The 111,128-nt window shown below is 40.3% G+C and overlaps 2 protein-coding genes across 2 annotated transcripts in view; both read right to left on the bottom strand.

The window, feature by feature from the left end:
* Positions 1 to 2,256, bottom strand: part of LOC118565916 (tumor necrosis factor ligand superfamily member 10-like) — an 8,006-nt gene extending 5,750 nt beyond the window's left edge. Inside the window, exon 1 of the mRNA XM_036146998.1 lies at positions 2,218 to 2,256. Coding sequence (XP_036002891.1) covers positions 2,218 to 2,256 — 39 coding nt within the window. The remainder of the gene's footprint in view (positions 1 to 2,217) is intronic.
* A 13,689-nt stretch (positions 2,257 to 15,945) lies between these two features.
* tnfsf10l (TNF superfamily member 10, like) lies at positions 15,946 to 100,463 on the bottom strand. Its single transcript, XM_036146278.1, has 7 exons — positions 99,907 to 100,463; positions 55,179 to 55,328; positions 23,917 to 23,953; positions 23,728 to 23,823; positions 21,183 to 21,346; positions 20,812 to 20,922; positions 15,946 to 20,721 (listed from the first exon to the last, which is right to left on the bottom strand). The coding sequence occupies exons 1-7, from the start codon at positions 100,168 to 100,170 to the stop codon at positions 20,536 to 20,538; spliced, it is 1,008 nt and encodes a 335-aa protein (XP_036002171.1). The 5' UTR covers positions 100,171 to 100,463; the 3' UTR covers positions 15,946 to 20,535.
* Positions 100,464 to 111,128: the final 10,665 nt, after the last annotated feature.

The following is a 111,128-nucleotide window of genomic DNA, read 5'->3' as shown; positions in this document are numbered from 1 at the left end:
TCGCTGATGTATCTCTAGGTGTTCAATATGAACTGATTTATGAGTGCTGCTCCAGTTGTTTAAGTCACTTCCTTCCTTCCTCTTCTGTTTCCTTCTCACAGAGCAGCTGATTTTGCATGCGGTGTGTTTGTTGTCCCCCTCCCTTCCTCGGCAAGTGCATCCAAACAAGTGGCTCTGATCACCAGTGTACCTCACTGGGTCTCCACGGCGTTTTCTCATGGTCCGACCACATACGATATAAACCCTTCTTAAGTGTGAGAAAGCCATCGCATGGAGCCACCGTTGCCTTTTTCTGAGCTCATTCCTCGCTGGCGGTTCCCCTCGGCATCCTGGGACAAAGCCGCTGTGTGCCAAGGAGGGGTGCTTTAAAGACCTTATCAAAGGGCTTAGTATGTTTGTTGCTCTGCCACAGGAATAACTGCATTGTTTAGGTGCCCTGCAAGGTATTCTGATAGCACCACTCCCACTGCTTCTGAAATTCCCTTTCCCAATGGCCGGTAGTCGAGGCAGCGGGGTTGAAACAGAAGTATTGTTCTTCGAAGAAAAGTGTGTGTGTGTGTCAGGCTGAGCGCTAGCCTGGCCCCACGTAGTCTCTTCAGGAAGTTGGGGTTTTCTGTGCGCGTGTGTGCGCGTATGATTTCCAGCTTTATAAAACTCATTTCCTGGCTGCCTCTAATGAAAACATTAGGCTTGACGGGCAATAATCGGGAGACGCAGGGAGAGAAGAAGCCCCGCTGATGTGTGACAGCGGGCAGCTGCTCTGTGATGGATCTGTGATGTGTGAGAGAAAGATAAAGGCTAAGTTGGTGTTAGATAAAGCGACTTCTGCGCTATTTGTATGGCTGTCGGTGTGTGTGTGGGTGTGTGTGTTGTGTGTGTGTGTGTGTCAGGAAGGGTGGCGTTACATGTATGTGGACAGAGGTTGAAGGGCAGGTTAAACCAACACATAGGTCTTGTGTTAGCTTTCCTATTAACACAGGAGGGTCAGAGAAAAGCAGATAAGTGCTAAAAATGGTCCAATTTTTCCTATTTTCTAACAGCCACCACGGGCCAGAGTTAGGTTCAATAGAAGCTGATTAAAAGCCTTAAACAGAGTTAACACAGTATCGCAAACTTTGGGTTGGCTAATGGAGAGAAAGTTAGCTGTTGAACAGTGGCAAGGTAGTGAGCTTAGACTACCTGCTGAGATGTGTATATGTGACGCACATATTTTTCCATTACTTCACTTTTAAAATACTGTGCCTTCAATTTCATTTGAAAAGATAATTACAATGATTTTGATCATGCAAAAAAAAAAAAAAAAAAAAAAAAAGAAGGGGCCCTTTATTCTTTTCAGCATGTACTTATTTTCCCTTTGTTTCTTGTGGTAGTGTCCAGGCTGGAAATGGGTGCATACAGATCTTATAAAGAAAAATCTCTGAAGGAAATAAGGAACTGGTTTTTTTTTTTGGACAAAAAAACTTTGGCACTAATACAACAGCAAATAAAATCATGATTTACACAAAATCAGATGACGGCTTGTTGGACAAAATATGATATATTTCCCTCTGCTGATTTTTAAACTATTATACTAACACAGTCAGCTGAATCATGTGCGACAGTATTAGGAGTTTTTTTTAAAGGGTTAAAGCCCTCTGACTTTGCCTGTCGGTGTAAAAAAAAGAAGAAAACTCCCAAAACAATCTGAGCTCTTTGATGACTGTGACCAGGCAAAAGCACTTTGCTGGTGTGGTATCACTTTAGAAGCAGAAAACGACACTTTGTGCTATGAATATATTCACATAGAAAATAATTCTGCTCAGATTTGTCTGCCACTATCCATGGGATCAATATAGTCTTAACATTCTTTACTGATGTCTTCCTAGATGTCTTTATTCCCCCATGCTTTGTAGAGCCGCCTTCTGCTGCAGTAGGTTTCTGGGTTTCTACCAGTATCGCATGTCTGGAGATCGAAAAGTTTACTTATTCTTCTTTGCAAAATAGTTGAGCTTAGTTAGGTTGGACGTTGAGCGCCTGTGAACAGTCAATTTTTAATGTCTGCCAGAGATTCTCTTAGGTCTGTGCATAATTCTGGCCGTATGTTTGGGTCATTAATAAAATGTCCTTAAACAAGACGTATCATGGCTTATTTTTAACAAAGGCCTCTTTCTCGCCACTCTTCCACAGAGGCAGTGTGTGAAGTGTGAAAACGAATATCCTGTTGACTTATTCTCCTACCTGAGATGTGGATCTCTGCAGCTCCTCCAGAGCTACCATTACCTTCTTGTTGCTTTTCTGATTAATCCTCTTGTTTTTACTCGGCTTGCCACTTCAAGTTTACTCCTACCGTCTTCAGATGGGTGATTGATCGGAGCTCTTTTAGATGTTTATAGTCTGGAAAGTTGTCTTATAACCATAATCTGCTTAAACTTCTGCACAACTTTCTCCCTGGCCATTCTGCTGTGTCTTCATGGTGCTGTTTGTTCACTAATGCTCTCGAACAAACAGCTGGGTTTTTACATAGATTTAATCCCATAGAGATGGACTCCGTTTACTAATAAGGCGACTTCTGAAGGTTATATGTTGCAATTAATGTTGTTAAGTGGTAAATAATACAGGGGGCAGCAATAGCACCAGCTATTTCATGGCAGACCACCAGTCCTTTCTCACTGAACGGTCATTGAATTCTCCGCAGAGGCAGTCCCAGCAGACTTTTTGTTTGGGCTAATTCCTGTTTTAGATGAGTGCATGCCACAAAGTCTGTTTGCATTCGTTTTAGGGGTTTAGTGAGATCTCGTACCACTAGAAAACGGCATAATAAATCCTCCCATTTCTTGTCTAAGTGAAGCCTGGGTGCTTTGTCATTATGAGCTCATCTTGTCACATAAGAGTGAAGCATTATGCGGTGCCTCACAAACCTCAGTACTTCATAACCTGGAATTAAAATGGATTTATTGACAATTTGTACCATTTCATCTGCAGAACATGCCTACAACTTTTAAAATGCATTTTTTTAAGCAAACAGCATGCAAAGAACCTGGCAATGGGTTGCAGAGAAGCTGTCATCAGTAATGGTGTCAACTTGGCTGGACAATTCAAGACTGCATCCTAATGTTAGTAAAAACGGTCTGCATGTTCTTTTCAAAGTCTGCAAGTAGAGAGCCAGATGCTGTCATTACTGTTGGGGTATAAATATTTTGGCACTGTAATGGACCCACAACTTTGATTCAAAACAAACAAAAAACAAAAATCAAGTTTGATTTTTGGAATTTTAGACACATTCAAGATAATCTGAGAGCAGAAGCCTTAAAATTAGATTTACTGTAGGAGCCACAGTTCTGTCACATAAATGATTGTCTGATGAACTGAAACCTGACAAATAGGACCACTTTACAGCCAATAGATAAACTCTAAAAGCTGACTCTGAAATCTCTGAATAAAGGACTCTATTTTTATATCGTCACAGTAAAACATTAAGTAATCTACGTTTCTGAGCTGGGAAAATATGACTGTTCAGATATACTTGTGTAAAAAGGCCTGGCTCCAGAACCCTCTAGAGGTTTTATTCAATTGATGTCAAATATAAATACAGGAGCAGCAAGTAAGGGAAATTGTAAAATACTGTTTTGGTTGGTCACACTCTTGGAACAAAGTAAAACAACTGAGAAACATATTACTGAAAGTGTTTAATGACTCCATTAAACGGTGGCTTTTAAATAACCAAAATGACACGCATGATCTAAACGAATGTGTTTTTTAAAGCTACGAACTATTTAACTAAACTTGACCTATGACATATAATTTATAGTAGGCTCTTATACTTGCGAACCTCTTTAATCTCTAATTGAGTAATTTCTGGTAATTGTTATGTCTTGTTGTATGTTGTTGTCCATGTGCCTGCTATTTGTCCTTTTTCTTAACCATCAACCTGCCATGGGACTGCAGAGGAAAATTAGCGCTTGTGGCCAAATCTGGCACATTCACGACAGCTTAATGTACTCATGTTGATTAATAAGCACAGTCCCTTATTAGAAAAGATAAACGTAAACAGTGTTTCTCCTTAAACCACTCCAGCATTGCTTCAGCAGTATGCTGCCAGTCATTGTCCTGCTGGAAGGCGAACCTCTGTCTTGTCTCCGATCACAGACAAACTCAGAGGTTTTACTTAAGAATACAGTATTCTAGTATTTAACACCATCCATATTTGCCTGGAGCTTCACCAGTTTCCCAGTTCCTGCTGCTGATAACCCCCCCCCCCCCCCCCCCCCCCCCCACAGCATAATGCTGCTGTCAACCACTTTCACTGTGTGGATGAGATCTTTCAGTGATGTTGGACGTGTTTTGCACGTCCAACATCACTGATGGAAAAAAAAGTTCAGTTTAGTCTGATCTTACTAGGGAACCTTCCTCCATACATTTAGGGAGTTGCCAACATTGAAGGCAAACCCACAACACAGGTGTCTTATTTTTATCACTCTATAATGGCCCATCTTCCATAAAGCCCAGTTCTATTTACATTTTGGTTTTTGTGTTGCCTCTCTGATTGATGCCGCCCTGTCAGTGAGTCTGATGGACGGCCCTGGCATGGGCCATTCTGTACCATATGCTTTCAATTTGAAGAGGATGGACTTGATGGGGTTTTTGGGGGAACATCAAATATTTGGATTTTTTTTCTAACCCCACCCTGACTTGTTCTTCTCAACAACTCCCTGACTTGTTTGAAGAGCCCGTTGGCCTTCAGGGTGTGAGGTCTCTTGCTCAGAGGACCTGCAGCCTCTGGAGCCTTTCAGAAAAGGTGTGTTCATACTGACACATTATGTGACACTCAGATTTTTCATGGACGTCGAAGCAAAGGGAGCAAATGCATATACACATATTCTGTTTTTATTCCTTTTCTTTTTAGATTATTTTTAATCAATATTTTTTTCTGTATTCACCTCACCAACTTAGACTATTTTGTGCAGCTCCACTGCATAACATTGTCACAAATGCAGTGTTAGTAGGTGGACCAATCTGCAGGCAAGAGCTTGGGAGTCCCACGATGGGCTGAAAGGTGGTTTACTATGAGTAAAACAGCAAAACTTACAGACAGGGCCAGCAAACGATCAGGGAGCAAAGCAGAACAGGACAGCATAATGGAGGATTTGACAAGAAGGGAGAGGAAACCAGCAGTTTAAATAGGGAAGGAAACCGAGGGGAAGGCAAGTGAGACTAATTAGCAACAGGTGACAGACATGACGGTGATTAAGTTCAGGGAGCGCAATGATGGCAGGGACCGGAGGAAAACAGAACCTAATAAGAACACAAAACCATGATGAATGAACAGATTCTGCTAAAATAAACTCACTGCTAACGGAGCAGAAGACAGGCAGACAGGAAAATAAGGATCTAACAGAGACAAGAATAAACTAACTAAATCCATAATAAATAAAATACTACATAATGACAAGAAACACACAAAAAAAGAACAAAATCTACAGACTAATAAATAGTACTTCTGTAGTGCACGATCCCCAGGAACCTAAAATAGTCAAGCACCTGGGGATGTTGACAAAAATAAAAGTGAAAAACATTTAAATTACACGTTGGAATGTGGTAAAATAGGTAAGAAGCCAGGGGGGGTGAATGCTTATGAAGGCACTTTCATGAGCCGTGGATATAAAAGTAACTGTTTCACATCCTGAGATGCATTGCTGTGCTGACGGTCCACTACTAGAGAATGCCTATCGGACCATCTGGAAACATGATTAAAAAACATTAAACAGGCCCCTATACGTTTATTTATTTTTGTGAAAGCATTTTAATATTTTTAAAACATCCTTAGTTTTTAACCATCTAAAATCCACAATGTAAAATATTTAAAGTTCTCAAATTCAAACGAGATAATTTGGCACCGAAAAGAAAATCCTTTAAACACAATTTTATCAAGTTAATCAAACACATTAATGGCAAATGGCAAAAAAGTGTCAAATTAATAAAACCCCATTCTGCTTTTAAGTGATATAAACAAGCAATTATTAAATGCTAGTGATAATTACTTATAATTATACTTTAATTATACTTTAAGTGTGAGTTGATTAATAAACACATATGCTCTCAGCTGTATCTGAGAAGAATCGTAGTTGTCAAAGGCCAGGGGGGAAAAATAGTTGAATACTTGTTATGTAATTCTCCCGATAAGTTCTGCTCTGATCTGAAACAGCATTTGGTGTAAATCTTTGATAGTGAAGGAGTCGGGCGGTCAGGCACGAGCAGATGCTCTCGTTTTCAATCTGCTGCCAAAATAGTTCAGCCACAGGGCCAGAGAGACACGCCTAAAAGCGCATTGTCTTTGTTAGAAGCACTGGACGTGTGTTGGTAGAGCGGGTCCAGAGGAGCTCAGCTGCCAGCTGAACCTCTCCCCAACACGACTGGATCAAATTCTCCCCAAAGATTATGTTTGACAAGAACATATTTCGTCGCCAAGACCAGCATTCTTTAGAGACGATTTGAGCTTAAAACAGCTCGGTAAAATCAAGCTAATTCTTTCTCCCCAAACGACTTAGAAACATATTCAAATCTCAAACTAAAAGTAAATTAAAAGGAGTGTATTTGTCCTTGATTTGAGCAGGCAAGTTCAAATGATCTGCCAATCGAATAAGATTTTTGCACTTAAAATAGGAACAACTCATCTCCATCATGTTATTTCAAGGGTAGTATATCTAATTATCCTATTTTTATGGTCAAAATACTGATTTAATTGGCAGATAATCTTATTTATCTGCTCAAATTAAGGGTGAATACACTAATTTCAAGAATATTTAACTACTTTTAGTTCGCTTGTTGCAGCGTAGTAAACTGCCAGTAAGACCTCAGTGAGGGATTTTGTTATGTTTGTACATTTTCTATACATCTGTCCATCCATCCATCCATTCATCCATCCATACATCCATCCATACATTGTCTCTACTAACTTTTTTGAGTGAAAAAAGTACATGGATGAACTAAAACTAACTGATTATATTATATTATAGTCCAACACAAGCAATATTTATGCTCAACATCAAAAGTAACCTTCTTCAGAAAAACCCTGAAGTTAAGACCGGTACAATTTACATTCATAAATTTGATGTTTTGTAAAGATTAATTTTAAATATTCTTGATGCACACAAGCTGTCCCACTGGTGCAAGATTCTAAATGAGAAAAATACTCTAAATGCAAACTGTTCCCCTGGGTTTGTTCCAAGTGTTTTAAGGGATGCTTGTGAATTGCTGAAAGGAGTTTTTATTTTATTGTATCTTTAATAACATAAGCAGATATCACTTACTTGCATTAGGTAACCTCTTAGGATCTTATTTGCCATAAATACAGATTAATTTGACACAGAGGTAAAAGCTAAGTCCAAGAGTGGTCAGCATCGAGGCAGACTTCTGCAGTCTTAAAATGGCTTGAATTTCAAAAACATCATATTGGTTCATGCTAATTATATTTTATGAACCTTACGAGCCACCAAAGGTTTACCACCATCTGGTTGTGGCGAAGTTATAAAAAGTATGACAACAACAAAAAAAACGTTTCCAACCGTCGTACGACACTGTTAGCTTAAGTTGTACTTGGCATGGCTAATTTTTTGGAAGCTTTGTGAACAATCCATCTGTTTGGCAAATTGAGAGTGACAAAGTTGACTGCGATTATAAATGCGACTTTTGCCTAAAACCAATAGGACCTTGGAGCACTCTTGTTATTGTGACGAATAAATAAAGTTGATTTATAGGAGGAGCGTATTTTATGTGATTTCCCTCTAACAGCTAGCATGTTTGTGGTTGTTGTTTGGGATATCATTTATCATTTCCTGGAAATAATTAACCATTTAGCACTGAACTACAGTGTTTTGAATGAGTCTGGTAAAATTTAAACAGATAAAGAAAAACAGTGAAAACAAATGATATAATCTATTGTATTAAGTTTACCAACCAAGCATGTTAGCAAGTGTATTAGCATGTTAGCAACATGGAAGAACCTGTCCCGAGGACCTACTCGACTTTTCTTTTCTCTTTTTTTTTCTACCTGAATTATTAAGATGCCTTAGGAGACTGGATACATCCTTGTTTTTCAAAATATTAGCTTTTAAAATCTCCCTCAAGTGTTTTAAATATATGTTTTCCTCCAGAGGCACGGTTTCCTCATAGAAATACAGCTGCAGATAAAACAGAAAACGTTAGCGTGAAGAGGACCTTAGCTTCATCTTTCCAAGTCTCCTCAGGCTGACAGTAGAGATGCAACCCAAAGCCAAACAATGACAGCATCTCCTCAGAACTAAGTGTGCAATTACAGAGTCAGTACAAGCCAATTTTGCTGGACTTGCTTGTCTATGAACTGCAGATATAGTGAATTCACTCGAAACCCCCCGACCCCCCTTAAAAAGCCCCACCTCTCTCTAATTATCACAAACTACAGGACGTCCCTAGGTAGTGAAACTGTTCCATAGAAACACGCAACAGGTGCGCCTTGGTTCTGGATTCACCTTTCAACCCAACAAACAAATTGGAAACATATTTCCTATGAGGAAATCTTAAGGGAGTAGCTGCAGGTATCAGTCTCTCAATGCTTGAGTGTGATTCCAGAGTCTATCGCTGCTCGCAGCTGCTTCTCGACTCTTTTAAAGCAACAATGTCCCATATGAACATGTTTCAGAGCAGTTATTTATTAGTGAAAGGAGATATTTCATTTCAGTTGAATTTATGGTAAGATCTCAATCTTACTGTCAGCATAAACCTCTAAAGAGAAGGGAAAACCAGAAATGAGATGTTCCCTTTGCCCTTTACTCCATGTTTTTCAGCAGGAACAGCGAAGCTGGCCAGAGCTGATGGTCAGATGATAGTCCTGGAAGAAAACCTGTTGGAGGCAGCAAAAGACTTGAGGTTCAACTTTCAGCAGGTCAACTTCTCTAAACACAAAGCCAGAGCGCCATAGGTATATTTTACACCACACTCACCTAATAGAAGGGTTCAGTCAAAGTCCAAAACTAAATAAAACTGAGAATCTGTGGGAAGCCTTGTTGTTCACATGTGCTCTCCATCCAAACGGACTGAGCTTGAGCCATTTTGTAGATAAATGTAACGCTCTAGACGTGCAAAGCAGCTGGAGACATACCTAAAGGATTCAAAGTATCGACTCCGGAGGGTGAATACAAATGTAAGCCAAACGTTTCATGTTTTTATTCGCAAAAAATTAAAACCATCATTTTTGTTTGACTACTAAGCTATACCTACACTACTTTCTGTTGGTCTATAACCTAAAATCCATTGAAAAACTCCATATGAATGAGGAAAGGAATTGAAAATGCAGCTTAGAATCTAAGTTTTGCAAAACATCCACATGTGAATAGGGCCTATAATCAGGTAGAGACTATACAGTGTGTTTTTACTTCACAGTGTAAAGTAAAGATATAACCACAGTAAATAAAACCACTAAAGTTGAAGAAAATTAGCAGCATGGATCAGCTGTGTGGTTCAGTTCAACCTCTTTGGAGGGTCCGAAATTGCTCTCCTGTTAAATAAACTGAATCTGTGCATATTTCATTAAGAGCCGTGGAGCCGCCATCAGATCGAGTAGGCTTGAACTACTCATTGACGAGGTCCATGGGTCTGAATTGCATTTTTGGACTCTTGACATTTTAGCCAAATGCTACGAACATCACCTTTCATTGTATCACGCTCAGTGGATAATTTGCAACAGCGACCCATTACAGAGAGCGGAGCGGCTTCAGCAATCTGGTCCCAGATGAGTCCTTTAGTTGCCGTGCCTGCAGCATGATGTCACAGCATTTTTCTAATGCTTCAAACATGTTGGGGATGGATTTCTTAAGTGGGACCCTTTCGAGCTTGGCCAGCACGGCATTATTTTTTAGGCTGCACATGTTCTTGGTTGAAATTTCAAGACCGAATATTTGCACCTGCGAGATCAATGGCGGTAATTGTGGAGAAGCATTTCCTAATGGGCGGAGAAAAAGATATAGGAGACATTGCCAGAGACTGCGGGGGAAACTTATGGATTATATTAATACATCCTGAACATCAATGGTTGCGTTTAAAGGCTATATACTGTATCTTACTTTTAGCTTTGAAGGTGTTTTATGAGAATTTATGCAGTGATTTGGTGCATTCACAAGGTCCAAAAACATGCAGTTCTGTGATAAAAATATCCCCTTCCTGAAAGATTTCCCCCCGTTTTACTGCCAATTTGTCTCACCTAAACGTTTCAATTCACTAAAAAGATTTTAATGTCAGCCAAAGACAACTTTAGCAAATGCAAAATTTTTAAATTTCACACAATGATTTAATTTATTACAGGGAAAAGCTTTTCACCACAAGCTGGCCCAGTGATAACATAGAATTGTCACATTGTTATATCATGAATTAACTGTGATTGACTACATTTTTGGCCCACACATCATGGCCCTACTAATGAAATTCAAAGAAAGTAAGATCCAGAAGTTTGCGAGGAGTTCCAAAGCCATTTCTTAGGCTTTCGAAATCTTATCTTAACCCTTATCCAGAAACGAAAAAAAAAACAAGAAACAGGGGTGAAACTTCCTAAAGTGACCAGCCTATTAAAAATACCTCCTAAATCACATAAAGGGCTCATCCAGGAGGTCAACCAAGAACCTGGAACATCAAAACTAATCCAGGCCTCACGTGCCACAGTTCATAATTCCACGATAAGAAAGAGACTGAGCAGCAATGTCATCCGTAGGAGTTACAGGGCTAAAAGTTACTGCTGACCACCACAGCCATGACAGGACACACAGTATCTGAGTGAACGGAGGAGGACTGATCGTCTGGCTCATCCGACTCGCCATAAAACCAAAGGAACAGTAAATGCTGCTTTTTGGAGAACGGGTCTGTCAAACACAGCTTCTGCGCTTCCTTTGAAAATATGTTATCGTGTTCAGTAAGCCGCAGTCTTTTAAAACACGGACTCATCGCTGCGTGAATCCCGAATGGAAGCTGGAGACGGCACAGCTGGAAACTGGTGTCTGGGCTGATCTACATATAGTTTACAGAGTTTTATGACGACTGCTCGCCTGCCGTCTTTCTTCCAAGTCTGGAAACCAGCAGGTTGTCCCTGATATTTTTCCAAAGAATGCGACGTCAGCTTTTGCTGTGGTTTATTATTTCCAGCAATATTTTTGAAAACAAAGTATTTATGTGCCTTGTTTTGCAGGAGCTTCCAAGTTAAACAGATCATTATGAATTTACGGCACACCACAAGCAGCCTTAGTTTAGAGTGTCACACGCAGTAACAATACCCTATCGTATTCTCAACATCTGGTTGCTGTAATGCATGTTTCATAACAGGCATGAAAAAGATAACCTCATTTTTTTTAAAGTGCTGTTCTGTGGTAAACTCTCAGATCAGATAAACAGAGGTTTGGTTGAAGAGTTGAGCCAACTGCTAATATGGGAGGCTAGAAGCAAAGTGGGTTCCTGCTATTTTAAAAATCAGTCCCACCTCAGTTTGAAATAAACCAGCAATTTCTTCAAAATGCTATTTTACAAACCTTCCGCCCACCATCATGTTTGCAAAAGTTACTGACGTAGAAATTGACGGTTATTTGCGAGGGGAGAACACGTTGGTCTGCGTTCTGTTACCAAACATCAAACGTATACAGCAAAACCAAAACTGTTGGTTCTTCATATGTTAACACGATAGATTAAGTAGAAGAAATAGGATACATTTTTTTTTTTTAAGTTTTTTTTATATAAAAATCTGAAGAACGTAATGTAATTTAGTGTGAGTATAAATACAGCTGTCCCAAAGAGCACAGCAGACAGGGCAGGGATAAATTATCCCCAGCTTTAAACATCTCATAATGCACCGTTCAATCCATCATCTTAAAATGGAGACTGGTGACCAAGCCACATATGACCGTCCACCAAAACTGATAAGCTTGGCATTAGGAGAGCATTAAACTAAGATGCAGCCAAAAGGGCCCTGGTATCTCTGGAGGAGCTGCAGATATCTGTCAACACAACAAGTCTTATTTGTGCAGTAAAAGTTGAGCAGAGTGGCAAGAAAGACAATTTTGAAAGAACACCTTTAGAAGTCTAGATTAAGGGTACCAAAAGTTACAAGTTGCAACATTCAAACATCTAGAAGAAAGTGCTGCAGTCAGATGAGACCAGAACGTACGTGCAGAAGCTATACGTTTGGCAAAAAGCACTGCAGGCCAGGCTGAAGACACCATTCTTCCAGGGGAACATGGAGGTAGCAGCATCATGCTGCGGGGATGCTTTTCTCCACCTGGGACAGGGAAGCTGGTCATGGGAGGATAGATGAAGCTAAACAATAGGCATTTCAGGAAGAAATTCATCAAAACGATAAATTTTTCAATTATGATTATGCCACATCACAGGCCAACAGATTAGTTGTGAAAGTAAATCTGTGGTTGTTCAATGTATCAGATCCACAGACTGCCGATTCAGCAGTGTACCTACAGCTGCAGCCGTCATCTGACTCGTGTTTTCTTTTGCCCTGACATGAGCGCTTCTCCTTCCTGAGTGTCCTTTCCCTCTTCCCTTCCTGTTTTACTGTCCCAGTTTAATAACAAAACGTCGCGTTCATAGTGCAGTGTGACGAGAGTTACTGTCACATTGCGTTTGCGTGAGTGCGAAATGTTCAAGCCTTGTGAGATGTTTGTGGAGGGCTTTGGAGGCTCCAAAAGACTAGAGATAGGTGCAGAGATTCACCTTCCAGCAGGACACCAGTCCTACATATACAGACAGAGCTACAATTGAAGGATTTAGATCATTCATTAGAATGGCCCAGTCAAAGTCCAGACCTCAACCCACTTGGAAATCAAGCTAAACTGCTGTCATGGGTGCTCTTCATTCAGTCTTGAGCGTTTTTTGCCTAAAAGAATGAGCAGAAATGTCTTTCTCTTTAGCTGTTACTGCAGTGAAAGTCTTAATTCAGGCGGTACTGAATAGAAATGCACGCCGTACTTTTCAGTTTGTTCATGGGTTTGTTTGTTTGTTTGGTCAACATTGCAATTTTCCTTCCACTCCACAGCTATGCACAACTTTCTGTTGCTCAATCACATAAAATCTTAATAAAATATATTAAGTTGTGTCTTTGTGACATGACAAAATTGAAATAGGGAGTAAATTCCCATGTAGGACACTGTAAATGCAAAATAAACAGCAGAGGAAAGGTCTATAAAACAATGTTTGCATGAACCTCAGTTTCTTTTATACTGGGTTTGTTTTAAGATTTATTAAAGAGAAATCGGCACTGGTCTTGGAGCTTGACCCTCTGTTGTTGATCTTCTGTTCCTCTCATCTAAATTCTTTTGAACCTTTATCTACTGTCGGTATGATACTCAAAATTCCCCCAAATAATCCCGGTTCAATAAATACGACGTTACCTGTTATACTCAGAATATTAAGGTAAACCAACAAACTCTAGTATTGAATTCATCATTTGTCTGCTACGAAGCGGCACTGCCTTCACCTTGACCACAGAGAGAGCAAAGCCCGCTTTACTTTTCACATTGTATCGTTATGTCCATTAAGTTTTTGAGCTGTTTTGCTGCGTCTTTAGACCAAATAAGTGGGAATTCCAGACACATCTTACGTCGGTGCTGTCTGTCGAAGGCAGAACCCGCTCCTGTTGTCACACACGGACTGTAAATGCCGCTGGTATCAGTCACTCGTGACAATCAGATGATTTGTGTAGCTTTTTCTTAAACCCAAGCATTTGACATACATATCTTGAATTATTGAGGTTATTTATTGTGGCAGAACCACACTTTCCCCCCCCCCCCCCCCCCCCCCCAACCTTGTGCCATAGCAGCAGCTCTTCATAAGTGTTTCCTAGCAGGAAGGGATGTGTGAGTTGCAGATAAAAGCACAGATAACTGAATATATGCTGTTAACGTATCAGCACGAGTTGATTACTTCTTCATACTGTGATTAAAATTTCATAAACAACCTTCTCACCATAATCCAACTAAGCAACCGACAAGATACTTTATTCGGCATTCTTATACCCTGCAGTCTTGGCTTCTTCAAGATAATGCAGCACCCTCATTGTAAAGGAAATATAAATTTGTTGACAGCTCCTCCAAAAACATTTCCGTAGGTCTGTGATAGACCAGATATGCGTTTTGGAAGTTTTAAAAACGTCATTTATTTACTTGTTTAGTTTGATTTGTACCAGCTGGGAGCAATTACACAATAGATTATACCCTTAAACCCCAGCGATGTCTATACTCCCACCACTTGGTTAAAATGAAACCTTAAAATGAAGGATTCTTTCACTGGAAAAGCTCTGATCCCAAACTGAATATTTTCGAAAACACACTAACCCTAATTTGTGTATATATATATATATATTTTTTTTTTCGGTGGGGTAAAATACTTTTTTAAAATATAAATTCACGTTTGCAATGATTATCGATACTCTTGCTGGTAATAGTTTGTTCGACCCCCTCATTTGCCATTAGGTCACCGGAGATTTGTCTAAAATGTTAATTTAAAATGTTAATTTACTCCAACTTTGCTCTTTAGATCTGTGTAAGAGAAACAGGCCCACGGCATCACAGATCCTCCACCTTAATTGACCGCTAGAATAAGAGGTTTGTCCTTTGTTTACATGCCAGACTCACCAAGAGTGTTTGTGGCTGAATATATCAACCTTAATCCCATCTGAACCAAGCGCATAGTGCCAGTTAAATTCCCAGTAGAGTTTAACAAACATCACACATTTATGTTTGTGGTGGTAGGACAGAAAAGGCTTTTTTCCTGGTATGCCTCCCAAACAGCCTCTTGTTATGCAGATGTATCTGATTACTGTGACGTGGTGACCCGAAGATGCCACTCTTTGCTGCAGTCATCTAACTGTGAGCTTTGGAGATTTAGCTTTTACCTCCCTTAACATCCTGCTGTGTGTGTGTCTCAAGATAAACCTCAGATCTCAACCAACCTGGTTCATCACACCTCCAGGGGTTTTGAGCTTTTAAGTCATTTCTCTGACTGTAGATATAAGCAGGTTTGGGTGAGTAGCAAATTCATTGAAGCCATTTCCTGATTTACGAAGATCATCATGTACCTGGCTTAGTTGGAGTTCATCTTCTTGTCTTTTCCATTTTGAAGAGTGGCTGAAAGAGACGGCCCTCTCTGTCATGCCATAATAATACATTTGTGAAATAATAATGTTAAATACGCTTAGACGCTCTGATTAATATAAAATTTGGAAGGATCTTTACCAGGGGAGTTAACACTGGTTCATTTCTTGAGATAAAAAAAAATATTTTCATGTTGGAATAATGGGTCTGAATTAAAGGCATACTATGCAACATTTTTCAGTTAATTAATGTGTTCCATACCGTTTTGGATGATTAAATGAGTCATTTCAGGTCGAACAAAGGTTTTCTCGGCCGCCCTGGTGGTCTGTGGGGGAAATACCGTACGAGCCCTTTTTTATGTTGGCGAGGCGGTAGCGTGAGTTTGGCGAGGCGGCCGCCTCGCCAAGATAGCGCTGCGGGAAACCCTGATGTTCATACCTTCACTGTGTTAGTCATTGTTTGTACTGCCGTTTTTTCCACTTTTCGTTGCGTTCGCCTGTCTGCTAAGCTCAAAACAACCAAAGCGCCTAGCTTGACGGAGAAACCAGAACAGCTGAGCATCTTTACGACAGTGCACTTTTACTTTCGCCCTCTGGGGGGAGCCTCGCTGGAAAATCAACCCCGGTTGCATAGTATACCTTTAAATGACCGAACACACAAAAACTAACGACCCAAGACTTGCACAGTACTGCGTGTAGTTTTCCATATTATTTCTACAGTATAATTACCTTCATAAACAGAATCTGTTGAAAACTCAATTAAATGCTTTAGCCTTTATAATTCTGTCTCAATGCAACTTTCTGTTTTTTTTTATTTTAATCACCAAAGTAAGAGTTTTTATTTCACAGACACAGGGTTATATTCAGATATTTGTTTATTTTCTCAGCAACACTGTGCCACTAATGTTCACAGCTACATATAAAACTGCTCAGTAGAAACAAAGCCCTTAGACATCCAATGCAGAGAGGATGTTGATGGATGTAGTGTTACAATGCGGGTGGGTATATTGGGATGATAATGCAAAATTTTTTCTTCCTTGGGGAGTGGTGGTAGTGGGGGTGGGGATTTGAGGGTCAAACGTGGCGAGCAAGACAGGAGATCAGTGGGAGACAGCACAGCCAGCCAAAAAAGGGTTAAACTGCAATTACTTTAAAGTGTTTTTAAAGTCAAACCATAAGAAATATTACTTCAGCTGATGGCATATATTTCTTTTTCTGAGTCAGAATGTTAGCTTGTGTGCAGAAATGTCCTCTTCTCTTGGGAAAACATTGTGGCTTTAGTGTGCAGACAAAGAAAGGTGTGTTTAATTTGTTCGGCTTCATTTCTTAATTGTGATTGTGACATAAGCTGTTTAAACAAACCCCTACAGTAAGTGCACACTGACACTAACCAGATGGGAGAGGGAGGCTGCACCGTCAATATCCAAGTGTGTATGAGTCTGAGTGTGCTTTTTCAGTGTGACACCAGATGATGTGTGTGTCTGCAAAGCACATGCTGGCTGGTATGTAGTGTGAGCTGATGTGTGTGTAACTTTTACATGTCCGCATATAAGCAAAAAGAAAATGTGTGGGGGTCCAGTTTGTACTGGGTTGTGCACGATTTGTGTCAGCAAATACCTTGCTTCTTCCCCAACCCCCAAATCCTTTTCTGACTAACGATGAAGTAGACATTGCACAGCTTATAAAACGGCAAATGACTCCCAAAGTAGATTAGATGTGAATTTCAATTACAAACATAAACCATATAGGCACTTTTTGGACAATAGATTTCTTGATATTTTGCTTAAGCTAGATGGAACTGCCTGTTTAATTTCCGACAATTAAATTTCTTATTACAAGAAAAATAAGCTAGGAACTACAACTTCCTGGTTGAAGGAACATTCATTTAAAATAAAACGGGAAAATGGACAAAAATATAAAAAAAAAAAAACAAAGCAAAACAACTTAAGAGTCCAGGGTTTAGAAAAACAACGTTCTCTTGTTAGCCAGGTGAAATTTAATGTTAGAGATGCTGGACCCAACAGTTTAGTGTCTAAGCTTGTTACAGAGATAGTTTGGATTTGTTTTAAGCGAAGTTATTATCAGCAATGGTTTCTCTGTCTGTAGTAGAAAGATTTCCAAGTGGACAGCGAACAGCTAGCTAAACAGAGTTTTAGCAAATACCCAAACTGATTTAATAATGGGAGGACCAGATGTCTCCAATTCCTGGAAATTTCCCCGAGTTCAGCATTTTATGGTTAAGAAAAAATGTTTTGCACAGCTGGCTACTTCCTGGTCCCTCTGCTATGAAAATTTAGTAAAAGAGTAGAGCATGGCTCCGCCCCCTGCTTCAAAGTTGGTATAATGGTATGTTGCTTGATTTGTTAGCTAATCTTCCGGATCAGCTAATGAGGCAGACTAAGACAGCTAGCAACGTAACGTCAGCGTAGTAAGGCTAAAATATGCAAGAACTGGTCTCTGATTAGTAGTTAGCATATTACTTATCTGAGAATTTAAAGGTTATAGCTTACAAATTTTTCACCAAAACGATAAACATTTCAAAAATAATACGTCCACAGAACATCTAGTGCGGGGCAGAATAAAAGTATTAAATTTACTGAAAAATAAATATTTAGTAAATAAATAATTGTTTCATAAATTTTGACGGGTCCAAAATGTCTAAACATTTACCTTTGGTTACGATGCCAATGTTCACATAAAAAGGATTCTGCATAGTAGGTTGTCCCATTTAGTTTTGAAGTCACGTGAGACAAAGCTCAGTTGGTACCAGATCATAGTAACGCCATGATAGCCCTGAGAAATGGCTTTTCTTCTCAGCATTTACATTTCTCAGATTCAAGCAGACCAAAAAAAAAAAGAAAAAAAAGAAGCAAAACAAAGAAGCAAAGGGGTTTAGAAGCCACATGGAGGTTGCCGCTTTCTTCTGCACAGGTAATTTAAATGGTTGCTAATGCTAACCTGGCATGCTAATGGACCTGGCGACCGGCTGAGTGTGCCATCTACTGGCCAGAATGAGCTAAACTTGTAGCTATCTTGTTTAAGGCAAAATGACATCTTTCTACTACAGGTAAAGGAACTAATAATAATAATAATAACTTCAATAAAAAATATATGTAACACCCCCATGTCCATGTCGAAGGATTGCATCACAATCATCTGTCTAGTTCTACAAACCTATTTACAATTTCTTGCCAAAATTATGTCAGACCATACTGGATCTTAGGAAATGCTGTTTGTCACTTTTTCACATGTTGTACACCATAAATCCTCAAGTAAGTAGGTCACATCTCAGATGGAGACACTTCAAACAAATACAATCTTATCAGGGACAGACTCCAAAGTTGCACATGTTAGCTTTCTGATGGAGGCCTGGTAGCTATACGCCACTGCTTACTACAAACTACAGCAGTGGAGAGAATTTTTTACCACAATTTGTATGGTTCTGGTTTTGTAATGTTTGTGTTTAAGCCTTTACTTGAAAATGTGAGGGTTTCTTGGTTAGTCCACCTTACAAACATTTTTCATAAGTTCCACAAATGCAAGCATTGTGACCAAACACTTGAAGGTACTACTACTTTCATACAAAGCACTGAAAGCAGCTTTTCAGTTTATCATGACAGCATAAACAAACCAAAAACAAATAATAAGAAAATTAGAATACAGTGTCAATCAGTTGGACTCTCCTCAACATATAGACAGGGGCTAGCTTGAACCAGCTACATTGGTGGCTAAACTGTGGGGTATAAAGTCAAAAATCCATTCCCCGTTACTGGCTTAATAAGCGTGATTTTTTTGATAATGATGAAACAAAAACAATATACTGAGAACGATGATGATAAGGAGTGAAACAGTTGGATTTTACTCAATGCATGGTCAGGGTTAGCCTAACACAGCATGGTTGAACAACTGAGTGTGGTGTAGAATCATGAGTCCATTCCATTGTAGTAGATTAAGTGACTTATACCTCAGATGCTGACTAGTTAGCTTTCCAAACTATACCAATTAAGCAATTTTTAAAAAAAAACTGTCAATTTCTCTTGCCATTTTTCATTTAAGACTATGCAATGCTAGGGTTTAGCAAAACGATAAAAGAGAAGAAAAACCTAGTCATAGTTGTCTTAAAATAAAATCATATATTCACATTTTTTTCCCCAAGCCTCCAAACCAATTGATTTTCCCCCCGCAAAATTAACCTTTGCCCCACACTTTGTTTTTTATTGCCCTCTATTGGTGGCTTATCAGAAGGCAGCTAAAGGACCGAAAATATTTCTTTCTTAAAAAAACAAAAACTCTCCATTTAGCTCCAACATTTGTTGATGCAAGGCCAAGCTGGGGGGAGCTCACTATGTTAACATGTTATTATTTTCACCTCAAATTCTCCTTAGAAATTACCTCATGAGAGTACTTGGTTGTAAAGGAATATCAAATTGAGATAAAGCTTGTGTTTGAACATCTCCATGAATGTATTTCAATGTACAAAGGTGCTAGTTGCGACATAGTCCCTAAAACCCCCGAAAGTTAACAAGATAAGTTTACAACCATGCTAGCTGTGAATGTTTGCAATTTAGCAACCAGTGTCTTTCTGCATGTATCATATCGTAATGTATCATAATCCCTCTATGTTTAGTGTTTCAGGTTGATTCTTTCTTTACAGCAAAACACAATGCAGCTTCACCAGAGGTGAAGAAGCTTCACTTCTTCTTTTCTTTACAGACGCTTCCTCAAAAAGTTCTTGTCTGATCACAGTCATCGTATCCTCTATCATACTTTTTGATGCAGTTCATGGTTTTAGTCCAAGTGGTTTTAGGTCAAGTCAAAGTAAAAACACAAATGTATCAGATTAAAAATCACCACAGGTCATCATTGTCTAAGTCCCATTCTCAGGCATATGTATGTACAGTACACTCATGGCACGCTTAGAAAAGTTAAACTCAAGACAGTTTGCTTTGGTTTGATCATTACACTTCTTCTGCTACCGTTCAAAGGTCCTTCTTCACATCTTTGATGCAGAAGAAGGATGTGTACATTCTTTGGTTCAGAAATCCAAGGGTATTGCTTTTTAAAACAAAGTTTGTTAAAAGAAAAAAATGACGGCGATTGATGTGTTCACTGGGGATGTCCAAAGGACCTTCTTTTGTAAAATCCAAACGGCAAGAATCGACTGTAAATAAGTCCTCACATTTATGATTGCACGTCTCTGGAAAATCTTGCTCTCTTAATGGAACGTAGGAAGGACAAATCCATTCTTCTCCTTTCCCTTTCACCCAAACCTTTCGCAGGGTTCATCATTCAGGCTAATGTGTAAAACCCCCAACCTTTGCCTCAGTCAGTATGTCGGTCCTGGCACACACCCAAGATCCAGGCTCATTGTATCTAAAAAGGTGTCTGCCTCATTCTCTGTATTTTCTCTAGTCTTTTTGTTTTCCGTCATCTCCCGTCCCGTTCTCTTAAAGGTCCAAGCGGAAGGCCCCGAAGTAACTGGACGAATCATCAGCGTTCACCATTGTAGGAGAAGAGACTGAGACGAAGAGCTCGTCGCCGGCTCTCAGCTCAAACAGTCCTCCCTGGTAGACGGAGTGCAGGGCGTACTCAGCGTCTGGAGCCCAGCACTTAGTTCCCACACCCTTCAGGAGCTGGAGGAACCAAAAAAAACAAAAACAAAATCAAGGTGACGAATGGTTCCTATCTGATTGATTTATGCATAGAAAAACTGATGGTCATACCTGAATTGGGCTTGGGTAAGATGTTTTCTTGTAGACGCATTGCACCAGCTGGTGGCTGACGCTGCGCTGGTCCCCATCACTGGCCGCTGGAGACGGATACCGAAAGTAGACCTGGGCGTAATTGGGAGATTGGAATGATTATGAACGACGGATGGCGTCATCGTGCATCTGTCTTATCACTGACTTTGCTATGGATACTTAAGCTTACTTCTTTTTAAGAAAACTCAGAAGTCAAGAAAAATTACTCCTTCGCCTTTTCCAATACTAAAACAACTGAGTTTTTCAGGTGAGCATTCAAGACAGATCAAACTGTGTCTCTCTTTTAATCTCTCCGTCTCATTTGAACCATGCTGATGAGGTATTATTATTACCTGTGAGTACAGGTAGTACCGCCCGTCCTGAGGCACTCGCAGCTTCCCATTGGTCAGGGTCATGTTGTGGAGGTGAGCTCCAAAGCTCTGGTTAGCCCAGGAGCGGACCACATGACGACAAGACTGGTGGAGACCCTGAGTGGTAGTCGGATAGGATGGGATCCCTGCCAGCAGAGATTAGAGAAGAGGGGTAATGTAATGAAATATTGCAGATCTTCTGTCACATGGATTGTACTAAAAACTGGCAAAAGCTCAACAGCAGCACCGTCTGACGAGAAAGAATGTAAAAGTCAAGCAATGATGAAACACAGAACGTGACCAATGTGCAACACTCCTCTTAGGCTGAGTCGGCAGCTGTCCAATTCAAAGAACATTTGTAAAGGATTGAAATTTCTTGTGGTTTGTAATGGCAAGCAGTGTAACAATCCAGACTGGTTGAGATTTATGTGACTTTTGATATGATACTGCACTCTCATTAGAGACTTTAGGGCACATGTTTAAGCGTTTATGCACAAGCGTTATATATCTGCCGAAATTGTAAAGAGGATGCATGCTTAGAGTGAGTTAGGAATGGATAACACATAATATCAGATACTTCTGCAAGTATTATCTGCAAATGAACAGCTTCTGCTCTTCTATAATGAATATTATAGAAGTTTATAAACACACTGGCCCATTCAGACAGGCCTGTGAAAATGACAGACCGAGCCAATCCATATGCAGTAATTGCCAAGACTGAACCATGACTGGGTTGAGGTATATATGGGATATAGGGTTAGCGCAGTATTTTTGAAGTCATTTTCTGTGAAAATCTCTTAAAGTCTTAATTTTAGTATAAATAAAGATTAGTTACTCCAAGAGACTAACTCTTTCAGCTAGTTCATCAATTCTACCATCTTTAAATAACTTCAGTATCAAATGTATCATAAACTTGAAATATTTAATAGCCTTAAAAACAGCTTCTTTCCCAAAGCTGTGAGGGCTATCGCACCCTCCTGATTATAAAAAAAAAAGAAAAAAAAAGAAGAAAAAAAAAAAAAAACCCACCAGTCCAGTTCTTGGTCTGTTACTTGTTGCAAACACACCACTGGTTCCACATGTTCTTGACCCGATGAGAATAATTAAAACTCTTACAAGCTAATGTCTATTTACACACTTCAGTTTCTCAGGGAACGTCTGTGTGGACATCCATGTAAATTTCACAGTTCTGTAACTTAAAGATTTACATTTATTGCACAGTATTTTGCTTTGTGCATGGGAAAAATGTTTGGAAAGATCATGTCTTGCTGTGTCTGCGTGTTATGTGTAATTTGCGTGCATTCTGAGTTAGTGCCTGTCTCATCAAAAATGTCATTACGGCATCACAAAATGAAAATAAAGATCGTTGATTCTTGATCACAACGGTCGCTGCAACCGCTAATTTTTAGGCTGGTAATACATTTGCATGTCAACCATTATTTCTACAAAAGGATCGCTGCTATTAGATCTGATTAACTGACTGGAGATGTCTGTGTTATTGTAACTGCAAGTGTCACATTAGTTGAACGTATGAATGGCTAAGCTAACAGGTTCTGTTTTTTTTTCTGCAGTTGTGAGACAAAAGGATCCTGGAAACCATCAGAGGCCTGCCTTCAGAGTGTCTCTCACTGCTGCACTTCCTTATGAGAAATCCAGGCTCAACATGTGAACCTCACCCTCTCTTCCTCCTTCCTTTACACACACAGGCTCACAAACACTTATACATTCCTTGCCTTCTGTCAACTCAGTGGAAACAACATCAGGCCGGCCTTGCCAGATTGTTAACACCCTTCGGTTTGCACGCCAGTTTCAGATGAAATGCAAAAAGTCTGGATAACCCCAACATGAAAAACAAATTCCAACAGCATAGTATTTTTTTTATCATCACTGGCGTTTTCTTTACATCTATAATTTATTCCTAGTAAATGTCTGTTAAATGATTTTAGGTGCCACTAAGGACACAGTATGGAACTGGATCGGCTTTATTGGACGCTGACAACGAGATAACTGATGGGTTGAGCAATTTTATTCCTCTACAGATGTTATAAACTGAGAACGAAAAGGATTTCAGCTGTTTCAAATGAAAACAGGACCTTTTAAAAGACTTGTTTAAACCAAATCTGAGGGGGGAAAATTGGAAAATCTAAAAACACAGCTGCTTATCCAGGAAAGTACACATAGATAGGACAGTAAAGGTGATTTAAAGAACATTTAATGCGATCCGTGTGAGTTAGCATCAACAACAGCTGCTCCGGGGAAGTGTTTTCCCCACTGTTTGTGTCTGTTGCTCGTCGTTAAAATGGGATCGCTAATGCTTTATGACATAGCTCAGCTGGGATTTGTATTCTTGTAAACTGACTCAACATGGGGCTTCGTTAAGATCAGAACTTAGCATCATTTGAACAGACACATGTTGGCACAGAAGAAATAGTTTTCGGCACATGTCCTAAACACTGGGATCCTGGGTTAACCTTCCTGCAACGAGCTCCTCTCAGTCTTCCTGTAGCGTCCTGTGCAGAAGTCTCACCTTGGGAGTCTCGAAGAGTCAGGTGGGCGGACGGCCTCTGGGCCACGGAGCTCATGAACTTTGAGTTGTTGAAAGAGCGAGGCATCGTTCTCGCCTCTGTTGGAGAGAAAAGAGAATTGGGGGAAGCTCAGGAAGGAATGCTGTGGATGAATTATAATCTGTGTGTGTGCGTGTGAGAGAGATGCTCACCAATGAAGGTTTGTTTGGAGATGATGTTCTCCGTCACCTGAAAGAAGATCGAACACTTAGATCAATAAAAATGCCATGAATAAATAAATAATAAACCTTTTACATTCAAGTTTTTCCCCTCAAACATGTCTAGTTAGTAGAAGCAGAACAGCTTCTAGACCAGGGGTCACCAACATGGGGCCCGCGGGCACCAAGTAGCCCCCGAGGATCACATGTGGTGCCAACGAGCCTGTTCTAAAAAGCAGCCCAATCCACCAGTGAGCTGCCTCTAAATGTGACACTTCCATTTATATAGATTTAAAAATGACAATATCTATAACAAAGCATGAAAAATGTGTTTATTTTACACTGTCTGCCAATGTGGCAATAAGAATTGTTGTCTTAATGCCAATAGAGACAACTTTAGGTCTTCGGTGATGATGAATATTTTTCCATTATATTTCAATTTATAGTAAACAACTTTGATTCTAGCTTTTTTATTTTTTCTAAAGGCAGAATACTGAGATTATTGAAGTAGAACGTGCTGAAAGATGAATGAATTGAAATGTTTTCAGCTTTTTATTAACCTATTTAATTAGAAACATACATGTTTTTCCAACTAAAAAGCACGGTCTAAATATAGTAGAGTTTATGATTTACAGCGTGATTAAAAACCTTCAGTTTTCACTATTTTTGTTGGAGGCTAAACTGTGAGACGAAAGTGTGGAAGTGCTACTCCCATTGTAAGTGAGCAAATCTCACATACTGTAGGGTGTATCATAATTTAACAGACTCCAAACTGTCCCTCCTTTCCTCCACATGACACACATCTTCTCATCCTGTCCCTGCTTTGTATCCAACATCCTTTGATGGGTGTATATACACACACAGACGGACAGTCTGTGCTCACACGTGCAATAATTTCAGAGCCTTTCACACTGTAAAGTCCGTTCCCCGACTTTATCCTTTGTCCCCTTCAGCTTAAAAAAAAAAATACTTAGACTAACCATCTCTTGGTTTTTATCCTTTCAACCCTCTTAATTTTTTATTTTATTTAGAAACATGACTTTTTATGTCCTGTTTCTCTGTTTTCCACCCTCACTCCGGTCGTAGCCATGCCACTCTTCAGCGCCCTGAGGCAAAGAACCCAATCCTGGTTGTTTCAGTTCTCCCTAATTAATTTGCAGAGAAACCACAAAATCCTGAATATGTGTTTCGTTTCACCTCGCTTTCTGAAGGTGATGTGTTTTTCTTGGCCAAGGATCAGTTTTCCCTGTGCCGCGCACTCAACTGAACTTGCAAATTGAACTTGATCACTGGGGGGCTTTTTCAGTAAATGAAGGTACCCCGACCTCCCCCCATGGATACCCTATACACTCTGAGGAAAACAGCGGAGAGTAAATGGTGTCTAATCTGCCGCTGTGGCTTGTCGCGCTACACGTAGCGTGCCGGGCTCAGCTTCCATATGTCCTGAAAAAAGTAAATTACTCCCACACGCACTTAAAGACAAGAAAATTGCCAACAGATTTTCTGCCCTGCATCTGGCTGAGGAGAAAAAAAAAACCCAACAGTGAATCTTGTAGGAGCAGTAACCCTTCAGGTGACCCTACAACAGTGTTTTCAAAACTCAGGATCAAAATGTCTGCTGCATTTAAAGGTAAAAGGCCCATACAGGAAGCCATCAGTAGTGCTCTACAGCGTGTGGAGGAATCCTTTCCCTCCTGCTTTCTCTTTGAATCTTGTTCGTGTTTTTGGACGCTGCGTTCACATTTAGATACTTTTCGATTCAGTGTGAAATGCCTCAAACATGCTCTAAACTAATTGCCGGTACAAATTTTAAAGCCCAAGGCCTAAGAACAGGGTTGCCAGACCTGACTGACAGTTTCCAGCCCAAAAACGACATAAAACCCACCTCCCTCTATAAAAACCAGCCTGAATCTCAACCTCTCTTGAACTCATGTTAAAAGCGTAGAACCAGGAAACACATAATAAAGAACACACTATTAGCTAACAACTGCACTAAAGGAAAAACTAGGTAAATAAAAAAACAAACAAACATGGGATATCCAAGCTTTCCCAGCCTACACACATTTTCCTAATAATGTCGCATAGCAACCGCAAAAATAGTTATCAATAACCCACCGACGTGAGTTGTAAATCTAACTTAATATCAAATTTCTCCCTCTCTCACAGAGTACACCAATTAAACATTTCTCATTTAAACACAACCATGAAACATGATCAGTTGAACTCTTGGGGCGTTTACTGACATTGACCAATAGCGTTTCACAGCGACACTTGATTAAAAAATTATTAATAATCGCTGATGATGTCAGGTAAAATAATCGAACCAATAAAATGAGTGCAAGGTCAGAGCATTTAATTAAAATGTCAAAAAAAGGCAGAAAAAGTTTACAACTATTTTAATAGCATTTTCCTATGAATAGGTCCTAAAAAGCTACCCAAAGCTATTTTTTCCAGCCCAACGTCTTCAAAAGAAGCCCAGTAGGGGGGAAACCTGCCCAATCTGGTAACACTGAATAAGAAAGTGAAAATGTATCACTTTGACAAAATCCCCATATTTTCTAAATAAGGTCTGACAAAGGGGCTCCACGCATGCTCCTTGTTAAGAGAAGGAAGACCAAATGGTGTCCGGCGGGAGAGAAATGAGCTGAAATGTTTGAAGTATGGCATAAACACACCTGAATCCCTCACAAGTATTAAATCTCAGCAGATGACAAGATTTCCCTCAGATGTGATAAAATCCCAATAAATCCAACAGGACAAGCTCAGCCTCGTCTCCACCAATGATTTAAGGCCGATAAATGCAGGAATTCTTTATTTATTTTTACCTTCTGTCTCTTTGCAACAGACTGAGGTCATTATTCACTGATAATTCAGTGTAATAAGGAATATCCACTGATTAACCCACTTCTCGTGATGTTAGCCTGTTGATGATATAATTGCCTTAATCAGGAAAGAGTTGCTTGTGCCAGTTAAGCCCCATAAAATGGAAATCTGAGAGTCTTTATTTGGATTCCTCTGGGATACAGTTTAAACAAACGGAAATGCGCTGGAAAGTTTACTCTGAATGTCGTCCTGCTCTCCGATCCGCTGGAGAACAAAACCTGAACAAGCACAGCTGCCATGAGGAATACGTGTTTCTTTTTCTTTCTCCTTATCTTCTGATTTAAAGCAAATACACATTTACAGTGTTTTGACAGTTAATTTTGTTCGCTTACTAAATCATGTCATGTAGATCTGAGGTTAATGATGGCCTTAGGAACTCCTATTAGAAAGGTGGATATGTTGTTTTGCCTTTAACTGCGTGAAGAAGTAGAGGACTAAACCAGGAGAAAATGACATTAAAATTGCCCAAATACCAAAAAAAAAAAAAAAAGCTGTCGGGTTTTCCAAAGCCTGTCTTTTTGACATGGTGTAGAAGGTTGGAGCAAAAAGAACAAAAAGGAAAATGTGGAAGTAGTTTGTCTCCAGGATTGTCACTGTGAATGTAAAAAAAAAGAGAGCTGGGAATAGAGAGCTCAAGGGCAATCACAGGAAGACTGAAACACCCATCTCTGATAGCCTTTCACACTGACTCATTGATCACTCCCTGCTATTTCTTATTTATTTCACACGTTTTCCTTTGGTTTATATTGTGTTATTCTAGTGACACAAACCACATAAAGTGCTTTGGCAAATGAGCCTTATACACTCAACTACACCCCCACACATATTGGAAGACATTTAAGATAGGGGTTAAATGCCTTGCCTAAGGGGGACTAATGTGAGGCAGGGGAGGAAACACACACTTCAAAAATCTCCAAAAGTATAGAATGTGTTTTTTTAATGGATAAATATGGAAAAAAAGAAAATTGAGTTTTAAGTGTTATTCTTAATTTCATTATCTTGAAAGCATTAATGCAGGATAATTTAGTGCACATTAGTCAGTGTAGGAAACCCTCAGGACCCAATTTAAGATTTTTGTGGTGTCCTGTTTTCTTTTGGTCACATTTCAAATGAAACCCAACCTGATAAATGTTGTGCCCTTAGATCTCCAGAATGTTAGAAAACTGATAGATTTTTTTTTTTTAATTTTGACCAATTTTGAATTGGAAAACTTGTGGAAAATCCTGTTAGCAATAATATTTCCATTTAGACATTGCTAGGGTTTGACTAAGCTTAAGCCAAATCTGTGATTAATCAGAAATTGCCAGGGTTTCTTTTATCCCCCACTGTGGAGAAAAGTTTTTCATTAGTAAAGTTTTCTTCATGTTTCCTGTTCTAATGAGCGTACGATCGGCTGTCACGCCGTTTTAAAGTGAAAGACTACACCCCTGCCCTCGTTAGGGGGCTCCATTATTGAGTCAAATAAATCAGCATGTAGCCTCTGATGTGTCTACCCTCAAAGTAAGAGTTTACAGCCTATCTGCCCTTTAGTGTGAGCAAGTTGGCTAGAGTAACACCAGGCTACGGTCATGTTTGTGTGTGTGCTTTAGGGTTTAGGGCAATCTAGATGGCTTTCCAGCTGCACTAGTAATAATAAATGAGCCCTGAACTCTACTCTTTCACCCTGTTTAGAATATAAGACAGATAATTTAGTTTTTTCATGCCATACTTTGTCTGGTAAAAACCTTAAACGCAAAAAAAAAAAAAACCTTGGGGAGACTAAAGGAAAAAAGAAACTGGCTGCACCACTCATAAAGTTATTCTACAGGCAGAGACAGAGTGTGTATGGCAGGTAATAACCACTAGTTTGTGCCCTTACGGTCTGAATATATTTACAATTAGAATAAGGCAGTCTTTCCCAACCCTGGTCCTCAAGGCACACTGCCCTGAATGCTTTGGATGTTTCCCTGCTTTAAGACACTTGACTCAGATGATTCAGATGACTGCAGTTCAGCCAAAGCCTGTTAATCAACCATCAATTGAAATCAGGTGTGGTTAAGCTTGAGGACCAGGGCAAGGAATAAGTTATTTTTGCTATCTGGCAGATTGTAAATCAAATAGTAGTCATTGGTAATTTAAATAAAACACATACAATCCAACTGCTAGATATCCAAGCGCTTCTAATACGACCCTTTGGTATGTGTAGAATATGCATTAACAGGCATCGGTAGTACACATATAATAAAAATACATTTTATTTAAAAGAACCTTTCAGAACACTCAAGGACACTGTACAGAACACCAACAACACCAAAAACCAACAAACAATGAAAGTTACAATGAACCGGCAATCACAGAGAGTAAGCACTTTTGAACAGATGGGAATTGGGTTTAGACTTGAACTGTTATGCCAGCTTGGCTCTGGGGCGGTTTGAAGCAAATTCACAAAGGTCTATAAGGGGTTAGCAAAGCTTTGAGGAAAATGCTAATTCACAAAATACCACAGCACTTCCTGCAGTTCTTGGTCTTTTTCTTTCCCCTAGAAAAAAATATGTTGCATATATACCTCCCAAACAGCAGAGGGACTTTCCTATGAAACCACTGCGACTCCTTGGTCACCATTGTCTTCAACCAGCACATATTCTGTCTCTATGGTGACCAATAGCTACACTGGTCCATGGATGATGGATGTCTGCGGCACGCCCATTGTTGCTTTGAAGTTTCACTGAGAAATGTCAGACAGAATCGGACTACAGGTTCTGTTGCAGACAGAAACCTTTATGATTCGAATGGAAGGATGTTAACTGCTATCACCACAAAACACAAACACAGCAGTCGTTTACTCACGGGTCTAAATAACCTCTTTATATTCCAAGCTGTTTCCCATTAGACACAAAAAATCTGACCCTTCACCTATCAGTGAACATTCTGTTCCTAATTGCTAACAGGCTGCAGTATAACAGTGTCAGTGTGGACGCTGTTGCAAAAACTGGAGATGGGAAATTGTCAACAAGTTCTCATCTGGCATCTGTAGTTCACCCTAACTAATCAATGGAGCAAAAGGCTTTACACCAGAGGTCTTCAACGTGGGGGTCTGCGGAGGTACTGCGGGGGGCAGTTTTTAGTTTGGTATGAATCAGCATAGCCACAATGAATTAAAGTCAACATTAGACCTGGGTCTTGCAGTTGTAAGTTGCTGGACTCACTTATGAATGCTACAGCTCTGTAAAACCATCTGTTTCAGATTGGACATTCAATGTTCAACACCGTCTTCCACATTTGCCTTCCAGGGAGACATTAATGGGTTGATCCCTTCCTAGAAACAATACAGATGTCATATTAAAAATTATAGTGAATCTGATCTATCTGACCCCTAAAAGGGTAAAATTAGGTATTTGGTACAATGTGGCATTGGTTGAATTTGGGAAAAATAGATTTTTGGACTTGTGCAGAACAAATAGGTTAAAAGGCAGAAGTGAATAAAAATGGTAAGGAGAGTGAAGAACAAAAGACAACGGACAATTATGGAGAATAAGAGAAGTGGAACTAGGTACAAAACATTTGGGAAAGCACAGACAGGAGTCAGATGGGAGAAGTAGGGAAAAAAAAAACACAGATCCTGTCTGACTGAAAGAGAGGATTGAGAGTTGAAGAAGATGAGTGAAAGACGGGCAAGTATGCACATGAAGGAGGATTTTTTTTCTTGCAGATTAGCAGTAACTGAAACCCAATACTTTAATATGCATGGACAGGCCTGAACTAGCAGTTTGTGTGTGTGTACGCGCGCGAGAAAGAGAGCCAGAGAGAGAGACAGAGTATATTTGTGCTACTGTGACAAGTTCTTATCAGGCCTAATCTGGTCTGAGAGGCTACTCATTCCTCGCCGTCTGAGAGGTAATAGTCCAGCTGCAGTCCTGGAAAAAGTATAACCAGCATCTCCATGTTTGTGGTTCTAATAAAGCTGGGTTCAGGATTATTAGAGAACTCTGATGGGTACGCAGATATGCAGAGAAATAAAATGCACATAGCCTTTTTTAAATATAATACTTTTATTGGCTTTCTTGGTTATGCTGTGTTAAATGAAGCAGTTCTTCTGAAAATACAAGTCATTCTTGGAAACATAAGTCACGACAGATGGCTGGTGTAAAGGGTTTCCGGCATATTTGCCCTAATGCGAACCAAAGAAGTCTTCATTAAAGCTGATTTTCTTCCTGACAATAGCCTGTTCTCCTTTAAAAAAAAAATCTTCCTCAAAGCAGACCAGAAATGTGACTTTGACATGGCAATTCCCCTTAAAAACGTGATCAGGCACACATCCGAGCGGGTAGAGTTCCCTGCACTGAATTAAAGGATAATTAAAGCCGGCTTTTAGTTCTTTTCTGTTGGCCAAATGAAAAATAAGGACTAAAATCTGTAAAAAATTTAGTCCTGATCTCTTATTCATCAACAAGGCCTATTGTACAAAGACATTTGTTGATTTCCTATGAAAAAAAAAACAGCTTGTTTAAAACCAGCAACTATGTGTGAGCTTGGATCAAAGCACATTTACCTCGTTCAATACAATCAACATGAGCGCAAATGAGAAAATTTAAAACTCCTCCTATGATATAATTTATACGTACAAATAAATGTTAAGGTGAGCAGTACATGTGTACATGGCATGGTAAACACGACGTGTAGTCATGATGTAAAAAACATTTGCAGCAAATTAAGGACAGAAAAATCTACAAATAACCCAAGCCATGTTAGGGTTTAGGAAGGTTTTCGGTGACAATCTAAATATTCCTAACAAAAGCCATAAGAAAAAAGATTTGAAGCCCTCTGCCTGCATTAACACAGGTACAACAACAAAAATCTGAAGCAGTGAGCCTGATCCTGGACCATCATATTTTGTCTATTTCTCTGCTTCAGGCTGGCTTAAATTGAGTCAGACATGGAGTTCTGTAGAACTTCACTACAAACTGAGGCGGTAATTCATCCAACTGAGTCAGGCGTGCTGGTGAAAGGAATCAGCTAGATAACGGCTGAAAAAATGGGCTCCGATGCACCAGGACTGGGAAAGCACTGCTCTGATATGCAACTGAAATCTTTCTTGAGAGATAAAATATGCAACTGGATAGAATGTTTTTCGCCAGCTTGACAGCTGAATAGACAAAATCTGGGAAAGAGAGGCATCCAGACCAATTCTGATGCCACAATTTATGTTTTAGGGTTCTCTTTTTAAAAATAAATACTTACTGAGATGTCAAAGAATCCCTCTGATCTCAAACAGCAAGAATCTGACAAGTGAATCTCAACCATTAGAGAGAAGCACAAAGAAAGGAAAATCTCAACAGAGTAATACTTAAATCTATTCAGACTACATTTCTGTTGTCTGCTTTTAATGCGACTGAGTTGTGCACTCTGCTTAATGCCATAAACGTAAAATCCCAGATGCTTTTCATTATTCCATACACAGATACATTCATTCAGTCACCTGACAACTTTACAGCCCAGCACGGCTTGCTCAGGAGCACTTTATCGCCGAATGGCAGCGAGGAAAGGTTCTGTTTATGACAGGCAATGCACCAGTGCCCTATCGATGCCAGCCACTGATAACTGACCTGTTTACTGTGGGAGTTTCCTCCCGCACAAACGCTGTGTTCACTTAAGGAAGCGGTTAGATTTACTGAAAGAGAACAACAGAGACCTGTGTCGACCTTCAAACCTTGGTAATTGAGTCAGTGTGCTTGCCCCTTTGTCAGTTTCATAGACTGTACAACAAACAAATGCTATGTATATTTACCTCCCTGCATGTGTTTGGCTGAGTTGTTTCTGCATCGTGTCAATGCAGAAAGCATAACCGAGCATGGACTCTGTTTTTCTATTCACACTTCTCTCTCCTTTTTCTTTCTTTCTTTCTTTCTTTCTTTCTTTCTTTCTTTCTTTCTTTCTTTCTTTCTTTCTTTCTTTCTTTCTTTCTTTCTTTCTTTCTTTCTTTCTTTCTAAATCAGCATTAATCTTAATAATAACACGATTATTGCTGCTTAAGACACACTGCATCAGTATAAAGTAAGATCTCAATCCTAAAGTTTCATTTCGCAAGCAATTAATAATTTTCATATCCTGCACAAATACAAAAGGGATTTATAATTTGTTTTTATGCATCCTATGTCTCAAATACATTTGAATATTCGTGCCAAGGCTAAAATGTATGTGATATTCTGGTATTTCCCCTAAACGGTAAACTGCTGGAAAATTCAAATCAACCATAAATTATGTGACACATATGTATTTTTTAAAGGAATGATTTAAGGCTGTTTTTTTCTGTTGTTGTTGAATCATCCCATCCACCTGTCCCACCATCAGTTTTTCTAAACACAGAGAAAAAACAACGAAAGAAAAACACCAAGACATTTTTTAATGTTTCAGCGAATCCCGAGTTCTCCGTGGTTTTATTGGTTCCAGTCAGAACTTTGGCCTTGTCAGTTGCTCGTTATGGGAATGATGTGTCAGACAAAACAAATCCTTCCCCAGGCCTCCACCACAGCAAAACAGACAAACCCCCCCCTGCATGGGAGCTAAAAGAAGCCTGCGTTTGGATTGCAGCTTGGCTGGTAAACAGCTTGTGAATCGGCAGGGAACTTGTTCCTCTCCTAAAATATGTGGATCCTCTGTGACGGGCTTCAAGAGCCATATTTGGTCAAACGTTAGGAGTGAAATAATTAAGACAACATAATTGTTAGATTGAACGCGCAATTATAGTGGACCTCTGGGTTGCATAAAACAAATCATAGACTGGTCTTTGGCCAAAGCGTACAGTTCAAAGTTTGTTCACTAAGATCTTGTTGCTGCTCCTCCCACCAAGGCAGGAGTTGTGTGTTCAATAAACCGGCACATCTTAGAAACAAATTCTTTACAGGTCTAGCAAATGTGAAATATGTGAACACCTCTGCTACATAAAGACAGTTACACCTCACTGTCAACATAGTAGTATCAACATTTATTTTAAAATGTTTGTCTGTATATTAAGGGTGTTTAGAGCGGCAAATGGACTGAATTTATAAAGTGCTTCTTTTGTCATACTCAAAGCACTTTAGCCACATTCACCCAATCGCACACACTATGCGGGGCACATATTGTTAAGTGCCTTGCCCAGGGGTACACGGCAAAGGGAAGCTGGAATCAAACCCACAACCTTCCAATTGCAAGACAACTACACTACAAACTGAGTTACTGTTGCCCATCAGCTAGGTCCAGCTACACAATGAGAACATCTAATCAGTACATCTGATGCCAAAGTAGCTGGTATAAGTTGCCGCCTCTTCCATGTCCTTCCACCCTTGTCCGTTGCTCATTGCTTGGTATACGATGTAATACTACTAATTACACAATAAGTAATTATAAGAGCACCGTAATAACCAACTCCTCTGAAATGTAGGACTTGGACTTCTCCAGTGGGTTTGCTGTTTTTGGGGATCCTATGATATGTAAAATTTTAACGTTGAACTATGTTCCAGACTGAATTTTATGGTTTCTTCCATAGATTTTTATGACGTTACATATAGATGTCCAAGCCATATACCTAATTGGGGTTCATTATCGTCTAAATGATACAGTGCTGAGGCTGGTTTACGCTTCAACAGTGTGATAAACATAATCAGGTAAATTGCACAATGCTTTGAAAAACCTTGACTGGATTATCCGGGACTGAATACAGATCTTTTAAATTCACAGTTTTTGATTATTAATACTTTTATTTCACAAAACACCAAGGGATAGAATTGTTTTTTTTGTTTTTTTGTTTTTTTAATTTTTTGGTTCTAAGCCAAACCCAGTTTAGGAACCTTTGCTCTGTTTATTAAGCACGGGAGTAAGATTATCGACAGGCTAAAAAACAGCAAAAATGCACTTTTTGATTTTAGAATGAGCGTGTCTTATCCATTCGTGACTAAAAGCCCAAAATGATAAACACGTTGTGATGAGTTAGAGCAAAACTAAAGGTGGTCATCTATATATAAATCCCGATAAAAGCCACGCTATGCATTAATGCAGGTTTTCTTTTCTTGTAGATAACAGAATCATACATAAAGCCTGAAATTAGAACTTTTTGCCGTTCTCTATTTTCATTTTTAAGACGTGAATGGTTTTAAAAAGGTAAACAGATGAGACCATTTTTTTGCTTTATATCTGTAATGATCTACAAACTAACTTCCACAAAAAAACATCTACTTTGTCCGACTAAACTATTAATTGTTTAGTTCATTGTTGAGCAGGTAAACATACGAATACATGATGAAATTAGTTTTGTATCTTTAACCAAATTCATGATTTATATTATACAGAGATTTGGGATATTGCTGTGTGAATTTTGCATGTTCTCCCCAAGCATGCTTGGGTTTTCCCTTGGTACTCCGGCTCACTGCAAAAAGGGAACTCAAAATAAGTAAAATGTTCTTGAAATTAGTGTATTTTTCATTGATTTAAGCAGGTAAATAAGACTATTTGCCAATGGAATAAGATTTTTGCACTTAAAATAAGAACAATTCATCTCCATCATCTTATTTAAAGGGCTGCTTATCTAATTATCTTATTTTAGGGGTAAAAATACTCATTCCATTGGCAAATGGTCTTAATTAGCTGCTCAAATCAAGGAAAAATACGCAAATTTCAAGAAAATTGTACTTACTTTTGGTTCCCTTTTTGCAGTGCTCCATGCACGTTAGCTTAACTGGACGCAAACAATGAATGGTGTTTTCATCTTTTACTAGTAGAGGATCAACTTAGTTACGTTTAAATTGATGAAAAACAGCTGCAAATTTCCTCATATTGCATCCGATCTTTGGCACATGCTTTCTCTTTCCGGCAAAAACGCCTCGTTCTACAGCATGTCAGCAGACACTCTTTTTTTTTTTTTGCCATTTTGTTTGAGAGTTGCCAAACCGGCTGCTGGAGTCATGGAAGTGCGTGTCATGTGGATGTTGTTCAGTAATATCAGAACTGAGCTACAGTATAAATGAAGTGTGTTACAATGCTGCTTTGAGTGGAGGAATGATTTTCTTTGGCATGCTCGTTGGGATCCGTGAAGGTTCGAGACCAGTCCCCAGGCATTGGAGGTTTGTTCTGTTCAGACCAAGTATATACGTTCGTGTCTAGCTCTCCAGATATGCTGTCCCTTGCAGCTCAAGGCATGCTGGCAACTTTATCCCAATGTCAAGAGTATCTTCGGGGCATTAAGTGTCACCATCCAAGGCGAGCCTCCTCTAAATAGAGCACAGGGGGGAGTATCTGCTTTTCAAGCAGGTTCATCGGAAAACTTGGTTCTTGCACAGACAAGCTCCGACTTCTTTGCTGTTCTTTGCATTCTGGCACAGTTACAAGGTAATACGCAAAAAAAAAAAAAAAAAAAACTCGCTCACACAATAAAAACAGATTTACCGGGAGAGTGTTTTTAAGTGATTCGAGCCCATCTGCTTCATCTGGCAGGTCAAAACAAGGGCTTGTGGTTTGCGTTGTATCAACTCCAAAAACCACAACTCACCCAGAAAACACGAGCAGGAAACTGAAACGTTTGAGCTAAGAGCTGATCCGTCGAGACTCTTCAAGGTTGCAAGGTGTTGAGGATCAAGCTCACCCTGTTTAGCCTGTCAAAATATCCTTATTTATCATACGTGAATAGTTCTTTCTGCTTACAGCGGGATGACTTCATTGGGCTTTTATCTCCCTGTTGTGTTTATACCAACTTTTCCGCTTTGCTTTATATGCTGACAGCAGAAAATCTGGACCGCGGTCCAAGAAGACATCCTGGGAATGGTTATAAATAAAAGATAAAAGTCTGAGACTGTGTGGTCAAGATAGTGTTAGACATGTAGACACAAATTTAGTTCCTGCAAAAAAAAAACAACAAAAAAAGAGCTCCCATTGTGGCCGTGGGAGGGACTGCTGGGGATTTATTCTAGCCTAGGAGGAAACCTCTTAAAAGCCTAATCAACAAGAAGCTCGTTGAATGCGGCAACGAAACCGCGACGCCACCGAAACGCCACATTGTCAGGCCTGCAACAAAGCCTGCACTATGTCCTTAAAGGGACCCTGTTGGGCCAAGTTGTACCAACAGAGACATTGTTGAGTTGTTAAGCTGACGCTCAAAGCCAGAGAGAGGGAGAAACCGGACCAGTTGTGACGCAACACCAGTGTTTGAACTGTAAATGGTCCATGCACAAATATGTAGATGCTGGGGGGGTGGGGTGGGGGGGGGGGGGTGTTACACAACGTTTCCCAGAGGTCTCACAACCTTATACGGGCTAAGTAGGGAAGATGTGAGGAAATCAAGAAACTCAAACCTCCTGTATATCACCTGCATGCTTTGAGCAAGACTTAAACTCTGTGTTTGCCATAGCGGATCACTCAGATGCAAAAAAAAAAAAAAAAACAACAACAAGGGGTCAAAGTGCCATGTGAAAAGCTGCTGAGTCACAGTGCCTGGGCTCTGAAAGGAGAAAAGCAACAAACCAGTGAAATTTTGCTCAATGAATAATATTGTTGTCCAGAGACAAAGCATGGTTGGAACTCTTGAGATCCTCCAGGATGTGTAAAAGAGCACCCAGTTGCTATATTGAAGCATTTTAAATACAATAATTATGCAGGTAGGAACGTTAGAAAATAGGACAGGGGTGTGAGGTAGAGCAGAACTTAAAGAAGCGAGAAAGATGATGTGAAACATTAATCAGAATCAGAATCAGATATACTTTAATAATCCCTGAGGGAAATTGCTGTTTCAGTACCACGGAGAACCCTTACAGCAGATTACCACAAACATCTAAATGAAGATGAAAAAAGGACACAAAACAGTGATGAAAACAACCAAACTGAGAAACCATGTGCAGCATAAAAGTACTCAAAAGTACTCATTCCCCTGGATCTTATTTACTTTTTGTCACGTCAAAAAATCCATAAGAGAAAAAAACAAACTTTACTTTATGGAGCACATCCGTGGAAATACTGTATATTTAAGTCAAAGATTCTGTATTGCATTTAGGCTGGACTTTGACTGGACCACCAAACCACAATAATATGATTGATCTAAACCATTAGTGTTTTACACCTAGTTTAGAAAGTTCAGTTTAGGTTTCATCTGACCAGAAAACCTTCTCGTCTCTGATGTGTCCCTTGGTCTTAGCAGGGTTGTCAAATTATTGTCAAATAATCTTTAATAAACATCTGAGCTCTTCAAACAACGCGGCTATTTATACCGGTGTAGATTCTGAAAGCAATTGCTTGCACAAAGTTTTATTTAGGGGTATATGCATAAAGGGAGCTAAAAAACAAATATACACCACATTTTTCAGATTTTCATTTCCAAACATTTCTTTGACAAACAGCCTTCGATTTCCATCCACTTTCTAATTATGATCGTCATTGTGTGGGCCTGTCGCATAACATCCATATAAAATATACATAGCTAAAAGTGAAAAAAAGTAAAGGGATATGAATGTTTTCATAAGGCACCGCCATGGTCACATCGGACTTGCGATGACACAAAACCAATTAAAGCGGAACGCGCGCTACGTGAAAAGCTATCCGCCCCAATGCTGCGCACATATGACATTAAACAGTTGTTCGTCTGTGGGAATAAATGTGCGCCGGGGAAATTCCCCCACAGACGAGCCTGGAATAGAGCATTTAATATATCAGTCGTGACAACACAAGAAGTCTCTTGTGGCTGCTTGATTTGATGCAACGGAAACGCTGGCTGGCTGGCAGGCAGGGGTATGGAGTTAGGAGGTACAGTGAAAAGATGGAGGAATGTCAGAGGAGCTGCCGGACAGGAACTCAGGCCGAGCAGTGAATGGAGCAACAAAAAAAAAGAGGGTGGTCGACGCCAGACACAGAGGGCTTTTGTGTTTGCCTATCAGCTGGAAATCACTAACAACGCCGCAGCCCACCTCCCCACCCGGACAGTCTGTGTGTGTGTGTGTGTGTGTGTGTGTGTGTGTGTGTGACTGACATTTGCTTTTCAATAGCCGACTGGAGCGCAGAGTAAGATAAGACCGTGCTCCTCGGGGGCCCGACTTGTTTCGTTTGCTTGAAACAAATATCAGACAAAACTAAGTGTTTGCTAATCTAACACAAATACAGGAAAAAAAACAACATTTTGTTATTTTGACGTCATGGTCTCCCACTTTTCTTTGTCATCATCTAAACTCCAGTTTGAGTTACACCCTTGATTCGATCGACTATTAGAGCTAGGGATGCATGTGTCTACCAATCCTATGGTAAACTTAATGTCTTACCAAATTATTTTTTGGGGGGCATTAGGGGCCTTTATTTTGACTCTGCAGTTGCGTGAGTGTTGCCATTCAGAGATGCCCGATATACACCACACATAGAGAATTTATATAACTGCTAAACAAAAGTTGCCAAAATGACAAATTTTAATTTTTAAGTGCAAAAATCTTGACTTTATGTCGGACCTTAGTCTTGTGAGCTGAAGCTAAACTTTGCAGAGACTCCAATCTGAGCATTTCCTCTCTTACAAGTAGGTGTGGATGATGATAATAAAATTTCACGGCAACTATGGTGGAGCAGAAACAGAGTTGCAGTCAGAGAATCAAAACAACAAAGATAATCCGTACATGAAACCCCTGGTATATTTTGCTTTGCTGTGTATGGTGCCTGGGCAACAGACGCAACACCGAGCAGTTAATGATCTAATAATATAGTGATAGCGCACAGCAAAATGCTGTGACTAATGCTGATTTGTGCGTCTTTGATGTTGTCGGACTTAATCAAAGGATCCTTTCTGCATTTGAGGTTTAGCCGACTAAATGAACCAAACATTAAATCCCTTGAAGACACAGAAAGCTGAAATGCTTGATCATTAAATGTGACTCATGTGTCTGTGGTCCAGTTAGATACTTGTAAATTGATAATATACCATTCATAATTTTTTTTTTTTTAATTGTTGATGGGGTAATTCCAGATCACTAAAAAACCCCTTTTCTGATTATTTGTCAAGATTGTTTTTTTCAGTTGGATCTTAAGTCCTGGAGCGTTATGCATGCTTTTGAAACTTGCACTTTAAAAAAAAACAAGTTTAAAGCACAAATGAGTAACTTTAACCAGTTTGGATGTGAAACACTTCTTGGGGGTGATGGAAAACAGTCAGTCCCTCTATCCCTGCAACAATACCAGATTAAGTTCTGGAGGTTTTGAAGAGAAACATGTTATTATTCAAAATTCCTGCTAACCTTGTAATGTTGATAATTGATACTGAGGTTATAAAACCTTCTCACATCACTTTCTATTGCAGGTCCACCGAGTTGCTCTCAATAAAAAACAACACTACGTTGATTTTAGTACTTTCATACTCTGCGGCTTCCTCCGTCCCAATGTCATGCATGGAAACTTGTGGAAGGTTTTATCTTTATCTTCCAACAGATAAATCCAGACATCGCTTAAAGGAAAAGTCTCTGGGAGGAATGGGGTTGAATAAAAGACCAGCTTTAGCGCCGATTTCCAACGGTGCACTTGTGAAACACTGAGGTCTTTCATATGCCAGACAAATCGCGCCCAGGGAGAGACGAATGAGTCCGGTCGGATTCTTTCGGAGCGATATCAAAATAAGATAAGAGCCAGCTCAAACTAAAACAGAGGACGAGGCTCTTCTTTTTTGTTTGGTTCTTGAATTAAATCGAGCATAGTGAAGCGCTGCAGAGTGCGAGCTCTTGATTAGGACTTCAAAGTTCTTCCCTGTGTTGCGAAACCCATTGATTTATTATGAGAGTGATCCGGCGCTGTGGAGCATGGGACTTCGGGAAGGTAAAAAACCTGCAAACTGTCTGTCCGCACCCAGTTCGCCGATCCCTAAACACCTGTTTTGAATCAGCGCTAGCAAGCCAAATATTTGCTGTGACATCACCACGGCGAGAGGGAGCAGATTTAGTGATACGGCGCTACCCGCACACACACACACACACACACACACACACACACACACACACACACACACACACACACACACACACACACACACACACACACACACACACACACACACAAGGAGGAACCAACGGAGCGTCGCTTCTCTGCGGTTTTTGATTAGATGAAAACATGCTGGAGCCTGACCTGTCGGTTAACCTTTAGCATCATATGTTCCTCATCAACAGATTGGGGGGGGGGGAGCATGAGGATGAATGTGGTTGGAACTGCAGCTTCGGACTGTTAAAAGTACATTTTTCACGTTTTGGTGCGCTCCTCAGAAGCTTGTTGGTTTCGGTAAGACAGCAGCCGTTTTCGTCTGGCCTCGTCACAGTCGGTCGGCGCTCAAAGTGCTTTCTGTCGTCAACTGCAGATTAGAGTTTGTCCTTCCACGATGCAACAGACATATACAAAGTGGTCCATCATTGTAAAACGCAAGGAAAAGGAGACAGGGTTTTTTTTTTTGTATTTTCTTGTACAGGTCTAAATCTGATTAGTGTGGCATTCAGTAGTACTCAGTCACTTTTACTATGATAACCCTAAATATATCAAATGCAATCAAATGCTGGGAATAAATTCTCAGTATTAGCACAGCTGTTTTGTGCAGTGCATGTCGCCCACTGTTAGCAGCTTTTTGCCATTTTCTACAAATAAATCTGTCTTGAAACAATGACAGGCAACCTGAACCGGCAGTTCTCTCTGGGACGTCCATTCGCTCTGGAAGAAACCCAAAAGACATTCAAAGAGCTCCTTTACATAAAGGATGATGCTGTTTAGCTTTGTTTCACATTTAAAGGAAATACAACTAGACCCAAGAACACTGTTACTTTAAATCTCAGATCCAAGTGCCTGCTTGGTTTAATTTCCAGAACCCTAACCCTGATTCAACCCTGACCTCCCTAAAGTTAAAAGGTAAATTCCTTTCTTTTGCTCTGCTGAAGGTGAATCTGGGCAAGGTTGAAGGTCGCGGCCCTTTCAACTAAATGAAGAGGAGGCGACATTCTTCCTCCAGTAAAATAACTGTTGCTCAGCCATTATAGGAGTGAGGCATTTTCACACCACCCCATATCTGCGCTGGTAAAAATACATCAAGAATTTCTTTCTTTTTTTTGTGGTGTGGGGGAGGGGAGGGGGGTCAGAGACCAAGCAGAATGGACCAGCTCCCAGGTCTGGGGGGGGGGGGGGGGGGGGGAAGCTATGTGAGATAAATAAAGATTAATGAAGAGTGAAGCCAAAACCTGGGAGAGGACACATGAGCGAGACCCGGTACGCATTCCTGCCACATTTAGTTCCCTTCAACCCCATCCCCAAGCGCTATCCATCACTCCAGCTGCAGCGTGAAAGCTGCTGCACGGCAGCTCCTCTCCCAGCATGCGAGTATCTGTGACGCTGCTCTCTGGAACAGAAGACGGAGAAGGCAGAGCGGCTTCAGCTGTTTGTTCCTCCTCCTCGTTTCTCCTTTCCTCTCTCCCGCTGTGTTTTCAACCCTTTTGCACCTCCTGGCTGGTGAGATTGGGCTCGAGTTTTCCCAGGAGGGACGATAGCCGAGATCAAATCAGTGCGCACCTCCATCGAGCACAGATGTGTTCTTTTACACTTTTCTGGAGTCTGTTGGCTATCATGCGACTGAGAGACCCACAAATTACATCCCAAATTAAACCGGATGCTAGCGAAAGAGATCGTATTGCGAGTCGAGCTTGGCCAAAATATTTTCGCTCTGTTTCCACTACAGTTCTATGCAGTGCCGTGAGGATACTTCACAGGACTGATGCTCCGTGGGGTCATTTCAAATCCCAGTGATCTTCTTGAATCACGCCAGACCATCCAAGATCTGTAATCTAAGGAACCTACATCTATACATTCTCTCTGCTGCATGATTGCTTGTGCTGAGACGTGTGCGTGCTCAGGTTGTGACCTCAGGAAGTTGAAAATCATCCCTGCACTGTAGCTGTCGTCTCTTCACTCAGGTCACTAGCTGTTTGATTTACAGCTTGTATACACTGCAAAAAACAGAACCAAAAATAAGTAATATTTTCTTGAAATTTGTGTATTTGTCCTTGATTTGAGCAGGTAAATAAGATTATCTTCCAATGGAAAGAGTAATTTTACCCCTAAAATAAGATAATTAGATGTGCTGCACTTGAAATAAGTTGATGGAGATGAATTCTTCCTATTTTAAGCGCAAAAATCTTATTCCATTGGCAGATTATCTTATTTACCTGCTCAAATAAAGTACAAATACACTAATTTCAAGAAAATTTTAACTTATTTTTTGTTTAGTTAAGTCTGTTTTTTCGCAGTGTACTAATTAATCATTTCTAGAAGTCCCACTATTGGTAGTGTCGTTCACAAATTTAATGACCAGATTTTTGTCATGCGTGGATATATGTGTGTTAACAGCGGGGTTCTCTGCAGCGCATTTGGACCGCTCATTGTAACGGTCACTGTGACACGGATGTTTGAGAGCAACATAGAAAAGTCAGTAAAGCTCTTAAATGCAGCTATAAACCTCCCGAACAGCATAAGCTAACGCTAGCTGTTACTAGCTTGATGAAAAGCCCCTGTGGAGCAACACAACGCTCCGCCAGCCGACCATCGTTATGCTGAAAAATAAATAAATAAAAAAATCCAGGTGAGGAGCCTGAACAGTAGGGTGGTGAGAACACAGCCTTGAGGGGCACCTGGTACTCAAAGTGAATGAGTTGGAGATGGTTATTTCCAACAACTGTGGTCCCACAGTCTGGAAGTTTATAGCAAGTGGTAGCATATAGGCTAAGCATTAGAAATGATGGTAAAGACAGTATAAAATGTCAAGCAAAACACAGAACTGAAGTTGATGTATAATATAATGACATGGGTGGGTTCTTTATCCCAAAGAGGAAGTGCTTTGAGCAGACTTTGTTTATATTTTAAATTGTAAATAAATTAAGTCAGTGATTTGTTAAATCCTTCATATTATGAGTGCAAGTCTCTTCATTTCCCAATCTGTTACTCCACTTCCCTTTTTTTCCCCTAGTTATTCTTTAAAAACTGTTCTGGAGGCCAAAACGTCTCCTTACTGAACTGAGGGGGGGGAGAAACAGGAACACAAAGAGGCAATTATATGAAGCTCCATTTCCCAAAAACTTCTCAAGTCTGCAGAAAATCAAACCTTAGGATGCCCGAAGCTGTCGTCTTCACCAACGCCCTCAGGCAGCCTTGTATCAAAACCAGACAAAGATTGTCTTGCCTAAGTTACCGCATGGGTTTGAGAAGACTGAACACAGTTTGTTGCCGTGACCACAGATGGGATTTCAAACGCCTCCAAGTAAAGAAGAAACAAACCCTGAAAGTCCTGTCTGAGCTGGGCTGTCAAGGCGGGGAGAAGGGTCAGAGTGAAAGACAAAACCCAACGCCCCCAGCGCGGTCATTCATTAATTACGCAATACTTTCAAAATGTAATTTGTACATCATTGAGCAATGAGCAAACCACCCCCCTTTCTCTTTCCTCTACTTTGACTTCAAGTTTTCCAACGTTTTTCCCTCCCCGTCTCTCGTCTATTTCCTCTGCCCCTAGTGATGGCTCCCCACGTTCCTTGCATTATTTATTTTCTTTTTCATAAATCATTTCAATCATTCTCCCATCTGTTTCTCCACTTCGGGTCTCTTAGTTTGTTTCCCGTCGGTGGTTATGGACATATTTCTCTGCACTCTCATCATTAAGGGCGGTCTGCGACATTCGGGAACACGTTTGTCACCCAGCGGCCCAACGTCCGTGTCGCCGTCATCCTCTCCGTCCGTCATCGGCACACGCATGCATTTGTCACGTCGTCGTCATCGCTCACGCTTATTAAGTGCAGCTTGCGGCCATGTTTATGATCTCCATGTGCTCCGCTAAGGCCTAGTCACATTTTATATGGTCAGCAGTGGGCCAAAAGTGTTTAACGCCAGCTTTTATTAGCTTATTTTCTCTCAATCTCATGTTACTACTTTTTTCTCTCCTTTTTTTACTGCCTTCTCTGTTCTCGTTTTTTTTTTTTTTTCTCCCCTGAATTTATATAAGTAACACGAGCCAGCAGAACTGTGTGCGCAAGCGAGCCACACGTTTTATCAGCGGGTAAAATCTATATACAACTGAACGTCAGCGTAAAACCTCACTCGCTCTGGAAACAAGATATCTGAACAAACACACATAAACCACTTTATTAGGTTCACCTGTTCAAATGCCTGTTGACCCGAATAATGAAGCAGCCAATCACATGACAGCGACTCAATATTCTAGGCGTGGTGATTTGCTGGAGTTCAAACGGCACGTCAGAAAATGGGATTTAGTGACTCTGAACATGACGGTGTGCTTTCCGCACTCCAGTGGCCTCCGCAGCCACCAAGTCTGGATCCAGTAGAGGACCTTCAGGATGTGGGAGATTATCATCATGTGCAGCAACCGTCATGTCAATATGAACATGAGGACATATGAGGAATGTTTCTGGCACCTTAATAAATGTATGTTTTTGAGGAATGAAGGCAGTTCTGGAGTCGAAAATGCGTCCAACTCCTGGTGAGGACCCTGGCACCACTTTGTTAGGGACACAACGTGGTCAATGTATGTATGAGTCCGTTTGTTTTGTCTGGTGGCTTTGAAGTGAGAATCAGAATGCCCGTCATACAAAACTGGACCAACCAGGAAAACAAGATGGCTAAATGGTTTAGCTGCACAAAAGCAGGTTCCAGGATGCCCAGAAGGAGCCAGAACCAACTTCTGTTGTAGATAGCCTGACAAACTCCTGCTGGCATAGAGCTTACTCTACATTGGGAGTGCGTAGTTTGAAACACGTCTGCGTGCAAAATAAATACTTTTGCTGTCCTTTTAAGAAGGGCCGCAAACAAACTACTTCTGTCCACGAGACTATTTAATGCCAGAATGAAATTTAGCAGCAAGTACAAGGGTGAACTGAGTCAGAACCCCGCAAAGTTATGTTCTCTGATAAATCCTTCCTCTGGCATCTGGAAAATCATTTGTCTGGAGAAGATGAGTGATATCATGAGTCCCGTGTCATGTCAACAGCGAAGCATCCTGATATAATCCATGTGTGAAGTTGATTCTCATCCAAGGGAGTGGGCTTTTTTTTTTTTTTTTTTTTTTTTAACAAATCTACCCAAGAGCATTGCCAACAATGAAGAGGGAGATCAAAATGGCCTCCAAGAGACACTTCCTCCGACAGTTCCGACACATTTTGGGGATGATTTGTGTATTTCCCAGGATGATGAATCACTATGTCATGCGGTGGATATGATGATGGAGTTACTCAAGGATCATAAAACAAAAATCTTGGACCTGTATTCTTAAAACTTCCCGGACCTTAACCCCACTGAGAACATGCGGTCACTTCCCAAAAAGTTAATTACTAAGCAGAAGCCAAAAAACTGTGAACAACTCCAATGTATTTGAGACTTCTTTAAATCCCTTAACTGACCCATGGGTTGCTACAATCTTCTTTCCAAAGTTTTTTTGATAGTTCTTTGGTCTTACCATGGTGTTCACCTGCAAATCAACAGTCAGGAGGACACCAATGTATATGTTTACGGTTTAAACCGGGCCAAACTCCTTCAAAAGGCCTAATAACAATGTTCCACTACCATACAGCTGATGTGACATATATGTGTGTGATTATGTCATTTTAAGTTGAAATAATGGGACAATAAATAAATAATTGGGACAATAAAGTTTATCTATCTATCTATCTATCTATCTATCTATCTATCTATCTATCTATCTATCTATCTATCTATCTATCTATCTATCTATCTATCTATCTATCTATCTATCTATCTAATGGTGTGGTTGTTCCTATTCGAGCCTAATCACAATTTTCTTATATATATATGTTGCGTACACTTTAAAAGGTATTATATGTTTTTAATTGTTTGGTCCTGGTAGGTGAATTAGTTGGTTCTATTAAAAGTGATATTAAATTTATCAACATGTGTTAGAAAAACACACAAGCTAGTGTTTTTTTACACGACTCCAGCTTGCCACTTTTTAGACATTTAGCCAGGTACAATGCACCCTAATGCGTCTGATCCACTGCTGTTCTGTACTGATATTTAAACTATTCTGAGGCTTGCGCCTGTGAGAAAGTTTAAGAATGCATTGCTCCACTAAAACAAACAATATGGAAACGTGTGTCAGATACGGTCACAATTACTCCTGTGCGTGGGATGTTCACTGGTATGAAACTAGGTAATTGCTATCAAGCCGTATAAAAATGTCAGAAAATCCACTGAGGTTTACGCCACGGTTGAAAATCTATATCTCCAAGCCTTTCGCTGAAGCATTTTATAAGGAAAGAGACGGCGCCTGCTCGGTCTGCCACTACACTCTCACCGCCATCTTGGCTTCGTCTGGCGATGAAACACTGACAACAATCAAGTCATGGATATCTACAAAAGCAGACCTGTCTTTAAGCGCTAACAATGCAACTGCGATGTTATGTTAAAAAAAGGCCAAATCCACTGTATTGTCCCCCAAGCGGCAGCAAATTAAACACAAAACGCCAAAAAGGAAACCTAACACAAAAGCCCCGCTTCATGAATCAACGTCTAATCATGTGAAAGTTTATAAGAGAGTAATTGGATGTTAATGTGTGTTTGGACGTTTTTCACCAGCAAGAGTCTGCATTTTTGAGTTTCATACAGGAGGAAAGCTAGACATTCCTGTTCCTGTCCACTGAGGAGCACAGGGGCATGGAGCAGCATACTTCGATCGTATCATGCAAGTAGAGCCCACAGGCAGGAGGTGAACGGGTGAAAGGTAAAACAAAGAAGGATGGAGGGGAGGGGAGGGGTTGACAAGAAAAGGAAAAAAGAAAAAGTTGTGCTTTGTTTAACTTCAAAGTGAAGTTGAGGAAAGTGAGTATCTGGTCAGAAACTTTAGCTCTTAGCCTGCAAAGGTATGTGGCTTGTTTATACTGTATATGTTAATTACAAATCAGATCAGCCAATGGTTTCTCTTGACAGCCATAAGCACTCCGTAAAAGAAAGTAATTTGGAACCTGAGAGAAAACGATCAGACCCAAAACACGTCACAAACTCAAAACTGACCACCTGTCAAGTTGCACGAGATGAAGGATTTTCAGAGGAATTACAGTCCGCATACATGTTTCTTCCAAAGTGTTGTTAAATGCAAGAACAGTTTCAGTGCTAACTCAAGACTATAGCTATTGTGTTAAAAATGCTTTCCTTTGTCTACAGCCAGCGAATCAGCTTGGTGCCACATCACTACAGCACTAAAAGGTCTCCTCCAGTAAATGTCTGATTCTCTATCACTTGTATTCTGAATTTTAATAGACAATTGTAGTGCAGAAAAAGACATTAAAACACTCAAATTATATTATATTATTTTAAAATAATAAAATAATTATAATATAATAATTATTAGATTGGTATATGCTGTTTTACACAACATGCAGTGTTTATGAAAACCAAGCCCAACCAGCTGATTTCTGATGCAGTTCATAGTAAATCGGTGATTTGGGTTTTGGGATACTGGACTTAGTTGTTCTTTTTGGCTTAAATTAGGCAAATCAAAATCAAAACTAACTCTGAAGCTTTTGTGCTGTTTTTGTGTGTCTGTGTTTTATCCGGCCATCTTAGGCACACAGCGCAGTGGGTCTGGTTGCCAATAAGTGTCAATAACAGACTTGCTCTACAAATGAGGGGAAGTAACTCTGAAGCTTTAAACACACCTCCTGATGATTTAATTAGCTGTTGGTTTCCATGAGCCCGCCTGCAGCAGTTTTCTGGTGTCAGTGTTGGCGAAGGCGGAAACAAGCTAAAAAAAATGCTATGCTAGCACCTAGCTCTGGTATCGCACTGGAACCTGTTTGGTGGAAAATCCCTCGGGGGAGCCGGAAGACACCCGCAGAAACGAAAGCTAAAAATTCCCGGCAATAGAGCAATCTTCACTCGGAATAATCATTTCCAGTAACGTTTCTTTGTTAAAGACTGCATAACAAAGGTGTGACAAACCTTTTTTTTTTTACACTGAAACATAAAAAGGTTGGTTTAAATATTGCATCCCAATCACATTGTAGGTCACATCAACGGTAAGATGGGAAACTGTGGCAGTAACTTTAAGAGAATCTGCCTTTTAGTCACCCAGATCTTTGCATTCCACGTCTGACTGAGTAAAATACTCTGTCTTGTACCCATTGTGCATGTGCACCTCTATTGAGTCAGTAGGAAATGAGGAGGATGAAGCTAAATGGCTGGAAGTGTCCAGACGCTGAGACAAAGTGGGAAAAGACCTCCTGGCGATGTCTGCGACACGATGACTTATACTGTTGGACTGGCTCAGCGGGCTTATGAGTGGGTGTGTGTGCGCGCGCCTCTGGGACTCTTAGGGAAGCTTCCTTTAGTCAGAAAACATTCCCATTCTGATTCAGCATACGCAATGAGCCGAGTCTGACCCTAATGGGATTCAATTACGATCTGTTTACACGCTGAAAGGCCGCGCAGACGATAGCGCGGTTACGTGTGTGGATCGGGGTGCGCGTATACATCCGTTTGCTGGCAATTCCCTGAACACGTGATAATTCAGACCTTTGAGGCCAGTTGCCATCATGTGTTCATAAGTAATCAACAGGAATGTGTTTCTTTGTGGAAAAACGACTCTGTTGGACCAGAATCAAGCAATACATTCCTGTTTGCATGCAAAACAAACACAGTTAAGTTCCTGCTTGTCTGAGCTGATCTCACAAGTCACAGCCAAGCAGAACCAGGTGTCTATACAGCCAAACTCAGCTGCAACAGATGGAGAGGCTGCCTGCGGCTGAACTCATTTAGTGCACATTATGTTCAGTGGATACGTTTGACCCGGGCTACTTACTGTAGGTTTCTTCTACCCCCATATGAGCCAATTTAGAGCAGGTTGGAGATCAGCGTCACACACAAGGGAGCTGCTTTCCTGTTTGTTACTGAGGAAATCCAAGATAAACTAGCTTATCAAATAGCGCATTATAGCTGGATTCAGTCATACAAGTCAACTGTGTGCTCTGTTGGTTGTTCTGTAAACAACTCTGGTGAGCATGTTCTGCAATCTTACGCCTGGACAGATAAGGAGGAGAATTATTTCATTATTCTAAGCTCCCATAGCATAGTGGTGGAAAAAGGCTGAAGTAAAACACGGACATTCTTTCAGGCAAATGTGTTTCATACGTACATCTGTCCGATCATGTGCTGCAGATTTAGTGCAGTATGGGGATACATTTGCATCATTACTATAGCTTTTTTTTTTTTAAAGAACTGTTAAATCTGTTTTGTTTTCCATTGAAGACAAAATGGGCCCGCCTTGAACTGCCCCTCTTCTTGACAAAGCACAGCCTGAAACAGCTGAAGGTCAGCTGAGTTTGGCTCAGTTGGTAGAGCAGGTCCACCATATGCAGTTAAGCCTAAAATGATTCATAACATGGCAGATTTAGATTTGAAGTATTCTTTTTATTTGGGCAAAACGTTTCTTTTGATTTGAAGTAATATTAACGCTTGGAGCGGTCAAGCTGTTTCAACATAAATCTAACAGAGAATCCGTGGGGGGCGCTGAAGACGAGGCAGATGACATGGAGGCTTTCCAGCCTCAAAGACCTCATGACCAAAAATAAATTATCAAAATACAACCGAAACATGGACAAATTGCTGGTCAGCCATTTTGAAAGGGATTTGATTGCTGTGGTGCCAGTAAAGACTTTTCTACTAATTATATGGAATGGTATACATTACTTTGGGCAGGCCAAAAAAGTTAAAAAACAAAACAACTGGACTTTTTTCCGAATTTTGAAGATGTTTCGCTTCCTATCCAGAAAGCTTTCTCAATTCAAAATGTCTCAAGTAATGTGGGGTAGAAACCTTTATAGTACTGCCCAACAAAGGCCTTGTAATGGCTTAGATAATATGCAAATTGAACCAAAACAGGTCCACCCCCTTAGTAATGGGGAGTCGTTAAGGTCGTAACGACTCCCCATTACTAAGTGCGAGTCATGATCAAAAACAAACAAACTTGAATGAAGTTTATTGAATGAACACCGTTTTAATACAATCTGTCAGGTGTTTGATCATTTTGAGCTCAACTGTACGTCTGCTACAGCCGGACCTTCCGGTTCCGCTCCCGGCCGCGGGCCATTTACTACACATTTACCCTCTTTCCTGTCAGTGAAAATAAGTCCACTGGCACCACATTTGTGTTCAGCAAAAAAAACCCAAAAAACAATAGCATTGAATTCAGCCTTCAAGTGTAATTCACGATATTAAGAAAAGATGAGTCTCTCTTTCTTTTCCATCATCGCACTGAGGATCTTAGCCTCGGTTGGTAAATTATATCTGACGTGTGGGCACTAAAGGCAGTCAAACTCTGTCCAACTGGCCTGGTATATTATTCTGTAGGAGAGCAGAAATGCATGGCACCAAGCCTACAAAATATTACATCCAGTGAGGTCCTTGCACACATCGATATGCTGACGACTGTGATTCAATACATTGTGCAGCTCGACCTCTTCAAGTCTCGTCAAACAATAAATCAGACTTGCAAAACCTGAGGTTAACAGGTGATCCTATAAATCCACTGGTATTCAAAGATTAAATATCAACTTAGAAAACCCAGTTGTTTTTTTAGAGCATACGCTATTTGAACAACTAAAGTCTCTTTGAATAAGACAAACAGTAATAAGACTGACAATGCCGCCTCAAAAAACTGTTTTTGCTTTCTGTTTTGAATAGGGAGAGATGAACTGTGATACAAATGTAATCATTACACAACGTTTTAAAGACTGAAGTTAACGGATGAACAGAAATGAATGCCTTATCTAGGCCTTTCATCAGCCGACTTGCACTAACAACAGTGCTGGAGAGGCATAAATGGAGCTAAAAAAAATTACACTTCCCTGTTGAAAAGCCAGGTTTTGTGGCATAATAAAATGAAACCACAATAAATAATCCCAAGGCTTTTGGCTTTTACTTTTCTTGTGCTTCTACATGATATTCATTAAAGCTGAAATGATCGTCCTGAAATAAAATCCTGCTGTCCTGGCAGGATTTGCCCTGACATTTTTTTTGTTCATATCTGCCACAAACAGTTTCACAGCGCATACACACAAAATGACAAACGATAACTTGAACAGAAGGATATGATGGGCTTGGAACGGTCTAGCTAGAATCCAGAAGGAAATCTGACATGAAAATCACCTAAAGGGGTCATAATCAGAAACATTTGGAGGGCTTATAGGGTGAACAAATATTCACGTGTCAATATGTGCTGCTTTAATAAAACATTTGCTTAAGGTTGTACACACTTATGCAACCAGAGTATTGCAGCTTTTATAATTTTTTTTTCAATATCCTTTGAACAGATTTATTTGTTTCAATCACAAAAGCCTGGCATTGTAACAAGGACAACCATAAATCTAGGTGTTGATAACAGCGAGAGTTGCGTAAGGCGGTAATCTTTAACGAGAGTTTGGAACAAGTCAGGTTTAACGTAGCGCTTCTGGTAAGAAGGAAGTGGTTTACTAATTTCCAGCTTCTGATGAAGTCTGTAACAGTAACAGAGAAATGACAGTTTGACTAAATAATAAGAGACAAAAAAGTCAAATGCAAACACCTGGTATGCGAGCACATTCACACACTGCTCACTTGAATAAATCTTCCTTTACACTCTCAATGACTCCCATTAAACAGAGACGTTGTGGCCAAAACTCCCAGAGCAATAGCAAGAGTATGGCTCTAAAGGTGCAGCGGCTCCTATCAATTATTGATTGGATCTGCGATAACCTGCCAGCTCTCTGAGCCGAACACATAGATTATTAAATCAACAACTTGACAGACCGTGAGCTCCAAAACTATTTCTTTCAGATTTCTTTTCACAATACTAAAAACATGTATCTGATAAACCAACACAAGGCAGTGCATAGCTTTAAATTAGAAGGAAAATGATTCATGCTTTTCAATAAGTCTTCACAATATATGGCAAATATAGCACATTAGCATTGTGTGTGCAATATTCACTGTCTTATGAAGTTGCATTTTAGATGCTAATGTAACATTTATCCATTTGGACAGAATCTCATGGCACCAGACGCTAACATCAGACTCAAATGACATTGTCTGAAATCCTGAAGGTCACAGAGTGATAGAAGCACACATAAGAAAGAGAGAAAAGAAAGAAACAAGCACATGTCGAAGACTTTCAAAATGTTTTACAAATAACATTTTTAAGGTGCGGCATTCCTATATATTCAGTCCTCTTTCTTTTGATACCCTTAAATGGCCAACGGCTTTTTTAAAAATCATCTAATTAGTAATTCTGTCTGTATCTAAGTAAATCATATTTTAAATATAGTGACCTATTGTGACTCCGTAGGAGCTGCAGCGACCCAGAGCTCAGGTGGCTAAAAGAAAACCACACTGGAGAGAGAGTCATTAGAATTTCAATCTGCATTTGAGGGACAAAGCAAAAATATGGATGAAGAGGATCTGGTCAGGTGTGGCCAAAATTAAGCATGTGGGCCTTTATACAAAAGCCCACCACACTTTTAAGATGTTTATTTGTAAAATCTGTTTAAAAAAAACATTTAATATTTAAATTTATCCTTCCTACTATATTCAGATTTTAAGCATTAGGACCATTATGTTTGAGCCTATTGCATATAATCCTAATATAATACATCAAATTTGTAGTTGTGTCAGGAAAGAATGTAACAAAGCTGAAGGGATTTGAATACATTAGTACTAGATTACACCTGAAAGGACTGATTTTGAGATTCATGTGTAAAGACAGACAATAGGCTCTCCTCACTAGAAAAAGGGAACTAAAAGTAAGTAAATTTTTCTTAAAGGTTGTATATTTTTCCTTGATTTGAACAGCTAAATAAGACTATTTGCCAAAGGAATGAATATTTCTAACCTTAGTTAATAATTACCTAATTAGATTACCTAATTAGATATCATGCACCTGAAAAAAGATGATAGGGATGGATTGTTCTTATTTTAAGTGATTTTTTTTTATTACATTAGCAAATAGTCGCATTTATCTGCTCAAATCAAGAAAAAATATACTCATTTCAAGAAAATTTGACTTACTTTTAGTTCCCTGCTAGTACCAAGTGTGGCGCTCTACCACTCCAGTACTGTAACTCAAATGCCAAATACTACTCACCGTCTGGATGTCTGTCTTTCATTACTTTTACAACTACAGATAAAAAAAAGGCCAATAAAGTGACACAGAATGATTGTGTTTTTTATTTAAAACCAGTGGAGTTGCAGTTTTTATTAACAACAAACTGTTTTAGTTGACATGAGGCATCCATCAGTTAAATGATGCCCCAACATTTCCGTCATCGTGAGCAAGTGGCAGTGGTATGTTTTGGAAAACCTTCACAGTGACTTGCCATTCAAACTGTTTTGTTGCACGTTTCATTCATTTGACTCATGCCGTAATAATGCCATGAGTCAAATGAATTATTATTGTCGGAGTGACCACATCTGCCTAAGCTGTCCATCTACGCCTTGTTGTGTAGATACAGTACCTATTTATTTTATGAGTTATAGTCACTTACACATAGTTGACCAGTTCTCCATTACAATGACAAATGCGCACAATTACTCCCACCCTGAGGTCTGTATTGGTCCCTGCAGATGTTTTCTGTGCTCGCTGGAACCAAGCAAATTCACTCAAGCTGCAACCAAAACCGATCTTTGGGGGAGACACTGTTGCTCTGTGAAAACTAATAAACTAAAGATGTTTTCATGGTTTTTTTTTTAAACAGAAAAATAAAAATATACTCACTTCAGTTACTAAGCAAGTATAAAATATTTTTTTTGTAAAAATATGCTGTTGTCTTTAAATGTAATGTGAGAAACAGCTTGGAGATTTTTTTTCACAAAAAGCTCTGGCTCTTTAAATTCAGATGTTTGCAGATTTTTGTAACCTCCAGCGGAGCTTTCACAGATTTTCAACTCGCCCCATTTATCAGAAAACGGTTGTGTGTCGGTGTGGTCTTGTACTTGCAGCTGATCGAGAAAATATTTTGCACATTTTACTAGTAAAGTGAGGACTTTGATGTAAAGTAAGGACCAAAAACAGTTCCTCACTTTTCTGGTCAAGGGGTTAAGGTTTAGGACTAAGGTGTCGATTAGTTTTAGGTTATGGTTAGGCATAAACTGGTAAAGGTTAGGCTATAGAAAAACTTGAAGATGGATGGAAGTCTATAGAAGTCTGTGAAAGTCAACGCACGGTCCTAACTATTTACATTAAAACAGGATGAGAGTGTGAGAGGAGTAGTTAGTTGTAGATTTGTGAACATTCTGGATTGTTGCTATGAAATTCTATGAATCTAAGCCAGGACATAACATTTGCTGATGTATAACAGTGAAGCCCTGTATGTGGTGCACAGAGAGCCCCATTGGTTCCCTACCTTAGAGATATAGGCCTTGATGCCTTCGGCCAGTTTGATGCAGGGTTCCCCAAAGAGCTGGGCCAGCTGATCTGGGATGTCCTGGTCCTTGTCCAGAGCATTCAGTAAACTCAGGCACTTTAGCTCCTCTGTCACTCCTTGGCTACGCACCTATGTGGTGAACAAGGATGGGGAGGGGAACAGATCAGCAGAGGTCAATATAAGCCAAAGCGAAAAAAAGTACTTTTTTTGTTTCCTTTTAGCAATAAATAAATAAATAATATATTAGGGACCAGTTGTGATTGTGGAAATAATACAAATTTACCCAATGAAAACACATGAAAAAGATTAAAACTCCCCCTCATCCATAGCCTTTTGTTTGAAATTTAAAAGAAGTAGTCCCGCTACAAATTATAACCTTTAATGGCACATTTTGACATTGACTTTGGAAAGTGCCTTGAGATGACATGTTCCATGAATTGGCACTATATAAATAAAATTGAGTTGAATTTTCTGAAAGAGCTTTAACCCATCCACCCGTCCATTGTCTACACCTGCTTGTACGTGCTGCATTGAGCGAGAGGCGGGTTACACCCTGTCCATCAGACACACCGGACAAATAGCAATGCAGACAAGCACATCTAAGGGCAAAAGTTAGAAAGACTAATTAACCTCGTCTGAAAACTATCATGTCTATCATGTTTTTGGACTGTGAGAAGAAGGCCTAAGACCCAGAGAGAACCCATGCATGCACAGGAAAACCATGCAAACTCCTCGCAGAAAAAAATGCAGATCTCCTATGCAAATGCAGATTGTGAACATGACTCACAGCATTATAACATTTGGTGCTTTCACTACTGAACTCAATCTAGCATTGAGAGATCATTGATCAATATTTGCCTCAGAGGAACTAGAAAGGTGAGAAACGTTAAAGACGGCACTATTACACTATTACAGTTGCAATTGTCTTACAATTGTAACCTATCTTTATTTTTATTTTTTTTTTTACAACCAGTGATCACCACTATCAGCTAGCTGAAACACAACTCTGTGTGTGGCATTTCAATTCAACTTTCTCATGCAGGGAACTCTCATTTCAACAATGCCTCTGTGAACTTAAGGGAAATTGTGGATTTCTTTGACTTTTCTTCTGCATTTCCTCTTGTTTGGCGGTGACATTGCATGTGTGATCAGAAAGGTTATGTCATTTTTGGCAAGCAGGGTTAACAGGCTTCCTGCACACTTCAAAACATCTGGATAAGTGTGGAATGTGCTTCCATTATTTTTCCAAGTCTGGAAAAGTATAGAAAAGCTCTATTCTTTAGACTTAATGCAATATATTTCCTTCTATTTTATCAATTTGACAGGCTTTGTTTGGATTTACCAAACCATTCCTTAATTTTAACATTTTACCCATCAGTATTGGACTTACTGAATGAATAAACACCTAAACAGGACCATTGTAATTTCATGCCTGCATTTCCCAATTGTGGGGTAATAGAGCTATTCTATTCTATTCTATTCTATATCTTTCTCTCTAGACAGCTTTAAATTTAGGTTGAGTTGTACCTGTGGTTCTAAAATGCCAAATAAAGTTACAGAACCTGTTGTTTAAAGAATCTGCATTTAGTCGAGGATACTCTACATTTTATTTCAAAGAGGTCTAGATACAGTGCAGTGAAATTTACACTTTCATTACTGTGGGAGCTTCATATAATAAAACCCCACTGCTTTTCAAAAAGGTCTACAGCAATATTTTACACTCAAAACGGCAGTAATATGTTGCAAAAATGCAGGAAAAAAATCTAGAAACTGGAGAATGGAAAAGTATTGGATTTTGTAAAGGAAATGTTTAGGAACCATGGATTAAGTGGGAGCTCTATGAGAAGTAAAATGGGCGAAGGTCATCCTTTTGGAGTTGTTTGTATGTGTGTGTGTGTGTGTGTGTGTGTGTGTGTGTATATCCTTCAGGGAGGTTTCCACGGTCTAAAAGTCTGGCTAATGACTCTGCGACCAGCACTGATGACGAGAAGATTAAACTGTTGCACTCCTTCAACCCTCTGATTTAGTTGTATTAATTCCTTTCCGCTTGACCTCTCTCGTCTAATGAAAGCCCTTCGTTTTATTGCTTTCTGTCTTCCGTTACCTTTCTGTTCAACTTTCTTTGACATTTCTCTCCTTTTTTTTCAACCATTTTATCTTCCTGCTGCTATAACTGTTCATGTTGATACCTGAGCGGATCAACTTGTTCCTTTCAAAGACAACGGTCTCACTACAAATGAGTCAGTCTCTGTGTGTGTGTGTGTGTGTGTGTGTGTGTGTGTGTGTGTACAAAAATCAGGCCTTACAAAGTGAGACACGCAGCTGATTTACGGGAATGAAAGTTCTTAAAAGAAAGATGCCCCAGCTCAATATGTCACCCACACTCCTTAAAAGATGACTCAGGTCATCAACAGATTTCGCCGTCTATTTAAAGGACCAGTCACTGTGTTTATGTGGATACATGTGTCAGCTTTCAGTTTCAACGTTTCGTCAAGGCTGAGACACTTTTAATATTTGTGAACAACAGTGTGTAAAGCTGAGAAAGAGGTCATTATAAATCCTCAAACTTTTCATAATAGAAAAGCTAAATCGCCATCAGCAAACACTCCACACCCAAAGGAAGGAGTGAAATGCTTTGCCTTCGTGTACAACATTCAAGAAAAACAAAATTTACTGTGAAGAGAGCTTAAATCTTTACTGGTCCTATAGTTATTTAAGGGAGTATTGGGGCTCCGAGTGTTTTTCTAAACTGTGGCAAGCAGTGAGTCTACACTTGAGACCATTAATTCACGGAGACAAACAGTGGAAATTTATAGGCGAGCTAAAGCAGGTTTCTTTTTCAGCCGCCTGCGTTCAGTTGAATATTTATCCCACATACAGCAGAGTTAGGGTTAATAAGTCTTGAGCTTATGTCTTTTCTCGAAGCCAAAGGACAATTTTGTAGATTCAGGATTAAATCCGCAAAAAAAAAATTTTTTTTTAAAGATAGAGAAAATAAAAATAAATACACTTTAAACATTCTGGTTTATCCAGATTTTCTCATTTGGCACCACCTTTTCCAGTGCAACACAGCTGCAGAGGCAGCAACTACTGTACATGCAGTCATTTAGGTCAGAAAATGTCAAAATAGCAGAAAATGAATCTGGGGAGTGAAAAAAAAGAGAAATCTTTTGGACGTCTCTTGGACACACAGGGGGTAGACCTGTTGCTGACGAACACTGGGAGAGACTCAAATGAACATTAAAGCACATCATTGTGTCACATGAGAATAAGATACATTTGTTTGGCTCAGATGGAGTCTGGCGTCTTTTCAAAGGGACTTACCCAAGATTACTGCAGTAAACAGATCCCACAACGAAGCACGGAGGTGGGAGTGTGAGGACTGAAGCTACAAGAGGTCACGTTTTGGTGGGAATATTTACGTTGATGTTGTACAAGTAGATGCACAAGTAAAGTTTCTTAGTTATTAAAGACGAAAAAGGGTCTACAACCTGTTGAAGCCAATGGCATAAAATAACTAAGACAGAAATACAGAGCTGATGAAGTAAAAGCTTGAATCCAGGAAGGATGTAAAAAATGTGCAAAGTTAATTTCAGTCTCTCTTTAAGACCAATTGTCCTGTAGCTCACGTCACCATGTGTTCCCCCATTGTTTTTGCAGTGTTGCACTGACACAAAGGGAGCACAGTAGGTCATTATGGATCATCTGCATATAATCAGGACACTTCCCAAGAAAAACTGCTGACAGCGGAGTCTGGGCAGAGACACTCTGTCTATTGTGAGGGGTGCGATGACAGCTACCACTGGCCGGAGTATTGGGGAGGTTCCCGCGTGCATGAGAAGATCTGAGCTTTCTCTGCGGATGAAAAAAAAGGAGTGGAGCAAGGCATAGTTCTTTCAGGCGACGCTGCCAAAACACACTCCCTGTTTTGGTGGATATGGTTGAAGGATTGAGGAGTCTCTTTTAATATGAGGGGTGGGAAAAGTTTCTCTTTCAAGACCGTGCGTGTCTGTGTGGTCATGCAGGTAAGAGTAGTCCATTATGCTTTGACAGTGTTTGTAGGGAGTTTTGATCTATTATGGGAAACAGCCTTGCCAAAGTTAGCAGGGAGATAAAGGCCATTACTATCACTACTCTCAGCTGAAAACAAGATTAGAAGTAAACTGTTTGCTCCATTAGTGAAGACACACAAGGTCAGAGGCTAAAGCCAGAAACATAGACGGAGCCTACATTTCTATTCTTGGGATGTCTATTGCACGAGGCGTCTATATATAGGCTGCCAAAACTAGGAGAACATATATTTTCTAATCTAGTGAAAGGTCAGTAAAATGTCCAGTATTTTCCACTTCTGAATTTTGCTCCCAGTAGCCCCAGTTTTCTTTGGATGAAGAATCGTAGAGATTTCCTCTTACACCACTGCATAGGCTTTCCCTGCCAGGACTGGTAAGAGCTATCCAAATAACACGGGCTTACACTATTTATTCAAGTTTAAACGCATCTCAGTGTTCAAAACTCAATAGTGACAAACAGATAAAAAGTTGGGAAGTTTGCTTAAATCTGCAGACAGAACAGTTCAGTACTTAAATCTAGACTGCAATATAACGCCCCTATTCTGAAAAAAAAAAAAAAAAGCTTTACTGTCTGCCAGGATGCAATAACCACAATAGTCTAATCTACATTTTATAATCTTTTAACAAGTGATGGGAGCGACGGCCTGCTCCTCTGTTGGCTAGCAGTGTGACGGTACGTCTAATGGCATCAAACGTTTTTGATTGTTTGGTAGCGTTACAATTTGTTAGTCCATCACGGTGATGATGGAAAAAGAAAGCTTTCGTTGACATCCTTCAACAGTGATAAAGTATACAGGTGGATCTTAATCAAATTTCTGCAGTGAACACTCATAAAGCAAAAAAAAAAAAAAAAAAAAGCTAATGATCTTTACCCCCTGCACAAGCCTTTATTTAAAATTGGAGAAGACTTTTATTTCTATTGATAGTTTTTTGTTAAAAAAGGAAAATAAGACATCAGTATTAAAGAGCTTCAAAAAGTGGTCTGTGTTGATCATATGGGCAAACCCAGCCTAGCTTTTAATATCTTTATTTAGCCAAAATGTAGACACCATATATGGACCAAAAAGTTACATATTGAGCATATTTTTTAACTAAAAGAGCTGTAGAAAAGCCCAAGCATATCCATTGTTTTGAAGGATGATTTGCCTTGCTTTAGAAACAGAATCTTCATCTTGTATTTATTCTATGTTTTCTTTTTTAGGTTTTTACAGCACCGGTGGCTTGTTTTTCATATAGTGGGCTGACAGGAAACGGGGTACAAGAGAGGAGAGAGACATGCAGCAAAGTACCACAGGTCGGAGTCAAACCTGGGTCGGCTGCATCGAGGACCTAAAGCCTCCCTCCGTACATGAGTCATGACCGCTAACCACTGCGCCACCGAAGCACACCCCGTTCTGTCTATGTTTGAGTAAAAGTGCTGGGAAACAGAGAGGAAAACGAGCTATTCTATAAACCAGTGTCGACATGCAGAGCTCCAGAGATGGGGGACGGAGCCTTTATGACTGTCATGCTCTGGGAGCACGCATTTGTAAGTCCACTACGGTACGACCTAAAACGTCTCTGCTGAGACTTCCTCTGACAGCAGTACATCTGCCATCTCAACTCATTGCCAATTCCTGAAGTTGCAAAACGGGCTCCTTGCGGTATCATTGTGAGAACAAGAACCGCGTCGTGTCAATAGGAACAGATCAACGAGATAACTCAAGTCCAGCCTAGGCAGCTTGAATTTTGTTTGTTTTGGAAATCAGTTCTGATAGGCAACTCACATCTGCGTTGGAGCTGCAATATTGTTATTGTTTTCATAAATGAAGCCGCTCAAAAGATTTTTTCACTTTACATTGAATATTCCCAAAGCTCTTGTTCACTCAGCAGTATATTTTAATAGTATGATGATCCTCATCACTTGGCCTTCCCCTGAGTCCTAAGTCATAAGTCTTCCACCCCTTATATCAAAGCCAAAAAGAGGCTAAAAATTACCCCCCCCCCAAAGTAATAAAAATCTACTTGGTAGACAGAAGAAATAAATGTAACTCTCTGTTATGCAGTTTAACAAGATGAAGTGCTTCTTTGTTCCGATGTCACAAAAGGGAATTGAGTAAGAGTGTTAAGTAAATGTTGTTATCCATGGAAAAGAGCACTGACAAAAGGGTCCCAAAGTTTAATGCCAAATTAGATGAAGCCAACGTTTCACATTTTTATTTAGTTTCACACTTAAGTAGCTGACGACTCAGGTTGTGAGGTGTTTATTGTGTCAATCAGACAGAAAGCCTGGTGGAAGAAACTGTCTCTGTAGCAGGTGGATTTTGCAGCTGTTGAGTTGTGATGCACTTTTCACAACACCAAGATAACCGCGGCTTGCTGACGATGCAAAGGTTAGAAACCGCTACGTAGTTTCTCAAAGTTTTTAATTCCTTCTACTGGTCAAACTTTAACTTAATGAGTTTAAATGGCTTAATTACTCTTTAAAACACAATTTCTGATTTGCCTAAAAAAATTCCCTTTGGAGAAAAAAAATTAAAGGATAATTTTAGTGTGGGAACACTGTGTAACTGTAAACAACGTGAGAATAATGGTCAAAACTGAACTGGGTAAAAAAGAGATTTACTGTGAAACTTTGGTTCTGTGTACTAAAACAAAGAAACGGGTTGCACACTATTAGGAAAACATACAACTGTGACATCTTGGCGAAAACTGCAGGAACAATATGGTCTGTGGTTATCCCTGAATTCCCTCATCCTTCTCTTTTCTGTGAATATTGCAATGTACCATTAATTCTCAACAGGCTTTAATATCTTACCCACTAAAATCTGTATTAGTTTAATGCAAGACTACACAGTTGTATTGCACTCACAATTGTAATCGGACTGCTATGCCATAAGCTGGTTGAATATGCTTATTATTATTATTAATTATAATTCGGTATTATAATTTAAATAATAAATCATTCAACTCAAAATTTCGCTATAACAAATATAGTTCAAATGGTGGTGATGTTAGCTATAAGCTTATAAGTATTTATACCACTAATGCATTAGTTAACTTGCTGTTATGAACTCATTTATGCTGGAATAAATGATCAGGTCGGACTGTTAACCGACCAGGTTTATCCAGCAGGCTGTGAGAACCCCAATGTAACTGCAATTAGAGTTTAAATCCTTATTCCTTATCACCATCCAATGATATTGTCTCTGTATTAATATCAGATGTTAACTCCAAAGGAGGTTAGCTCTGATTTCTGAATAACCAGGCAACTGTGAATTGGACTGAACACAAAACAATGTCTATTCCGCAGTGGTTGGTTTTATTGAACCAAAAGCAATTCCCTGTTACAGTAATTCTCTGATTCAAACAACTTTGGAATTCTTACTCATTACTAAACTAACATGCAAAATATATATGTGGAAATAAAGAACAAAAACAAAAATAAACAATGGATTAAAATGAGCGGTTAGCAGATCTTAACTTAACTCAAAGTTGTTTAACACCGCCCTCGAAACACCGGCATTTCACGTATCAGCATTGATAGACAGAACAGCTTCGGGAATCTCACTGGACGCTTTGATGTCTTACACAAAGCTAGTTCAGCTAAGCTACCTACAGTCCAGATACCAGTGACCCTCCCAAGATGGCTGCTACGATGACGTATGAGGGGAGGTCCTAATGACGTAACCACGCTTACGCTGATAGGATAATGCCTCGCTTCGAGGGGCGCAGCTAACTGGGAGTTTAAAGCGAAGCCCGCGACTTGCTCGGACAAAAGATTAAATCGATAAGAAGAGCGAAAAGAGAGAGGGGGGAAGCAGGGAAAAAGATTAAAAGAAATAAGGCGGTAACCCACGGCGGGGTTATTGATGGATCACAAATCAACACAGCAAATCAATTGTACAATGCATGCACCTACAAAGAAAATGTTCAGCAAAATAATTCCAACTTCGTCGTGGAATAAAAGCATTAACCAACACCTACAAAGTTCTACCGCCTGCCCAGGCACTTCTAAACACCCTGTTGGTGAGACAGAAATGAAAGGGGGGAAAACCCCGTTACTTTGAGTTGCCTCGGGGCTGGTCCGGAACGCTCCGAGTGTGGCTTTCTGGACGCGCTTCGACGAGCGCAGTTGTCCACAGGCTGCAGCGGGACGGGGAAGAAGCTGCTTCGTTTCTTCCTCCGGGTTCAACAGTCGCTTTGTTGGCCAGACAAAAGCGGGGTCCTCTTCGATCAGTGGGAGATGCGGCGTCTCTCAGTCTTTTGATCAGAGGGAATTTAAAAGTACTTATTTAAGTCGACCTCCTGTTATAAAGCAGGGAATAACCGTTGCGTCGAAAAATCTCGGTCCAGCGAGCAATCGAACACGTGGCGTGGGAATCAGCTGTGCGTGTCTTCTCGGGTTGGCTAAAAGCCAGGGAAGAAGGAAGCTCATCGTGTGTGATCGGCTTTTATAGCCATCACCATAGCAACCATTATCTTGATCGGCGGCCATTTTGCCGTGTTGCGTGATGGGAGTTGGTGGCCATTTTGACCACATTGCATCATGGGTAACGCAGTCCGTTACGTCCCGAATTGATGCTGTTTCCTTGATCGGCGGCCATTTTGCCGTGTTGCGTGATGGGAGTTGGTGGCCATTTTGACCACATGAGTTGGTGGCCATTTTGACCACATTGCATCGTGGGTAACGTAGTCCGTTACCGCTTTCTGTCACGTCTGAACTGGCACAACATACCCCCCTTTAGCTTTGAAGAGTGGGATGCTGGTCACAGTCTTTAAAGCTACAACCAAGTCCATTCTGGCGTGACGAAAATCCGTTGTGCATGAGTGGAACAACCTAATAGTCTTTCTAGTAGTCCATTGGGATTCATGCAGTTCAGTTCATCATCCAAGAGGAGGAAAAACAAAGCATTCATTGTGCCTGGGTCAGTGACCTAGCCTGGGCAGGACTAAGCTATAGCTAGTCATTTCTATTGGCTAATAAGGCAACAATAAAGTAATAATAAAAAAAAAAAGAAATGCAAACTTCACAATCACCATTGTCAATACATTCATTGGTCATCAGGTTTGAACTTTGAACCAAAGAAAGGAGAGAAGGAAAGAGGGAAAGGAAAGAGACAGCGGTTCGTAGTCTAATCAGCTTATGGCCTTCAAGGAGCTGGTGCTACGAACCTGGGAGCGACAAAGGTGAGGGCGTCAATCCTGGTTTGCAACTGTTTGATCTGCTTGTATGCTGCATACGCCATCGCAGTAGTGATGGCCCATCCAAATACAAGGAGAACCACAATAATGGTCATAATGTGAGTGTCGGTCGACTCTGTAGCTCTGGGGAAGCGAAGCAGAGGGACCGAGCTCAACTCTGATGGAGTGAGACTGAATTTAATCAGCTGGGTGCCTGCAAGTAAAAGCTGTCTTTCAATGCCGACATCAATGCTGAAATTGTATCCCTTAAAGACATCTATTATTTCAATCTCTGAGTCATATTTATCAACGTCAAGGTGATGCAGAACCATGTTTCCAATGTGGACTGGAGCACCTTGAGGTGGGGAACAGAAAATGGTTTGGTTGGGCAGTTTTAGTCTAGTAACTGTGTCATGCTGCTCGTAGGATAACAGGGCTTCTGCCTCTGGGGTGCTAACGAGCCAGCGGTTACCTGCCCGCTCAATTTTGGTTTCCACACCTGCATCTTTAAGGGTCATTCTAGCCTGACAGTTTTGTTCAGGAGATTCATTAGACCACACAGGTAATTGGTAACGTCTCTGATAAATGGGTTGCTTGGGCATACCCAGTGGATGTCTTTGGTTTTGGTACACAAATCCAAATTAGGGACTAAATAAAGCTTGGGATCAGCATCATGATAGGCCAATATTGAGGGAGTTTGTAGGTGTACGTGGGTCTCACCTTGCCAAAAACCGACATTCAATACTGATTTAAGCCTATACACATTAGCTCTTTCAATGATGGGAAGGTTTAGCATAAATCCTATCTCCAAGTTGTCAGGATTTACAAATATCGGAATTGCACTACCTAGGCTGTGCGCCAGGTGTATTTGTGGTGGTTGCAGTGTTTCACTAGAGGCAGATTTGAGAACCTTTTCAACCAAATCTACTGGTACCAGGTACGGAGGAATCCGTCCTTCAGCAAGGCTATTTATGGATGAACTAACCTCTCGAGTGAGGTCCTGCATTAAATCTCTAACAACCTGAGTATACATCATGTCATTCTTTACCACTTCTGTGAGCGTTTCCAAAGCAATGCATGGTGTTATGGCTGAGTGTGAAATTATGGACGTGAAGTTATGTATGGACACTTGCTTTGTTAGTGCATGTTTAAAGTGTCCTGATTGAACATGCACTTGTCCTATTTAATGCTATGCATTGTTCTCTTCGGCGGGGGCGGAGTTAGGCTCCGTTCCCTGTGAGGAGAGTTTGGTGGACGGTTTAATTTGGTTCGCATGAACCCATGTGTACTCTGGACTTTGCACGCTGGCTTCTAGGTTCTTTCGAGGCCACGCGAAAGTCGTTCGGAGACGGTCTTTTAAGTCAGTGACGCACTGGTGTGCCGTGTAGACGGTTGTCACACTGACGTCTTCGGGCTGGTAGATGAGATTCAGGGGAAGTGTCCTTTGTCTTCCTGTCATCATCTGGAAAAGTGTCACCCCTGTGGAGCATGGTGAGGTAGAGCGGATTAGCATTAGGACCAGGGGAAGCTTTGTATCCCAGTTCCTGCCATGGCTGCTGGCATGTTCCTTTGACATGCTGACCACGGTGCAGTTCATTCGCTCCACCTGTCCGGATGACTGTGGGCGGTAGGTGATGTGGAATTTAACTTCCACTCCCAACATGTCAAAAAGCACGGTCAGAATGTTTGACGTGAAATGCGTTCCTCTGTCCGAGTCGATGGACAGGGGAAGGCCCCACCGGCTGAAAACGTGATTTAGCAGCAGGGCTGCTGTGGTGACAGCGGTGTCATTCGGTGCCGGCAAACATTCGACCCATTCTGTGAAACTGCCTGTTATTGTCAAAAGATATTTGTTATCTCTTAACGATTCGGGGACTGGACCGATCCAGTCAGTCTGCAAATGTGACCACGGAAATATAACCCCCCTTCGCTGAAGCAGGGCTCGGTCTGGCGGTCGTGTGGGTTGTAACCGTCTGCAGGTTAAGCAGCCTTGTACATACTCCTGGGTGTCCTGGGCCGTTGAAGGCCGGGACGTCACCTGTTGGGGAGTTTTCAGATTAGCTTTGCAGCTTCTGTGTCCTCCTACTGGTGAGTCATGGACGTGTGTCAATGTGATCCCAAGTTCGTTTGAATCTTTGGGCTGAATGGGCTGAAACTCATAAAACAGCTCCTTAAATGCTGTTTCCTCTGTTTCAGTGGTCAGTGCATCAGCTTTTTCCAGCTGTTGCATGATTTCTGTTTCGAAACCAGGGCAGGGCTCAGTGGGTGAGTCCCGGTTCTCTGGTTGATTTGGTGCTGGTTCTGTTGGGTTGGTTGTTATCGCATACACCAACAGATTTCCTTTAGCTTCAAGCGTTGCACCACAAATGGATCCAGCAGGCCGAGCTTCATGTCGCCTGATTTGGATCATGCTGGAAGGAAAAGTAAACATGGTGTCTGGAGAGTCCTGTCTGCCGGTCAAGGATAAGGGCAGGTCTCCGATGACGGGAATGCTCAGCTCAAAGTCGTGGAAAGAGCTTTCGATGAGCACCCCAAGAGGTTTCTTCGCCACTACTTGGATCGGCATGTGGGTTGGATTCTCCACTAACAGGTAAGCTGAGCGGTTGTTCAGCTCAAGCAGGGGTGTGTCAGAGGATTTGGAAATCGGCTCTGTGGAAGGCAGAAATGGTGCTAAAAGTTCTTTGGGCTCCTCGGAGCATGTCACCTGGTTGATAGGGACGGACAGTCCACTTCCAGAAGTGAGGGGCTTGGGAGTCCCCACTTGGGCCCAAAGATGACCATGATAGCAGTCAATGAGTGGGGCTAACCTGTTCAACAGGTCCTGACCCACAAGAAAAGGTTCTGTGTCCAAAGTACATATGTAGATGGGGTGCACCAGGGTCATGTCACGGAAAGTGATGTCTAACCACGCCCGTTTGGTGATGCATGACTGATCCTGAGTGTAGCTGGTGATGCCCACGTGACAGGTCTCCACCTGGAACGGTTTCCCAAGAGACACCATAGCTCTGGTCACCTCATCAAACAAATCTGAGCACATTAGACTGATCTCGGAACCCGTGTCTAAAAGAGCATTTGCAGTTACACATCCTCCGATAACTGTCGAGCAGTATAAGCGGTGTGCATTTTCATGATGGTTTAGCTCACCTAAAAACCTTAGAAAAGTGGCTTTCTGATCACCTGTTGATGGGATCTTAGAAGGTTGTTGGTGAATTTTCGGTTGGTCCCCCCCCTTAATCAGATAAACTCTGTTAGAAGGGGAAGCCTGCTCCACGCCTAGTCATGCTGGCTGGGGTTTTGGGCCTGGCTTACCTGGAGGGTCGGCAGGATTGGGTGATGGCTGGGACGGCTGCGGCGCGATCTGATGCACTGTTTCGGCTAGCACACTGCGGAAAGTCTCCTCTATCTCCTTTCTCATTGACTCCTCCATGCGCAGGTTCCAGCCTTTGTTGTCATGTGTGCTTTTCGACCTATCTGACCTGTCAGTTTGCTTACCGCCTCGGGCTGGATCCGGCCTGTGCCATTTTTGAAACCTCTCACCTTCCATGCTGCCATGCTGACCTCTCCTATCCTGGGAAGCTTCCTTCTGCTGCGGCTCAAAACCATGTTGCTTCTTAGGGCCAAATCTAGTTTTAGGTTTGAAGGGAGGCATCTCATGTCCCTCCAGACCTAAACTCTTTTCTGGTTCGGCGTGAATCTGCAGAACCTTTTTATCACTATCGGCTCCTTTGTTGGGCCGGACACGTGTTTCCCATGCCACCTGCGCGTATTTCCTGATTTCCTGCATGGTAAGTTTCTTGGTTCTACAATGCATGGTAACCTCATAACGCACGCCTTCATGAAGATTATGGAGGAACAAAGATTTGAAAGTGTGGTCTTCCTCCAAGCCGGGAGCATTTCGTCCCTGAAAGTAAGCAGCCCGCAAGCGACGGTAGTACTCTTTTGGTGCTTCAGTTCTCTTTTGCTGAATTGCAAAAGCTCCAAGAGTGGCCGAAGCTGGGTCTGTAAACGCCGAATATTCTTCTCTTAAAGCCTGACAAAGAGCTGAATAACGGTCACGTGTAGCTGGAGGGAGGCTTTCTATGAAAACATGGACACTTCTGGACGTGGTTTTCCAGATAAGCTTCAACTTTTCTCGAGCTGAGGGGCTATATAAGTCTAGCAGACAGCGCTCTACCTCTCTGAGATAGTCATCAATGGTGGATTCTGTATTGCTAGGATCAAAACGCTCTATGTCTCGGGCCAGGGACTCAAGTTGACGCATCCGCAGTCCCTGTTCAGGGATCGGAGCTGGTCCATCTGAGTCCTCTCCTGACGACTCTTGCCTGTGGTAACCACGGTGGGAGGGAGGCTCCAGTTCTGACCACCTACCTGGCATCGGCGGCCGTTCGTGGGACGCAGGGGGACCCTCCCTGTCATGAACTCTTGTCTGTGGACGCAGTTCAGAGGAGTGGGGTTCACCTGTGTCCCAGAAACGGTGCTCTCGTCGCCCTGGTGGGGGGAAAAGATCATAGCGGGCCGTGTCAGGGGTCAGGTGGGAAGCAGGTGTTTTCCCATGATTTACATCATGTGGATCAGTCCTGATTGCCACCCTAAGTTGTTTAGGCATTTCTTTCCGTATCACACTGCTATATCTGTCCTGACCTTCGCTTACCTTTCGCTCAGAAGGTGTCTGAGGGCCCAGTTCATCCAATGTCCTCCAGGTGTGATCTCCATGTTTTCCTTTGGAGTTCTCACACTCAGATCCTTCTGTCTGCAAGCTAATGCGATCCTCCTCTCGCTCCTCTGTGAGATGACAGCTGCCCTGAACACTTCTCTGTTCTAGCTCCCTGATTCTTTCCTCAGCTAAAGCACGCCTCTCAACCTCTCTGTTACGCAGATTGGTCTCTAGCGTTAACCTTCGGTGGTATAACGCAGTTAATTCACCCAAAACATCTGCTACCAATCTATGTTTAGGTTTGCTCTGGACCTCCTCCACCAATTCCTGAATTCTCCTCTCACAGTCCTCTATGTTAAACTGATTCAGACGGGTTTGTTCGTCCGGTGTCATTTTAAGCAGTGAGCTAATGACATCCTGGGCCTCCATTCCAATGGAATGGTTTGGACCTTCAGCTCCTTTGACTGAAGAACCGCTACTATCCATTCTTTGTCAGCTATGGATAACAACACAACAAGTAACACTGTAGTTTAGCAGAGCGCTAAATGACAGACAACAAATAACAACGCTGTATTCTAGCTTAGCACTAAGCAACAACGCATACACTTTAGTTTAGCTCAGCGCTAAACAACAACTGCTAACACAACCGTTAAGTGGCTTCACTTTAACTGTTAACAGCAAACACGCACTATGACTCACTTTACTGCAGTAAGTGGGTTCAAATACGTGCGTTTAACTAGGCTGCGCAGGGGAAAATCAACCCTGCGACTTACAATTCCTATGTTTTAGGAACGGTTAATATGCTTGTTTAACTTTGAGAAAATTAACTTTGAGTGACATGGACCACTAACCTTTCGGCCAGTAATTAAATGATAAAGCTGTGGCTTTGTTTGTGATGTAAGTTATTTCAGAACAGGTGCTCTACACATGTGTGGAAAATAGCAAAGTGTTTTGGAGCTTCAGAGGTGGCAAAGAATGACAGTTAAAAACCGCTAAATTGCAACCTTAGTTTCAAAATCACAGCTCAATTTTGACCACTTATGATGAGCAGAAGGGGATAAAGGAGGAAAGAAAAGAAAAATAAAATAATAATAAAAGTAAATAAAAAATTCAAAAGGGAAAAAAAAAATTAAGATATGATAATAAGTTGGGGAAAAAAAACACTGAGCGATCTAAGCTGTCTTTAAAACCGTGACTGCAACTACCTATCCTGGCCACCAGATGGAGGCAGGGTCTCTCTTTTCAAAGCAGAACACGACACAGACTCTGATTGACAAGTAGCAGACGCTGGCTGCTGTCTATTTCAATCTAGCTGACTTCCAGTCCAGAAATCAATATTCAAACCTCAGGTTAACAACCTCAAACCACCACAAACACGTATATATTTAGTAATGATACCTCCTTAATCAATTATGACTGAATAGTCCTTTTGGCAAGGTGAGCAGTCAAAATGCTGGAATATGGATTGTGTTCATTCAATTCATAAGTTGCTGGTTATTCGATTTAGTCTAAAGGAACGCCAATAAGTAGACTCCAGCCCACACCGGGAAAAGCCAATTTATGCTATGCCATAAGCTGGTTGAATATGCTTATTATTATTATTAATTATAATTCGGTATTATAATTTAAATAATAAATCATTCAACTCAAAATTTCGCTATAACAAATATAGTTCAAATGGTGGTGATGTTAGCTATAAGCTTATAAGTATTTATACCACTAATGCATTAGTTAACTTGCTGTTATGAACTCATTTATGCTGGAATAAATGATCAGGTCGGACTGTTAACCGACCAGGTTTATCCAGCAGGCTGTGAGAACCCCAATGTAACTGCAATTAGAGTTTAAATCCTTATTCCTTATCACCATCCAATGATATTGTCTCTGTATTAATATCAGATGTTAACTCCAAAGGAGGTTAGCTCTGATTTCTGAATAACCAGGCAACTGTGAATTGGACTGAACACAAAACAATGTCTATTCCGCAGTGGTTGGTTTTATTGAACCAAAAGCAATTCCCTGTTACAGTAATTCTCTGATTCAAACAACTTTGGAATTCTTACTCATTACTAAACTAACATGCAAAATATATATGTGGAAATAAAGAACAAAAACAAAAATAAACAATGGATTAAAATGAGCGGTTAGCAGATCTTAACTTAACTCAAAGTTGTTTAACACCGCCCTCGAAACACCGGCATTTCACGTATCAGCATTGATAGACAGAACAGCTTCGGGAATCTCACTGGACGCTTTGATGTCTTACACAAAGCTAGTTCAGCTAAGCTACCTACAGTCCAGATACCGTGACCCTCCCAAGATGGCTGCTACGATGACGTATGAGGGGAGGTCCTAATGACGTAACCACGCTTACGCTGATAGGATAATGCCTCGCTTCGAGGGGCGCAGCTAACTGGGAGTTTAAAGCGAAGCCCGCGACTTGCTCGGACAAAAGATTAAATCGATAAGAAGAGCGAAAAGAGAGAGGGGGGAAGCAGGGAAAAAGATTAAAAGAAATAAGGCGGTAACCCACGGCGGGGTTATTGATGGATCACAAATCAACACAGCAAATCAATTGTACAATGCATGCACATACAAAGAAAATGTTCAGCAAAGTAATTCCAACTTCGTCGTGGAATAAAAGCATTAACCAACACCTACAAAGTTCTACCGCCTGCCCAGGCACTTCTAAACACCCTGTTGGTGAAACAGAAATGAAAGGGGAAAAACCCCGTTACTTTGAGTTGCCTCGGGGCTGGTCCGGAACGCTCCGAGTGTGGCTTTCTGGACGCGCTTCGACGAGCGCAGTTGTCCACAGGCTGCAGCGGGACGGGGAAGAAGCTGCTTCGTTTCTTCCTCCGGGTTCAACAGTCGCTTTGTTGGCCAGACAAAAGCGGGGTCCTCTTCGATCAGTGGGAGATGCGGCGTCTCTCAGTCTTTTGATCAGAGGGAATTTAAAAGTACTTATTTAAGTCGACCTCCTGTTATAAAGCAGGGAATAACCGTTGCGTCGAAAAATCTCGGTCCAGCGAGCAATCGAACACGTGGCGTGGGAATCAGCTGTGCGTGTCTTCTCGGGTTGGCTAAAAGCCAGGGAAGAAGGAAGCTCATCGTGTGTGATCGGCTTTTATAGCCATCACCATAGCAACCATATCTTGATCGGCGGCCATTTTGCCGTGTTGCGTGATGGGAGTTGGTGGCCATTTTGACCACATTGCATCATGGGTAACGCAGTCCATTACGTCCCGAATTGATGCTGTTTCCTTGATCGGCGGCCATTTTGCCGTGTTGCGTGATGGGAGTTGGTGGCCATTTTGACCACATGAGTTGGTGGCCATTTTGACCACATTGCATCGTGGGTAACGTAGTCCGTTACCGCTTTCTGTCACGTCTGAACTGGCACAACAGGACATATTGAGCAACTCTACTTAAAACTGTTATCAAAATCCTGTTTAAAGTGGCCTAGTCACGCATTTTGAGTATATAAAGAAAACACAAAAAAACAGATATTCATCTTCAAATAAAACAATTTACACCAAGCATTCATCCTTTGTCCTTTTTGAGCGTAAAAATAATCTACTGGCATTCTGGCATGGCAGGTAATAATGAACATATACTTATTATTGTATTTATTCATTATAATGTCGTATATGTCTGTCACCTCCATTGCTATTCATTGTTTACTCATTGTGCACAAGCACAATATTGTCCCTCTGGTCACATAGTTTTGTTACCGTAAATATACACAAAAGCACTTAATAACCAATAGAGCAAAAACAAAGTGTAAAACAGAGAAATTCAATATAATAAGTCAACAAGGTGCGATAATTTATTTGGAAAACCCTTGTATGCAACTAGAGATAGCTACTACCCTAGAAATTCGTAAAGTCAATTGATGTGACTAGGCCCCTCTAGACGTGTTCTTGAGATGATCCAAGAGTGTTGGCTATTGTCCTGTCATGTGAGTGTATTTTTGAATGTATTTTTACACCCTTAGAGGTGACGTGTTACTTTCCATTGACGACACCTTTAACAGATCATGTAGTTCACTATAGAGGATAACACACTCAATAGCAGATACAGTTCCTGTTTGATAAATATTAAACAGAGCTGAGTTTGAGTTAAATAAACTTAATCGTGAAATACGTTTTCAGGTTATTAGTCATCTTTGCTTCGATCATTTCTGCCTCATTACAACGTGACTATTTTAGTTGGCAGCTGACGCGTTTGTGAAGATTTGTGCTGACGCATTTCTTTGGGATCTGGAGAATATCCGGTCATTTAATTTGACAGCATTACTTCTCTACAGGCAAATCCAGAACAAATCCAGATTTTTTTTTTCACGTTGGATCTCATATTTTGAGCTGTGCTGAAAATGGCGCAGTAGCCCCCCGGTTTCCCCGAACGACCCTTTATAAAATAAACTAGAATATTTCTGTTGTGCATTTACATCCAAGAAACAATTTTTCTCAGACGTCGCTAAAAGCCAAGAACAACGAAAACATTGGAAAAACATGCGTTGCGCTGTCAGGACCTCAGGCGAAATCATTTAGACATGTCCTGCTCCGCAGATAAACCCCACAATTTTGGCTTTGGGGAATCGTCCTCCCCGCTGTAGGCGGAAACACACATACGTGGATTTTAAAGTGATCTACCTGCACGCACTTTATTTCTCTATTCTTCGCCAGAAGACATGTGGTCTCTCATGTCTGTCCGTTCTGGTTTGACTGACTGGGCTCCAGAGAGAGCTGTGGCGATCCTGATGCTGACTCTCTCAGGAAGCAGCAAACAATACTACACTGTTTCCAGCTCTATGTGTGTGTGTGTGTGTGTGTGTGTGTGTGTGAGTGCATATACGTATGTATTACGTGTGTGGCCTGTTCTCAGTGTGTATGTCTAACCGTGTACCTGCTGGTGATTGTGTGTGTGTGCTTGGCTTTCGCGGGACACTGAACCTTGAAAAGAATATCTCAGAGGGCCACTTGGAAAGCTGGCCCCCAATTTTTTTTTTTTTTTTTGGTTTCTATCTCTGTGTGTGCCTGTGTGTGTGTGTGTAGAGTTCCTTGGCAGCACCAAAGTCTCATTTGAGAGGATTAGGAAGAGGAGAAGCTGACACGTAACTCAAATCCAGCCAGGCAGAGTTCTGGAACGAGTATGTGTGTCTTTTGGAGAAGGAACAGCAGGAACGGGGAAGGAAGGAGTTTGCCGTTTGTGACAATGTTTTCCATTCTCAACAAACAAGACACGGAGCAGAGAGCGAAACAACAGCCGAGGCCTCGCTGGCCGGCTCGTAAATCACTCCGTGCCAACGGGGATGCGGGAACGAGCGAAAGCGTAAACGTATCTTCCAAAAGCCCACGAGGAACATGGTGGAGCCCGCTTTGTCATGCTGTGTAACTCAGCCAGCAGCTAATGTGCGCCAAGCTGAAAAGTATTTGATGGAAAATGAAAACATCCACAAGGTATAATTAAACCCAATTCTCAGCTTGAAATGTGTGCCTGTGCCGTGCCTGCAGGCCATGGCGTTGATGCAGAAGACTGCAAAAGAAAAGACAGTGCTATGGCAATAAAAAGTGATTTCCTCACACTGAATGTCCTGGACAAAATATTGTGCAATTATTGAGTAAAAAGAGACTGTAAGTGTACTTTTGGATCTGAAATTGGTGGTTAATAATGACAAATATTCATTCTTAAACAAGTGGCATTTTTGAAGTCTTAGAAGATTTGACAAGCTGTGCAACCCTTAACCAATGGTTGCATACAGTTTCCTATCCAGTACTCATGCTTGTATTGTTTTCCAAAGATAAATATGGGTATCTGATTCAGGAGCTGCTTTACTGAAAACTCCCTGAACCCTGAGATGATAGAAACGCCGTGGTTTGCACTCCGGAAAGAAAAGGTAACTTTAACTCTGAGTCAGTGACTCAAAAGTAACCCACAGATTCAGTTACTGTGATAATTAATTCGGAGAACATAATCTGCCAACTGGCAGGTTTTTCCTTAAACTCAATAGTTTCTCTTAGACTTCTCCCATCCTGTTGAGCCTGAGACACCCTCATTCTTTTGCAGGGGCTTAAACCTTTTCAGTATGTTAGAGTAAGGTTCTGCAAAGCTGATCCCTTACCGGTAGTAAACGGATATACTTTGTAGGAAGTTGAAGACATCCTTAGAGCAGTGAAAGGTTTAACAGTGAGACAGAAGGACCGCCTCATTTTAACTGATTTTAGCAAATCATCGCTACTCAAAACTAAATATGGTTCAATTGTATCCTTAGAATACAATATTATCTAAGTTAACATTAAACATCTTTGCCTTCACAGGAGACCATTACATTTTTTTCTGTTTCCTCAGTAGAATGGTGTGGATTTTACAGTGCTTGAGTCTGCTGGCTATATCAATCTGCCTGATTAGCAGGAACTTCTTCGTTCATATAAGTAAACTTTTCAGTCTTGCATCAGATTTTCAGTGGTACAAAATAGTTCCTGGGCTTTTCCCAACATATCACATAGGGTGAGGGGCACAGTCTCTTTTGAAAGTAGGAGTTCAATATCCTCTAACATAGTGCTGTATATCCTGGTTATGACCATTTTCAATTTTAGTTGTTTTCAAAATAGCTAAAATCAAATTTAAAAAAGAATGCTGGCAATCCAAATAGCTGTTAGCCTCATTTGTGTTTTTAAAAGCTTTCAGCGATATACTTCATCTTTTTATGACATAAATCAGGTAACCTCACCTAAAAATTTTCACGTTATCCCTTTATCTTTGTAGCCTTATGCTTATCAGTAATGTGGCAACTGCATTAGCAGCTTATTCATTTGTAAAAAGTGCTTTTGTTAAAAATAAATAAATAAATCAGTGTCCTAAATAAAGATTTTAAAAAATATGTATGCACTGGAACATTATCGGCTTAGAATCTGAGAAAACAAGAATATCATAGCTTACTAATTCATTTTGTGAGGCATCTACTAGAAATCACAATAATGATTAAAAAAAAATTAATAATGATTCTAGACCAGCCAAGAAACGTGAAATAAAAAAGCTGTAATTGTTTGGGACTAATTGATGGCTTTGGTCAGAATCCTTTTCCATTTGTTTTTGACATGCCGATAATGCATACTATGTTGATTGACTAATATCCAGTGATTCTTTGAATGACGTGTGGATGTAGTGAGGGAGGCTACTACTGTATTGGCACAGAAAGGTTTGAGTGTAACGATGAAACCGCACCAAACTGGAAGACTTGTAACAGGCGATGTAATACCTATGCCACACCAGTGAGTGGCACAGTAACATTGCCACAGAAGTAAAGAAGGAGGAAGGACAGGGCGAAAACAACAAATGCAGGAGAGAGAAAAGAGCCGTCTATGTGGACCGTTGACAAAGTGGTCCACACAAATGCAGCAGAAAAGTAAAATGTGTTGTTGTAAAATCCACAATAAATTGAACAGTGTCTGAAACCAAACTATAACTCTGAAGTCCACCATTGTTGTTGCTTGTGTAAGCGTTTACGTGCTGGGGGTGAGGCAGAGTCTATGAGGGCTCGCCTGCACAAACACGCCACTTTGAAGCCAGTTATAAGGATAGGGGCGTCAAACTTTCCCACTCTGGGAGCCGGTTTCAAATGTTGTCAGTTTCGCGGCCGCTTCTTCCGGACGGGACCCCCTATCAGACTAAAATGTTTGTCGGATGCAACCAAACACGTCTTTGTGTGGACGGGGCCCGAGTCCATGTTTGTGTGGAGATTTATTTTTTTTCAAATGGAAAAAGAAATGAGAACAGTTCCTCGCAGTAAAACAAAACAAGCCCAAAGTTAGCTAGATGGGGGAAAAAAAAATCTATGATACTGAACAAGCATCGGACTGAGTGACGTAAACACAGATTAAAGCTACAAAGGATTTAATGCCTACAATTCAAGTCAATGGAAGTGCTCTGCATGTTCCAGGGCTTTTATTAGCATGTATGGCATTGGCTGTAATGAACCATGGGGGAAAAAAAGACATGCTGGACTCTTTCAAAGAAAGTGCTGCTCGTTTATAACCTTTGCAGCCATAGTTAGCAACAACTAGTTAAATTGGACCAAATCCTTGATTAGAACTTGCAGCGTATTATTATTATTATCTTCCTGTAAGCAAGAAAAGTGATTTGTTTGCCTGACAAGTCTGGCCTCAGATAATCACACATGTTGCATGGTCATGGGCTAAAATGAGTCATTGTAGGCATTTAACTGCAGATGCCTGTGTGTGTACGGGCTTGCCCATATAAGTTTATGTTTTTCCTACTTTATCATCCCTTCAGGGCTTCTGTGTGTTTTTGGCAGACAGCCAGTGAGAGGTCGACATTGATTTATTTGTTGTTGGCAACTGATTTATCCCTGTTATATGTTTAATGACCGTCAGCTTTCTCAGCCATCTGTCATGCAGAGGAGCAATCAAAGCAAGCACTTTCTGCTTTGCTTCGACCCAAACCCGTTAATAACAGCGTAGGGATATAGAAAACACCGGGTTCATGCAACTGCATGAGTGCTGGGTTTGCCTCTGATGTGCACAAGTCACCTGCTTAGGTAACAAAGCAAGTAAGTAAAAGACGTGAATTCTTGAATGAGCAAAACATGCTTATAGTGCTTATTGTTGCTGACTCATCGTTTTGGACACCATATTAAATTCATCCTTAAGTCTGGAAACTCAAGAAAGCCCCAACCCTGGCCTGAAGGTGATTAAAAACCCCAAAACCGATCCTCCACTTCCCAGTGACTCACTTATTTTTCCTCTGTTTCCGAGGGTGTTTGGTCTTTGTAAAATTCCCCTGGTTAAAGAAATATAAGCCCAAAAATGCTTGTCTTTAGACTCTGTCTAGGTAAAGACCCTTTTTCTCAAAACTTTGCTCTGATAAGATGAATTGAAAGTGAAACTAGTCAGGTTACAAGTCCATGACTAATTCAATGAGACACATAACAAATACTCTTACGCCTAACTTTGCTGACACGCAGCAGAATCTGTTTTTAAATGTAAAAATCCCTACTTTTACTTAGTCTTTGGGAAAAGATTGCGTTATCTACACCACTAGACTTCAAGATTTCAAAGGAGGGACCGTGCCATGCCATTAAATTTGCTTTCATTTTCAGTATAGTGGAATAAGATTGCTGATGTTGCATTAAAGAAAATGATTTAATTTTAATTCAATTAAAATAGCTTACATGAGGATCACACACAGCACAGTTACTGTGTTTATTGTCAATAAATTCTTTCTTTCAACTTTAATTTGACTATTACATAACCAAAGTCCTTCATAAGGTTCATTTTTGCTTTAACGACCTAAATGGGAGCAAGTTTAGTTGATGGAGTCAACATAAAAAGTTGCTCTGATTGGAGTTTTCAGAGTAATTTTGTAATCAAAAGGGATGTTTTTCTTCTCTAAGCATGATTATGGTACAATAATATGTGTAAGCATGAGAATTCAAAGGAAAATTACATAGAATTAGACACAGATGGGAGTCACATAATGGCCTTGTGTGCAAGGCAGAGTGAAGCAAATAAAACATTCCTACCTTCCTACCAGTCATAGTGTTGTGCTGTTGCAATTTTATAGCGGCTGTTACAGTTTTGCAGGAGTCAAAGCTTTTGTTCGTTGATTTTGTGTGCTTTGCTTAGATTGTAGGGTTACTAATAAATTCCAGCGTTTCAATCCCACCGAATAGCTGGATTTTATAGTTTTTAAACATAGCTTTCAGGTGTTGATTCTTCTCCAGCCTACACATTAAGACTCTTCATATGGTCCGCACATGCTTTGAACCCTCAACAACAAGCCGAAGCTCCAAGGCGGTCGTGAAATTAGCTGAGTTGGGTGCTTCCTTTGTGTCTTTTGTGGGCTTGCTGGAAGTTTGCTTTTGTCACGAGGAATGCCGAACGTCAACTCACAGCCATGTGCTTCTGAGACCTGTGGAGTGCTCTTAGTCGATTGTTTCACCTGCGAAGCACAAAGCCAAGTCATGCAATCCTTTTTGTGCTAACCGCGCAGGCGAGCTTTGCATGAGGTAATTTTCGTGACAGCATACACAACCCCGCAGCGAGACAGCAGAAAACCACTCCCTGCTCGTGCAAGTAGGAACGATGACCTTTCTTTGTGAGTTTTTGCCCCTTTGGATTTCTTCCAATTTACAGCGAGTTTAAAGACGGACAAAAGAAGGGTGGGCCTGCCTGCTGTGTCTTTATTTCTGTTTTAACTTCCTTCTTGCCTTACACAATTAAGAATGTCACTGTTTGGGGAAAAAGGAGCTGCTAAGATTCGTGGAGATAAAGATACAGACAGCGTGGCTCCCTCTGAGTTTACGGCAAGTTTTTCTCTACCTCAGCTACAATTAATGTCAGGTTTTCTTCATGAGCTGAATTTCTGGTCCCTGATATAATTCAAGCAATGGTGGATAGAAAAAAAAGAAAGTAGAAGAAACGGAAAATGGCAAAATGAAAGAGAGATGAAATGAGGTCAGGACTTTCCAATTCCCCTCTGCCACCTGTGCTCACACACAGCAGAAGAAATGCTCGGGGCGACCATGGTTTCGCTTGATTTATCTTTCAAGGATCCCAACACTTCCAAAACAAATAAGTCAAGTCAGACAGAATGCAATCTTCCAGTAAGCTGTCCATATGTGCTTCCTAGATAGTTGATTTAATTCGGTAAAATTACAAAGCGCGTGTACGCAGACCATTTGGAACTGTCGAGATAGTTGGCTAAAAGGCTAAAAGCTCAACGGTTCTTAAAAAGCTTTGTGGATCACACACTAATCACAGTGAGCCTTCCAATACTGATTAAATTATCATTCACTAAACATACATGATTGCATATTTTTATTCTTAAGTCACTCTATATTCTTACGGTTGGTGATTCAACAAAAAAGTAAAATAAATAAATACTCTGATAAGAGATCGGAACAATATCCGATCCATAACATCAGACGCTAGTACAAAACTAGCTAAACAGCATCTCTTATTATTTGTAGCACACAACACCTGAATCTGTTTCATTGATGAACAGCCTCATATTAATCTTAAGCAAAAAAAAATTTCATCTCACCCAATGACACGGTGGATGTGGCAGAAGAGGTTTGTGGGTGGGCTGGGCATGTCCTGTACATGTGGTTACGCATGGATGTGGTGCGAAAGCAATGACTCAAGAAAGGCCTATATGTGTGCCTTTAAGAAGGCATAAATTAAAGCAAAAAACGAAACTGGAACCACGTCAGAAACCTAAAGTTAATTATTTTTCTTCAGCACGGTTAGAAAACATTGTTGAAACGAAAGGAGAAGGCAAAGAGAAATGGACACTTGGGTAATGGACACTGGAATGGCAAACGCTGTGTTTGTGTGAGGAGAACAGCCTGTCGGCCTGTCAGCCTGCCTTGCTAACAAGAGGGAGATGTCAGTGTCAGCCACAATAAACCTTCAGTGGACTCCGGGGAGTTCTCGCTCTACCTTTCGCATTCCAGCTGAGATCTTTGCAGAAGGTCTGTGTTGTGTTTACGTACACTCGGATGACAGATGTGGAGATTAAACCTGATAGCATTCTTGAACCATCTTCCACTTGAAAACCTTTCAGGGAACTTGCCTGGGTTTATGCCCGACATGTGGTGAGGATAGAAAGTATTGCAGAAAAATAAACTTGGACGTACGGAGGACACAGCTGGCACTTGTAAGGCAAAAAAATACACTTGCAAATCAAAGGGTACCCTTTGGAGACCACAGCATTTGGCAATACTTTTTAACAATGAATGCCCTTTTGAGGGTGGTTTACAGAGCTGAGGAAATATTAGGAGGGGGGGGGGGCATTTTCCTGAGCCAATGTCTTCAGAGAGCAAATGGCATCATGTGTGACCTTCTCTACAATCTTTCCAATGGTCCGCTGTTTGGGTATGAAAACTAGGACCACAGAATTGTTTCACCTCTCAGGCCTCTTCTTAAACTCTCCTATTTTAATCGCCTTTATCGGAATTGTTGCCTTTCTGCACTATCCTCCTATCAATGTTTGTCCTGTCTCCTAAGACTTTTGAGGGTTTTTAGTTATTGTCTGTCTTATCAGTGTCATTATACTTTTTATTTGACTTTAGAAAATCCTTATATAGTGTTGAGTAATTGATGGCCTACAAGGATAGGAATATTATGATTCCTGACCCTTGTATTTGAAGAAATATATATTGAAAACAAATGTCATACTAACAAAGTAAAACAGTAATGCAGATTATTTACAGTACATTATTATAGTTGGTCTTGGAATGTGTTATTGAGCTCAATTCTCTCCTTCCCCAATTTGATTTGGTATTTGGTACCTAATTATGACCATTTTGTCTATTTTGGTATTGCCATTTTGTATCCATGCACTTAATTTAAGGGATGCAAGTTTACTTGTTGTTAAACATTTTTCATGAATTATGATAAATGGCAAAATATGAAGAAATCTCATTGTTTAATTCTGCTGTAACTTTACACCTAAATTTTTAACATTGCATTTTATTTGAATATCTTTTGGTTCTGATCCCCATTTTAGTCAACTGACACTTGGAAATTTGATAGATCAAGACCCTGTGGTGATCTCCTGCTGGTAGGTAAAGTTTGTTAAAATCCTACAAGCACATTTCTCTACAGCAGACATTGAGTAGAATGGGAAATATGTCGAAGTCATCGGGTGTTCATACTGGTACAAAATGTTCTACAGTAAATGCCACCAAGTCGGGAAGGAAACGACTACAACTTCCTTTACGATGAAATGTGATCAGCATCTGATACCTGTTCATGCCTACACTTTATCCTTATTTAAAATAATTTCTGCAAATTAAAGGTTCACTATTTGAGATTATTATGGAATACGTCTGGATGATGGAAAACTCTGGAAAGGATTCTTCTCATCAGGTCCCCCCCCCCACCCCCAAAGAAAAAAGATTGATGAACAATTATAACCTAAATGTGTTTTTCATTTCGCCCATGACTCGTATTATTCCAGATGGATTTGATAGAAAGTAGATCCATTTATTGAATTTCGACTCAAAGCCACACTACTGTGACAGCGCTCAAGGCGTCTTCTCCACAGCTGTTATTTGTTGATGTGCTGTAGCTTTGCTATGCGACTCGACCGGTTATTGTACGGATGGCTGAGAAACATCTAAAATATTTCATGAGGTGCTGAACACGACTGAAGCGGCCAACTTTTGTCAACTCTTATAGGCCAAGAGAACCTGTTTGAGAGTCAAAAGGGATTTGTTGTCATTATTATGCAGTTGCCTTTATTGTTCCGAGAATCCAAGGCCTCAAAGCGAAGTTATTCCAGTTCATGGATTTTTGTCTAAATGAGATGGTCAATGCCGAGAACACAGCTGGAAGCATTTCCTGGTATCTTGTGAAAGACACGACATTGCAGGGGTTGTCCACGGTTTTTGATGCTAGGTTCTGATAAAAGTTAGTTATTAGCGGTAGATATCTCACACAGAGTATAAAACCTTCTTACTGTCTGTATTTAACATAAATCCAGAATAACTGGGCCTGAAAGCAAAAACTAACAACACAAAGAAATCAGATGTGGCTTTTTGGACCTTGAAAGTCTATCTTATGTGAAGTCTATCTCATGAATCTGCAAACTGTGGCAGTGTTTGCATTGGACAGTTGTCTACAGAGATGCCAATAATTATTTACATGGGAAATGGAGGTATACTACAGGCCAAACGTGTGGAAGCAACCTCGGGCTTTCATGGATAGTTTCATGGGTGTTTCTAATGTATTTACTGTCATTTTGTTAACACTAATATGCACCATCTTCCTTAATTTACCTTGCAGTTTACATTGCTGTTACCAGACAATCGCGCCATAAATGTTAACAAAAGAAAAGTAGAGCCTAGAAGATTTGCAGAACTAGCAACTTCAGTGCAACATCAAAAAATAAATCAGTTTTAATATCATATTTATGTCATCCTGTCCTTACAACCAAAGGAGGATACTTAAAAATACAAATACCTGACAAATACAGTAAACAAATATTCTAATAAATGATATTTTATTAGACAGAGAAGACAGAGAAGTGGACAGAGAAGGCCCCTTCTCTGTCCACTTTTAAAGCTCGTCTTAAAACCCATCTATTTAACTTGGCTTTCAACACCAGCGAGATCTAGTTTAAAGTGTATGTCTTTGTTTTTAAACTACTTTTAATTATAATTATTTTTATTTTGTTGTGTTTTTGGATTGTACAGCACTTTGTATCAACTGTGGTTGTTTTAAAGTGCTTTATAAATAAAGCTGGTATGGTATGGTATGGTATGTACAAATTTGATATATTGCTTCCAAACCTTTAGCTTGTATTGTAGGAGGCAGTGCTCTTCCTGTGTGGAAAACATACCACTAAACCAAAACATGCCAAGTGTTTCGTGTTTGATAACTGTCTGACAGGAGAGTGATGTGTTGTAAAAAGCAAAAACATTACCATGGTTTTAGTGAAAGCAAATCTAATTGGTTTTTCCACTGCTTTTCTTTTCTATTAGGTCGTTACTTGAACTGGAAACTCTTACATGTTCTGTTCTCTGCGTAAGTTTTACACAAAGACATCATTGGTGGCGCATCACCTCCTACCTTCATAATCACTGACCTCCAAGCAACTTACTGTCCGCACTTTAAGAAGACAGTTTAAAGGTTCATTACCTGGTGCTCATATTAACTTGCATGTATTGAGGATTTCCGTTTTTTTTTCTTGGGTCAGGGTCTTACAATGAATGAAAATCCCATGCGTTATCTTCTGCAGGTAACATACAAACTGCTTATAACATTATAACTGAGCTTTACTTGGAGAAAAAAAAACTCCGAACTGCTCCTTTCAGGGGGAAACGTTTCAATTACCCAAGAACATTTTGGAGTTTAAGGCTGAATGGCTTTTATCTTTCATCTAACTTTTACAAAAATATGTCAGAAAAGCATGATGTTTTTATTTAGAACCCTCCCTAAGCAAAGATCAATGTAACTATTTTAGTAAACATGTAGGTACATGCTTAAAAGCCTAGAGGTTTCTTATTTGGGCGCCATGCTTGTAATATTTCTAAAGCTCCAATCTGAAACCGGAAGCTTGTTTTCATAAATATATGGTGAGTTCTTAAAAAATCCAGGTCACAAAGGCCGAGACATTCATGTATCCGTTTCTGGAAACAAGACTTCTGTGCTTTTCTCATAACTAGTACAGTATGCGTCTTGTAGGCTTCTTCGAATGTCTGGAAGGAATTACGCCATTGATTTGGATGTGAAAAAACAAACAAAGATTCAAATCAGCCCAAAAATCAAACACTGAACAGCGATTTGTAGACAACGTAATCAGTTATGGGACCAGTACTGTTTGCAACATCATTTCCTGAAGGACCAACGCGTCAGGGCTAAAATCCTGTGATGTAGAGTTTTACGTCTGTTCCCTCAGCCCTTCTCGCCGACAGCATTTAACAGGCAAAGAAATTTAACAAAAACGACAACATTGCTTTAAATTCAAGGCCTGAAGGGAAGTTTTGACTTACTAACCTTTTTCCCCCCCAAAGCTATTATTACGGTTTTCCATTCGGCAGCTGCACACGGAGCCAAATGTGTACTCAAAGGTTGATTTACGGATGACTTATGTTCCTGCATGTCCAAGCAGCTTAGAAGCTCCTAAAGATGAGTTATTTCAAGAGACACGAGGCCAAAAGTTGCTTCAGTCTGGCGTTTTTTGCGAAAGTGGAACAACAGTAATCAGCGTTTTAATCTTTTCTTTTGTCCACTTAAAGCGCGTATGGGGTTAGAAGTGGCTTTCGTTAAAAGTCCAAACCACGACGTTGTTTATAGTCAAGGCGAGGGATGAAGCCAACATTACGGTTCAGGAAGGAAACTCATGGACGTTGGACAAGAGTCAGAGGAGAGATTTCAGAGAGATTAGACAGAAAAGCTTCCATTGGTTGTTTAATTGTTACATTTATGAGACCTGACAGGTGGACAGGGAGCTCTTAGAAATGAGTTCAGAGTAAAATGCTAGCTTCAGAATTAGAATGAGAAATTGCTTGTGGACACGTACTGTCTGAGAGGAATTTAAACAGATTTTTGAGAAAAAAACAAAATATAAATATTGTTAGGGATTTATTTTCCTACTTGGTTGTGGAAAAAAACATAAAACACTTTGTTTAAATTCTTTTCTGTTCTCATCTGAAACACTTTTTGTGAGAATCATTTAAAAGCTGAGAGAATAACTATTTTTTTAAAATAAAATACATGACTTTTTTTTTTTTTTGCAAGGGAACAGCTTTAGTTGTGGTTCAGTTTTAGACTTTCCAGCAAAGAGAAGCAGCTTCTTTTCCCACTCCTTGCATATGATATGTTTATAGTAAGAATGGGAATGGTTACCACAAGATGAAGGCCATGTGGATGAGTACAGCGAGGTCTGTGAAAATGGACGGATGGGCTGAGCTACATTTCATTGTAGGAGGTCCACACGGACATCAAAGTTCTCCACTTTGTGCATTAAACAATAATTTCCATCTGTTTCTTGAAGCATTAAAATAAAGAAATGTCATTAGACTGTCTCAGTAAATTAATCTCCAGAGAAAAGTTAAAGATGATGCATTTCTTTAATATTTTAGACAGTCTTTTTTTAGATATTTTTTGACGTGCCCACTTCTTAGAATCATATAAGCTTATAAGGCCTTAAGACAAAGATTTGCAGTAATGTCTGTTGTTTCTTAAACCCATTTTGGCAAGTATTGTAGTTAATGTAAACACTTATCCAAGCAGGATTTAGTCATTTTCTTCCACCAAACTCTCAGGTTCGGTGAGTTTCATTAGTCATCTTGCTTGACCTACTTTTCTGAAATCTCTCCACTGATTGTTGACAGTATTTAGGCCAAAGGACTTTAAAAGGCATGGAAAAGCCTTTAGCTTTGTACTTTATTGGCAATTCAAGTTACTTCATTGGAGATTGTGAGATTTGTTAGGATCTGAGATTTGTTAGGATCTTTGTTTAAGGAAGATTTTATGGCTACTTCAAGGATTATTTATTCTTGTTTATATGAACCTATTTGGCCCCAACCAAAGAAATGCTAAAATAGGTTTGGTTTTCATTAAGAAATCTATTATTTTAAGATGCAATTGGTAGTTTTCTAATCTTCTTTTAAATGCCCTACAACAGCAACAAAATTAATTGAAATATTTCTATGGAGGCCCGTATCACTTTCTAATTTCCTTTCAAGTCTCATTCAGATCTGTTTCTAAAAACTAAAAGTGACACAAACTCAATTAAATCCAACAGATCAAAAAGAAAACTAAAATATTTCCGGTACCTTTATAGTGGTAGTAGTTTGGAAATCAGCAGAAAATGAATGAATAATAAGATTCTCCCTACACCTGCATCAAAGCATATGTCCCTAAGTGTTTTATAATCATTACTAAACCCCAAACAAAGTGCATTAGTGCACACTCTGCTTGTTGATTCAGATTAAAATTTCCAGTTTTTCAGTATTTAGCCCTGGTTACCTGATTGGAGCTTCAATAGCTCTGAGTTCTGTCAACCACTTTACTGACACAAATATAAACAACAATCAAAACTATATAAAAGCATAGATAAACACAGCTTATATTTAAACTGCTCTAAATGACTGACTACAATGTGTGATATATGGGTAACTTGTCCTTAGTTTCCAAATATCTTTCGCTTTTGGTCATGAGAATCTGCTTTGTAACTTCCCTTAAAGTCAACAGTAAATATAAACACTAAGGACAATTATCAGCAGTTATTTTTAAGACTTGACTTTATAACCTAAGATTTATCTCTGACATAAATATCAGCTTAGTTGACTGAAAATACTCAAGTATAACAAGCATTTAATAATTAAAAGCCTAATTTTACTGCCAGACGTGTAAAAAGATTAGCGAAATTGACAGCGGTTATGCGATGTAACATAACATTTTAGCAGCTTTAGCTGCCCCATTTCTAATTATCGGTTGCTAGCATAGGTGTGTAAACACAGCTGTGTTCGCATGCTAATGAATATTCTGACATGAGAACAAAAATGGAACAGTTTCAAATACGCTGCGATTTTCCATCATGCTAATCCTATGATATTATTCAGTGACCTGTAAGAAAAAGTGCTGGAATGGAAAACTGGTTGCTGCACACTGCCGGTCTGCTGGCTGAAAGAAGGCCCTAACACTTTTCCTTTTATTACAACAAAGACAAATGTGGCTCTTTGTCAATGCTTGTCTTGTTGAGGAAGAAATGGATAGTCACGGCGTGGAAAATGAGCGCTGCATGTATCACTTTCAAAATAACATTGTTTTAAAGCTAATATTAGCAAGCTATGAGCGGTAAATCTGTTAAGCAGCCAACTGCAGGAACTGCCCATGAAGCTAGCCTGACTAGTTAAACCAGCTAAATTCAGCTTTTTTTGTAACTGTGAACAAAGTTGATTATCAGCTCTAAGGTTTAAAAATGCTTAAAAACTTGCAAATGCATAACAATATATGCAGCATCAATAGCTACATGCTACAGGGTGTATTATAAGTGTGTTTGCAGCGTTTGCAAACAGGGATCTAACGAAGAGCCTTTATCAGCACTTTATTACCCTGTTAACTGAGCAAACACAGTGATAAGGCACATTATCAGCTGCTGGCACCCACAAACACAGCTGTGGTTACATCCTAATGAGCATTCCGACACGAGAACACACATACACTGCGTTAATAAGCTAGCTTAACCAAAGTTTTACATATTTAGTACTCTGTGTGGTGGCTTTCTGTCCTAAGTTACGCTGTATGATACACAGCAGCTCACAGCTCTCCTGTTCTGTTAGACTTTACAGTTAATCCTCAGCCCGACCCGCTCTGTACATCGTTCTTCCAATTCGGCTTGAATCCTTCATTAAACCTCCACCGTTCTGTGATTTATGGGAATTTTTCTGCTGTTTGACTTTTTTTTTAACCTCATCTGTTGTTGTAACTTTGACAACTTTTTCTCAGCGGGCTTTTCAATCCACGGGGAGCTGTAGTGAAAGTTTGTATTTAAAGATTGCGTTGTGCGCTTCTCTTTTATCAGCAGAAAGCGGCCAACTGGACAGGAAAGACCGACCGCAAAGGTGATGACAGAAACATTGTGAAAATGATGTCAAAGAATACAAATATGTGAGGATTTTCCGAGCTAAGTTTGTTTAGTCTTGCATGCTTGGTGGAGGACAGTGAAGGATTTAAAAGGTCTTGCTGCCTCCGCACAGAAGTCGATCAGTTCACCTACTTTTACGAGAAGGGTATAACTGCAGAGCGTAAGAACGCCCCCACTGTCGGAACGCCCCCACTGTCGGAACGCCCACACTGTCGGAACGCCCACACGCCAACGCTGATTGGTTCGTTGATTTGCCATATTTAATACATATGTTTTTTCCCTCCATCTCCTTCATTCAGCGGGACGGACGAAAGATGTCCGTCCCGCTGAAAAAATCCGTCCCGACGAAAAAAATCCCTATCGCAGGGTATTAGTTTTACCTAGGGACCACATGTGATTTGTAATAATAACGGCGTTGTATGCAGACAGATATTAACCGGCTCGCGGTGTCAGGAGAAAGCAACAGCGCGAGGACTATTATGACTATTACATGTAGTAGCCGATAGAATTCTGTCCTGTCAGGATAAGGGCTTCTACTGGAGAAACACCCCAAATATGCGACTGCACGTTCAAAAATAAAGCTAAAAAAAAAAAAAAACTCACGAAATTTACCAGCGACTGTAGAAAAAAAAAGAAAGCATACAGAGGCAGAGTTGACAGCGCTGCTTCTGTCACACAGCTGCAGCGCAGCGTATTGATTACATGTAATCACAGGTAAAAACCAGATCCGAGCGAGTAGGCGATTGGACATTTTGCTGCATGGAGCCAGGCAAAGTTGGAAAAAAAAAATCCGCTTCCTAGCATAAAGCCTGAAAAAGAAGGACAAATATGCGTGTGGGGCATTCAAAATCCGGACTGTCACCTGCCTTTCAACGGACGAAAGGTTCGGATGCTTTTGTGTAACTCTGCAATATTTTTCAATGTATGGTTTGTTTAATAAAAAACAAGTGTCCTAGTGTCCTTTTATTTGCGCACCCATAAGCGGAGCAAAAATCGGGCATCCTCGGACGGAGCTCTGGAAGTTTGCTTACTTTCAATACAAATTCGAAATAATTTATTAAGTTAGACAATCATTTAATTCAATCAATTGGTCCTATGTAGCCCCTAAAGGGGTGACGTTTTCAGTCAGTTGATTTATCTGGAAAACGGGTGAGAATTCACCGGATTCAGTGTCTGAAAACATAAAGTACATTTTCCTGAATTGACTTGTATTGTGTCTGACTGACTGCACCTTGGTCTGACCTAAGATGGCCGCTCTGTCGGAACGCCCCCAGTCGGAACGCCCCCACAGTCGGAACGCCCCCACAGTCGGAACGCCCCCACAGTCGGAACGCCCCCACAGCTCTGCAGTTACTCCTTACTGACTTTTACAAAGAAAAAAACAAAAAAACAAAACTTTCACATGGAGATGCTACAACAACAAAAAACCTGATTCCCAAAGTACTGTCTTCTTACAATTATTTGTTGATCTGACCATAGATCAACTAAAGGATTCATGCTTCAACTTGTTGGGTAGCCTTAGTACATTCTTTTGTAGATGAAAGATCCAACACTTTATCAACATGCTCCTTGTCTTCATAATTAACTCCTACTGAGCTCAACTCAAAAATAAGCCTTTCAAATCGACCCAATTTTGACCAGCATGACAAAAAGGATATTCGAGAAAAGAATAAACAGACGTCAAAGAAACAAACAAAAAAACAGTGTTTTGGAAATAATGTTGAAAATCTTTTCACGGTTTGAATAAAAAAATTATAATAATTGATTTTAGAAGAATCCCCATTTAAATATGGACTTCTAAGGAACCAGTTAAGCTTAAGATTACTCATGGCAAATTGCCATTTAAAATTGTTTCCCTTCAACCACGAACTTTGTCTCTGAAAATTAGACAGGCATCTTTCAAAAGATGATAAAATAATTATAAAACTTGCTTCCTAGACATAGATACAGATTGATACAGGGCATCAAGCCAAAATCCCTTATCTTCTTATTACAGACTCGATAGTTAATACTTGATGGATCTCCAAACTAGATAGTGCTTTGCGAGATCTTTTGTCTAAATGTTTCAGGGTTGATTAAACTGGTTAAACAAGCATGACACAGTCTTTTTTAGGCTAAATTTAGACAGGTATTATGGACTAAAAGTTATGGACTAAAAGTTATGGACCATATTTTTTTAATAAACAAGGAGTGGGCATCACAAAATACACATAAGATGTTCAAGGACACCCAATTTTTTAAAGGATATTATTTAGTGAGCTGAAATAAGGACTTCAGGTATTTAAACCCTTCCACCTTCCTCCTCTGTCACTGCTCTGACTGTTTTAACTCCCAGGTCCTGTTTCTGCTCCAAACTCCCTCTCTTCTCTTTCCACTCTTCTTCCTTCTGATCCCTGATTTCCGTTTTATCCTCATCCAAACGGCCTGGCTACGAAAACAGGGAGCATGCCTGTAGGTCTGTGCCAGAACACTGGGTTGTTTCTCGTACAGTACAGACCGAAAAGTTGGGGAAGAATTTTGTTTTTGAGGTTGAAATTGTATGATTTTGGAATTTTACTGAGCCAAAAAGTTGAATTGTTTGTGTACTTTTAGCCAAAATGAGATCCTTTGTGGCCATGATATTTTAATTTAGGAAGCAAAGACATGACACAAAATGAACCCAAATGGATCTACTGTTCACTTTCCTGAGACAGGTCTTTGTATTTAATCCTCTTTTTTTTTATCATACTCTTGTTTTCATCATACTACGGTTCTCTTTACATGCCATATCATTAGTGCCTGTTAGACATCTGCCTGACAAAATAAATGTTAAAAGTTTTTGCGTCACTCCTGAAAAATCCGTCCCACCCTTTAGCCCCAAAACTGACTGTAACTCGATTCTCTGATGTGGACACTTAATCATAACACATAGAGACTACAGGGGGGACAGGACAAAAGACAGAGAGAGGGGGAGAGAGAGTGAAATGTGTACTTTGGCCACAGATTGTAGTGTAGGGGGATTAGTTATTAGTGGCTCTGAATTAAATCTAAATATTTGGAGTAAAAGATTTTATTTTGCTCCAAATTGTTGGCTAATTTTTATTACGAAAGGAAAGGTTTCACTGTCCTCCAACCACACGCACTCTCTTTCCCATAAATTTATACAGTAATGCAGCTTTTCAACATGAATGCATGCATTTTTGGTAAGACAACCATTATTTAAATGAGCACATCTCAGTCTAGAGGGATAATTGGCAATGGACCTCTTGCATATTCAAATGCTAACTATTTTTAGTATCACTTTACAATACCCACTTTTAAATTAATTTATATAATTGTTCTGTTTTTTTCAACCAAATTTCTATACGATACAAATTTGGCCATGACGACCTTTACAGTCAACATGTACTGCATGGGCTGTATTCTTTGGCTGTTGCTCTAGTATTATGAGTCTCAATAGTACTACTCTCGATATACAAGGATGCAAATTTTTTACCAACACCTGATAGTAATGTGCTGCCAGCAGCACCACAAGTTGGGGTAAGGATGCACCAATGTGTTTCCCACCACCCATGGCACAAATCAAGGCAGTTTTGTTTGTAAAGGATAACAGAGTACACCTAAGTTAGCATGCATCCACTCCTTCAGTGGGTTCTGCTTGTCTGAGTTTGGGATAAAGATAAAAAATGGGTCCAGGAGGGTCCAGGACATCTCTCTGAATCTGCAGGTCACCCCGGGGGGTCTCAAGGCAGCCCCAGGCCAAGAGAGATGGACTTCTTCCTTAAAGTTGGATTAGCCCGATAATCTTCCAAAGGGAGCAGCAGTCTTGGTCCTAGATCATCGCCACATCTCTAGAGCCTCTTTCACAAAACACTTTAAGCCAGTGCTTAGATGCATTATCGACGTCTTTGTGTACTTTCCAAAAGGACTGAAATGGCATGGGGGTTGGCAGTCAATCTGTTTTACCTCTGAGACACTGAGAAAAGTCTTCATAGACCCTAATCGGCTGACTTAAAGATGGAAAAGTATGTGCAACCAACCAAGCCGTTCTGACAAAACAGATCACTGAATTTCAGCTAAGGGTAACTTTTTTCCATAGAAATGATGCCTGAACAATAGGTCAAAAATGATAAGATATCATGTGTCACCAATGTGTTTAGAATGGGTTATATCCCATGCCGTTGTTGCATAAATCTCAATACTGACTCTCCTGATTTCCATTAAAACTCCACTGATTGGTAAGTGAGGGATTTCTGGAAGTTCATGTTTACTGGATACCATTTGTTTGACTTGTGATTTATTAATGTCCAAAAGCAGCTCACAGAGGGGTTTGTCTTTGCAGCTCTATGTTGGAAAGGTTGATCCCAACCATCTTCCCAAGCGAGCCTGTTTCAGCGAGTTGTTTTAATAACCAAACCCTTGAAGAAGCAGCCCTGGAGAACAGCTGGTGGTTGAGCCTTGGTTCTTGGTGATCAACCAGGCTCAGCCCACCAAAGCCAGAGGAAGTCCCCTCCTTCTCGGCCCCGTCGTCTGTGTGGACGGACGTTGACGTTGGGTGCCATGTGGCAGGGTAACCATCCCTAGCGGTCCTCAATATCGAGTAATAAGTATTTATAGTAAGTAACCCATCTCTTAGCTGCAGGCCAACCCACTTTGTTACTACACAAATAAATCACAGAAAAGGCTCCATCTGTTTTTGTAACAGAAAAGCCAGATGGCTTCTTCAGTCAATGTGTGGCTTCCTTTGAGATCTCTATCTGCAGAGCATAGATGATTATCTTCCTTACTTTCAACAAGCGATTTTCTGACACTAAAAGTGACTTAGAAGCTTTGCTATCAAACTATCTCTTTACTATTTTATGTGGTTGCTGATTCTCAGTCTAGTTTTGCGTGACTCCTCCATCCTTTCCTGGCAATCGTGGGCCGAGCTGAGGTCACATTTGGCAGAAAGCGGGACATGATCTAATCTATGATGTGTTGCTCTGTCCAAAAGATCCTTACATGACCTTTTGAGAGTGGACAGAGTTTATATCAGAACTGTAGGAAAAAACTGAAGATCGAATTCAAAATTTAGGACGTCCTCAATGCCGAGCACTAATGTAAACAAAGAAAAACACAGATGCCCCTCTATAAACTCTCTGAGCTTGTAGTTCCACACTACTAACCCCTAATCCAACCTCTAATCTGATGTGATTCTAAACCCGACGCCTATGCGTCTGCAGGCACCTTGCAAGCATGAAACCGCTCAGTATTTCGATGGGTTTGTCCTAATTTTCCCCTCTGTTTGCTCATAACAAAGACCAAATCCCCAGAAGCACGCACTTAAATCATGCTAACACAGAAGAAAGATGACAAATTGCCCAGCCTTTTGGGCTGCACGGACCACACGCATCCATGTGCCCCCTCGCAACAACCTCCGAAGTAAGAGAAAACAGTGTGAACCGGACCTCACACACACACACGCACGCACATTGGCGCACTCGCCGAGTGTGTTGTTGCGTGTGAGGGTGAGTCAGCGCCTATCAGTGAACCCAAACAATAACAAAGAGGAGCAGTGATGTGAAAAAGGAAGGAGTTACACACACTCCCTGTAATATAACTATAACCTGCTTCTACAAAAACATTTGGAGTAAATCTGAGGTTCCAAACATTATTGTTTTCATTTGGAGCACCAAGCACAAATCTAGAGGATCAACAGTTCCAGGAAGTTATCAAATGTGGACATCTATTAAGTTTTATAGCTGACACGAGAAGCAAAACAAGACACTCTGATAAGCGGCTTCATGGCAATGAAAGTGCAGGTTTCTGTAGCTTAATGTTCAATCGAGATGGTATTTCTTAGTTATAAAAAGATGCCAAAGAGGATAGTGAGAGAGCTCACTTTACTTCGGTCTCCACATTGTGGATTACAGCAATAATGTTGAGGTTTGAACACTTTAATTGCTCATATCTTATGTGTGATTTGTTTTTTTTAAAGATTTGTTTTGGTAGGAAGTACCAACTATTTTTCTTTTGTGTTTGTATTTTTACTATCACTTTGCTGTTAAGTTCCTGGATCATACCTTCTTTAGCTATTCCCTTACGCTTATTATGCTTTGGTATTTGTGCTTTTGGGTTTCTGTTCTTTCCTGTTCATATTCTTTTAGTTTATGTGATTTTAGTTCATGCATTTGTGGTTTAGGTTTTTAGTTCTTTCTTAGTATATTTTGAACTATTTCTGTTTTTCTTCTCTGTTTCCCTCTGCTCATTATTCGCTCCCCCTCTATTCTCTGCTGCCTTCATTGAGCTCAGCTGTTTCTCATTTCTCACCTGATTACTCCCACCGTTGTTGTCATGTTTTTCCTTGCACCTCCCCTGTATGTAAGCTGCCTGGTTGTCATATCTCATTGCTGGTTTCTTCCATTGTCTTATGCGCCATGCTACTCTGTTTGATAATTATGTTTGAATTATCCACGGAGAATCAGTTTATTTTTCACAGCAGTGAAGTATTTTCATGAGTTATGGAAAAAAGTCAGAAAAAGGAGTAGTAAAAAAGTAATTAAATGTTATTGAATAACTATGTAGCACTCTACCATCCAGTTGTTTTAGTTCTGATTCCAGTGTGGCCTTGGTGGTTGTGGTAAAACTAACAAACGATGGCCCTTGATCAAAACAAAACAACTGAGAAACCTCAACTGGTAGATATTTAACTATTAATTACTTGTAATAGACTTCGGAGTAGAATACAGAAAGCTACATTATAGGTTATCTAAGAGGTTGCAAAATGTCCCTCTAACAGGTATAAATTGATCCAAAATCAAAACAAGATTCTCTGCAGTAGGCAGGACCATTTATTATCTGACAAAATTGGCTAACAAAACTTCAAAGGTACCAAATGGCGACAGAGAAGAAATGACCAGGACTCCTTTCCAGTTTCTATAAGAATTGGAAAAAACATTTTCAAGACTGGCAATACTGTTATTGGTAACAAAAAGAAAGAAAAGAAAATACATACGAATGACAGAGTGAAAGTCAGTAGAGGAGTAGACCAGAGAGAAGCTATACAAAATTATGACAACTGAGTTTTCTGACTTAAGAAAGGTGTTTATACGAGGCATTGATGCATTGGGGTGTATTTAAAGGGGCCAAGTCACGTACTGCAACTTTATACATTTCTATTCCAGTAGCTCACTCTGGTTGCAGAGAAAGGTTTTCTGATTAAATGATTGCGCCCCGTTGGCTTATTATATTTTATTTCTGTGTTGCTATCTTTCTGATAGTTCTGAGGTACTGCTGGCCAATGGACAACAATGTTTATGTCTGCTGATCGGGCCCGGTGCTAAAAAAGGACTAAATAAACACTATCAAGATGAACGCTGGGCGTATTTGGCTTTATTTGAAGATGAATCTTTTTTGTGTTTTCTGGTCAAAATACATTAGTCCCCTTTAAGTTGTTTATGACAGCCTTACTCTGGAATAATGCTTTTGAACTTATCCAACATCAGAGAAACCTCCTGATATGATAAAAGTTTTTTTTAGACACAGTAAAGCATTACATTACTTAGTAGTTTACTTCTGGTTGTGATTTACTGCTCTAATGCAATTTCCTTCCTTCAACAAAGTTATCTCACCAGATGTGTAGGATCCCATTTCTTGTCTTTATGTAACAATGTTAAGAAAAATGATTGTGTAATTCAGCGAGCAGTGATAGTTTAAAATACTAGGAAAAAGGGGGGGGGGGGAAGTAATCTTTCATGTTGTTTCTATTTATGGTCATGTATTGGGAAGGCTGCCCATATGCATATGTCTGGATGCGCCTGCAGAGTTTATTATCTGTGCCTGGCTTTGATGTTTTGCTTCATCCAGCAACAGCGAACGCTCACCTCGAACCTCAGCGTATGCACCTGTTTGTTTGTTTTCAATGTGAATGCCGAACCTCCAGAGAATTCCTCCCCCGTACAATGTTTATTGTCCCGCATGCCTTTTGTCCCCAAAAGCAGCCTGGCATGGCCTGTTAAGTCCGCCGCAAAGCAAAAGAAAGGGCCTGTTTCCAGATTAAAAATAGCCGGACCTCACATGGGAACCAGGGGATTCCCCCCCTCCACATGCACAGACACACACGGCCCCGTGTTTTTCATTAAGTCTCTCCATCTAATGTCTCTACTGCCTCATCCAGCTTCTTGCCACCTCGGATGTGTCGGAAGAATGGAGCGATGAATCAAGTTGTTTGGAATGAAACAGATGTCCTCCTTTTAACACTCACTTATTTAACCGCTGGGCTGATTTAAAACCAGAAACATTACTTCAGCCTGTTTTAAAGTAAATGCATGTGCTGTTTCCTCTCAGGTTTCAAAAAAAAAAAAAAAAAGACAGAATGAAATCACATTTTTTTGCATCAGGGTGCGGATAAAGACAATGGGCACAGTATACTGACACTAATATTAATATTACAATACAGATGAAAACAGATTGTTAAAATGTATGTATGATTACAACTTAGGGTTCTTACAGTTTGTTTATTTGGGGGTGGGGGGGGGGCACTAGAGGGCTTTATTTGACAGTAAGCTGACAGGAAATTGGGTTGAGAGAAGCGGAAAGAGAGGCGGCAAAGGTCCACGGGCTGGGACTTGAACCCTGGACGACCGCATCGAAGATTGAGGCCTCCAAACAAGGGTTGCCTGCTCTACCCCTTGCGCCCGTTCCTACAGGTGTTTTAAATTTTTCCTGACTCAAAGTTCTAAAGTATAAATAAAAACGCTCAGGATGAATGTATGGCAGCTATTTCTACAGTGGACATACAAACACATAGACGGATGAACAACGAGAAAGACGGATGGATGGACAGGCAAGAGGTTGGATGGTAAACGGAGGACACCAAAAGGGATCGGGCAAAAAAACAAGGTGTCTAAAGATCCCCTTTAAAATTAAATGGGTTTCTTCCTGTTGTGTGCGTACACGTGAACCCCGGTTCATCTCTGAATTTTAGAAGCCTTGTTCTGCTGAAGTTTCTCAGGTCAGAGGTAAGTCGACGAACAGACCAACAAATAACACTCCTTCGAAAATGGACATAAAATGCATGAAAAATCCTTGGACTCTGGCTTCCAAAGAACACAATCAAGTCAGGCCGCTTGGAAGAAAAACATCAAATAAGGACGTAATGCTAGACCGGTTTGACATACAAGCTCTGGCCAATGTCATAATATCACAGATGGATATTGTTTGGATGTTTTCTTTTTCACACACGTACAGCGGGAGAGTGTGAAGGATGCGTTCGCAGGGCTGAACGTTCTCTGTAATGACCACAGGGCAGAACAAGAGGCAAACCGTGACGCACGCTGGACTATGCAACAGGGAAGAAAATCTTTCATTAACAAAGTTTTTAATTTCCACATCACACACTGACAAATAAGCTAGCCCAAGTTTTTCAGTCTGCTTTAAGCTGTCCTACGTGCATGTCGAAGAATTTGTGACAAAAGGAAGAGAGAGGAGAAGACTTAAGCTAAATATAGGGCAATCCTAGAAGAAAACCTGTTTTGAGACTAGGGTGGAGGTTTCACCTTCCAGCAGGACAACCACCCGAAACTTACAGCCAGAGCTACAATCGGATAATCCATATCAATGCATAGTCATGTATTAGAATGGTTCATTGAAAGGCCAAGCCTAAATCTAGTAGAAAATGTGTGACGAGGCTTGAAACTTGCTCTGAGATGCTCTGAAAAAGTCTGATTGAGCCTGAGATATTTCTCAAGGATTTAGTATAACTTTCAGGCTCAAGATGTGCAAAGGTGAAGGGAGACACAGCTCAGACATTTAGCAGCTGCAATTTCAACAAAAAGTGGTTTAACTAAGTGCTGATTCGGGTGGACTGAATAAAAATGCATGCCACACTTTTCAGATTTTTTTAAAATAAAGCGGTTCGGAAAATGGATGGATGGATGGATGGATAAAATCCAGGCAAATACATTGAAGTTTGTGGTCGTAACATGGCAAGATGTGAAAAAAGGTGATATACACTGCATATACACTGTATACCTTTCTTGGAGAACATCAGAAACCTCGCTCTACCTCTATCTGAAAGTCAACCTAGCGACAGCAGATGCTTCTTCATGCTTGCGCCAGCGCCGCAATCTGATTACTTTATATTGGAAATAGAAAGAGGAAGGAGGCAGCAATGGAGTTGCTTGATAATATTATGAGTCAGTAAGTGAATGATCTCTCCCATTTGATGAGTCTGAAGAAGTCCACCGAACAGTAACAAAGCAAACGCTGGCTAAAAAATACAATTCCCCTCCCTTGCTGTGAGTCAGCGAGCAACAGATTTCTTCTGATTTTGCTTCTAATGACTTTCGCTTTCATTACCTGCAGCGGCGAAAGAGGCAGCGCTGTTGGACTAGTCTGAGCTTACTTCTGAAAGAACTCGTCCACAATGAAGGATCACATGTGCCTTTTCAAGCGGAATGTTTTACAGCTAAGAGATACAAACTGCAGACACATTGCTCATATAGTGATTTCATAAGATAAGACATACATTTATCAAAAGCCCCGGAGTCTGAACCACCTCCATTACTGACCCTTATTTTTCACCTCTGCGCACAACATCTGCAACCTCCTTAAAGAGCAGCTCCACGCCGCAGCCTCCGCTTGCCCAAATGGCTCCAATATGCTCCCCTTCCCCTCCTTTCATGCACAAGGCTGAACTCATTTTTGCTCAATGAACCCAGCTGACAGAGGAAAAGAGGCAGCAGCCTCTTCCACTCGGGACTGCCTCTAGAATTGTGCTGTTTGACAAGGCCGATCTGGCAAAGATGCCTCTTCCCCGAGAGCGTCCGAGAAATCAAAACGCATGGGAGAACCAGGCCAAAAAAACGTTCTCCCCTGTAATCTATTATGCCCCTGACGATAAACGTTTTAACGTGGAACATATTTAAAATTAAGGTTGTGAAAACAAGCCCTCGGTTTTCCATACCTGTTTTATGCGTAATCCCTGTGTATTTCTCCAACAATTTAGATTTCTAAAAGGTCCACTTTTAAAGCAAGTGGGGAACAGCTGCTACCTATGATGTGGGCCACAAGCCCAGTGTCAGAGGCGGTCTGCAGCACACCGAGCAGGCAAAGATGCACTCTGGAAGCTCCTGTGCGTCTTTTTAAGATGCCAATCTTTTATGGTTGCCAACTTGACTAGTTTTGTTTCATTTCGTTTTATTGTAACACTGGATGCCCTTCCTGACACAACCAGGATTTGAACCCAGATCCCCCACATCAAAGATGCAGAGTTGGCCCACTACACAACAGAGACCTCGCTGTGAAAGCGACCAACATGTACATATAAAAAAAACAAACTAGGGGAGAACTGTGCCACAACCTCCATCCACTGATCAATCAGAGAAAACCTCAAAAATTCAAGTTTGACGTAGCCATTAAAAACACAGCATGTCTGAAACTGGGGTCAGAGCTAAGCACACATTTAATATATGTCTATAGGGATAAAAATGGGCCAATCAGGAACAGTTATATATATACCGTATATATATATATATATATATATATATATATATATATATATATATATATATATATATATATATACCGTATATATATATATATATATATATATATATATATATTTTTTTTATTAGTATTATTACATTATACATTATTATTACATATATGTATATAACTATACATTGTACATAAACTATAAAATGTGCGTAAAACGCATGTGTGAGGCAGCACTTACCTGTGATATTGACATGTTCAGGTAGACAAAGAGCCCAGTGGTGGAGGCAATCTGCAAGACCACCACCACAATCACCACCATGGCCAGCCACATCTTGGACGGCGCCTCTCGGCGCGCGGTCCCGCTGGGAGAGCCCGTGGGGACCATCATGTAGGTGGTGGACTCGCTGCTCACCGATCTGAAGTAATCCTGGTTCTGTTGGTGGTGGTGGTGTGGCTGTGCGCTTGGAGTGGCCATGGCTTTCCCGACGCATGAGGGGAGCATGAAGCCTGGAAACAACAATAGCCTCAATAGAAAGTGACGGACTGAGGGAAAGCTGGAAGAGTGGAGGGGGGGGGGGTGAAAAAGTTAGATTCCCATGCGTCCGCGGCCGCCAGCCAGTGGAGCTTTCACACTGGGAGCTCAGCGCAGGGCAGGAAAAGCCAGAGCGGACAGCCGCGAAAGTTAAAGCGTGGATGGGTCCATGTCTGCTCAGCTCTCAGCTCAGCTGCTGTATGAAGTTGGATTGGAGGAGGCAGCTGGGCTGGTGGGCTGAAAACCGAGAGAGCGCAGAGCGTAGGGGCAGGCTTAACCTCTTCATCACCCTGGAGCTGTGGAGGAATGCGCGCGCGCACACACATACACGCACGCACACACATGCGCGCGCGCACGCACAAACACACTTTACTTTTTGTTTCAGCGAGACTCAGGGCACGGGATTCTAATGCCACGCAATGCCAAAACACATAAATAACAGGAAAAGTGGGACAGTGGATATAAAAAACCCGAAGACCTGCTTTATTCATTAATACTCGTCATTGAAAAAAATCTCAGTTTTACTCATTTATATTCCACTTGCGATGACAGAAAATAGCTTCCTTCTAGTCAAATAGAAGGTTTCTATTAAGAATAGACTCTTTTTTTTTCAAAAGAAAAGAAGTAACCCCAATGTGTCTTCTTATTGTGCGTGTCCGTTTGTGGTTGAGTTTTCACTCAGTTCCAGTCTGATCTGCCAGAGGGCGCTGTCCTCTTAAAGGACCTCATGATGCAGTTAAAAAACATGATGGAACAGGCTGAAGGCATTCCCATTTTCACATCAGTTTGTTTCATGGAAAAAATTCAATTTTCATCCAATACAATCACACAAAACGCCCAATAAATAATCAAATAATCAATATTTATTTATTAATATTCCCATGGTGCTGTTTAATCTCATCTTTTAACATCTGGAAAGAAACTGGTTTAATTACAGATGAACATCATAAAATATTCCTTTTTTAATTCATTAGACAAGCCATAAAACTAAAAAAATTCCGTTCATATTAAGGGGAAGGTTAGGGCACCCTCCTCCTAACAGCCAGTGTTACCTCCCTTTGGTTGAATTAGCTAGTCATCTGTCAGCCTCTGACACCGGCATGAGGAGAGTTTACCCCACTCCTCACTTTCTGCTCTGAGCTATCTGAGAGGTTTCTTGCTCTCACAGCTTGTTTCAGGTTCACCCACCACGGCATCCCAATGAGATCAAAATCTGGATTTTGACTGGAGACTGGAGTTTCATTTTCTTAATTCTCTCCAAAACCTTTGTGGATTTGCTGGTATGTTTTGGGTCATTCCTATGAGGCAGGGTCCAGTTCTGCTTCAGCTCTCATATTTTTTTTTTTTTTTTTTTTTTACAGATGGCCTCATTTTTTGTTGCAGGTATAATTCGTGGTGAATTTAAGAACACAGAAGCACTGATCCAGGACTCCTGTCTATGTTAGTGTCACAAAGGCTGGCCTTGTGCGGTGGGAGTACGTGGGATGTGGAAGGATTGATGCAGAGGCAGAGATGTCGTGGTCCACAATTTATAATTACTTGTTTTTATAATACCTATTTACAAAGTGCAAAGGAGGTTGAGGGAGCAATGTGTCTTATCCAGCAGCAGCACAGTAAGTGATGAAACAGGAGCCATTTTCTGCTGTCGAAAATGTTGGAAGTTGTCACAAGAATTAGCCAATAAGTGCGCTCAACTATGAAGTTTAAAATGTCCGCGTAGACTGAGCGCGGTGCGCAGGACAACCGGGTGAACTCACACTCCCGCCAGGAGAGAGAGTGCTCAGAGTCACAACATATTTTTATCTGCCTTGGTAAATGTTTCTGCGTTTTGTAAACGCGTTTATTTCACGTTTTGCCCCGATTACTTCAAAATACCGAGATAGTTTGTCTAAAACAAATATGAGAATGATGACACTCCCCACCCCTCCATGACAACATTTCTAGGGGAAACACTGAAATGGCATCTAACCAGGCTTTGGGTTTAGAAAATCTTTTTTTTTTTTTTAACTCCTCTGTGGTGTGCTTCACTGCTGTATACTTTACAAATCTGGAACACTGTTCCTCCGAACATCAGGAGTATTACGACACTTAGAACCTTCAGTAGATCACTGAAAGGCTCCTGGATAATCAGACCTGCAGTCACTGGAGGTGACTCATGTTAACTCATGTTAATTAACATGCACTGTCCAATCTCAAATAAAATAAAACATAGAATAAATAAAATTGTACTCTCTGAAGTGTTTGCTGCCAGATAAATGTCTTGCCAAAAAAAGTCAACTACAGACAGTATTCATTAGGCACACCTTCAGAGTCAAGAGCCCAATGATAAATGGAAACCATACAGTTTTTTTGTACTCCACCTCAAATATATCTTCTAGGTGTCAAATTCAGCTCTAAATTAATTTGTTCTAATGCCAGAGGAATCATGGTAAACGTTATTCCAAGCACATGGGTGAACTGCACAAAAACCAATTGCATCTTGCCAAAGATAGGTACAGAGTGAGCTAAACAAGGTTTAAATGTTGGTGAAGTTGCACTTTTAGCATGTCACTATAACACATGACAGAGGTTTAAGCATGCTTTAAATGTGATGGTGAGTAACAATGGCTTAGCATGAAATTCTGCCCTTTATGATTAAACCATCTTGTTGGGTCCCTATGATCACTTTATCAATAGCTCTCACTGTTATTGTTCTCACATTTTGTGACAAAGGTAATAAATATGTTCTTAATTTAAAGCAGCACTAAGTAATTTAATTTTAAGTGGCACTCTATGGTCCCTTCTTTATTGTGAAAAAACTAAGCATGCATGGTAATCAGGATCAATTCAGCAAAAATTAGAAGTAAGCCAACATGTCAACTATAACAGATAAAAGGGCAACAGAGGGACAGGACCTAGGAGTTCTTGCTGTCAGTGGTCAGAAGGCCCAGTGGCACCAGTTGTACGGTAGCCTTGCTTCTGTAATGGTTCGTTCACACCAAACGTGTTTAGAGCATCAGGGCATTGGGTTTGCGTGCAAAGTCTATGGTGGACGCGCCACTAGGAGTGTTGAGAGGTCCTACAGCACGTTTTGAGCATCGGGAGCGGTGCGATTTGAGATTTCAAACATCTGAGCATCCAAAGCGGCAGGTGCTAGAGTTGGAAGAGAGTTGGAAAATCTCCGCTTTTGCAGCTGGATGTGGAGTGTCAATCAATCAGAGAAACCCTGGTATGGAATGTAGTGGCAGATTCTCCATCGGGATGGAAGGACCATAAAAAGCCGGCACGTCAACAATGGAAGACAACATAATCGGCGCTTTTTGTGCCCATCCTATTATCTGTGATCAGTCCAGCTATCACTACAGAGACAATAAAGGACCTTGCCTGGAGGAGGATTAGCGAGGAAATCGGGATCTCATTAATGTCAGGATTTTAGGATCTGAACCCGAATTCAGCCACGCACAGAGCCACGTTTGAAGAGTCTTTATTGAAACTGTTGAATAGTGGAACGTAGAACCAGAAGGCTGTAGCAGAGGAATGGTGGAGATGGCTGGAGCAGGGCGGTGGCGCTGAAGCTGGCAGACGAAGGGAGCACAGGCAGGTTGACGTGAGGCAAGGCTAGGATGAGGTTTGTATGAAGACGATCCAGCAGGGGAAGAGCTGGCTGAGGTGAGCTTATATAGGAAGTTGGACAGGTGGAATGAGTCTGGGCTTGATTATTGCGGCAGGTGGAACTGATTAGGCATGGAGTGGAACTGGGCCGCATGGGAGATGGAAGGTTCTGAAACAGACAGACAGGACTGAATCCTGGCAAGTAAGTTATCAAAGCTTTTAAAATGGTTAATATTTCCCTGCATTTTAGGAAAAGAACTGGGTAGCTCCTTCCCACGCCTGTCGGCAAAGTGTGTCTGTCCACATTTTGCCGACGCTCTGCACAAGTGTCCAAGTTGGGCTTTGGACCCCTTTTTGATGCTCACATATGAGTGTCAACGCCACTGAGCTATATTATACACTGGAGTGCTAATCACCGTCTGTTAGAACAAGTCGCTTTGAAGCCACCAGCCGCCATATTGGTACTCCCTATTTTCCTCCAGTAACTAGGGAATATGTGCGTTACAGCATCGAATAACAAGGATTTTTTTATGTTCAGGGGAGGCTTAAAACTTTTAAAAAGTCAAATGCCATATACTTTTATGTTATGTTCTAAAAATATCAAGTACTGAGAAAGTCATGTGCTGAAATATTTTGCATTTTATTCATTTAAATATACATGTTTAACATCTATATATATATATATATAAATAACAATATACGAAAACATATATTTACATATGTGTATACATATATATATATATATATACATAGATAGATATATAGAGAGAGAGATATAGAGAGCATAGTAGATATAGAGATAGATATATATATACAGATACATATATATATATACATATATAATATATAGAGTATATATATATATAGTATATATACACACATATATATATATATATACACACATATATATATACACACATATATATATATATATAATATGAATAACATGTAAAATATTTCAGCACCTAATTTCCTAGTAGTTGATAGTGTTAGTACATCCACTGACTGTAGAATTACCTGTGAAACGTTTTCCGCAGCCAAAAAACTGCTTGTTGTTGCAAGCAAATCCTATGGGATTCTGTGAGAGTAGGGAGGAGCAAGATGGCGGCCAGTGACTTCAGTTTTTCGGCAAAATCAGCACTCCAGTGTATTATATAGCTCAGTGGTCAACGCCTGATAGTAGTGTAAAGCACTGTGGGGTCCTCAGGATTTGTTAAAGCCTTATATAAATAAAGACCATTTACCATTAAAAACAAAATAGTTGCCTTGTGACATCCACCATTGGTAGCACAGATATTCTTACATTTCTACATTGACCGAAGTCCTAGAAATATCAGTATAGGTCTCTGGTAAAAAAAAAAAAAAAAAAAGGTGGTGCTGCCTGCCTTTTGTTTTCTTTTCCAGTCAATTTCATGCAATGTTCAACAAACCTAATTTAAACAATATGATTTTTTTTAATATATGGAACCAGAGGAAGGGAGACATTTCTAAAACCGATTCAGCAACACAATGGAAACTTTTTATAAACAGTTTACTACATAGATATTTGTCAGGCAACAACCTATTTGCAATTTGCAGGAATGCTGCAAACTTGCCAGTTGCTGGCCTCATGTGAATAAATACAAAATGCTGGGTGTATTGTTGGAGATGGGGACTACTGAGAAATGGATGTTCTTTATGAGAAAATAGAATTATATTTCTTTATTTGGTTCTAGGCTTGGAGACATGGCAAAACACACCATACCTGGAGAGAGCGAGGTTCCACAACGATGACGAATGGTTCTAATGGTGATGCACGAGGATTTCTAAGATGATGTTTATGGGTTTACTCCCCTCCATTACAAGAGATAATCTGTCTCATCTTTTCACTACACTTGCCACTGTTAGGTGTTAAAACCCTTCTGCTATTCGTCCACCATCTGCATTAGCACTTTCTCTCTTTTCCATTATCTCACTCATTCCCCCAGCCCCCGTCCTTTCGTGAAAGCTGACCTCCTCACAAGCTTTTTTCCAGATGTACACCTCCTCTGACACCACAGCTGTCCACCAAGCCCTGCAGCTTATCAATGTGTCCCTGTTTGTCAGCGTGTAAATGAGCGTCAGTCAGTATTCCATGGTAAGAAAACAGAACAGTGATTAGCAGTGGGAACTAAAAGTTTGGAGAAGTATTCCAAGAAAATTTACATGTCAAAATAGGGAATGGGGGGTGGGGGTGGTGGTGTTGGGGGTCTTTCACTTGCAGCCAAGTTAGTTTTGAATGTATCCTGTTCTGTTGCCGTGCTCAAATGAACATTTGACAAAAATTGGCCTTTTAAATTTCACTAAAAATAAAAGGAATAAGCAAAGATTTGACTTAAAAAAAAAAGAATCATTTTTTTGCAAAACTGGTTTCCAAAGATTTTTTTACATTTTCAATTTCAAATCTAAGGAAAAGAACATTCAACTGGTATCTGTATCTCTTTAGAAATCTTCTTTACCCCACACTGCTCTCTGGATCTTATCTGTGACTATTTCTGTAACAAACCAACAATCAGACAGTATGCAATAATTTGTCAGCTGCTAGTCTGAAAAAAGGGGACCATAATTTAATCTGGTTAGACAAGAATTTATAATGCACTTCTGTTTACTACCACACAGCAAACAAACAGGTTATTTAACCCGGGATTTTCCCTTGTCAGATAATAGTTCCTTCTCTCTCACCACATTTATTGAAGCTATTAGCTCATAGCAATTTCAGAACTTGGCATGCACAACAGGAGAGAATGGATCCACCCTGCCTTGTTCAGGCAGTTCACAGTGCTGGTGGTGGAGGTTTTGTTTGCCTTGTCATCATCTGTTCCCTCCACTTGGACCAGTGTCCCAGTCCCTGCTGCTGAAAAACATCCCCTTAGCATGATGCTGCCACGTCCATGTTTCACTGTGGGGACGGTGATCTTGAGGTGATTGGATGTGCTGGCTTTGCACCAGACAGTTTTTTTCCTTGGTTGCTGCAAAGTAAAATTTTAGTCTCACCTCACTGGAGCACCTTAATCCAAACGTTTGGGGAGTTTATACTGACAGATCATGGGATACTTAGACTGCACACAGATTGACTTAATTTCACTAATTATGGGATTTATGAAGGTAATTGGTTGCAGCAGAACTTTTTAAGGGCTTCAAAACAAAGGGGGTGGATAAATATGCGCATGCTAGTTTTTTTCCCCCAATAATTTTTTATACATATTTTTCTCGTTTCACTTTGTGCTAATCCATCACATAAAACACGATTTACAAACATTTAAGTTAAAGGTTGGAATTCCACAAATAAGTAAAAAGCAAAAGGAGGGTGAATGAATATGTTTTGCTAGGCACTGTATAATCACATGGGAGATGTGGTTTCCCCTTGTGACAGAGGAGGATTACAGGTCTTCACAAAATGGTTTCAACATCTTCTGTTTATTCCTTAATTTCCAAAATTATAGATCATGTTCTAGGAACTCAGCCATAGGAAAACATGTTCAAAACTAAATAGATGAGCCATTTGAATGTTCTCTAATGGAGTTGACCTTCCTTTAAAAAGAACAAAAACAAGCTTCAAAAAGTGCAAAATTAATATTAATATTTATTATGATTGATTTTTTTTGCAGTCCTACATAAAAAGTGAATCAAAAAATGTTTATTATAAACCCTACTTAACCTTTCATCCAGGGAAATTTTAAAAGGTTAGATTTTTTTAGTAGTACATTTGTCTACTAAGATGAAGTCAGTTGTAACTTTCCACCCTCCAAATTAACTTTTCCAAGGTTTACCGTTTTTCAAGCGGATGTATACACTTACATCACTTGAAACATTTTTCAGAAAAAATGTGTTTCACTGGACCATGTACCATCTATTGTTCACCTACACTGCTATACATTTGTTGAAGTTTGTGTTGTTTTTGATATGGGAAAATAATGATATTCCAGAATAACCCTCTGTCTAGCACCTTCTATTATTCCATTGACCAGTTTCAGTGTCCCTCCAGACAAAAGGTATCTCCACAGTTTTATGGTACCAACATCACGTTTCACAATAGGGATAGTGCAGTCATACAAAACTTATTGCATGATGATTAACATTTTTTTTTTTACTTTTGGTCTTTTTCTGATCAGAGCATCTCTTTCCACATATTTGCTGTGGTCTCTGTGTGACCAAAAAAAGTAAGTCCACAACTAAAGGTTATCCTCTTAAGAAATTCTCGCATCTGAGCTGGGGATCTCTGCAGCTCCTCCAGAGTCACCATGAGCTCTTGCCTACTTCTCAGATTTATGCTCTCTTTTTCGTATTCAGATGATAAACTGAACAGTATTCTGTGGTCAAAGCTCAGGATGTTGTTTTATAAACTAACTCTGCTTCAAACTTCTCCACAACTTTTCCCCTGACCTGTCTGTTGTGTTACTTAGTCTTCCTAGATGCTGGTTTCTCATTAATGTCCTCTAACAAACTTAACCAACTGGGTGCTAACGTCACACTGAGCCTGATGGTACAAAATTAGTTTACGGTTGTGCTTTTGAAGTTATAACAAACTTTATTTACTATTCAAACACTGATGGTCCAGTAACATGAGCTTGCTCCTTTTTCATCTCTGTTGTCTTTTCTAGTCATCGCTAAACTGCATAACTGTCCGCATTGATCTTATAAACCTGCTTGATTGTCTCCATTATCTACTAATGCTAATGCCAAAGCTATTATATTATTTAACCCGACTTGCTAACTCTGGATGTGACATCATCACACTGTCTGGCGGGTCTTTCGCTATATAAATATGTATAAATATTTATTTGTTGTGTGCCTTCATTGAAAAATCACTAACTGAGGGCTAACCAGCACATTATTATTTTTTATCATTTTTACTTGGTATTTTAGTTGCGTGTTACCAGCTGAAGGAGTTTGTTGACTGAAGTAATTTAACTGGAAATTGTCTTGTATTTTGGAACTTGTAGTAACAACAACAGTGCATGAATTCACTCCATCTATTGTTCAATTATACCCCACCTCACCTGGCAGGTACTCAGAATAAATAACAGAGACTGATAACCTTTGGCTATTATTCCCTGATGATCAGGTCATGCCCCCATTAATAATTTCAACAAAAAAATTCAACAAAAATGACTAACTTTTTGAAGAATTGTCTTTGCCACATGATAATTGTTAGCGACCAAGCCTATTGTTGCACAGCATTGAACTCTGGTTAACAAGTAGGTCTGAAGGCAGTTGTTTGCAGTGAATTTCATTTAGGGTTACCAGAGCAGAGAGGGAGGAATAGATATGAATGCCTTACTTTTGTGCTTGTTAAGTGTAAAATATAGTAACTTTTCTTTCCACTCAACCGGTCCCAGTCTCACTTGATTATGTAATCTGAGAAGCACCTGAACCAACACAATAGCATCGGTTTAGCTCCCGAATTTCATGACAATACAGCCGACAGCTGTTCACACAAAACCCTTATGCTACATGTAGGGTTGCAGCATGAGACATAGGATCAATGAAATCTGTATTTTTTCAATTGTCTTCTATCCATTAAGGTATTGGTAAGATTTCACCATAATTAATCTTATCATAGTGCCAGTTGGTATTTAAACTTGTTAATTGGCTTTTACACTGTCCTTGTTTTGCTGTCTGTGACTGTCAGACGTGTGCATGCACCTTTGTTTTTGCTTTTAACTCAACCCATATGTGCTTAGAGTAAAGAAATACCCCCAAATTATTTGCACATCTGTATGTGTGTTTATGTGTTTAAGTTTGAACACAAAAGAACAAATACAAGACTCTGTGCTTGTGGACAAAGTTTCTGCTTTCTTAAACCTCAGCTGAGTCTCTTCACACATTTGTTTTGACTAGTGACAGACCAGGAAAAGGGTAAGCGGAACAAGAATTTGTTTTTTGGAAAACAAAGCCTTCAAATGTCATTAAAGAGTTCCTCGTCACAAACCCGTATTCTCTTAAATAACTTCTCGTTAACTCCAACTTTTAGGATTACAGAACACATTTGTTTTCACTCCAATTTGGCCTTAATAAGCCAGTGATTATGTAAATTAGCTATTTAGAGCCAAAGAATATGCATCTCAAACAAACGTGATAAATAATGTACTCTATATTATCTAGAAGTCTCTCCAATTGTTTCTCAAAATACATTTGAATGTTCCAGTCACTTCTATGACCACACGTGTATAAAGTCAAGCACCTGCCTGATTATACAAACATTTGTGAAAGTTTGTGTTGCTCTCATGAGCCTGGTGGGTTCCAGTTTGCAATAGGCCTTTTTGTGAAATTTCATTCCATCGCCAACCTTTGGTGGTATCATGGTAAATATAAAACAAATAGGAACAGCACCAACTCAGTCACAGAGTGCTAGGCAAAGACAGTGCATTCTGAAAGAGGCTGTCTCCAGAGTCAATCCCTGCAGCCCTCTAAATATGGTGAGGCCTAACCTGGCCAGCCAGATTAATAATGTGTAGCACTAGTTCTGCACATTATCAATCTGGGACTGCTCCATTTGAATTCCCCGTTTGGGGAAAAGAGCAGAGCTCTCCGAACTGATTGGGCCAAATTACACCTAGTGCCTGCCTACCAAAGATTGGTTTTAGCCAATGACGGTATCAAATTAAAAACACAAGCAGCAGAAGTCATGAGAAACCACAAGAAGCTAAGTTAGTCAAAGCACTTCCTGCTGTTCTGCTATCAAAGAAGAAGTCGTGGATTCTTACAAAACAGATGTGATAACAGCAGCTACGCATGCGTCCTCCTGCGCTGCCGTGTTTATGTTAGTTTGGCTGTGGGCTCCTCTGCTCTTGCTTTCATTGCACTGGTATGTCCTGCCTTAAACTGTAATATTGGCCCGAACCGTTTTTGGGTTGGACACAAACGGTCTTGCTGGCAAGGTTAGCTGAGGCGTTCAATTAGCTCAAAAACAGTATGTAGAGTACATAGGGGGATGGGTTTGGATGTAGCAGCAACTTACATCAGAGGGTAATGAAGTTTTGGATTCAATGGTTTAAAGCCATCACTGAACTCTACAGCAGTGGAAATGTGTTCCTTTGGATGACAAATCTCTGTTCTCTGTCTGGCAGCCTGATGGCTGATTCTGGGTTTGGCACTTGTCTGGACAATCATACTTCCCGACTGCAGTCTGCCAAGTGTTTGCCAGAGGTCAGGCTTGTCCCCTTACTTTAATGAGAGAAACCTTTAAGACCGTGAACTTGATTATAACATTCTAAAATTAAGCAGACAGTTGCTTCTTTTTGTCCACAAACCAAATCTTATGTGAAAAAAATAGGAGTTACATTTGACTCCTCGTTAGGCTTGGACTCCCACATCAA

This window comes from Fundulus heteroclitus, chromosome 14 (assembly GCF_011125445.2).
Source record: "Fundulus heteroclitus isolate FHET01 chromosome 14, MU-UCD_Fhet_4.1, whole genome shotgun sequence".
Lineage (NCBI taxonomy): Eukaryota > Metazoa > Chordata > Actinopteri > Cyprinodontiformes > Fundulidae > Fundulus > Fundulus heteroclitus.
Note: the sequence above shows the minus strand (reverse complement) of the source record. Positions and strands in the feature narration are given on the sequence as shown.

Excerpts from the sequence above, each read along its gene's own strand:
- tnfsf10l (XM_036146278.1), bottom strand. The coding sequence starts at position 100,170 with ATGCTCCCCTCATGCGTCGGGAAAGCCATGGCCACTCCAAGCGCACAG. Across the intron at positions 23,954-55,178 it reads TCAAGGCCTATATCTCTAAG|GTGACGGAGAACATCATCTC; the intron begins GTAGGGAACCAA and ends ATCTTCTTTCAG. Across the intron at positions 20,722-20,811 it reads CTTACCCAAGCCCAATTCAG|CTCCTGAAGGGTGTGGGAAC; the intron begins GTATGACCATCA and ends TGGTTCCTCCAG.